This window comes from Patiria miniata, unplaced genomic scaffold (genome assembly GCF_015706575.1).
Source record: "Patiria miniata isolate m_02_andy unplaced genomic scaffold, ASM1570657v1 HiC_scaffold_5, whole genome shotgun sequence".
In the NCBI taxonomy this organism is placed as follows: Eukaryota; Metazoa; Echinodermata; class Asteroidea; order Valvatida; family Asterinidae; genus Patiria; species Patiria miniata.
In genome coordinates this window covers 19,111,358-19,255,536 of record NW_024037072.1, presented here as the reverse complement: position 1 = coordinate 19,255,536, position 144,179 = coordinate 19,111,358, and the positions used below count along the sequence as shown (strand labels likewise).

The 144,179-nt window shown below is 40.7% G+C and overlaps 3 protein-coding genes and 1 long non-coding RNA gene across 7 annotated transcripts; 3 read left to right on the top strand and 1 right to left on the bottom strand.

The window, feature by feature from the left end:
* Positions 1-18,333: 18,333 nt before the first annotated feature.
* LOC119741984 (cardioacceleratory peptide receptor-like) lies at positions 18,334-23,608 on the top strand. The gene has a single exon (XM_038217972.1). The coding sequence runs from the start codon at positions 18,364-18,366 to the stop codon at positions 19,519-19,521; it is 1,158 nt and encodes a 385-aa protein (XP_038073900.1). The 5' UTR covers positions 18,334-18,363; the 3' UTR covers positions 19,522-23,608.
* Positions 23,609-43,406: 19,798 nt separating this feature from the next.
* LOC119742015 (gonadotropin-releasing hormone II receptor-like) lies at positions 43,407-102,982 on the top strand. Of its 3 annotated transcripts, XM_038218022.1 has the most exons (4): positions 43,407-43,658; positions 61,838-61,999; positions 89,404-89,580; positions 100,672-102,982. In XM_038218022.1, the coding sequence occupies exon 4, from the start codon at positions 100,737-100,739 to the stop codon at positions 101,991-101,993; it is 1,257 nt and encodes a 418-aa protein (XP_038073950.1). In that variant the 5' UTR covers positions 43,407-43,658; positions 61,838-61,999; positions 89,404-89,580; positions 100,672-100,736; the 3' UTR covers positions 101,994-102,982. The 3 variants fall into 3 exon arrangements, with proteins under 3 accessions (XP_038073950.1, XP_038073949.1, XP_038073951.1); XM_038218021.1 differs by lacking the exons at positions 43,407-43,658; positions 61,838-61,999 and adding an exon at positions 79,697-80,655; XM_038218023.1 differs by lacking the exons at positions 43,407-43,658; positions 61,838-61,999 and adding an exon at positions 86,630-86,824.
* Positions 99,034-99,762, bottom strand: LOC119742016. Its single transcript, XR_005272802.1, has 2 exons — positions 99,595-99,762; positions 99,034-99,131 (listed from the first exon to the last, which is right to left on the bottom strand). It is a non-coding gene; the product is annotated as an uncharacterized LOC119742016 (long non-coding RNA).
* Positions 102,983-106,413: 3,431 nt separating the features above from the next.
* On the top strand, positions 106,414-119,927 carry LOC119741644 (trans-1,2-dihydrobenzene-1,2-diol dehydrogenase-like). Of its 2 annotated transcripts, XR_005272759.1 has the most exons (9): positions 106,414-106,517; positions 112,443-112,670; positions 113,683-113,846; positions 115,802-115,937; positions 116,285-116,398; positions 117,232-117,356; positions 117,984-118,161; positions 118,716-118,888; positions 119,846-119,927. XR_005272759.1 is itself a non-coding variant. In XM_038217478.1 (8 exons), the coding sequence occupies exons 2-8, from the start codon at positions 112,469-112,471 to the stop codon at positions 118,823-118,825; spliced, it is 1,029 nt and encodes a 342-aa protein (XP_038073406.1). In that variant the 5' UTR covers positions 106,414-106,517; positions 112,443-112,468; the 3' UTR covers positions 118,826-119,249. The 2 variants fall into 2 exon arrangements, 1 of the variants encoding a protein (XP_038073406.1); XM_038217478.1 differs by lacking the exon at positions 119,846-119,927 and having other exon boundaries at positions 118,716-119,249.
* Positions 119,928-144,179: the final 24,252 nt, after the last annotated feature.

Here is a 144,179-nt window from a genome sequence, read left to right as displayed (position 1 = left end):
CTTTTCATCCCAGCATTAACTTAATTCGGGTACCCCTACGGTTCAACAGATGCATTCTTGATTACCTCGGGCAATAGAGAAGTTTTTGTCTGCAGTCAGTACCTCTCGAGTCGTGATGCCGTGACATCCACCTGACGTGTGCATCTCCTTCTTGTGCCTCAAGGATTTTTTTTCAATTCCCCAACCCCAAATTCTTAGCAATTTCACATGGATGTCCAAGAACATGATTCCATTAAGGCTTCAAATGAAACCATGTTGCCTGTGCCGTCTACGTTGATTAAGGTAACGAGAAATTTAACACTCGGAGTCTGTTTTGAAGATGTCAACTTTTGACGTTTACTTTAATCTTTCAATTTGTCTTTCCAAGTTCAACACAGTACATTGCTAAACTAAGACAGCGTAGAAGGATAAATAAACAAGCGACACTGTTTAACGAGTGTAATACGGGAGAAGGATCCATTAGTTTCTTCCCCTGTAAATTCAGACAAGATTCCCTCTTAAAGTTTCAATGTTTTGATACCGTATCAGAATACGATTCGGTAAAATAATCACAGTTAAAAGTCAATGACAGGCGCGGGATAAAAAAACAACAATTAATGTTAAAATAAACATTAAGGTGAAAACTGTTTTTATCAGGTTTTAAAAAACAAATACAGGAACACTGATTTTTGTTTGTTCGAATGATATTTTTGTTGCTTAATTTGATATTATACTGGTAATGAATTTACAGAGTCATTCTCTTTATTATTTAGTCTTCATCATGATTCGCAATAAAGAGTCAAACTCAGGTTCAAACCTTACACGGAATTACTGAGAACTCGCGTCAATCAATATCCCATTTTTTTTTACCATTAATACAAAATTGTGAGCTTCAGTATATTACCTCTCAGAATTTCTCCCTTGGAAATTAAAGCCCCAGAAATGCAAAAATTAGATTCATCTACATCAGTATGTCGACGGACAGAACCATGTCACCATCAAGTCCGTCTAGCCAGTAGTATTGATATCAGCATAAATTCATACCAATAGACTGTTCCTGCCATACCCAATGTACCGACGAATGTCATTTATGTAACCGAACCCCAACCGGGGACCGCCGATCTAATGACATCATCGATCATATACATCGCGATTTTTTCTTTCTTTCTTTCCACCGAGCCAATGAGACATACCGAAGTCATTACCACCAATGTCACTGCACGGACCTTCGATATTGGAAGGCCTCGCCTTGGACTTGCGCGGTGCGCGTGGCCTCGAGAAAAACACGCGTGGTCCACGAGCGCCTACTACGTCAAAGCCAGTGCCACTGATAGGTTTTTATAATGTTCGGACGGGGCAGGTTGTACTCATTCACTGCTCGAGCTTCAGTTATTGCAGAGCCCTTTTCCCGTATATCACACTGCATAATCGTAGTCATCATCATTACTATCATCGTCGCGACAGTCTTTCGCGCTGCAGTCACCGGCCGTTAGACATTCCCCGTTGAAATTGACGGCTCGCCTGATTATTTTTCGTCCTGGTCTTGGTGATTGGAAGGCGCAAATATCTCGGCACAGCGATGACGGGAGCATGGTGCAACACGTGTCTCAGTCGAGTTCGGCAGGAAGTGAAAGGATAACTGTTTACCTTTGAGTCAGATTCCTTCGGCTTCGACTGCGAGTTGGAGAGAGGGGAGGTAAGAGCAGACAAATCATTCTGACAAAAAGTCAACAGTGTCATTCTGGTAAAAACTTCAGAGGATATTCTATTCACTGTGTGAATACTACAGCTTATATTAATTAATCTGCAATCAGGCAAAAGCTCGAACGTAGATATTTATCTGAAAAAATGTGTCGCTTGAGAAATAATTTTATCTTCTTGGAAAATGAAATATAGAGCGATACCTCCCTTTAACCGCAACGAATTGGCGTCGCGCCAGGCTAAACAAAGTCAGTCCGTTGGACATTCCGTTCCTGATATAGGTAGCATTTTTAGAGCGCTCATAGGCATTTCGCCGTAAATAGTAAATTTCCAAAGCAAAACAAAATACGGCAAAAACCCTGCCACGACAAATCTTGACAAACTTTTCATATTTTTTTTCATGAAACTAAATTGTTTGCTTGACTTCAGGGAGTATTTGGACATTGTGTAAGTGAAGTTAAACCAAATACACGAATACCGTTGCATTGTTTCAGGCTGCAAGCTTAAAATATACAATTGATATGTTTTCATCCCATTTGCTCCAAGGGAAAGGTAGTTTCTGTTGAGTTTGTGAAAAATATTGACATGACTGTTTTACAGCAACAAACTAGTATTTTACCTTTATAGACTCGTTAGAACCGTAATCAAAGATATACTTTCAGATTTCGGTTATGGGAGAAGTTGAAATGACTGGCCAATGAATATAGTTGTTGATCAAGTGCTTTTTTTTGTGCTTCCTTGGCGTACAGATTACCGTTCCAATGTTTCAAATCGTAATCTAAACCTCAACTTCGCGTCAGTATTGTTTAACCAGCGAGCGTGGATGGCCATAATATGCCACTTGAATCAACTGCTATGAAAGCGTGTGTGGTTGTCGCCATCGCTCCTGTTTTTTCCCCCTGTCATTTCGTCGATACGCTTACTGTTCTAATTTTCCCAAGTGGGTAACCGAATGCCGTATTAAACCCTTGCAACTTTGCAGTTTAGAATGTCAGCGAAAGGTATCTGACCTTATCTTATGTGGGATATTTCGGCGTGAGAAATAATTGACAATTTTTGTGATTGGCACAAGACTTAAAATCGATACTAACCCTCATTTTGTCCGATCGGAATCGGCAGAAGTAGGGTTCTCAGGTAGCACTTTAAATGCCGATCGGACAGGAAGAGGAATAACCTTTAAAAACAAAATGAATTGAATTCGATTTGTTTGTTTCGAGAGACCAGCGACGTGACAAAAATCGTTTGGAATGTTAGTAAAGAATTGTTTTTTTTTTTTGCATAGCTTTTAAACGGAATAATGCATCTCTCAATCATTGCAATCCGCGATGTAAAAAAAAACCACGTCAATTTGTAAATCATGTTTGTAAAATGTTCAGAACATGTCTCATGTAATGTTGACAATACACATAAATAGGCATTATGGTGCTACATTGATTCAAACTTGCTTTTGGTGCCACTAGATCTTAGAGGATTACCTATTTCCCTTTATTTTCATTTTTTAAGTGCCGGTAAAGATTACAAGATTTTATTCTGACGGATTTAGGAAGAATGAGATGATATTAAAAAGTAGACGCCACCTTTAAGGAATCGATCCGGGGTTAGATTGGCCAGAACGGCGGTTTTTGCCGTAAAGTTAAATGTTATGCTCATTTCCATGCTTTCTAAATCCTCATTAATTGCGTACCATTAAGGATGCGGGCTACATTTAGGTGTATACATATACACGGCTGTAGCTAAATTCGTGGCTACACGATATGTCCAGGCTGTATGCAGGCACGGTCTGTCTTACATTCATATTTCGGCTGCATAAATACTTATACAATTCAATCGTTTGCCATATCGGTTTTTTTTTAATTCAAACCTCAGAATCCTTTGCGGAAATCTTGTAATAAAAAGCTTACCCTTGTTGACCCTGTCAGTAATCTCTGTTCAAACCATGGGCGACGATCCCGACAGGAAGGGGGGGGTACAACCCCACCCCCCATATACATTTTGGTTTGGAGACGTCTATGGTGCTTTCACCCCAACCATTTATCCCAGTACGTCATATAGATTTTACTTCCGAAAGTTCCCAAAATGTTCACATTTTTCTCAAATGGTTTTGTAGCTGTAAAATATTGTTTGTTCACTATCCATGTCACGGAACTTTCATTATAAAAATAATGGGCGTAATTGCGCATTATACATGTACATGTATACTTTCAAATATTATGTGCAGTTGTACAGCGCCCTCAATGGTCAGATGGTGTCCACCCCTCTCTCTCCCCATGCCCCCTCCTCCTTCCCCGCCCCCATGTTGCTAACAAATCGCCGCTGCTGGTTCAAACACAAACATCGAGTAAAGATTAAGCACACATTTTACACTTGATAAGCCATTCAATTGAACGCATGTGCTAGAACTCAAGCCTTGTGTCCCGGCATAGAAGGTGTATTTGTAGCATTTAAGTTCAACTACATTCGCCGTATTCCCTTTTGGCATTTCGTTGTCAATGGTCAGTTTCTTGAAGTTTGTATACGGGCAATCAGAGCGCAGGATCGATCGATACTTCCAATCTTTAGGAGTCTTCCTCTTCCCCACAGGGTGTATCGCTTCCCGAGCAAACACATCCATAGATCAATAGCAGAAGCCTACACAAGTGTTGGATTTCCACCCTTTTCTACAAACTTGTTTTCCGCGAGGAGAGCTCCTTAAGAAAACCTATGGTCATATTAAACGATTCCGAAAGGCTGAGCCCCCCCCCCCCCCCTCCTCCTCCGCTTTGCGGGCTTCAGTTTGAGAGTGTAGCCTGGTTTATCTGAAAGTAAGATGATCGTCCTTTAATCGATGCTGGTGTTTTTCTTAGCCTCGTTTAGGTATGTATATATAGGAGCAAGGATCGCACCTGCAGGAGGACCCCGCATCGTGTGCATAGTAATAATTGAATTGGCAAGGTACCATGCATGTCCATTTGGCATTTCATCGACGTTTATCAGTGTGTTATCATGTTACTTCCTTTTATTTTACCTGAGACTAAATGTTTTAGCTGATGGGCTTTAATGAAGATATCACTTTGCCGAGATGTAACATTGCTTTTCTTTCAACTTCTTTTTCTCCTATAGGGATATAAGGCAAAAACCGTATTGACGTGGCATCGTGAGTCACCAGCAACACGTGTACAGAAATCGTTAGAATATTATAGCTTGACTTAAAACCCACCTGACGTATGGGCCATTTCAACCTCTCGCTACTAACACGAAACAAGACAAGGTGCGCCTAGTAAAGTTGATACAAGAGCACACAAAATTCTATTCAATTAATTCAGAATGGTTATTTTCTGGAAGTTTTCGTCCATTATGGTCTGCACAATGGGCTGTTGCGAGGTAATCCTATGAGATAGCACTGTACGGCTCTCCGACGTCACCAGTGTATATCCTTTCTCAAGACGCAAGTAACAGTCAGCCCATAAGGGACCATAGGAACACTAGACTGGCACTTTGGGTATAACAAAAGTTAAGGTTGTAAAGTGGGTTGGTAATCAGTCTTTTATAGCATTGGTGTGGCAGAAGCGAAGTCTTAGAGTTCTATTTCTACGTCTCGGAGTTCAATTTCTTTGAGTTTTATTTCTATTTCTGCCTTTAAGGTGAATCATTATACGATGCGTTGGTTATCAGTCTTTTATAACATTGGTGTGCTAAGACTAAGAGCGAAGTCTTGGAGTTCTATTTCTACGTCTCGGAGTTCTATTTCTTTGAGTTTTATTTCTATTTCTGCCTTTAAGGTGAATCATTATACGATGCGTTGGTTATCAGTCTTTTATAACATTGGTGTGCTAAGACTAAGAGCGAAGTCTTGGAGTTCTATTTCTACGTCTCGGAGTTCTATTTCTTTGAGTTTTATTTCTATTTCTGCCTTTAAGGTGAATCATTATACGATGCGTTGGTTATCAGTCTTTTATAACATTGGTGTGCTAAGACTAAGAGCGAAGTCTTGGAGTTCTATTTCTACGTCTCGGAGTTCTATTTCTTTGAGTTTTATTTCTATTTCTGCCTGAAGGTTAACCATTCTACGATGCTTTGGTAATCAGTCTTTTATAACATTGTAGTGGCAGAAGCGAAGTCTTGAAGTTCTATTTCTACGTCTCGGAGTTCTATTTCTTTTAGTTTTATTTCTATTTCTGCCTTTAAGGTGAATCATTATACGATGCGTTGGTTATCAGTCTTTTATAACATTGGTGTGCTAAGACTAAGAGCGAAGTCTTGGAGTTCTATTTCTACGTCTCGGAGTTCTATTTCTTTGAGTTTTATTTCTATTTCGGCCTTTAAGGTGAATCATTATACGATGCGTTGGTTATCAGTCTTTTATAACATTGGTGCGCTAAGACTAAGAGCGAAGTCTTGGAGTTCTATTTCTAAGTGTCGGAGTTCTATTTCTTTGAGTTTTATTTCTATTTCTACCTGAAGGTTAACCATTCTACGATGCTTTGGTAATGAGTCTTTTATAACATTGCTGTGCCAAAAGCGAAGTCTTGGAGTTCTATTTCTACATCTCGGAGTTTTATTTCTTCGAGATCTATTTCTAATTCTACCTTATAAGGTGAACCATTATACGATGCGCAATTTAACACGACAGCACAGATTCGATAAAAAGAAATCAATTGAACTTGCACGGTTTGGGATGTTTTTCTCAATTGATAGAAATCCAGGTTGGGTCGCTCAGTCTCTGCAGAGAATTGTCTCGCACGACTCTTATCTTTTCATCACTGTCATAAATGGAATGTTACAGACAAAATTATGGTTTAAGTGCACCACAGAACTTAGCCAAGTGAGTTGCCTATACATTGCATATCGCATTTGGACTGCCAAATCGCACTGACCTACTTCGAGGCACGTTTCAAGCACAGTACATGCTCAGAAAGTGTAACTGGATTCTGGGAGCCGAATTTCAAAACAACAAGGTCTTAATAGGACTCAATTAAAAAGTCGGTGTGGGTTGAAAATACATTGGGCTTTTATTCCATTGTCTTGCTTAAGGAAAACTGCGGGCGAAGTCTGTATTGAATACTCAATAATATTGAAACTCTTTGCAGTAGTAAGTAGTTGGAAAAGAATGTAGACATTAATGCGTGTTCAGGCTAAAAAGATGTTACCAAATCAAATCGAATTGTAATGTGAAGATTTTCAGCCACATACCAAATGTTACGGTGCACTGTTAAAACATGTGTTCGTAATTTTACGATAAATTCACTGTCAAACGGGATGCCAAAAAAAAAAACCACTAAAATGACGGTGACCGTTTTTTTCAACACGGATTTCTCTTCAATTCAAACGGTAATCTGCCGTACTGTAATGGAATACAAAGTGCATGGGATGGCGGGGTATGGAGGGAGATAGGTACCAGTTACGGCAGCAGGAAGTGGGGCATTCAGACATTCAGACGAATTGTAGTTTTAATATCAATTTGTGTTTAAATTATCTTTACAGTTGTAACATTAGGCGAAGAAAAAAAAACCAAACATGTTTCTCTTCCCCGCCCGCTTCCTTTTTTGAGGCCGCCTGGATTTTTTTATTATTTTTTATTTTTGAAAAATGCAGTAAAAAACACCAAAAAAGTCCACAAATTCATCGGAAATTAAATACTTGCAAAATATGTAATCAATACAACTCTAAATGACACTGTTAATGTGTTCAGTTTACTTGTCCAACTTGTCTTTCATTTTTAAAGTGTCTGCGAACAGTGGAAACACCAACGATTGCAGGGAATTTTAAAATGGCGACCATCTTGAAAAAAATAAAAAATAAAAAGCCCCTCTTCCTACTTTTTTTCAAAAAACCCGAACGAGAAACATGGTTTTTTTTTATTCGGCCTTAATTGTATACATCTGTAAGTTGTTATTTAATTTGCATCTTCAACTTTTTACTATTTAGCCAACAGATTTAGAAAGGGATCGACCTATTGATGATCAGCTTTGTATAGCACGTAGCGAACCTTGTGTGCATGCGTTAGGCGTGTACGTGAGTCACAAAAGGCGGTTGTGAGTGTTGACAAAGTGAGGGATTGTGAAGAGTTACACCTACAAACGCTAGCATGCGTCAGGGCACCACATTTTACGGGGAATTCATGTAGCGCGTTCTTTCCGACGGTTCGAGCAATAACGGTAATAAGCCGTAAGAAGTATTGGAAATTGACAATGTTTTTATGGGTTTTGTTTACAATGTACGGTACTAAATACCGCAGACAACATGAAGCGTCATAACTCCCAATCGGACGCGTCGTCAGCCGAAGGACTTGGTATGAAATCCTGTATCAAATGTCAACGGTAATAAGCGCTATTCCTGCATTTGCTGATTTTTTTTCTTCAGATGTTTCTTTGAATCAAAGGTCCAGCGTTTCAGATTACGTGATGAGAGACAGACTTGACGGTCTGTTACCTTTCAGGAAGATTTCCGCGGCAACTCAGTTCGTATTTAAATGGATTGGTTTCCAAAAATAGCAACAAATAAACGACACAACACATAAAGTCGGGGCCCAGACTGAAAACCCAAGTCCGGAAAATTTATCGCAAAAGCTGATCTGGAACGCTTGACGCGCAAGAGATACATTACCCTAAGCATTCTGCTGTAAGTGGATATTGCTGAAACTCGAAATGCTGGAGAGAAAATGGACCCAAATCCGATTTTAAATTGAAGCATCCTCGATAGGCGATACAGAAACTATAAAAAGGAACAGCATTTTTCACTAAATGGAACGCGAGCGAAGTGAGAACACTCAGTGGTAGACATTAAACATTCATGTTTCTCATCATGACGAGCAATTCAGACAGGCCCGCTTACAGTCGCCACGTGAATGCCTCAGAGAGTATAGAGTGCGAGAGTTGATATCTGCACCGCTGTCCTAAAGTGAACTTCAAAACACAGCAGGCGGTCCGGCTAAACATGAAATCATATTCTGTGCCAGAAACACAGTCCCAAACCGCAGACAGGGATCCACTGTGATCAAAGGATGATGCAAGCAAGGTTTTCTAGGGGATTTCTTTTTAGGTTAAGGTATTGGTGTGGTCTAGTTCCCCTGCCGGACACTCTGCTGTATCCTGCAGGAACATTATCACATAGGGCCTCTCGAGTACAAACGTCCGAAGAAAGCTACGCCTGAGTACAAGTACGCAAATACCGAAAGCGTCTTGGTAAGACCATGGAAATATCAAGTAATGTTTTTTTTTTAATGTTCATCATTATGTTGCCGTTTGAAAGTGAGAGGAATTTGGTTCGGCTATATTTTGGAAAATTATCTTTCCTAATGGTTTGCTAATTATCAGGTAGCTCTTAATGATTAATGTTAATATTCGACTACCCGAAACCTTTGTCGAAAATAATCCATTTTCACAGTTTTTTTCGCATTCGCACGGTATTGTACCCTGAAAACAATATTACCGGCCTTCGTAATTCATACGCTGTTTATGACATGGAAGTAAAGTTTCTTGACAGCTGTTATTCCACATGAAGCAAGATTACAATTTTGAGAAAAAAAAATTGAATGAAAGTTTCAATCATTTCTTTCTCCGTTTACAACTGCACGCTGTCATCCGATATGAAGCACAATAACAAAATAACAACTTCTGTTTTATCACCGGTTTATTTCTAGGCCCATATTTTCCCACCTGTTCTCAAATTTCAGACATTTCGCGGCTTTCCGTCATCTAATTTGATATATCAATGACCATATTTTTGTCGCAGATTTTAATACTTAAGGCATCAAATGACGTAAATCTCTGTCGACACTTAAACCGGGTCTTGCTCAGCCCTTTAATCTAATCCCTCGTATCCGGGATAATTGGATTAAAGGTTATGGTTAGCAGGGATTTGCAGTGTTATTAATTTGGGCGTCCATTCGGATGTGTATCAGCCCGTGGGGCCATATGGTGTTTTTGTCCCGGTAAATTAGCCAGCTTCTTCCCGCCTTTTCCTGGTGCCTGTCGTACCACACTCTACTCCGTGCGTTGCGTGTCTACGTGTTGTTTTGAACTAAGGAGGTAATGAGAGCTTGTAACGGGCAAACAACCGCCTTTTTTCCCTATAGTGGCATTTTATTTTCTTAAAAACCGCGAAATTGCAGTGTATAGTGTTGCTACGGGTATATAGGACTATGACCGTATAATCTTACGCGTGAAACGAATGCCCACTTGTCATCGACTATCATTCTCACAATAGCTCGGGGTCAATAATGTATGTCAGTATGAAAACAAAAAAATGTTAAACCGCTGTGCTTTGGAACTTCTGCAGCTTTTTATACTCTTAACAAGTCCCGTGTCAGACTTGACCCGGAATCCGGGTCAAATTTTATCTGATACCTTTCTGGGTCAAAAGGACACTTTTCAGGTTCAAAATGACCCGGAAAATGATCCAGAGTGGTGTCTCCATGACCCGGAAAAGTGTCATTTTGACCCGAAAAGTGCCATTTTACCAGGAAAAGTGTCATTTTGACCTGGAAAGTGCCATTTGACCCGGAAAAGTGTCATTTTTACCCGGAAAAGTGTCGTTTTGACCTGAAAAAGTGCCGTTTGACCCGCAAAGTGTCATTTTGACCCGAAAAGTGCCTTTTGCCCCGAAAAGTCTCATTTTGCCCCGGAAAAGTATAGTAAAATAGGAACCGGATCCCGGGTAAAATCTGCAGGGACTTTTTAGAGTGTAGGTTCACTTTACAAATTTGATAAACAACTGGCAGTTCGGTCGCAATATTGACACATTCTATTTTAGTCATACATTATATTGCCATAAATAACACCCTGTCGTGTTTCAGGGATACCATACGGAACATCGCGCAGTTTAAGTGGAGCACGTACAAGAAACGTCGGGTCACTTGGTAAGTGGCTCTATCCACGGAATATATAAAAAGCAATTATATTTTGATCAATCCAACGCATTTCTGAATTTAAGACCACAATTTTATACAATTTTTTGTTTCGAATAGATTTTAAGCCATACTGAATGTAGAATCAACTACTTTAGGCCTACACCTACAAAAAATGCTTATAATGTTGCCGTTCCTGGATACCCATGCACAAATTCCGCTTAATTGATGCTGCTGTTTGCAAGCTCACGCACAAAATCAAACATTTACACTGATGAAGGGCAGGCCTACAAAAAGAAAGAGTTCACTGAATCCCTCAGGAATTTGTTCAATAAACGGATGTTTGGGTGATACTGTTCTCAGCATGCACTCTTGATAACCAGTGTCTCCCTAACAAGACCAGTGAAACGGAAGTCGTGACGGTCATAAATTTTGCCGAATTTATTGCAGTTAAGAACCAGAGCGTAAATTTTGCTGCCTAGGCTAAGTTGCTCATATACTCTGGCATTCGAGCGGTCGTTTATGCTGCTTTGATAAATATTCGGGAGACTTTCCAGAATATACATTTTCTTGTCGACACTTCTAATCAGACCAGCAACAGTGTAGATGCTAAATCTGACTTCGGTTAATGAATGTCAGCACCACAACGCGTCTGCAACGCGATAGCTCTCAGTCGTTGCATAACGATCATTATTGGCACAATCTCCGACCCTACATTTTGCCCCCGCTGATTTATTCCTTTACAACCAGTTTTAATTGCCTGCAATCTGTGAATTGTGCTTTTTAGCGTGGCCTCGCTAGATACAGAACAGCTCGTCTTTTCTTACCCCGGTAAAACAAGTGTAACGAGTGCGTATCGAGTAGCGCTGATTTCCAATATGCTACCGGAGATATTTGCACTTAACGCACATACAGCGTATTGTAAGATGGGTGATATCTCCAGCAAAGGCACAGTGAATGTAGCGTGAACTGTGGCTGTAAAAGCATTGATACTATATATTTCAACATGCAATCTGATATTTTCCAACTTACTTCGAGCAGTATTGGATCATGTGTATATTTTTTGGCATAAATATCGATCCTAGAAAAGTCATTCTAGTTAAATAAAGAACAAAGGCTTTAATTGCAATTTTGTTCAGGATTATATTCAAGTGAACTACGCATACAAACGCCAGAGTTTGCAGATTGATCCCAACAATCGTATAAAATTTACCGAACAAATTGGAGTGTTAGTACAATCCAACCAAACTAAACATTCATCAAATGGTTTAAGAAGTACATTGCAGTAAAAACGTTACAAATTGGAAATAAATAGGAACAGTCGGTATTGTCACCAATAATATCTACACATAAGTAAGATATCCAAGTAATTGTTATAGGTTTAGAGCAGAATATGATCTATCCACTTCACACGAACAGTCTAAAAAATGAAAACTAAAATGTCTGTATGGCTCATTCCGTCGTATCCGGTCACTGGAGATTCCTTTCCATACGCCACCTTAAGCCGCGAAGCATAAACCGTGTAACGAAAGATGGAAGCATCGCAGGAAAAAAAAAGCGACGCACAGACAAAATCTGAGGGAAGAAAGGAAGGAAACAGACCAAAGGGGGTGAGAGGAGAGGGGGCAGAGTTGACTACTGTATCCCCAAAGGAAACATTATCGCAACCCGATACAATTACAGAGACTTTCTCTCTCACTGCGAGCCAAGTTGCATCTTGCGTGTCCTCCATCAGTGAAATTGGTTCATCTTTCAGCGCGTCGTAGTGTCGGTCAGGGAATCATCGATGCACATTAACCTACATGTTCCGTGATGATGTGTGGTAAGGGAAATGGAACGCTGACGACGGCTTGATATCACCCCCCCCCCTTCTCCCCTCTGTGACCGAGTTCGTAGGTATGAGGACTCGGTGCACCTGAGGTGAAAATTGAGAAATCAGAACCGTCTGGGGGCACCTGAGTGAAACTGGTTCAATTTGATCACCGCGGAGACTACTTTTATTTTAAAGAAAATTCCCAAGTCGCAGTGCTAATTGTGGGGGAAAGGACACTGCCGGTTAAGAATTTAGTGGAGTAGTTTGGACTTGTATAATTGATTTACATGTTAAATAAATTTGGACATTTCATGATTGCGGTTTTGACTGGTTAAATCATCTTGCCCCTTCCACAATTGAAAATCGAAAATATAGGCGCTGCATCGCAACTCACTCGTAAACTGAATCATTTTTATTTTATGGAACTAAGCAAAGCAAGCAGTTATTAGAAGAAGATAACGTGTTTTTTTTTTAAGGTATCTATCTTCAATAAAAAAAATAAAAACATGTTTGGAAAAAAAAACAAGATGCCGAAACATAAACAAGACCAGTGGGTAAACACGTGGTACTCTTAATTAAATGTATTTAATTTATTATTTTGGGGCTTTTCATTCGAAAAAAACTAGTAAAAATAAAGCTTAAAAGTTCTATTCATATCATAAGCGACTTTCTTTGCAACCTCGGTCATGGTTCGATAGGTAACTCCTGGCTCCCACTAACCGCTTAAAACCTGTTGCGATTGGTACAATCTAATTAGTGTGAATACGTACTTTATTGTGTATCCGCGCGTGGTCTGTGGTGTTGCTTTATTTTGAAGTACACTTTGCACAGCTGACAGGCAGTGCTTGCATGTATGTGCAATGCATGAACGCAAGCGTGAAATTTAACGCTGTTACTTTCATTCAGACACCTTGTTTTCGTAGCATTTTTTTAAGTTGCCGCGCAAAAATGTGTCCATTTTGTCTTGTGGAATGTATTAAAGGATGATGAGTTGTCAAACCCATTGACAGGATCAGCTCTCTGAACCATAATTAGTGTTGTGTGATCTTTTAGATACTTGAAAATGAAATGAATTAGAAGAATAAGTTTACGGTAGCACCATGCGACAAGATATCTCTGTTCTGGATTGTGACTTGTGAGGGTCTGAAAGAACCGGAGTTTCCCCCCTTTTTTTTCCCAGAACCTCACAAACTCACAAAAGCGATCTGTTGTCACGCTATGCGATCGCAAAGTAATACTTATTGCTTGCAATTCTTCCCGTCTTATCGGAATGGATGAAGTGCGTAGATTAAAGGGCCCTACGATGAATGTTTCTTAGGAACACATTTTGAGCAACTTTCTTCACCTCGTAAATGTATGAAAACTATTTCATATCCCTTTTTGGTTAATTTTATTGAAAGTGCACTTCTTTAAACATTTAAAACTTGTCCATGCTTTTCCGGACAACTGAGGGCGTTGTTGCTATGGTGTCATTTCAGAAACACACTGTTCGGTGGTTTTTTGTTCCAATTATAACCTAAAATTTGCTCATTGGCTTACTGCCATGTACTTGCACAACAATGAATATCACTAAAAGAAAAGAAACTAAATATCCAAAAATTCTACCAACTTTTTCTGTTGAAAGAGCTGTAACATTGAGGTTTCTGCCCTGAATCACATCACAGAATATGGAAATTCGTATTAGCATATAAACCAAAAAGGTACTAAAATACTCTCCAAAATGGCGAAACGAAAATTGAAAATAAGGTAAAATGGGACACAAAGGTGCGTTTTCAAGGGGAATATTAAACAAATTACATTGCATGGGCCCTTTAATATTGATGTGTTCACTTTAAGTGACAGTATTTTGTATAAAGGGTCGTTTTGTGGTCTCGTGCAACACTTTTAGGGTTGGCTCTGAAAGAACCAGTAAGCTGGACGTTTCCAAAATTATAATTTGTTTATTCACAGAAGAATGGACCCCCCTTCTGTTTATTAAAGGTACATGAGATGATTTTGCTTTTGGGTCATTTTTTTCTCGTTTGCAGCAAGAGAATCTTAAGAAGCTTCCATGACAAATAACTTCAGCCCAGTGGATAGGCCTACTATATATTTTGAGGAAAACAGAAAAAATGTAGGCACAATTTTTGGGGTCTCTTACAACTTAATTGCATTGCTAACGCAAGTAAAACTGTGCCAGCGGGCACACTCTCTTAAACCTCCTTCAGTGATTGTTTCCTTCCGAATGGTACAATTTCAGGCAGAATAATTTCACAGGGTCCTATCTTCTCCTTGAGGAAGGATTTTTTCGTAAAGTTGGTTAAAGTTGCCGGGTAAATTGCAAATGTTCTGAACAGTGCGCATATTGACCAACACGATACGCCTTCGGGTCAGGTGATTACCGAGATTATGATATCTCGGTCAAACCATGGTCAAACTAGGTCGTACCCGTAAGCACGGCGAGAACTATACCCAAACCAAAGGTGGTCGGGGTTAGGGTTAGGCCCTATCGGGAGCAGTCCATTCCATTCTGGACTACCGCGAAATCCTTAACCATTTAAATCTCTATTATACATTCAATCTGCTGTACTTAGTGGAATACCGTCTGCAGAAATCAACATTGTCATGTGAATGTCGATTACTTGAGAGAGAAGAAAGGAGGTAATACTAAAAGACCCGTGCAGTCACGTGACTGTCAATTTGGATTTTTTTTTTAGATGACAAGCACACGCTTTACGAATGCGTTATGCCGTGCAACACTTGGTCAAGTGACGTCATCTGCACGAGCTGTATGACTGCTGTGAGATCATGCTCTCTATTCGACTGCATGGGCTTCAAGAGCCTGCGTGGTTGATGCGGCATTCGGTGATGTACATGAACGTCGCATTCGACATGATCACGTATCATCAAGTCAGATTGGGCTGGCTTTAGGCCTTACAAAGAAGGATGTCTAGTAAAGAGACCACTCTCAATCCTGCGCCGTCCCATCTTACAGCATCAGAGCTTCTAGAGCATGTCAACTTAAATTGAAAAGATCTAGAGTCAGTACGTGGACGGTTTAACCCTAAAGGGGCCGGGTTATTTTGACCATCTCTCAGCCGGGGGGGGGGGGGGGCGGATTCCGCCCCCCCCCCTAAGATCTCGGCCATCGAGTGACGAAAATTTTTGAAACTCAGCACATGCATAGAGCAACTCTTCCTTAACATGCCCAAGAAATTTCATGACTATAGGTCAAAGGATTTTGGAATTATGGCTAATTAATTATTCATATGTATGAATGGCAATTCTGCTCGGTGTACACGACATATATGCGAAAATTCAGTTTTCACGGCGCGTAGCGCCGGAAAATTTTTCGCTACGTGCCAACCCGTGGTCCGATTTTTATGTTTTTGGTATCAAAAGATGTGCAAAGCTCGAGGCTAAAAAGTCATAACAGTTCGGGTCGCGAAAAATTTTTTTTTAGAAGCTATCGCGGAAAATGTTGAGGGGGGGGCGGATTCCGCCCCCCCCGGCCCTTTTAGGGTTAAAGAAGGAAATTGACACAGTTTCGATTCATGCAAATGCTGTCCTGTTTATTGTATTCCTCCGATTTGCATTTTCTAAAAACAGTTTCCTTTTGAATACCGGTACCTGTTGAAGAACAAATCCACCCTCGGCCTATCCCACAAGCCGGTCGGGCACTCGGGCTCTGGGTCTGTTGTTTACTCATCGCTGAACTCTTCATCTGCTGCGACCCTGTAACGCGATCTGTGCCAGCAGCTAACTGAAGAAAGAAAATAATTCAGATCGCCCAGGTACTTGCTCGATTTCTGCACACCCTCTACATGCCCTTTGGGGAAGGAAAGGGAAACAACGGTCGCGTGCGGTCGCAAACTTTACAGCAAACCATAGTGACGCCTGACCATCATCGTTTCGGCTCCGCAAAGACCGACCTGAGTTGCGCTGGTAGGGAGGAAAAAATGCCGATACGTAGACCTGGGACACTTGTAGTTGGCTCATCGTAGTGTGGGTAATGACCTAGCCAGGACCCTTGGGCTGAAGAATAAGGGTTAGAGATTCGGTGAGTCCGTACATATACGGACTGAAGGCACATGGGAATGATGTCCTTATGAATCAGCGTGGAAAGCCTTGTTCGGTCTCCAGAATGCATTAATTTTGATGAGAGATTGTTTAGGGCATTTTTTTGTGTCATTATCTTGTTTGTGTTGATTCTCCTGACTCGGAAAATCGTGAAGACAATGCCTGGTACGGTCATCCAATAATACCCCAAAAGAAAAGTTTATGTTTCGTTGATAAGCGATTAAAAATGGTCTCCCCCCACTGCTTAGAACATTTTCTTCCATCTTTTGTGCAGCGTTTTCAGGAACCTCTGCCTGTGTCCATTTCACTACAAACTGTATTCACTCTGATTACGTGCGTGTTTTGCATCTCGGGAATACTTGTAGAGAAAACTCTTTCAGACAAAACGATAACATAGATTTTGGGAAAATGCCGCAGGTGTGAAGGCCTAGTTACTGTAACTGGCATAGCGAATAAAAAATGGGAATTAGGCCACAAAAAAAATAGTTGGTCTCTGGTCAGCGCGCGCGTCGATTTTAACCATGCGCGTCAATCTTTTTTTTTTTCAAAAATGTTCCGCGGTAGCTCCAAGAGCGCCCTCTATTGCCGCACCTCCTCAAATGTTGTTACCAAAGAGCACCAAGGAATGGGAAATTGCACCAAGGCAAATGATTGAGGGTACTAAGGCAAATTATGCAGGACACCAATGTACATGAGGACACAAAAAAAAGCAAAATAGTACCCCACCCTGTCTGTACAATCCAAGCTTGAAAAAAAAAAAAGGCAAAAAAAAAAAAAAAGCCGCGTCGCCGCATCAATTCCAGAACTTTGGTCTGACCAGAGACCGAGTATTTTTTTTGTTGGCCTTAAACAAAGAATATCGTTGGCCGATTGTTCATCTTATCATATAGTTTGAAGGCACGTTTGATAGACTCCTGACTATATTAAACAAAGAGGCATGTCTTTATGATTTCAATATCAGCCGGAATAGGAAACAGTAAACGGATATATTTTGCAAACATTTTGAGAATTTTGTTAAATGCCATGCGAAAAATATGCGACCTGAAATTTATCTCATGCCAAAGAGAGATTTCGCTGTTAGTTCGAATAATGCCTAACCCAACGGATCTGTTTTGCAAAGATGCAATTTTTTGTGGTAAAAGTATGTGCACTGAAATTGTTATGTAACTACATGTATTTATAATGTAAAAGGATTTTTTTCGAATGTTGGTAAATCCAACACGGGAGGTATTTTCAGCCCGCTCGAACGTCATGTGATAAAAATATGTGTACTGATATCATTTGAACTATCCAAAAAAGTGAACGATTTTTTTTTTTGGGGGGGGGGGCAAATCTTGGTGAATCCAGCACGGCAGGTATTTTCAGCCCATTCTGTCGGCGTCACTGCCTGACCTATGCCAGTCCAAAACCCCGCGAGCGTCACCCGTCTGCAATACGAGGCGATTAATTTGTTCCAGGCACGTCCCACGCTTGAAAATATTGGCCGAGCGATGCCGCAGCGCTGCCGATTCTTCTCTTTGCGGGTGGATTACGGTGTAGGAGGCGGCGCATGCTATATAGACCGACAGACTAGCTTACCAAGCCCAGATCAGTCGATAATAGCCAAGGACTCTAGCTGGAGTGGGTCAGGTAACAAGAGCCAGCCTATGACCTGTGCTGAGCATTTCAGGCCTCTCGCGCCAGTACCACTTAGCACGCGCCTCGCAAGCTCGTGTGTTTATGAATATTAAGATTTGTATGATCGCCGACTGCCTGTTTATTTTACTTTTCAGGCTTTTGTTACAAGGTGATAAATGGTTGCCATGGTTATGAACACCGGCCGCGATGGTACGAGAAAAACAAACAAGTCCTGTCTGAATTGCAGCGCAAACATGCCGTCGTATCATTTGACAGGGTAATGTTCGGCTTTTTTATCGGTCTTCTTTTTTTTAATTTCCTCTTTCTTTCTTACAGGTGCTGAGTTTCAATCCAGAGAGTCGCTGACACGATGACCACAGAGTCAACAGATTCCAGAACGCAGATGTTCACCAGTATTTATACCGTCGAGGTTACCGAGATGTTCACATTTTACGACAACGACACGGTGGGAGAGCCCGACCCGGACGTGACCACTTGGTTTCCCATGGAGTTCCAGATCGGGGCGCTCTGGTTCCTGTTCGCGATCGGCGTTCTGGGCAATCTACTCGTGTTCCAGTGGATGAGGTTTAACCGCCACCGTAAGTCCAGAGTGAATACCATCGTCTTAGGCATTGCCAGTGCTGACATGTCTGTCTGTCTCTTTGCCATCATGGCCACTGCCGTCATTGAGATGGCCGGAACATGGACAGCAGGCAACGCCGTGTGCAAGATCGTCATGTACTTCCAGGGTGCCGCTCTAATCAGCAGTGGCAACATGATTGCCATCATGGCCATCGATCGTCACCAGGCTGTTCGCAGCCCTCTCAGTGCTTTCGTCCCCGCCTGGAAACTTGTGGTGGGGGGTTGGGTGACGGCTGGCGTCCTGGCTTTACCGCAGCTTATTGTATGGCTTGTCAAGGAGAAAAGAGGACTCGTGTACTGTGGCACCAACCTATCAAAGTTCCCTAGCAGACGCACGGCTTATCTGACCTACGTCGCATTTATTACCTTCCTGATACCTTTCGTCATCATCAGCGTGGCTTATGTACGGCTATGCAAGACAGTCTGGGAGAAATCTAGGGAGTGCTCAGGGAAACAACGGGACGGTCAGATTGAACTAAGGCGCGTCCCCACGGGCACGCTGACCAAAGCCAAGAAGAAGACCCTCAAGATGACGATTGTCATCATCTCTGTCTTCGTCATGTGCAACTCCCCATATTTCATAGTGGAGATGCTCAAGACCTACCGCCCGTCCGTCGTCTCCAGTAACGTCTACACTCTCTTCAGCCTCTTTGCTGTGGCCAGCTCGGCCTTCAACCCCTATGTGTTTCTCTTCTTTAACGTCACCATTCGGTTCTGGAAGGATATGTTTCCCTGCTTCTCTAAGAGCAGTCCCGAGGCGACCTACAACAGGTACTCAGTCAAGTTTTCATCGTCAAATTCCCGCCAGCACTCCAAGTCGTACAGTGATCCCCACACGCGTGTTACTGACCTAGAATCGGGTGTAACCATCAACTGTACCGACTAATGGTTGAACACTACGGACAACCTTCTCACAAATGGATGTTAAAAGGATTGCAGATGCTAATTATATCCTTCTCCTGCCTCAAGACGCCGCTAGATCCCTGCAATCGACACCACCAAACTCAGACCCTTGGATGTGAGAATTGTAAATTGAGTGAAAGGGGGTTAGTTCATCAGCAAAAAGACTGAGGCAGAAGGATTACATCTGCCTACTTATAATCTTGCTGTGATAAAACCATGATCCATGGTTTAGATTGAACTTGACGATTGATGGAAAACTCGTTGGTGTAATCGTCAGTTAAGGATACATTCAGTTGCTGATCTTATCAACCCTTTTTAAAAATTGTAAGCTTATTCTCAAGTCTAGTTATCAACGATCAATAACTTCCGTGGAAAAAAAGAGCAGTAATCTTAACAGCTGCAAAAGCAGTTACAACAAATGCATCAGGAAATATTTGCATGAGCAGAAATCCCGACGATACCGCGGAAAACAACAGCATTAGGACAACGTTAAATGAGAGAGCATCAGTTCCGACAAAGAATAGCTTGAAAAACCTTTTTCGGTTGTCCTTTTGTGATAAATCAATTTTATTGACAAATTAACAACTAATTCACATCACATGAAAGGTGCATGTACTTAAATGTGGCTTTTAATTTATCTTCATGCTCTCATTCTTTTAGATTTGCAAAAATGAAGAAAAAGACACACTAAGAATGTGTTCTGAGCCATAGTGGCATTGTACACAGACAACAAGAAATCAGCAAAATGAACTGTGCCGAGTTCTGATTTGACCGTACCAGTTCCTTATTTCAATCTATACCTTCATGGTTTTCCTTAAGGGGTGATGAATATCGTCATGTCTCGCATAATTCGGTTTCGGGAATTCATTGCTTGAAGGTTCGCTCTTTGACGAGCTGAATAAGTGAATCTTGTACGGGAATTAAAAAAAGGAAAAAATTGATCAACAGTTACTCCTTCGGGCATAAAGGTGCTCTTAGTTTACACGCGAAAGGCGCCGACCCAGCATACCAAATTCCATTGTAAATAACTCCGGTCTGACTTTCGTTAGACAAGTACATATTGTAAATAACAATGTTCAATGTATATTCATCGAAGGCATGTGAGGTGAAACCAATAATCTTCAAAATATGGCTGTATTTTTACAAGATTGTGAATTGCCTTATTCGTCTCAAGGAAGATACGTGAATGTTTGAATGGATTCTTTTTCGTCATTCGTAAGATACCTCGTTGTAAAGTGTAAAAAAAAAAATAGATTAGATGTATGAGATCTTCAGAATCTGGGAGATGTCTTGTATGCATATAATTGTCTGAATATATTTTGTCGTGGTTTAGATCCTGTATTGTTGATATATATTCGAGGGTGCGGAACGTTCGAAGTTTACAACCGTGCACAATTTTCCAATGTAAATAACCCGCATGTTTGCTTGAGAGGATCTCGATTTTTCTGGAGCAATGTTTACGAACCAGTCTGACGAGGTCGGGATCATATAAAATCAACTTACCGTTCTTCGAAAAGCAAACGTTTGCTCCCAAATACATATGTTTGCCCCTAAATACATATAATTATCGTAGAGTTTGGTGGGAGTTCTTAATGCGATGAAATTGTTGAGCGTGTAAGTATGGATTATAGCAAGCAAGGCAAGACCAATAAGGACAGTGTGTGAATATGAGAACATTTCTTGCGAGGTAAAGAGTGACCTGCTTAGAATATTTGTGTTTGCCTCACCGAGAGCGAACCTGTTATTTATACCAGTTGCGGCATTATCCTTACTTTACAAAAACAAAACCCGAGGAAAAATACTAAAAGAATTCATTTCCAAAACGCGTTATACGCCATTTTGTTCCCTTTTGGAATCCTGCTCTCTCCTGGCTGCCCATGTTTTGATTTACCGAAACACCACTTTTCGAATGAATTGATGGTTTTGAATTTTCAACTATGAATTTTTATCTGTCAACGTAATCAAGTTTAAATTAGATCTTACCAATCTATGTTATCTGTGCCAGAAGGTTCAACTATATTCAATAAGCGAAGGTTAAACTTTATTCAATTAGCCAATTCCGCAAAGCAGGACAAGACGAAATCTAAACTAAAGTAAATATGATCGAGATTTTCAAATCGATGCAGTTGCAACAAAATCTTTCCAAACATCAACCATAAAAGACTTACTTACGAATTAAAATAATTCGATTGACGGAACCAAGCTATTAATCCGCAACAAAGATGACCAAAGCAAACCAAGTAAAACCAGAATCTTCCCACCCCCCACAACGTAAATGAACAATTTAATCTTAACTATTAAGTTTTAACCCTACATACTACACCAAACGTACCCAAAGAAATCAAATTCAACCAGCTTAAGCAAACAAAATATAACTAGACAAATAAAAAAAAAAAAACCAATCCATCAAATTTCAACGCCAGACTGCCTACCCGAACCATGAGTCATCCCAACACACATCTTGCAAACTCTATGTCAGTCTCAAATGTCCAAATGTCGATTCAAATCCGTGGAAACAAAACAAAACACCGTTTACAGATGAACAGAAATGTGTTCGTTTTGCCGCATCAATTATGCTGTGCTTCAACTCCAAGCCAAGAAAGGATGTTGTGCAGTACTGGATGGGAGCATTGGCACTGTGAGCGGTGTTGATTCTGAAACAAGATGATGGATGACACTGAGAAGGCAGTGCCTGAGATTGGGAGAGAAGACGGTCAAGGCTTCCACGATTCAAATAAATTGAAATGCACTGATATCTGGTTTTTATTCAATTAAAGCAACATGGATCCCTCGGTGAAATTTGATTACTGAGTATAATTTGCCGTTTCAGCTTAAGCGTTGCTGGTCATATTTTGATGTTGTCGCCAAATGGCGGCAAATGGCATTCTACCCACCTGGGATTCGTCCTTGGTTGTGTGATTTTGAAGGAGCAGAAACAAAACGAATTGACTATTGTCAAACGCCACACTTTGTTAACTTATTTCTTCTGACTTTCAAAGCATTTAATTTCCAAGAAGTGCTTTAAGGTGAGTCACCGAGCATTTAGCATGCTAAATAATTACATCTGGAGAATATTGAAAGTGGGATTTTGAGAGCGAGAACGAGGTTGGTACGGCGTGTGTTCGTTTATCCATATAGATTCCCATGTTGATGTAGCGATGAAAAATAATTGGGGCACGAGTTATCATAGTTTGTAGTATGCAATGACCTCCATTGTTAGTTAATTCAAGTAACCTTGAATAGATTTTTTGAAAAGTTATGTATAGGCAGTTTATAACTTGACTAACCATAAAGCAACATTATTGTTCCGTTTTGTTTGAGGATGTAAGGTATACAATTGGACGTGCGAACAAAAAATCTTTCCACCAAGAACCGTAATTGGTTGATGGCAAAGACTGCCGAAAGACGGGATAGCTTAGCTATTCTGTCTCTAGTTCAGAAACTAAGACCTTTCTGCTTATAGTGCCAGTCGACACATTACCAGACCTATAAAAATCAGCATCTGGTACGTGTTTATGTCTGACCCATTTTAGGTTTTTTTTCTTCTCTTTATCCAACAAGCCAAATGGTACAGACTTATACGGCTGTATGTATCACCGACGTTAAAGGTAATACACAACACTGGTACTTTGCTTTTGCTGTAATTTTCAGAAATGGACGGATTTGGAGGTTAGTATATTGTAGCAAATTATCGTTCCACTGACCTGTTGAAAGTTTTGTGTCCATGGATGCCGACTAAATAGGAAGAAATGCTGTTCTTGTAGTCTGGTTCTCTGACCCTACTTCAGACGAAACAGACATTTATGGACGACAGGGAATTGTCGGGTCAGGGAACTATACAAACTGGCTCGCACCCATTCACGGATTTGTAACTGATGGCAAACAAAATGTGGACTCTACCTAAATTTGGTGAATTGGGGTCAGTAATTGAAAAAATGCAAACATTTCCACTTTTCTTGAAAATGACAGCATACCAGGTGCCACTATTATTCGCCTACAGTCAATAAGGTATTTCGTAATAATTTGGTAGTTCGTTGTATAATTTTTGCAAATAAATGTTGTACATACCATTAAGGGATTGTGTAAAATGCTTCAGCGTACTTATTTCTGCAGAAACTCGGAGCACTGACCGAGCATTTATGAAATCGGTGTTTTCGGTATGTAGCAGATGTATATAATTATACCAACCACGCTTCAGGGTTAAATTTCTCGGAGTCTTGAAAAATTGAATAAATGCATAGCGCTGTCTTCGATTTCACGGAGTAGTGTCTCTATACTTCCTTATGTATAATTGTGTCTGAAGAAATTACCAAAACTGCCGCGGGGAATAGAAATATCAAATGTCCGTCAATAAAATTCGAATGATACAGTACACTGCGAAGACAACTTTTTTTGTCATGTTAAACTCTTTAACCTGTTTCTCCTATCATTTTCCCGGCTTTCTTCTCTAATTGCAGCAGGCAACGTCTAAATTACAACGCACAACTTGATATGTGTGTCGATAACTTGTATTTTATGTATTACTAAAAAGGGTATCTGTACACTATAAATATTTTTCTCGAAATTGTTTCCTTGTAAACCAGTCATGATATCGAAGCGTCATTGATTCAAACCGGTGCGGTAAGGAAGTGAGCATTTCCTGACGCACTGACCCGGAATCGATTACTCGTAATCGAATTGACAGTTCGGTATATCCGGGTACCATCACCTTTGATCTCGAGCGCATCCAAAGCTCGAATCTGTCACGATGGAGTGTTTTGCAGTGCCGAGCCTACAAATACGTGGCATCCCCGCAGGCGTGAAAATTCTATTTACTGCCATTCATTCCAAGGTGAATTGATGGGCTTGACATGCAGTGTTTTGTTAAAACCGGTGTGTAGTGTGAAATTTGGACTCTATGAAACACAGAGTCATTGGTTGTATTGCGCATGCCTAAGGCCCAAAAAAAAAAGTCTCTGGTTTCTGGTAAGCGCGCACGTCGCCGTAGCCATGCGCGACAGCAAAATGAAAAGAAAAAAAAATCAATGAAAGATGATGTCTTAAAACCGCCAAACTCACTGGTTTGACTGGAATCCTGCTGCTGCACAATTTTAACGTGTTTTTAGATCGGGTTATGGTCGAGAATAAGCTTTATGTGGCCTCTCTGGACTCCCATATATTTGCACTAAGTTTAGTCGGGCACCATTTGCAGTCATCAGCCGACATTTGAAGCAAAAAAATCAGGTAAAAAAAAAAAACAGCCGCGTCGCTGCACCACTTTTTGGGCAAGCTCCATACCAGAAACCGGAGACTTTTTTTTCTTGGCCTAAGCGGTGATAATTAGGAAAGCGACAGGTCACGTGTTAGGTTACGAGTCCATTTAAGGTAAAAGAGACCACATTTCATGGAGTCCCAATTTGATATGAGAAATATTATGTGGCCGTTTATGAGTATATAAAACATTTTAAAAATATTTTAACATGTGTTGGCAACTAAAATAAGAAACGAAATAATCTGAATGCTATATATGTTAATGTTAAATAAGATCGTTCAATAAATGTAAAATTTCATAATTGTGTTAATAGTAATATGAAATTCGTGCATGAAACGACGGCTCCGTCAAAACAAATAAAACTTGGTGCGTTGGACTTCATATTGTGTGTAAAGCTATTTTATCAAAAAAAAATGTATAAATATCTTATTTATCATTAAGTGTATATAGTGACTATAATGGACAAAGAACTATTTTGATATTGGGAGGAGTACATAAGCACACAACCCTTACTCATCTGTATTAATTTACTCTCCTGAGTACATTTGTGCCTGGGTGTTTTCCCGTTACCCATTAACATTTCCCGAATTATGTCTTAGGTATGCAAGAATGCGCATATATGGAAACGATAATTTATGTATCAGTAGAGTTTGTGTGTTATACTGTGAAAGTTTATAATGTTTTACCATCAATTGACTATCAATCGAAATAAATGCAGCAGTGTTCGCGATTCCTTTATCATCTGTTTGTCTTTGCAATGGAGATAGTCTATATTTAAGAAAAATCGTAATTTACGGGTGTGTTTTCCTCTGGGCCTCAATAAGTCCAGACAAAAACATCACCACTGGACCGTACTGAGGTATGATAACGCATGTCGTACGCTAGTCTTGGCAAGACGTCAGTGATTAATAACGATGTTTGCATTGTTGTGGAGCGCCCTTGCACATTTTTTTCCCTTCAGTTTACTATCTCGCACTAAGGGCCCTGTCACACTTCTGCGTATCCTAATTGCTTATGAGTTGCGCATTGAAATTTTTTTCATACGCAGTCGTACGCACAATACGCACCTCATATGCATCTCTATCGTTTTGTGTAAGTTTTATGTACGCAGGCATGCGCATGTTACGGCCCAGTACGCTGGATAGTTTTGGGCATGCACAAAACTACGCTGCGTACGCTGTTACGCAGGTCATAAGTTATAAATACGCAGCGCATCGGTCCCGCATCGGTCGAGCACGGTACGAGTACGCTATGTGTTCGTGGGGGATAAGCGGTTCATACGCAGTAATACGCTGACCTCCCGGCACGCACCCCGTCAGCATGATGAGCCGCCTATATTGGACGTATACATAGCGTACTTGCAGCGCAGATACAACGCACGCTGAACGAACTCATAGCGAATGCGGTCGGCATAAGTCGGGTGCGTCCGGAATACACTCAGCATGCGCACTGCATACTGACCTATTCGCAGCCCGAAAAATAATGTTGTGCACTGCATACGCAACTCATACGCATCTCATACGCAATGGATGCGCTGAATTCGTTACTTGTACGCTAGATGTGCGTCGCACATAAGTCAAAGTGATCAAAACATTTCGACGTTAATTGAGCGTACGGCTGCGTATTGAAAATTTTGATAAGGAACTCATAAGGAATTAGGATACGCAAAGGTGTGACAGGGGCTTTATCTTAAGTCATGATTAGACTTAGGGAACCAATCAGCGATCGCGAAATGGTTTATAGTCATACACACTACGTGCGGTGACCAATCATTGCTAATTTTTCAACGCGGTGATAGCCCGTGCGAGTGCGCGACTAAATGGGAAGCTGCCGTTTAGTTCGAAGATATTAATATTCACACCAACGGTCTAATTTACATAAAATGGCCACGCCCCATTGCTGCAAATTTCCCAAGACGTTAAGCCCCTGTCACACCTTTGCGTATCCTAATTCCTTATGAGTTCCTTATCAAAAAATTTCAATACGCAGCCGTACGCTCAATTAACGTCGAAATGTTTTGATCACTTTGACTTATGTGCGACGCACATCTAGCGTACAAGTAACGAATTCAGCGCATCCATGAGTTGCGTATGCAGTGCACAACATTATTTTTCGGGCTGCGAATAGGTCAGTATGCAGTGCGCATGCCGAGCGTATTCCGGACGCACCCGACTTATGCCGACCGCATGCTTGACGCACTTCTGAGCGTATTCCCGCCGCATTTCCGCCGCTCGCCGTCCAGCGTGCGTTGCATCTGCGCTGCAAGTACGCTATGCATACGTCCAATACAGGCGGCTCATATGCTGACGGGGTGCGTCACGAACACATAGCGTACTCGTAACGCACGCGACCGATGCGGGACCGATGCGTTGCGTATTTATAACTTATGACCTGCGTAACAGCGTACGCAGCGTAGTTTTGTGCATGCCCAAAACTATCCTGCGTACTGGGCCGTACCATGCGTATATCTGCGTACATAAAACCTACACAAAACGATAGAGATGCATATGAGGTGCGTATTGTGCGTACGACTGCGTATGAAAATTGTTTTCAATGCGCAACTCATAAGGAATTAGGATACGCAGAAGTGTGACAGGGCCCTAAGCACGATCCACTATCGATCACTAGCGTCTTGGGCCTAGATTAGCCCCACGCACGCACTCATTGCTACAACTTGTATACCGGAAAACGCGCTCCCTTCTCTACTGACCATTAGAAATGGATAGGCCTATACGTGTGTGGCTCGGGAACAAAAACAAGCTTGCTATTAAAATCACAATTTGTAACATTATTTCACCAAATCTACATACATCTTAACAATTTGATGTGAAATTGCACATAGCACATGTCAGATGAATTAACCAAGCAATATAGTGTTTTAACGTGCACTTTTCTCGAGCCGCATAATACGTATCCAGAACGCGTACCATTTATAATAGTCCCTAATGGTTCGTTCTTTCTTTTTTAAGATGCGTCTAACAAGTACGCAGGCGCCCTGCCACATTAGTATGTCTCTTTGTAGTTGATTTAGCAAATTGAGCAAATTGCGCTTACAAACAAACAAACGGGAATACAAACAAACGGGAATCCAAGGTTTTGACGACGATATGCTAACACATTACTCTAATTCCAAAAAAATTGAAGTACATTTCCTTAAAGCTATAGTCCATCATTTGCAGCCATCCAAAAAGTAACTGGCATAATTATTGTTGAAAAACAACCTTGGTTGAAAGATAGTAAGGGAACTAAACTCCCTGTGAAATTATTCTTTCTGGGAAGCTGTCATTTTGAAGTAATCAACGAAAGAAGGCATTTCCAACGGTGATTCTTAAGAAGCACCGTAGGAAAATTTAAATTAGTAGTTCGTTTTGTTATTCAGCGCAGCGCGCACAAGTATTGTAACGACGCACACGCGCGCGCGGTTGTTATAATTCGTCGGATCAGTGCGCGACGTCGCGTATAGCTGCAATTCAAAACAATTCAAAACATGATTTAGTAACTTTTGATTTGAAATTGAGATCTTAGAATGCTGTTTTTCTCAGAATGTACAGCTGAAGCTTAGCTGAAACTTCATCAGGTTAGTTGCTCAGTATCCTTCATTAGATTTTGAACTCTCTTGTTGCTTCAAACGAACAAAATGCACAAATTACAAATGATGGACTGTAGCTTTAATAAACGAGTTCGGTATTCCAAAATAGTCTGGTGCACAACTAGATTTGACGATTTTTTTTTTCGGGATAACCGCAGCTGGATAAATGCAAACAAGACTATGGAGGGGGCGTGTGGTAACCGAATGCGCATTCTGTGCAATTTTTCTCCCAATCGAAAAGAGTTGGAACTTTAATTAATTATTAACTACAATAATTCGCATCGTATTTAAATATATTTAATCCATAAAATACCTGCAGTTTATCCTAGAATAATGTTTCAAATCCAAAGTTTTTGTCGACGTGTTAACATTGATGTTCCAAACAGTTTTGGAATTGTTGAGAGCTCTCATTTTTTCGTTCAAATGGACGTTGTATTCATTTACCAAAGTCGTCTGAAGTCATCCAGATTAAGAACCGATAGAAATAAAAGCGCCAAAAATTCGACGTAAACACCTGAAACACCACTCGTAAAAAAAAACCCCGAGATCCGGCTCCAAATTATACTATTTTTCTTTCATCCAGAATAGACCAAAATGCCGATCATCCAGGGGCAATATTTCCTTGACGCTGGTGGCGCTTAAGATCTAGATCCTCTTATTCATAGGAATGTGCAAAAATAATTGGAATCTGTCCCAAGAATAAATTGTATGAATTAAAAAATAAATTAAGTAACACTTAATGAAATGTATGGATGAATGGTCATTCAATTGAGTGCATCACAACTCAACAGGAGTTGTGAGCTGCACATGGCACTTACTTAAGAATCACAGGGAACAAAGCAGAAAGTTGAATCCCATTTTGTACGTGGTTACATAACCATGGAAATGCAAATCATAAGTACAATGGAAAATTCACTGAAGCCTGTACAACCAAGACGTACAGGGAGACATAGGCCTATGAAGCTTCAGTAATAGTTGTGCTAGCAACAAGACACGCAGCCATTTGCTGCTTGGCAGATTCCAATTTTCACCGCCACCGCCCCACCGTCTACTCACAAAAGCTATTATGATCAGCATCACCCGGGGTAGAAGTTCCTAAGGTGTAAATTTATAATGAATTAAGTTGCAATGAGTATGCACAGGGATGGAAAAGGAGATCAAAGGAAAATGACAGATAAAGGTTAACTTAAATATTATGATTAAAGCTCACGACAATAATAACTTGAATTAAAACAATTGTGGTAGTTGACAAGGCATAACGTCAACAGGTCTTGAACCAAATAAAATTGTCATCTGATATATTCTAACTATCAAGATGAAAGTAAACAAAAGACACTGGATGATTAACAAAGGTCAATAATCTTATAAATCAGATTAAATAATGTATGTATTCTATGTATTAAGAAAGCTAAAGCAAAAGATGTGATAACTTTAATGTATTAATATAGTAAAAGTTATATTTAAGAATTAGGAAAGGACTCCTTAACCCCACAAGTCATGCTGTAATTCAAAATTACTAATTTGGTGAATAAATGACCAAAAAGACATACAATGTACTTATCGTCTTTCCCATTATTGATCGTCAAGTCCTACTCAATCATTTTGAACAATATTTCCACGCACTGAGCGTCGCCATAGGGGACATTCAACATTGGTACACTGACTCTTGCCCTGAGATTGTCTCGCCAGGCTTGCACTCACTTACATTTTGAAGTCAAATTGAGTTGGACTAAGAACCATTAGTTATTAACCAAAAAGGGATATCAAATAGATTTCATACATTTAAGAGAAGTAGAAATGTGTACAAAATATGCTCCTTAGTAAAATTAATGTCGTGATCCCTTTTAACAAGGAAATCGCCTGTTGATTTTCCCATGGAAAGTCATCTGCGTTTCGGATGCATGCCTTCATTTTAGTCGTATTTCAAATCAAATGCAAATAGTGCAGTATGCAGTTATGATATTGTAATCATCCTCACCGATTACAAGTTTCTGCCAAAACCAGTACATGTATGCCCTGTGAGTAATTAAATATCGGCATAACACGTGGGAATGTGATTTATCTAATCCCCAACCGTGTAGCTCGGCTACCTCGTCAAGAAGCGAAAAGACGAAGGAGGCTCTGAATGTTTCGACCGCCAAAACTGCCACTTCTGATAGCAAAATACCTGCGGGGACATTCAGGTCGATATGAATGATTCAGGTTTGTATAGATGATTAACTCATTTCATTCTTTGGCTCTTCTAGAACAGTTTAGGCGAGTTAACGGGCCGTATATATAATATACGAGTTGCAATCGACGCCGATATATCATCGTTATAGGCTTCGGCGCGATGATAAGACACGGGTGCGTGTACACATTCAGAAGCGCGGCGGCAGAAAATTAGCGGCCGGGTCCCCGAGGGGAAAATGGGACGGTAGATTTCCAGCGAGTCTAGCTTGCCCTTGGGAAGGTAACAAATTATCTCGCTGCATCGACTTTTTTTGTGGTAGAGCGTAATGACATTCTTGAAAGCAAGGAGGAATGTTTATCCCACCTTCTTGGGCAATTTATCAGAAGAAATATGTTGCATGTGCACACCGCCGGTTTGCGATTTACTCAAATGATAGGAGACAATTTCTTCTACTGTTGAGTAACGGGCTGAAATGAATATCAAAACAAAACGAAGCAACCACAATTTTTTTTAGTCATATCGGCACAATATGTCCACCTGTGCTTTGCTACAGAGCTTGATATGTTACGAAAACACGGCACCTTGGTAAATGATATCTCTCCATTATCGGATTTAGTTTACATGGTTATAACAAATAAATGTTACAAAATATTTCCATCCATCGATTATTATGTCTATCAAGTAAGATACAAAATACCACACGGGCTGCAAATTATGCCCATGCACTGACAAAAGTCCGAAAATTTAGACTCAATGAAGGAACATGCTGCTTGTCCGCGACCTTTGCCAGCTACGCCACAGTAGGCCTAGATGTATTCTTCAGGTTGTGACAACGAGCGTCGCCAGATCGACAATTATCAACAGCCAAGATTTTTTATTCTCAAAATGTTAACATCGTTCGACACTTATAAATATTTCATCAACCAATGAAAGATTAAGAAAAAAAACCTTTTGAAAATCACATCTCACATATATCCAAATGTTGTTTACGTGCTTATTAATTAAAAACAAGTATGTGGCTTTACGTCACTGCACCTTGACATTCATCGACATTATCACTTTTAGTTCTTTTTTATATCATTTTATTTTCAGCGGCTTTCTTCTCGTCTTGATCGTGACGGTGAAGATTAGACCCGACCTATCCAGTTGAAAGGCAAACCGCCTAGAGGTGCCGAGGGATTTCGGGACGGTAAAACGATCCTCAAAGGTCAAATCTGTCTAATTGCAGATTTCCGTTATTAAGGAGCAGTAATCACGATGAACATGGCCCTACCAAGCCAACCAGAATAATAAACGGAGAGAGATCGGGATAAGGATAATTCGGCCGAACAGTAATGTGCTCCAAACCAATCATGGACTTTTCATGCTGGATTGACTCTGCCCCTCCCACTCAATGTTAAGGGATCATAGTATTATCTTTAACCCATTTTTTTCTTCTTCTTAGTTTTGGCTGGAAAATGATAGCAATTATTAAAATTATAGCAAACATTAAAGTTAACACCAGAGGCAGCCACAACCTGCTCGGAGCCACAAATGGATCAAACCTCATTTCTCTCTCATTTACCCAAAGTAAGGAAAGACGTGAGGGTGAGAATCTAGGCCTAACCATCCAAGAATTTTCGATGCAAAGCCAATTAGTGACAATAAATTTGATTCCTGAAATTCACGCAAAATACTTAGCAAACTACTATTCGCTTTGAACTTACAGAAAAGTAAGGCCATAGCTTTGCAGAATAAACCTATATATAATTAATAACTTTAACCCTTTGCTAGCTGAACAACCCCCTCCCCTACCGAACCCCAGAACGCAACCTATAGACGTGGAGGGTTTTTTTTCTTCATTTTCCCCGAAACCTACTTAGAAAACTGGTACAAAAATCCCCGGGTAAAACATCAACAACCATATTTAGTTCTTGCGTGCCATAAGAAGAAAACAAGCAACTGTAGGTAAGGTCGGTGTTTACCAAATACGTCAGTGATATTTGAAATCATGTTTTCATTTTGCTAGCAGGACAAACTCGAACTATAGTTCCTATTGTTAACATAGATGTGTTTTTTTTTCACTGCAGGACAGTGACACAATTTAAGGGCGGAATTTAGGCGGCAAAGGGACGCTCTGAGCTCAATCATCTGCGCAATGCAAGTCATTCAAACCCTACTGGCGGTTTCAGGCAAATTTCCTACCAAAATAATGACCGCGGCCAAACGTTGACACTAAAACTCGGCTTGTGTCCTGCCTCATTGAAGCGACTTCTCCCTCACCAGCCTTGGATAGAATGACAAGAGAATAATAAGAAGCGAATCGATGGACTGGAGGCAATCCGCATTACTCCTAGTTCTAAGATGGAGAGAATTTTTTTGAAAGGCTGTGGTGTGGAGATCCTGCACGTTCCCGTCACGGCCACTAAGGACCAAGGTGCCGATGTCCCTAGCTAGAGGCTTGCAGGTGGGGAGGCACAACCCGGTCATTCCCCCGTGCTCCATCGGCGTTCGGCTCGCACTTGTTTTCAGGTGTGCCGGAAAAACCTCCTTGATTGGACTTTGAAAATTGGGGATTTGGTTTCCATTTGGGAGGGGCCCGGAAGGGAAATTCTGTATCTGAAAAATATTACAACGCGAGAGGGTTTTGTGCTTACTGTGTGATCTCATCCATGGCAGTTCAATCGAACGGGCTGCAACTGGGTGGAGTGGGTGCGTGTGCAAAACAACCATGTATTATGTGAGCATGTGAGATAATGATGATTTTGTTTTCAGTTTATAGTATAGTCATTATTAATATAGATCCAGCGATAGATGTAAATATACATCTTGGAGTTAGACAATATTCCGAAATAAAAAGAGGGGAAATGTGCAAGTTTGGACAGAAGTTTGTGGGGGTGTAGACGGGAGTTGCGGTACGACGTCATGTCATTGAGTTTGGGTACAGGAGAACCGTCCGTTTAAGAAGCGCCGTAAGGATAAGCTTTGTCTTGAGTTTTCGTTTCAGTTTTACATTTTATTCTCGAGTTTATGTTTTATGTCCCGGTGTCTGTCAATCCCGCCACAGTATGATGTGAAATGGTCATGAAATTCCCGAGGTAATGAGTGGGTTAATCGTGGTAGCGATCATAGACACGGCGACATTACGCAATTGAAGGTTACGTCATTGGGGGCGTTAGCACAGCAACAGGATGACGCATCAGCAAAGATGGCAGCCACTCACAGTCACTGCGAGATTGTGCTTTGCTTTTGGCCGATTTCAGTCTTTTTCAGTGGGAAACGATTTTCAATTCGAAACCAATAGAAACTGCATACGAAATTTCCTTTCGTCTGAAGCCTCGTGAAGTTTGAAGAAAGTCCATGCACGATCCGTCACTTCGTGGTGTTTGGGAACTATCGTATCTGTTAGTAGGTGCACCCGACGATTTGTACATTATGCAGTCACTTTGAGCCAACACATCACTATTGTTTCCCAGCAATAAACGAAAAATATTGAACATCAAGAGTCTCCGCCTCCATGTATTAAATCGCCTATTGATTCGATCACTACTGCACAATGGCAGTTTGGCTAACCAATGCGGAATGCGAATCGGCTGGATCAGTTTGATTGCGTAAAGTCTAGTCCGCCTCTAGACTTTATGGGGGTTGAAAAAGGAACAACACGGGGTAATTTCTTACAGATAATCTAGCAGTTTGGCATAAGATGCACATCCATAAGTTGGCACCAATCTCTCAGTATCAACGACCGAGTAAAGTTGTCATTGATGGCATCCGAACCGTTCATGATGGATGGAAACTCGGCGTTGATGTATCAGCCTGTCGCCCGGCAAGGACGGGCCCCGTCGGCTGGGGGCGCGCACACCTGTTTCTTGGATGTTACGTTCACCTGGTCCCCGGAAGGACCGTGCGAAAGCCAAAGCATTGCTGCCGTGTTTCTACTCCGTCGGGGCATTACCGGTCATGGCTGTCTACTTCGTGCAGGGATGGCCACGGGTGAGTCTCCGGGGAAATATTTGATCAATTGGGTGGTCGTGGGTCCGAAGGAAGGCGCTTTGCCAAGCTCGTTATCAGCACGAGCCACGAGTTCAAGGCCCGGCTTGAATATTTCAATAATAGTATTTGATACGATTTTAAAGTTTGTAATTATACTTTGAATAGATGATTTTCACTGCAGCCATCTTTGAGGCGTGGGCTTTTGATCACATGGATACGCATGAGTAGACTTCTTTTGCAATCATTGAATTAAAATAACAAAGCACACTTCAAAGATGTCTACTGAATGCACCCGATCTATATAGTGTTCATTTTTATACGATATTCTAATTCATCTAGTGAGCCAAGTAATGCCAAAACGCCATTGGAAGAGAACGAGTGGCCATGGGTTACCTCACTGTTGTCGAGTGACGTCACAGGTTTGTTTCGTAATCATTTTTTTAGATGAATGTTAAATGTAAACCTTTTGGTATTTTGGTAGGTCACAAGTGGCGGATGTGCTGGGGAAATAGACTCTCAACGCCTAAAAGAAAAACAAATAGGTAACTTCAGGCAGAAAAACGTAGCGCACTCCTTGCGCACGAGTCCTGCGCACGTGGAAACAGTAACCTCGTCTCAACGGGTAAAAAGTCCATTCAACGAGAGCTCAGAGCGATTAGAATCACCATCTCCCTTTGATAGTGCAGTGTATGCGATATAATCCGTCAATCATCAACAGGGGGCGCCCTCCATCGCACAGTGATAACTTAATTTGTTAGTAACACACGTATGTGACAAACGGAAGTCGCTTCTATGTAGTTGCAAGCCGTAGACAAGTAATTCAGTCGCGAAGAAAGATTCTCGAAAGACCTGACCGGTTGGCTACCATTGCGCCCTCTATGGACACCATGACTGGAAAGCCCACCGGAAAAGAATCAAAACACATTGGCTCTAAGCTGATTTACAAGAATATTTCTATTAGACTTAGTGGCGCACTGTTACGAGCTGCTAATGTAGTGGGACTACATTCTGACAGCGTTGGGCCTATCTGCCATCGAGGTAGGAGTAATTTTCACCTGATATGTGCATAACCGAGAGCTCGCAGTTAGAATTTTGCACAGTCGATAGGCCTAATTCTCGATGGTGTTTTTTTTTCTCACAAATGTGCACTAACAAAAAAAGAAAGATCGAAGTAGCTGATTTAAAAAGCCCTGTTTCAGTGTTTGGACGGTTTGATGTTGTGATTATAGTGGGATGTTACAGTAATCAACGCCACGAGAAAGAATACGAACCCCTAATAATTTCAGGGTTTTCACCTCTTGAATGAGAATGTCGTCCAACATACAGAGGTTGGTACGTTTGCTGCCTAGTTCTGCACAGAGCCATAACATTTCTGGATGTTGAGAACAACAAAAATCTTTTTAGACCAATCGCCGATGGTGTTGAGATCGTTCTGGAGCTGAACACTTTCACTGCTAGACATTATCTCCTTAAACACAAAGATGTCATCAGCATAGTGATGGGGTGAGTTTTCCAGATGCAGATGGAGATCATTAATGTAGATGTTAAAAAGTAAGGGTCCAAGAACTGAGCCCTGTGGCACCCCAGAGCCAACATCAGACCAGGCGGAGTGGCACCCATGAAACCAAGGGCGGATCCAGAACACAATTTTTGGGGGGGCCAAAAAAATTTTGGTCCCCCCCCCAAAAAAAGTGGGTCTAAAAAATTACGGGGTGGGGTTCGGGGCCCGTGAGGGCCCCGAAAATTTTTTGGATTCTAGATGCTCTGTGGTGCGATCTGAGGCAATTTCTGACCACTTTAACCATTTTTTTGAGGAAAAGATGGTGGTGTACTCATTGCCTGCCTTTATTGCGATGTCACATTAAAAAAAAAAAAAAATGGTTTCGTTTTTTTTGGGGGGGGGGGGGCCATGGCCCCCTTTGGCCCCCCCCCTGGATCCGCCCTTGCATGAAACACAACCCTTTGCTTACGACCAAAGATAAAGGACTCAATCCATGATAGTAAGGGCCCTTTAACACCATATGTTTTCTGTAATTTCTGAATAAGAATGTCGTGGGATATGGAGTCAAAAGCTTTACTGTAGTCTAGTGAGACAACATGAACTCAAGATTTGGCTTGATCAAGAGTTTTAGACCACTTAGTTAAGGTATCTGCAAGAATCGTGGTACAAGAACGCCTTGGTTGAATACCATGTTGAAGATTCTAAAAAAAAAAGCCCATAATTCTGAAGATCTATTCTAAGACTATCAGCAACGTAACCCTCTAATATCTTAGAAAAATAAGAAGTTAAGGCAATGTGGCGGTAGTTTTTATTTTTTATATCAGTCTGGTCATCGTGCTTAAATATAGGCATAATGTTAGCAGCCTTCCAGGCACTAGGCAGCCTGCCCTGACAGATGGAAAAGTTTTTAAAAACGTGGCCAAAACAGGGGAGATTTCACAAGCACACTCTAGTGTCTCATCCTCATGCGAAGTCCGATTCTTACTTCGTAGCTGTTCGACTGTGTACATATTGATGCATAGCCCACACAGTTATGACTTTCTCATGGTAGAGAACCCCAGGGGCGGATTTACTTTTGGCTCAACTTGGGGGGGGGGGGGTAGCTGTCAAGATGGGGAAGGGGATTGGTTGGGGGTGGGGATAGCAGCATGTGCTACTGTTTTAATGTCTGTGTTGCAGTTTGGGTCATGTTTCCGTTTCTCTTTGCGTTTCTTACGTCGATATGGAAACAAGGCTTGAGGATTAAGTCAAAGTATAGAATATTTGTTTCAACGCTGTCACGCGAGTAGCTTGCTCCTGATCATGTTCTAGGGGCTAGGCGCTGTTGTGGTTTGATACGCAATAACCCTCCCCCGCAATAACCGCCGCCGCGAGAGGGCGTTATCACGACCAACCAATAGACCTTTCTATCGCCGACGCGTGCATGGCACATTTTTTCCAACCGCGGGTTGCCAAACTATGGAAGGTCCAATACCGCAAAAATGAAGAATAGTTATTAATGATTACAAAATATTATCTGATTGTTGAAAATACAAAACAATCAACAAAGGCAACAAACTACTCCCGAAACATACATTTTTTTCTTATGTAATGAGGGTGTTACGTCACGTGCTAATGTGCAGGTGCATTTTTTACATCTTTATGGAGCTTGATGTTTAGGAGTGCACAAAATAAAAACTTAGAAAAGTGTATTTCACATTCGTTTTCATTGCTTTTTTACGGCCCAAGCGGGTGTTTAGACTTAGTAAAGCCCCCTTGATCTGCAATCCGGCCCTATGAATGTCTTCGTTCATCCAACATTGATTCCTTGGGGCTCTTTAGTTTTCTGTACAAGTCACGTGGTGAATTACAGGTGCATTTCAAGTTCCATTTAAGTACAATGTATTAGAATTGACCAGTAAGATTATTTTCAAAAAAAATTCAAGAGCATACAGATCGTCGTGGTGATTGGGGAATGATGATAATGGAAAAATCGGACTTTAGTTATTTATCAAATTGAACTATTTTTGAATTCCTGCTTTTATGGTTGGACACCAGATTTGTAATACAGCTCTATGGTATGCACAAATCTGTATTCATCAGAACTGTATTTAGTCTACCATCCGTAAACGTTCGGGTCAGCTGCATGGGGCTTGCAATTGCTGCTGCTGTTGCTTCTGAAGTCCTTGCTTTGACGTTGCATGTTTTACCCGTTCTGAAAAATATGGGGCCTGATAAAGAACAAATAAGTCACATGTCTGGCCTCTTAACTCCGAGTTATAATATCAGCCAGCTATTATTCTGCTACAAGATATCTTGTCTCATATTTCGTTGTAATGACGCTAATTTTTAGGAAAATAAACCCCAGATTGAGTTGGAGCCATAATGACTTGTGACTCCTCGCGCGTCGCCTTGATCGGCTCACATTATTATGTTTCAAGATTATTGGCAAATACTTCAGCTCAAATTAGCCCATCTTAACACAAACAAGAGTAACAGTATAATTATAAATCACTGCCCGTCCTCATTCGCCGGTCAGAGCGGAAAATATTTCGGAAGTAGTGAGGGGAAAATGTGTTTTCTCTCCAAACATATCGATTGCCGCCGGCGCGCGTAATAATAGAATAAGGGCATTTGGATCATGAAGTTATAGAAAAGGAAGTTGGAAAGCACGATCTATTCTCAGTCTGGCCGAGGGATCATCGAACTAACGAGTAAATACGGGGATTTGAGTTGGTTTGCCCACGGGGGCAGGCTGCATCTATCGTCCGCCGTGTTTTGTTGACGATTCGCCTAGACGTGATTCAAGCCAGACTGCTGTGAGTGGCTATCCTTGCACAGCAGACTGTAACTGTGATCGCATCTCATCAACCGGTACGGCGAGTTCGACCATAGAGCCTTGTTCGACCGAAGTTGTTTATCAGAACACGTTGTTCTTTGACTTTGAGTAGGCATTAGTAAGAAGGAGTATTCACTGCTAATCAAGTGCGGCACGTTCATTTGGACTTACCAATGTCAATCAAGCCGTGGGAATAATTTGATTGGGGAAAATAAGCTGCTTTGTTTTGGTTGTATAGTCGGTACAGATTAGAGAAAGCCGTTCAGTTTTGCTACATTATGACGTCATGCAATTACTAAAGAAATTATTGATGTGTTGTAATACGGCAGTGACGTTAGCGCCTAAGAAGACGAAACGGAAACAGTTCATTTACAGAATAATTTGAAATAATGACTCGTTGCGTAATGAAGGAGCAATGAAGATCATTCATATGTCAAAGATTCATTGTTCGAACACGGAGGAGGGTGATCAAAATAATCTCACGTTCATGGAGCAGTTTCTTTTGTATAGGCCTAGTAGCTGTCAAAATACCTCCGCCACGACCGATGGACTCCAAATCAACACGTCACATATTATGTTTACAAAAGTATCCACCAACGTTTAGTTGGGTATCATCTTTAAATGTGAGTGGTTTAAAAGCGTTGACATAACCTATCTAGTTTGGTCAAAATAACAAGCGAAAGAGCTTAAATGTTTTAGTTGCCTGTTGGATGCTTGTCGGTATGACGTCACAGTCGGTATGACGTCATTTGCGATTCGGTGCCAAGATATATAGATCGGTCTATGTATGTGTCTCCTGATGATGGTAGCTGAAAGAAGATCCGCTAGTCCGACTTCAGCAGAGTCTACGGTTCGCCCGGCGGGCCGTAAGATAATTCCACGTGCGGTGGCATGATAGCCCACTCAATCGTCCAATTTGTCGGGGCTAATGAAGCTGAAGCAAATGACGACAGCGGGTTTAACATGCCGATCACTCTGATGAATTGAGCTGATGCGCTTTTTTTTTATTTTCACCGTTTATAATCGACACGCATATGGCTTTTAATCCCGGCTCACTCATTGTTCAAGTCGATATCATCAGCTGTGCATCTACATGTCTTCACGCTCGAGTTGCAACTCGTGGAGGTAATGAAAGACCAACCATTCATCCATCCCTGAACGAAAACTGAAATTCCGCTCGTGTCTTTGTCTTTATTTGTTCCAATTCTAAGTTTTCAACTGTGCCGGGCTCGGGGCAGCCTATAGTGAAGACAGGTGTTTGGCCTTGTGGAATTAAGTGGACTCCATGACTAATTAACGGATCGTGACGCCATGAAAGGAACCACCGTACACGACCTATTCTTTGAAAACCCGCACAGAACGGATTTTGAGAGATTCCTCATAACCCATCCTTTCTTTCTTTGATTCTTGAGGTCCAACTGTTTTGCTTGAAGTCCTCGAGCGCACGTGCACTGGAATATTGCCTTAGGTCAGGCGTGATGGTTTGGAATGGCGAGCTTTATGCACCGAGTTCGACAGATTCTACCCGCCAGTACCGAAATTCAGGTGTTTCAAACCAAACTTATTTTTGCCTATAATTCGACACCTAGAGCTCTGCATGTGGCGGCTTGCTAAAACTGGAATGTGTCTGCTCACCACGTTTTTGACCCAGAGGGTGAAAATGGATCCAAAAAAAAAAAAAAAAAAAAAAATCTGCAAATTAGATTACGTCTTTACCGGAAGCTGCCTCTTTATTTTTAACATTTGAATATCTTTTCCGTCTGTGCTTGTTCTCTAAATTACTTGGTTTTTTTTCACTCTGCGTGGACGTGGTAGTTTGCCAAAGATTTACTCACAACGATGGGCAAACCATGCAACCTCATTTTACCCATAACCAGCCACTGCAGCAACCAAATCATCGTGATGATTTTAAATATAACAACCTGCAGAAATATCCTCGGTCTTTGAATTTCAATTGGTGAGATTCTCTCTGGACTTTTGCAATTTATGCTGATAGGAATTTCCACATTCACGTCAAAAAGATGACGTCAAATATTCAGTGGCTTAATTGGTGTTACTTTTGCCTGAGTACAGAAAGTGGCTGGCGTATTTACTTTTTGCTGTGGTCAGTTCTTTGATTCAGTTTTCCGCCCTTGAGTTATGTCACGACAGAATTGCACAGGCAGAATTTGATATAAGCACACTCGATTACATTGAGGTGCATCATTAGCTGCATTATAATGTTGGGGGGGGGGGGAATCTACAATATAAAGTAAAAGACCTCATGGGACATCACGGTTACAGCGCCCTCAAGTGTAAGGAAATATTTGCACTTTAGAAAAAAGTACATCTCAAAGAATTTAGAGTAAAAAGTGTCACATTTTCGAACGGTTTAGAGAAATGGATATTTGTTGCTGTAAACGACAGGTCATATCTTCCAGCGTTATACCATATAGCTTTATGGTAAGAATCTGTGAGTAATTCCACTGGTTGTGGGTTCGATTGCAACGCACAGGCCAACACAAGATTTTGCCAACGGCATCCTTGGGATTTTGTCTTCAACAGACCAAGTGCCCCTGACACTTCACATCTTAAAGCCTGCGTAATATGGATTTCCTGTCAGACAGTTTATTTGTTACGCAGACAGTTGTCATTTCATTTCCAAAGCAACATACCAAAAAAATGGCAGCGTTTGGTTCCAAAATAATCGCCTTTAGAATGTATCGACAACAAAATAATTATATGGCATTACAACTTTGATTTCAATGAGCACTGATAGCTGGCTCCCTGAAATCCTTTCAATGCATTTCCATTGTGAATCTAGGGTATTAAATGACAAACAAAGCCGACCTAGAATAATCTCCCATTGAGTATGAATAGTGTAATTAAGGACACCCGAACAACATTGAATCCATTTTTTACGAGAAATATTATGCTTCAATCATTTTGCTCTTGCTCAATTTGCTACAGTTAGGTTTTGCTATTTGAAGTAGTCGTTGACGTCAATATGACGTCAATAATTCAGCAGTATTTTTTTTCCTACTTAATTGGTTATTTTTTTTCGCTCCGATTGCAACACAAGATTTTTTATACCTATAGTTCATTATCGCTCCTATACTGACATTGCTGGCCCCAGAGGACCAGCTTAGTGTCCTCTTTGCACCTATCTCATTGACTGACTGACTGACTCCCCGACTGACTCCCCGACTGACTGATTGACTGACTGACTCCCCGACTAACTGTCACTTACAAATACAAGTGACCTGGGCGGTGCTATCGCACAGGATTACCCCGTAACGCCAATGAAAGGGCAACAATAGGCTCATTGTGTAGCCATTTTTAATCAATTGAATATAATTCTACGAGCTCTGGGACCAGCTTTACTAGTCTTGCCTCGTCCGGATTATTTTCTTTTGGACGTATGTGCTCTATTCACGTCATATCATATCTGTTATAATTACATTCGGTTTGACTTTGTTCTAAAGGGAATATGATTCAATCTGAACTTAATATGCTGTCAAAAAAGGTGGCTACGATACGTGGCTTCAATTTGTTTTCAATAAATGCTCGGTTGATGAGGGTGTCGTTTACTTTAGCCTGGGGATCAAAACTTGAACAGTCCAATCTCCCTCAAGTCTATAACTGTGCAGGTAAAACGCAGCAAGCCAGGTATAAGATGAGGATTGTCGACAGCCTATTACTCTCGCCCGAAGTCATGATTGGAACTAAATTATTCACACGAGAACGGACATCCTCATCCCCAAGCAATTATTTGCATTTCACACTGAGATGTGCAGAATCTTGCAGCAATAGTTCACGGAAGCAACTGATTAATCGTGTGAAAAATTAGGAACGAGTACGTTAGTGTTCTAGGTTTAGAATTATGCTTATGAAAAGAATGCGGTGGAATAGTGGTTATGGGTTTGGGACTCATGATCAGAGGGTCATGGGTTCGAATCCAGTCGCTGGCCATTGTGTCCTTGGGCAAGCCACTTCCATTTAGTAGTATAAATGGGCCCCAGCATTAGCTGGGGAGTAACCTGCGGTGGACTAGTATTCCGTCCAGGGGGAATGGAAATATTCTCAGTCGTTTCATGCTACTGAAACTGGAGATAAATGCCGGCCTGATGAGCCACATTGGCTCGGACAGACCTTACTTTTTTTCTTACTTTATGGAAGGAATGCGATGTTCGTCTAAATATCGATTTTAAATAATCAAGTTATATTATAGAATTGTTGACTTAGATTGAGTTCATTACTCTGATTTCTACAATGTCCCCTCTGCAAGCAATTATGGAGTACTCGGCAGCACCAAATAAAAAGAAGAGGAACTGTTTCAGTTGAGCCATTGGTGCCATTTTATCATCGTCACTATACTTCACTGAGTTGAAAATCGAAGGATTTGCTTGGTCTGTCCTCACCAAAACGTTAATTATTGTTCAAGCTGAGGGCGCTGTTGTGTAACAGGTAATGTATTTCTCTTTCAGGTGACGTGACCTCGGTTGGAGTCGCAATGAAGACTTCTGCGCATCGTTGGTACGGCACAGACAGTTTATCCACAGCGTCACCGCTGTGAATAAAAAAAAGCAACTCGCTCGGCCGCCACAGCTGGTCTGACTTGAATTAAGTCTACACCGTTCCCAGTCATCACGTGCATTTCCTCCAACAAGCGAAGCTCGCATCGAAGGCGCAGCGAGGAAGGCCAGTGCGCTGTAAACCAACTGCTGCCTTCGCATATCAGAGTTGAGTAATGCGTGAGGCAATTCCTGATCTTTGCGAAGAGTACAGTCTTCTTCACTTGTTGTGTGGGATCCTGAACCGTGACGTGCCCTTTTACGTGAGTACATAACTGTTTAATACTCTTCTTGTGTGCAGTTGGTGCATTTTTTACTCGTTGTCCCCCGGACTGTATCTCACCTTTTTAGTTGAGGCAGTAAAGACGAATAATTATTAACGGACAACAAGCACATCGGGCATCGACAATGTGGCATTCTATAGGCATGTTGCACCGTTACGGCCTCAGTTTCGCTCTCTCAGGCCATTTCGTGCAAGACGATTAATGTGTAATTAAAATTAAAAGCATATGATCTTCCTTTTTCGACTTTCGCGGTGGAAATTAACCCGTCGGAGACTTCGTCTTTGTAAAACATCCTTTCTCCTCCCCTCATTCGATTCAAATCCTTTGCACCCCACATCCTTCAATTAGTCATACTGTACGCCTTCTATGCCCGGACATACTGAACTTTTTTCGAGCATAGCGCAAACGAGGGTTGCATTCACAGTCCGCGACATTCAGTGTTCTATGAAAGTGTCGAGGATAGTTTCTGCTGTAATCACAATGTTGAGATGTCAGTTTAAATGTTCCATTGAAAGATCCAATTTTCAGGGTGGGTGAATTTTTTGGTGTCCTCGTTTTTTGGTGGTGCGCACTCAGTGGATTACGTCATTGCGGTCAGATTTTTTTATTGGAGCCATTTTTTTCTTTCTAAATTCCTGGAAGCACAAGTTGTAGACGCAAGTCTCGTATAGTTTACGCTACGGATTTGTTTCCGTTGCCAAAAGAATAGTTTCGTCCAGACTGGTTTGGTCACTGCCATGGTCCAGTGGTGACAGTGTTTGCCTCATGTGCGATGGTGCGTGGTTTCGAACCCTGCCAGGAACATGGTGTTTGTGCCCTTGGGAACTTAAAAATTGCCTCTCGCCTGTCCCACCAGGAGTATGGATGGTACCCGTGAGGGTAGAAGACCAAATGTGCGCTGATATGGGCTGCCGCGTGGTCTCGTGGCCTGATGAATGGGGGAATATTGTAAAAGCGCTTTGAGATTGTTGATACGATGGAAAGCGCTGTATAAGCATTACAATTTTATTCATTTATTTAGTGACCACATTTTTAGCCATTACATGTATCACATTAATCCATTTCTAGAAGTTGCAAAAACAATGTAGCTCTCGACACAGATGCGGCTAGTTAGTTGGGAGGGGTTTTAAAATTAAATGATCAACAGGTGAACAGACACAAAATGTATTGGTGTAGCCATTGTCATTCTTGGAAAATAAAACTCAGAGGTGCTGGTACACGGTGAGTATTACTTTTTTTTATATTCACTTGGTCGTAATTTGTTTTAATACGAATTGACAGCCAATCAAGTTGACATCTTTAAAACTGTGGTTTTTCAGAGCTCTCGCTTCCAAACCGTCTTGCGCCCTGCATGCGTATTAATAACCAAGTTGCAACAAATTTTCATATTTGCGATATATAAGTTCGAGTCGCTTGTATTTCAGTGATTTTAACTATATAGCGTTTGCAACATTTTTTTCGTTAAAAAAAATCCTATTTCACACAATCCCCCCCCCCCAAAAAAAAAACAACCCCAAATAGATAGGCCACCGTAATATTTGTCTTGATATTAGACAAATTAAAACGTAGAAACAGAGCGCTTCAGTAATGTCTTTTTTTGTGTAGGTACAAAAACAACAACAAAGTAACCAACAAAAGTCATTAAAAAAATCCTCAATGTAATTTTCCAGTAATTGCAATAACAAATACAGTTATTTAGGGTTTAAAAAGACATCAGTGCACTACGGACAAAAAAAAATGACAGAAAAAGTGCCTACGGAAAGGCAGCTTTAAATTACTGTAGGCTATGACAGCCAAGTAATTACATGACGTTAGTTTGGAAATTATGCCTGTGGCGGCAAGACGAGTTCGGCAGTTCCATCAATACGTCAAGCCATAAGTATCTGTGCCCCAAACCGTTTCACATATCCAGTGATACACATGGAAAAAGTATAGTGGTGAGCAGACATGTTAGGCTGTTAAGCAGTTAAAGGAAGTAACACTATGTGGATGAAAAATGTAAAACTTACATGACTTGGGGATATAGGAATAACCGCATCATCAGATGAATTTGCAGTTTTAATATCTGGTGATTCAATTGTGAACATTACAACTCAAAGAAACTGAATTTGAAAAAACAAAGCGTCAGAGAGATAACAGCGCAAATTGGATGACATGGTTGATCATACATTAATCAAGATTTGGCAGAACCTGTTGAGCCGCTAACCGTCCTTGAATTTTCTTTACACGCAATGTGACACATAGAAAAATTTGTATCGGTGTAAACTAAGTTGGGGGAGAAAGAGATCCATGCCATCTGATTTCCTGCGGGGAAAAGGTGTTCCGCAGAATCAACATCGATACTCTACCCTCCAAAATGTGTCTGATTGTACAAACGAAAACTCACACATTCACACACAAAAATCCGAAATCAGTGATGAATTGGTTCGGAGGGTTCAACGACCGGGGAGCCAGCCTTGGCCAAACATTTTCAAAGCGACACCGCGAATTAAAACTGTAAATCCCGGGTGTACACGTCTGACGAGTGCATTAGTTTTGGACGGCTCTTACGAAAACCGCCCGACTCCCTTAACAAGAAAAGTGGAGAATCCCGGAAAACAGCGGAACCTTGGGAGACGCTCTCTGACCGCGCGTAGGAACCCGTATAATTGCATGTCGCGTCTTTGATTACTCTATTCACATGGGTCGCAAAAAAAACTGTGGACGATACGGTACGAACCTACGTTATTGGACTGGCAAGTTCGGGGAGTTGGCATTCAGGGAAGCTAATTTAAAAGTGGGGCACAAAATGCAAAACACATTTGCGCGAATATCCATGTAAAAAATTATGTGAAACCCTTGTTGTTGTTTTGACCTTGAAATTCGTTTCAGTTCACCAACAACATGTTTTTTTCCCTCTCTGACACAACTGAGCTGATGTGTAACTTCAGGCGCCTACCACGGTGATTTCTTGTCAACTTTGGCGGGGCGGGGGACCAGCAGCTTGGGAAATTAGAAAAGCGGGGATGGGGTGGGGTGGAGATGGACACCATCTTTCTATAGGGGGCGCTACTCAAGCGCGTATGATTTCACTTAATAATGTGCAGTTAGGTCCATTCTCCGCAATACATGTACATTGTTGCATTTCCGTGAAAAGGGGAGAAGTGCACAAGTAATATCTTACAGCAATATAATAACATATTGTGGAAAAATATAGTATAAAATATAACATCTACACGAATTGGAATCACTTATTAGGGGGACATCGTCATTGGTGTCCCCACCCAAAATTGATTGGAGAGGCATTCCCCGTCCCCTCGGGATCCACGCCCATGTAAGGTATACTCACTTTACAGTTTGAGGATGAGCATAAGTATGAGCCATAATGTAGTATTGATCTGAGACTTTTTCCAACTTGAACAGTCGTGCATACCTTGGCTAAGTGTCATTACACAGAAAAACTGGTAGATTGGTTCATTTCATTGACTAACAAACAGAATCGGCTACAGCAAAACATACATATTAATTATGATAAAACGTGTTTGCCGAAGCTTCTGAATTGCGGCATTACTAAGGCACATACCAAGTGATGTATTGGTATGTGTTTCCTCGGGTTGCGCGTGGATTTTAGCATTGGATTGTTCATTAGCCGTTGAATGCCGGGAGTTGTTTTCCATGAACGGTCTTTGAAAAAACATATTGTTGCCAGATGCATAAGGTTGCCAGAATGGAAGCTCTGAACCAGATGTACAGGGTCAGCTGTCGCATCCTATATCCCATGCGAGGAAAAAAGACTTAAGGGCCTGTTCTACCAATTGAATTGGCGTGATTTGGAAATACCGCTGCAACAAGCCACCACTTTGCTTGTGTACGTGTGAGTCGTGCTTTGGCGCTCGACCTTGCACAATAATCCGGATGGTATACAGACCTACTTGGGCCTCAGAAGGATAGTATCATTATACAGATCTTCTCGAGCTTCAGAAGGATAGTAATATTATTCGCTTATTTGTTTTTGTTTATTTGTATCCCCCTGGATGCGCTCTGTATACACGGACACATAAACATAAACTAGCTGAAACGGAGATGACAAAGTGTTGAAACATTGCATTCCTGCACTCCGGTCTAATGATTACCATTTTGGCGCCAAAAATGCATCTGAAGGACAGTGTGAATATGGCTCGTCTGGCGCGCACCTTTTCAGCTGATTGCTCGTGGGAACACTCGGCCACACTCTCGGCGCGTGCTGATAATCAATTTGAATGTGAAGCGTAACTAGGGGGGGGGGGGGAGACAACACGTGTTGCGGGATTTGAGAATGTAAGACGACACAGGACTTCATACCAAGGTTTCATCGGGGCAAAATACAATTATGTATCCCAGTTTGTGAACATCAAAAAGGTCATTCCTTTGTCAAAACAGCAGTTGGGAAGTTTATAGTCCTGAACTTGCAGTGTTGTAGTGGAGATTATGTCTATAGGCACGAGTACTTTGTCCAGGGGGTGTACGTACGAGTCAATTTGTAGGCGTAAGAGTGAAGTGCATTATTTTCCCAAGTTCGAGTGCGAGGCACATTCCACAAGTACACGAGTAAAGGTGCAAGTACGAGTATACGAGTACATGAGTACGAGTAGAAGACTTTTTTTTTAAATATCATATAAGCGCGATAACATTTCCACATACGAGTACGAGTACGAGCACGGGTACTTTTCAATGAGTACACGTCATTCGCAGTGACATTCTGCTGTGAATTATAGACAGTAATGGAAAAACGATGACTGTAACATTGGATTAAAGGTGAGCCCTTTTGATATGCTAAACCTTCCCAGTAAGTGGAGAATGGAATATACGTTTCCACTGAATAGCTCTAATAAAGTAAAACATTTAGCGAGAAAATAGTTTCATAAGTATGATATACGATTATACGAATGTTGGTTTCATATGTTCGAGTACTATAGCACAAGTATGGATTATTTTCTTGCGAGTACGATACGAATCGGCCTACGAGTACATTTCCATGAGTACGCGACTACGTTAACGAGTACGAAAATATGTTCATGAGAACGAGTACGAGTACGAGTACTAAACGTTGTTTGTTTCTTGTACGACTTTAAATTGACTGAAATGGGATATATGCATCTGTATAATATAGCTGGTTATCCCCCATTAGAGGACCAAAAACAATTACAAATATTTATGTTTAAAAAAGTCATATAAAAATCCAGACCATGACCAAATTGATGTGTGTGCAATGATGAAATTATGTTTGACTGCGGAACAGGCTATTATTGGTTTGTAAACAGCTGTTGTTTAACTTAATTTGGATTAACATGAGATGGTCTAAACAAGTCATATGTAACAAAGACGAATCATAACCAGCCGTTTGACGTTCATCGGGTAGTTTTCTATGCGTTAAGGCTGATCCACTCACATCTTGAGGATGGCATTGAGGTCCTCAGACACGTTTTGCAAGTCGTGTCATGATCCGGCAACCTATCGGGCACGTCACAGATTGACTGCAAGTAACTTAAATTTGCACTCGCTCGGGAACTATATCGTACCTTTCTGGAATCAAAGTGCGTCATCGTGACGTCATGTTTACAACACGGGTTTTGGAGTCCATACATGTAATTGTAGGCCATTCAATTTACCTACTGACATATTTGGTGACAAAGAAACATCTTGGGGATAAAGCATATTAAAAACAAATAAAAGAGGATAAAGCATATTAAAAACAAATAAAAGGAAGGGATCCACTGTTGGACAATCATGAAAAACAAATTAGTCTAACCTGTCAGATTTATGAAATGAAGTTTGTCCGATTGTTCCTCGCATTCCGGCTTATTTGGTTAGTATTCGAAATGAAATTGTTCATTTGTGTCCATCAAGACTTTGAACACTTTCCTTGGCATGTAATACTTATGATACAAATCGCAGTCTGTTTTGCAGTACAGCAGGTTTTTTTTCTTTAAAAAAGAAGATGAATGTTAGATTTCTCCAAGGATTTACAAACGAAAGACTGAAATGGTGTCAAGTGGGACCGCGTCTGACACTTTCGTGAGATGTTTTGTCAAAATGTTCCCCCAGGATGTCTCTGAAAGTGCCCTGTATTAGGTATTCATTTTGTTTATTTATTTATTGGATATCCAACAGCGGAGACCCGCCATACATGTATCATAAAAACAAACAAATACAATTATAAAAATACACATGGCAAAAAACTTAGCATGGGTGGCTAGTGCGTAAAGCGCTTGCCTCTCACCACTGTGGCCCAGGTTCGATTCCCGGTTTGGACCATACGTAAGTAGAGTTGTGGATTGATTCTCTCCTGTGCTGCGAGGTTTTTTTTCCGGGCTCTCCGGTGTTCCTTTCTCCACAAAAATCAAACGCTTTCGATCTCTGGCTGTGCTCCGTGGTCATACATGAGTCGCATGGCTGCTTCCAAAGTTGCCTTTACATGCCTTCCGCTCGACCACGTTGTAGCCGTGTCCGTCGAAATTCAGCTTCTCAGCTGCCAGTAAGGATGATTAGCCCCCCAAATTATTATAATTAAATTATTACTATATTATAATTTAATGATATAATAATAAAAATACTATTAAATAAATAAAAATTAAAAATTGAAAATGAAAAAAAACCCGAAAATCAAAATTAAACTTAAAATAAATACAAATTAAAACGAAAATGCAACTAATTCTTAAAACTAAAACCGACACATTAAATCTACATAAAAATATTAAATATATGTACAAGATGACGTAAGCATATTGACCAGCAGCAGCACTATGCTGTATGTTCTCATAAGTTATGCTTCCGAAAGACGATCATAATTATTGCAATATGTTGTCTCGAAAGCTGTCATTGTTTATTCCACCGCAAACCTGTCGCAGCAGTCAGGAACAGGACCTGCCAGCTTTGAGCCGTAAAACCGGCAAAATGCAATTTGTTTCCCCCGTGTTTGCTGACCCTCTTCCTTGTGGTTCACTGCAACACTTGCTGTCTGCTCTTACGAGAACCGTTTGCTTTTCTCTTCATTCGCCTTGTTTTTAAATCTGGCACCCCGTGAGGGAGAGCGATACATGCCTTCAACTTCAAAGTAATGACGTTTTCTCGGCTGTTACTGGAGTCCTGACTGTCCAACTTATTGTCTTGAGAAAGAGAGACAGTCATCTATATTAACAACTCTCTTTGTTTTCCAGATGATCCACCTATCATGAATATTGTGTAACATGTATTTTGTCAAACTATAAGGAGTGGGAAATAAACTTTATCTCAGTGAATCCTGAACATAATAGTGGTGAATGTCATCTAAAAGCATTGGTTTGTGGAATACGGGGATATACAGGATTCGCCAGTCTGAAGATACGGGGAGTTTTCCGTAGACGTGTGTTTGTCTTTACCTGGTGGATAAGGATAATCTCCCCCTGGGGCGCGATGAGTGTTGATATCAGGAAAATGTGGACACTGTTGTTGACAGAGACACAAGCTAGGTCACACGCACTTTCCTTATATCTGTCAGAGGCATATCTTCAATTGGAGTACTTGGAACTTAGTTCTTTTCATTTCTTTTCTTTTTTAAAATAAAAATAGGCTACATGGAGATAAGTTTCGCTTTTTCAGGTACATCTCAATGTTATTAAATGAGCAAGGTGAACACAACCAGAATATTTATAATGCAATGAATGCTAACGTATCCTTATAGTATAGCGACTACAACGTTTTTTCAATAGTCTCGCCGGTGAACACAACCAGAATATTTATAATGCAATGAATGCTAACGTATCCTTATAGTATACCGACTACAACGTTTTTTCAAAAGTCTCGCCGGTGAACACAACCAGAATATTTATAATGCATCGAATGCTAACGTATCCTTATAGTATAGAGACTACAACGTTTTTACAACAGTCTCGCCGGGGTCCATTATTTTCCCTGATAGCCACCTTTCTTTGCAATAAATGGTTGGCACTGTTTTGTCAGCTCACGGAAAAGGTGACCCAGGGTTCAATTGACATTACCCGGCATTGGTTATAAGTTGGGCCGCCGGGCTCCAATCACAACCTGTATCATAGTTCTCCGGATAGGCTACCGCGGGCTATTTTCATTTCTCCGTGGTCGATATCATTATTCAACCATAGCCAGAGAAGAACAGACTGAGGTCAACTTAAATTAAGTGAAATGAGAAATTCGGTAAATTGCATTCTGTCCATCCTGATAAGACTACAGTGACTGTGATGGTCACGATCACTCTTCAAGTTAGATAACTCCGATTTCTTTGATAAAGTAAATATAGTTTCCTTATAGTAGGCAATATCCTTGGCAGGGGAAGAAACTTAGGTCGGCGAAACTGGGCGACATTCGTTTGGCCATGCATGATTGAGTGCAAGTGAGATGAGCCGAACAAATATTCTGGAAAGTTGGGAATTGTTCATTAAACTACAGGTGTCCTGAAAGAAACGAACCCTTAAACCACCTTTTTTTTCACAGCTTTCAAAAATACATCACAAATCTTGATACATAATATATGACGAATTTATTTCATTAGCTTTTCAACGACGAAAAAATCCTTCCAATAGGAAACATATTGATTGAGTTATGGCCAACCATTAGTATAGGGCAAAACAGAACAGTAAACATCTAAGATGTTAAACAAAATAGTCTTTTTCCAAAAAGAGAAATGACCATTGTTGCAAAAACTACCCTCACCCCAAATCCATTACATTCCTAATCAGTGACAATTATTAAAACCTTGGACAAAATGAAAAAAACGGCACTTTTTGGAATTGGCCATAATATACTCCATAAAAATTTTCCAAATTGGCTGATGAAATACACCTTTCAAATATGTATCAAGATGTGTGATGTATTTTTTTTTAAAGCTTTGGAAAAGAGGGTGGCTTGAGGCGTCGGGTTTTTCCCTGTGGAATGTTGGCCTAGTTTAAAATGTAAATGGAATTGTCAATCAACAGAATTCTTGACATCCGAATTGAGAAGTAGGATATACATCGATCTATAGTCACATTACCAGGCATTCTGACATAGATGTAGGATAAGTGCCCTAGGGACGAACTCGATCATCTTCTGATGTATATAGGGCTGTTATTCGTTCGACGCCTATACGGTAACCAGCGATCAACGGAACACCAGCCTAGAGCAAGTCTTTTTATCCCCTCTTCTTTTGTTTGAGGACGTCTTCGCGACAGACATTGACGTCGAAATCCATTCGAGAACAAACAAATTGTCAACCTTTCGTTTGTTGAGCTGTACACAAGTACAAGACAGTTCAAATCCGGAGATGATGAAAACGATAACCGCACCGCACATTTAAAATAAGATCTGTCATGCTGACACATATTTACAGGGTGTCTAATGATTGGGTGCATAAAGTGATTAATCCATCACTCTGACAAGATAATTTGTCATCCAAGATAGAGCAAGATAGAGGCTGCTGCCTTATCTGCCTGAAAAACTATCTTGTCACGAAGACGAGTTTAATCCTGTCATTTAAGACACATATATGTAAATCTCCTTAGCACGACACGTTTTGGTTTCAGTTCGAAAACATGTTTTTGGTCTCGCGGCCTCTTTCCCAGATCATTATACAGCTCGCATTTCGAAATACAATGCCACAGGTAAAGCACGTGACACTCAGTCCAAACTCAAGTTACCAGTATGAGAGTTAATGTGACAAAGTCATTCTTGTGTCAGTGTTTATCCCCTAATGCTTGTGGCCTAATAACCTTGTGATTAACCTTTGATTGAACTTGTGATATATTAGCTGTACTAACGAATGACAACGGCGTAGGTCTTGCACTCATCCAGCGCGAAATCCACTAGTCGGAAGTAACACCAATAAAACATCTCCAAGCTCGCAAAGAGAATCCATCTTCATAGTTACTGATTCGATCGCTCCAGCTGCTTCGCCGCTTCCGCAACCTTCTTCAAACGGTGTCACGATGTCATGTGTTTAATTAATTAATGACCTCGTTGCCAGATCCGGTAAGCCGTCAACTTCGTACGGTCAGACGGTCAGCCGGCATGCAGTACGCGTGGGACATGGCAGCAAATTTGGCACATTTAAGTGCATAGTATACTTCGAGAAAGCAATCTGGCATATAGCATGGGTTTTTTTTTGGCCAGTCTATAGTTAGCCCAGTTTGGACGACGTCTTCATTGCATTTACAACTGACGTCCAGGGTATTAATTCTACTACCCTTAGCGATAAATGATAACACGTTTTTTTTCTTCATATTTTTACCTGGTGGAGGAAGCTGAAATTTCGTTATTCTTTGTGTCCAGAATTATGCATATGCTTGGTTACAAAAGGTAAATGCAATGTATGTCCTTGGGCGACGTGTTTACCGAAAATACACAATATAACAGTTGTTTCTAAATTCCAAAAAAAAAATGTATTATTGCATTCTTAAATATTGTCGAAACTGACTTTGGGCAGCCAAAAGAGGGCGGGATTCTGAAAGGTAACAAAACGGCGTTCATCGCATTGTGGAAACAAACCCTTCATTATTTTGTAAGGTAATTATTCCATAACTATAAACATTGTTGACATTATAACATGTACGGGTTTGAAACTCAAAATAGCACGGGGAGAGCCATTGTAAACAGACCGAGCCCGAACATCATTAATGTGTCAAACAGGGCTTGATTGAATCCAAACTCTGAGGGGCCTTTTTTGCGCATTTTCTCATGGGATGCCTTGGACGAAGTTCATAAATATTTGATCCGCCAAATCCTGCTAAACAAATAACCATGGGTATGAGTCTTGGAGCAGGGAAAACAATGTCTTTAATTATTAAGACAGTCTTTCTTTACGCGCGTGACTTTCCCAACCTTTTCTCCGGACCTTAATCCGACTTGAAAAGGTGCTGGGGTCATGCATCATTCCTGCCCCGGGCCGAACTTGCTCTGTGTAGCTTGGGTGAACTTCTACTGGACAAATATTTGAACTTGCGGACTGATGAGGCTAACCAGAGGTGTCTTAATCCGATATTCAGGGATCAGGTAAGCAGTTAATTCGTTTACTCTCAAAATATGATATCAACGATCCACTTTAAGGTCCGGCACTTAAATATTACCATTGCAAATTTAGAGGGACCTCTCGAAATACTCGGAGTTGTTCGAAATATATTTTCCATTCCTTTTGAGGAAGCTGAGTAGGTGATGGAAAAAAAATGTTTAAGAATGCTCTCACCATTCAGAAACGTAAATTATTTAATTATGTACTTTTATTTGGCATCCAGCACAAACATTTGTGACTGAATAAACTATAGTATAATAAAATATGAAACGATAGTTCTTTATTGGACAGGTTTAATTCATAATTGTCGTCCGAGTATAATAATGTACATGTATTATACTGTCTGACAGCCCACTCCCCAGCTTACTGGGATGGGGACTCGCTCCTCAAAACTCTTTTGAGCACGTAGGCGTACACGCGCAGACATCTCGCCAATTAACCAACATGCTTTCTCCGGCGCAGTACAAACATCGGGTTCATACCATCAATTAAAATGTACGTCTCCCAAATGAAAAATCCAATATATAAATCTTTCAGAAAGACATCGTTAAAATGGACAATATTAACAGAGAAATATCGCTCAAAACCCATATGCACCGCAGACGAATGACGAATGATTAATTGGTATGGTAGGTGTAAAAGATAGGCGGACTGGGACCATCCGTTCCTCTCAATGTCCACACCGCATCGTCGCTGTTATTTGCTCAAAATAAATCAGGCGGGCTGAAAAGTCACGTCAGATTGATTTGAGTAAATTGAATTTTCACTTCATTGGCGTGGGGCTCAGACCGTCGGACTATCTCGGTAAATTAAACTCGGAGATCCTCCCTAAATGGATGGAGGGCAGGGAACCTGAATGTAGGTGATATGCAGGAGACCAGGAAGGTGCATGGTGGGAACCTGCCAGGTGGCCGGGCACCTGTTATCAACCGGTACAAAAGGTGATCTACAGACCGGAATGGATTGACTTAATGATGACCACAGCGAAAATGTGCAGTCATCAATCTCCATGAATGATTTTTGACTTTTCCTGAGAACTTCCTCATTAGGGGAGGAGGAAATTGGTCCGCTTTTTTGTAGTACGTGTACGTTGAAACTCGTACCGAATAAGTCTAGTTATATTGATCTTGAACCTCAATAGCCTTATGTGCATTTGTATGCACCCTGGAAGGAGAAAAATATGTTTCAAAGGGGGTTGAACTACATGGAAAAGTTGTGGCCTATCAATTAACATCAAGCTTTGAATTAATGCATTTGATCCACAATGCAAAATGTAAATCCAATGATCCTATCGGCCTCGCACCGTTCGTTGGGATGGCTCGATTGTACAAGACTTACAAATGTGTGAATTTCTTTGAATTTTGATAAGTTTAATTGCAACTCCATGTGCACTTTTCAGCCAGCCACTTCCCTTTGTCATTGTGCAATTACCCTACCTTTATTATCACCATCCCTATTCTGAATTGTACATTTGAGTGTCTGTTTCCTCTGTAACGCTCTTAAAAAGGTACGTAGTTCCTTGTACTTTCGTCTCGAAATCGTTTTCAAGGTATTTCCCCTGCGTTCAAATGTCAGTCCTGAGAGAGGAGTGACACACATCAGGAATTATTTCTGTAGGCCTACAGATTCTAGAGATTAAAGAATCTGATAGTTATCTCTGATATCGGATTGTGGATTGTGTACGTAAGTGACATGCATGGTTGTCAACACGATGGACGAGTCAAACAAACAAATATTCTGGGACTATTTTTGCTCAAAAGATGGGGGAAAGTAAAAGAAAAAAATTAGAATTGGTTATAATATCAACTCCAAAAGGATTGATTTCGGACGCGATACGAGATGGATTAATGGTACCAGTGGCGGCGATGTCTTGTCAACATGGGGGACGGGGGACGATGTCGGAAGCGCGGAGGGGGGGGGGGGGGAGAACTGGACACCATCTGTCAATGATAACTATTATCTGCAAAACCGGAAAACACGTCAGTGTCGACAAAAAGATGTTCATTGGCATCGCCTGCTCGCAGTTTATAAACATATATATATTTTTGGAGGTAAAATACAAAAGAGTTATCAATAAGATGTTTTTTTCTCACACAGAGGTAATTGTTTCAGTTTTTTGGCCTCTTTAGTCAATTGACTAGGCAACTTTGTATTTTTAGTGCGCATTCAATAATTCAAGGCCTCTTTACACTTATAGACTATTGTGCTTTGCGTAAAAATTATGCACAATGATTATGCAAGAAGTTGTGACCATTAAATCGGTCAACACAATGCTGTTACCTTATGGTCGATCTTTGCATTATTTTGTTTACGAGCCAGACATTACAATCGTCGTTGGCACCTGTACAACAAAGGCAACGGTGGAGGTTTAATTGGCGTTCAGCTGGCTTGTGAGAGCTATCTGTGATATCGTGTCTCGGATACTGTAATTTCATTGGTCTATAACAGTCACGCAGTTAAATATAACAGTTAAATTGGTAAAAACGAATGTTCCACCATTATTGGTGTCACTCAAATACCGTCCGGCACTCACATCATTTGCGCAAGAAAGGCGTAGCGCGTCTGATGAATGGCACCTGCTTCCCCTTGAGTGCGTTCGATTACTTCCCCCAGCTTACTCGCGCCTGGCTCCTCGCGTGATGACAGACATGCGCAGTGGAACTAAATAAACGAACGGTTTCGGGTAAAGTTTCGTGAACTTTGACATGACACAGGCTGCATCCGAATCAACTGTCTAGAGCTAGGTCTAGGTCCACGCCCATTGAAAATATGCGGGGACGCGCTGACAATAGACGTAGCCGTAGCTGCTCTGGGAGCCCGTTTCGGACACGGCCTGAGATGAGGCGCCCGCCGGACTCGAATTTTTTTCCATGCCACATGCTCGCTACTATAAAGAATTATGCTGGAGGGCCCTATAATAGTATAATGTTTAAAACTACCACATCGATCGAGTCACTGCTGTAGTGTCATGGATACTACATTGGATTACAAATCCGATGGTGTGAGTTCGATTCCCATTGGATGTTTTTTTTTAATTTCTTCTCCTTTACTTCTTTTTTTCTCTTAAAAAGGTTTGTTAGTCATTTGGAACATTTTTCTTTTACCAATATGTGGTTTGGAGGATTTTTTTCAAGGGAAAATCAAGTCTGAGAACCTGACTTGCAACTCATTTTACTTCGAAACTACGCCCATGCATACGGAAAAAAATATCGCCCGCCGGACGTCACGTTGGCAGCCATGTTTATTGCATGGCCTTATGGGATACTTACCCAAGTAACCGGCTCGGCGAGTCGGTTGCTTGGGCTAGGCTCGAGTAAGCGCGAGAAGTCACGTGAGAGGTAAATCGAACGCTGTCGCGTTTGCACGAGTAAACGCGGGGGAAGTAATCGAACGCACTCATTGAGCATTTAAGGTCGACACGAAATTTCAAAGTTATAATCCTGGGACGTAATGACGTCACGCTTTGTTTACATGTGCATTTTCCTATGGGTGTCAGGTGCGGACGAGAACCTCCAAGCTCCCATAGGGAAGCAGTGCACACATGTAAACAAAGCATGACGTCATTGTTGCCCAGCGATGTTATGGTTATCGTACACTGCGGTGATTATATACATTCTAATAATTGGCTTTGCCTATTTAACAAAACAATTATTAATCAGCGTGATATTGGAAAGTGTTCTTTACACCCTTGGCGTATGGCACCCTCGGGTTCGCCTCAGGTGGCATGCGTCCCTTTAGGTGTAAAAACAACACATTTCTCATCATAACAGTCAACAGTATCAACTTATGTAAACATAATATTACGTGGGGTAGAACTTCGAAAATTATATCATGTTTTGCAAACAGCCTCTGTAGGCGTATTAGTTTTTTTTTTAATGTTCACTCAGTGAAAAGGTCAATGTACGATACACGTTGTGTGTACCATAAATTACATAAAGCACCAATTCACAAATCTTATTTCTTACACGTCCGCAGTAGGTGACCACTAGACGGCTGGAATTAGAACTAGCACTTGCACAGCTCGATTTTTCGGGACGAAATTGTGACCCCCTCGTTCTCGCATGGTTCTTGCAAGAATTACACCAAAAAAATTCCAGTTTTTAAAGGATGGCTGTGTGGACGTTTAAATTGTACTTTTAAATGCTCTTTCCATTTAATATCATGTCGTTTAAAACGCGTTTTGTATTTGCAATCGGGCGTATTCCAGACCGTAATATCCCTTTAATCACTAAGGCGATTCCCTTCTATGCCTACTTGATACAATGAGCGGATCCACACAGGAAACAGACGATCATTACCAAATGAAAAGCCGGCGAAATAAAATCATACCCACCGGTTATATTTTTCTAATGAAAAGTATCAACAGCATCTGGCGCTCTTATTTTGACTACACAGGACAAAACTCTTCGAACCCATAGAATCACATGCCATTGGCACATGATGTTGCGTGCCCGATGTATATAACCCGTTTGCTCTTTTTCCGATTCAATTTAAGTATCTAGGGCGGGAATATTTCCATCGTTGATAAAAATCGATTTACTTCATTTTATGTCATTGTACGAGCGGAAAAAAAACAAAAGAACGATAAGTGCATCTTTTCGGTGTGCGTAATGCATCAAAGAGCACATTATCGATTGAATTCTTGGCTTGTAAAAATGGAACATGTTCTTTGAATGCCAACGAATGTGGAGTCAATATCCAAATTTCTGTCATGAACAAAGCTCATGTCGATTCTCATTCGCATTACAATGCGCACCAAGGGCGGATTCAAGAATTGGGGGTGTCAGAGCGGGGGGGGGGGGGGACGCCCCCCCCCGCTCTGACACCCCCAATTCAGGACGTGATTCCAACTAGGACGCAAAAACAACATACGCAGGCGCGAATCCGGGGGGGGGGCGTCCCCCCCCCCCCGGATTCGCGCCTGCGTATGTTGTTTTTGCGTCCTAGTTGGAATCACGTCCTGGTTTTTTTTTAATCGAAAGTGGAACATGGGTCAACATTGTGCATAAGTTTTAAATTGAAAAAATTATACCAAAAGCTTTCTGCACTGTACACTTTTTTTTCTGAAACTGTCGATACACAAGGAGTATTCAAAAACTCGGCCGACCGATAGGGCTCGGGTCTTGATCTATGGTCAATTCAGATTTTTTGTTAACATCAAAAACCAATTGCAATTGTTCAATTTATTTGCCCGATAAAAATCTGATTTAACCAGATAAACCTTCAAACTTTAAATTGCTCACGATGATTAAGTCGATGAGATTTTATTTCTTGTTAGGTATATCGATTTTCAATAAGTGTTTTGTTTTCTTAGCTTGGCATCTTGTAAAACCTCTCTACCGATTATCTGCGCGGTCCCTGTGACAAGAGTCAACTCCCCGAGACAAAATGTCTGGAGGATATAATATATACCCGGCCCCTTACAAGAGCAGGTTCACCTTTGCGCCCTTTTTATGGTCAAGATGATAATTGTTTGAATGATCATCAAAAGGTACAACTTAAAATCCCCATAACTTCATGTGGAAACTGTGTGGGATGTCGAGTAATTATGGCACCAAGGAATTCCCCGGTTACAAAATTGATTCCACTCACGTATGTTTCTATTCAAAACATTGTTTCAAAGACAGGTGTTACCACTAATGTGGGACCGGATTTCTAACAGTAAATTGTACCCATGGTATAAATTATATGCGGCGCCAGTATCATGTTAATATCTTAGGCTCATAATTTGATGGATTCAACCACTGCTTCAAGTACGTATAGTCCGCGTCAGATATAATCAGGAATTGTTAACGTTTCCTCCGAAAATGTAAGATATCACTTGAATCTCCCGTGACCCAGACCGTATTAATAAGGTTGTAAAATAATCTCTAATATATACTAAATGTTGTAAGGAAATATTTTAACGAGGCACAGTTTAGTGATTCTTGATTCTGATGAGCTGCACATCCAATCTTTTGCTCGACGGACGTCCTTCGATCCACCGTCAATCATTACCCCTACCGGCAATGGGGTACTGATGACCCGCAAGTCGGCTCAGGTTCACTTGACCTTCGGCGCTGTAGTCATGTCATCTTTCCATCTCGATGTTTTAGTATATTGAATCGCTTTATGGAGCTGGCGCTGAGAGACTGCCACCGATCTGCAGTTTGCAGTCCTAAAAATGTTTGCAATTGATGAACATGTTTGACGGGAAGCGCTTAGCCAATCGTGCAGTTATTCGTAAAGGATATCGAGTGGTTTTATGCACTGTCCGTGTAGTTTCGAGTTGAACACGAACAAAGAGAGAAAAATAATTTGCTATTAGGCCAAAAAAACAACTATTCGGTCTCTGGTCAGACCAAAGTTCCGGAATTGACGCGGCCACGCGGCTTTTTTTTTTTCTTCAAGCTTGGATTGTTCAGACAAGGTGCGGTACTTTTTTGCTTTATTTGTGTCCTCATGTACATTGGTGTCCTCCATAATTTGCCTTGGTGCTTTCGATCATTTGCCTTGGTGCAATTTCCCATTCCTTGGTGCTCTTTGGTAAAAAAAAATTGAGGAGGTGCGGAAATAGAGGGCGCTGTTGGAGCTACCGCGGAACATTTTGGAAAAAAAAAGATCGACGCGCATGATTAAAATCGACGCACGCGCCGACCAGAGACCGACTTATTTTTTTTTTGGCCTTATCAAGCGAAATAGAAGTTGTTCATTTTTTAATGAGACAACGACCGAACTTGGTTATGCATGGGAGTACATGTAGGCCTTCAAAAGTGTTGGTCAAATATCTGAAAATTTTATTGTGCTGCTTGCCTCACTCTTGCTTCTGCGCATGCGCGCATAAAATTTGAATTTATTAGCGCACTGCTCATCTCAGCAGGGACTGTCTTCGCGTAGCGAGTATTTACGTGTGTGTGCATATCTAAACGTATCTCTAGGCATTTTATATGGTTTAATGACCTGTTGGCGATTCTCGAGATGATACTTGAAAGCGATATCTCATTTAAATAGGATGCGTGGATGTGTCAGCATTGTGTTTATATCCTTTTTTTTTTTTACACACAAAGTTGTCACGTACATTACGCTTACATCTAAGACATGAAAAAGCAACGGATAACACTGCCCGCCTAGTTCAACACATCTGTCTCTCTTCCTGTATCATAAATAGGTGTTCAACAGTCTCTAACGGCCCTGAAGTGCACACCTGTCTTGTCGAAGCGAAGTGTACGTGAGTGTTGCACCTTGCCAACCACAATCGCTGGCAGCTTTACTGGTAGAACATACCTCTCTCCTTGAGAACTTTCGTCGGACACTGAACGAAGAGAGCACCGTAAGTACTCCAACAAAGTTGTGGTGATTTTCTCCAGAAACGAATTATTTTATAAAGTTAACAATTCCGCTCATTTGCTATCCTTAAAGAGATATATATATTTTTTTAAATACATCAAGTGGTGAATGGATGTTTCAAGAGCAACTGCAAGGAGCCTGAAGTATGTTCAGGAAGGGATGAGTTTTACTGTTGGTGTGCTCGTCGATTCTCAATCGGGAATAATTGACGCGAAGTGCAATTGATGGTTGTGGTTTGAGCATGTGGGGGATTACACTTTGTTTTCAAATGCAGAATCACTCTACTTGAGAAATATCCGAAGAACCTGCTAACATTCATGTTATAAAGATTGCACTCCACGGCCAGGCTGTTGTTATCGAGCTTTTCATATTTTACCGACAAAAGTTTAAAAAGGTCTAAGAGTTCAGTCTAAGCCATGGCTTATTTGACTTACACTATGATGAACAATAATAATTTCATTTTCGTTTCAGTCGACAGTCCGTGTATCCAGGGGTGGCGGAACGCTTTTCAAACTGGGGGGGGGGGGGGGACACCAAAAAGGGGCACTTGCTCAGAAAAAGGGGCACCTTCCGTCAGTGTGAAAGTGGAGGAAAAGAATATGGTCACGGTGCATTTCGCTATAAACCTATATGACGAGGAACAAAATAATTATGAATGCGTTTTCTATCTTGCTCGTTGTGTTTCTTTTACCTATATAGTTATGTAGCAAGACCATTTTTTTTTATCGCGAGAGGGGCACTGTTCAGTGACAATTTTATTATTTTTAGGGACCAATTTTCCATCTCGAAAGAGGCACAATTATATTATTGCGAGAGGGGTATTTGTGCTTTCGATGGTACGTTTTCCATTTCTAGAACTTGTGTACAATCTCGTTAATGCGAGAGGGGTACTGGTGTTTTGAGGGGCAGTTGTGCATTTAACAAGAGAAGAGACAGTTTTATTTATAGCGCGATCATTATGCTTTCATCCGTGTGCGTTTGATGGGCAGTTGTGTTTTCATCTTAAGGGGGCATTGAAAATTGGGGGTGGGGCATAATCTCGTTTAGGTTCGTTAAAAATAAACAAAGTAATGCTCATTCAGTACAGATTGAACAAACCTATGTAATGTAAATACCATTCTTCTTGTGTACGTGTGGGTAACAACTGTGCAGGTTTAACCCCCCCCCCCAAAAAAAAAAAGAATAAATAAATAAACAAATGGATTAAATTAGATTATATAGGTTTCTCCGGTTATTTTAAAACGTTTTTCATTCGAATTCACTGTTTCTAATATTCAGATTCGTCCATCACCATCGATTTAGTGCACTTCCAACGTTTAATTTCCTCTTCTGTGTAACAATTTAAAATTCAGTTCAAGCAATTCAAACAACAATTAAGTACACGTTTTACGTACTGGAGTATCGATCAGTTCGTCTAGTCTACGCCAACCCTTGCAAGTCAAGAAATTAAATTTGTCTAATTGATTTATAAACTACGAATGCGATTTCTGAATGCTGCTATTCGGCAACAGCTTACACGAATTTGATCTGTAATGATCTTCAAATGGAACTTGAAAGAAGTATTATCTGGCAAGCGCTCATTGCGTGCGAAAAGGTTTCTGACTGTGTCATTAGAGGGCGCTGTTTCTTATGTTTTTTTTCTCATGCAAACTCTCGAAAACTAAAGCGTTTTCGGCCTCTCGTCCCACGGACTAATTGTACGAGAGCTCTACACATTGTCGAACGGGATGATCACAAAATTAATGTCAACATCACTTTTATTTAAATTAATACTTCAATAGCAATAAAACATAAATTTCCATGACTTTGAAGTCTACGGAAACTAACATATACCTTTTGGGGTTGTATTTGTTTAAAGGAAACATTACCCGGAAGCGTATACCTACCGATTTAACGAGAAAACCCTAGCTCAAGTGAACATAGGAATATATCAATCAGAAGAAAACTATCATTGAAGGTGGTTTAAGAAAATGTGACCGTGGAAAAAGATTTTTTTTTTTTACGTGCAATAGGCCTATAATAGCAAAGAAATCCAGTTACGAGTCCACAAAAATTGCGCATACGTTGCGCAAAATGTATAGTATCCACTGAGCTGAAATGTCAACAAGTTAGTTGTTATTGACCTTTTTTGGAGCAATTCTGTTGCTTCAAACAAACAAAAATGCACTATAGCAAACGATCCCGCGTAGCTTCTCTTTCAACAATGTCCACGCTATTTCCTTACACGTGACACGGTTAATAAGGGATTTTGTGGGGGGGGGGGGGGTGAGATACTCACTGTTTGTGTGCAGAGATTGCTCACCAACAGGCATTCACGTACAAAACCAATAAAGAAACACTGCAGTGTTAAAAAATGAAAAGAAACAAACAAAGTCTCAAGTTACGTTTCCACGAAATCCAACAAAATGCTTCGGTTGCATACATGCCCTTTAATCGTAAAGGTTCATACGCTTTTAAACAATACATTTTTGAGGTAATTCGGTTGGCGTTATGTTTCCGCAAAATAGAAGCCGCTGATCCTTGCTCAATAACGGAGCTCGTGGGTTTCATATCAAAATCATTTATTGATATTTCGTGACATCGCATATTCAACTGGACGGCTGACATCTTCGGTTTATGTGTCGACGTTAATAAGGGAGTGGACGAACCTGCCCTCAAACCACACGACGGCATTACACTCAAGAAACCGGGAATTCGTCACGCTGACACCGATTATGGAGACGCTTCTTGAAGATAAAGGGCGGTGCCGCGGGGAAGACTCGGCCGGGCTGAAGTTACTTTTTTTTTCTGCAACCAGCTAATGTCACTGACCACAATGGGAATGCATCATTGTTGTTTACGGCATGGTTCTCTGGTTTTACTTCCCTGGGGGAAAAAAACCCAGAGTCACGAATTGAAACAGAGGTGAAATTGATCGCATTGATCAGGACTTGATAAAACATGATTAAACAAAGAAAATCACAATTTGAGAAAAGCATACTTTGGGAAAGCATAACTTGGGAAAAAGGAGGTCACTGTCACCGTGTTTGAACCTAACGCGACCAAACAATACCAGCATAAACGTTTTTAGCGACCAGTATAGAGGCTGAAAGCACGCCATAGCGTCTTTGAGCTTCCGGACCCCTCCACGGCCCTTCTATGGGCATTTTACACGGGATTGCCCTTTCTCTTGCTATATTTTTTGACAGAATGATTTCTAATCGTGGTCGACCCCAAGAAACATTCACGTCGGAATTTTATCTTGGCACTCCACAATTGATAAGAAACCAGTTGGAGATGGGTAAAAACGAATTTTACTTAAGACCTTTCACATCCGGATTTTCGTACCAGGTCTCCTTGTTCGATCACGTTTGTTTTCACATCGCGTACTTGCTTGAGAACGAAAATGATAACGAGGCAAATATTTAACTACCTACATCCGATGGATTCTAGAATTAGCCGGGATAGCTTGAATACAGTTCATAAACTGTAAAATGAGAATTAGTCCTTCAAGTTTATAAATGAGAATTAGTCCTTCAAGTTTATTTTTAAAAAGATGTTGTGTTCCAAAAGACATTTTAGTCTCCTATTAAGTTTCAGTTTTTACCCAAAGATCGCCAAAAAATTAGTTCATAAATGTTCATCGTTGTACGAGTGCGCCGAGTTCCACTAGTCCACATGTATTTTAGATTTTCGGAAGGGAGAGGTCAATTTTTGGTACGATATTTCTGTTTCACGTCATGCGATTGTTCAGTTTCCATAAATTGAGGTGCTAGTAACATGCAATTTTAAAAAGACTTTTCTGTGGTGAAATAATTTTAAAAACTCCGACTCGAGGGGTCCGGAAGCGCGCCACCAGGGGTCAACTCTAAGGCTCCGTTAATAACGAAGTGCCACCGTGGCATTATTAGGCCACCGCTTCAATCGCTTCGATCTCCTTCCAAACCTAAACTTTATAAAGCCATCTCAAATCATGTGATGTTATTTTAATCCTACAAAATGATTTACGCATGCGTAATTGGTTGTTGACTTTACCTGATTGTATAAAAAAAATTGCAGCCGAGCTTGCGGCGAAGTCCATGCTGTATGAGCGTTAGGGACAGACCTCTGGGGTGACAGGCACAGTTGACCTCTAACATCCTGAGGTCAGCTGGTACCTTTATTATGTGCATTGAAGTTGTTAACGGGCCGCTTCATTTTCACCGGGGGCAACTTTTCATGGCGCTGCTTAGGTCTAACGTTTTGCTAACCATACCAAACAACTTTGCTTTACACCTTCAGCAATTTTGCACGGCGTTTGGTAGTCACGCCAACTCCCGCGGGCGCATTGGGTTTTCTATCGGTCATGCGTTCAGTAACTTCAACTCAGGTGAAAGCAAACGGGTTAGCCACGAGAGCTGGGCTAATCGAACGCTCACACGCCCTCGTGATCCCCACGCAAATTAATGTCATAAGTCAATAAGTTGTAGGAGTCCGGCCTCGGTGTTTGACACTCGGTTAGTCGACGATTACGTTTTAACTGAACACCCTAAACCTTCAAAAATGCATTAAGCGGTGGCCGCCAAAGTGCGCCTGAAAAAAATATGTCCCATTTATTTCAATTAGAAAACACAATAATTCACCGTTGTCGATGTCATGCTGGAGAAAGGAGCTTTCCTTAACGAAGCAAGGTAACACGCGCGATCTTAAAAAGGACCGAACGACCGTACGAATGTTTGTTGAGGGTTGAGACGAATTATTTATGGAAGCGAAGTCTATCAAACAGGCTTATCCGCGTCTGTATTTGCGCTTTCAATCACATTTGGAATCGGGGATCCGCTTGCCATCAAGATGACATTGTTATTGTTTTGTGCTCAAGCACAGAGATCTAATAATACGCATCGTGCTGGGGATTTGCCATCAAGGGCGAAGCTTTGAAAAGCAATGTGACAGACTTGTGTGACGTAAATCGTATTATATCACGGATGATGATCTTTCAGTTCCAGATTTTTTGACCTCCAGAAACCGGGATTACTGCCTTTGCTTCGCCAGCTCGCGCTACCTGTCTGTCTTCGACTGTCACTGCCGATGCGTGCACCGGGAAGATAACCATCTCAAGGCGGGCCAAAATAATTATGATTACAAATCGTGGAATTCGGGGGGGGGGGGGGGGGGGTGCGTGGGGGGATCGGAGCGATATACTCAGATACCGAGATTTGATTGGCAGGGGCTTAAAAAGTCAGCGAGGTTCCGGAGATGGGAAAGCGGCTTATAATAAGAACAACCTTGGTTCGATTGTCAATAGTATGCGGCTTAAGTCAGGCGGGTTTTATTTTCGAACATGTTTCTCAAATCCCACCTGAAGTCAAGGGCCTTTTTCGGCCTGGGCCAGGGTTGCAAGAAAAAAAAATGCATCAATTTATCCTAACGGATTTTTCCTGAGTTTTCATCGGCAGCTTGTGTGGCCCAATTTGCACCCCTGTAACTATGAGCAATTATTATGACGGAAAAAGACTGACATTTTAATAGGTGAAGTAGTGTCCAATTTTGAGTCGAGTATTCACTGTCGAGGATCACTGGCGTCCTTGCCAGAGAAAGAGTTCTTTCTTCTCTACAAATGGTGCAACCTGTAATCTTCGGATTAGGTTATACAATAGTGGTGAATGCTTTCAGGTGGCGTTAGATGTTCTGCAGGGTGTGAAAAAAAGCGGTTTAAAAATCGGTAAATCCGGGATCTAAAGACAAAGTTGAATAGCGCTCCAATAAAGCTGGTCATTAAAGACTCGTTCTGTTATTGTCAAGCAATTGTAAATCTTCAGGTAAATAATATCATTGTCATCGAGCGTCATATCAATTCGTCACCTCCATAATAAAAATCCCTTTATATTTGATGAGTTTGTGAGACGCATACAGAACGACTGGGTTCTCGTTTTTGTTTTTGTTTTGTCTCTAGCGCGAATTTAATTAATTCGTCAAGTGACATCAGCTATAGGGTAATTGTGCACATTGCAGGAACGCTCCCCCCCCCCTCACTTGAGGTTCGTACCTCCCCCTTGCACCCCCCTCCCCCGCTTTGAGTTTCGGAGAAGGCCAAAAAATGAGCTTTTAATCGTTACAAATCCATTGCTATATACCCTTCCAGAAATTGAAACCCGTCACTCCATAAGTATCAATATATCACGCTTATTATGTAATTGAATGTAAAATTCAATATTTGAATTGCAGAAAGAGCTGTTAAGCCTCAATATGAATGTTGACCTCAATTATGCAGTACTTCCATCTATGGAAACGTAGAGTTCTCCATGTTTACACGCATAGGCGTTTGTGTGCTACAACTTTAATAATCTTGTACGTTTTGTAGCAAAGGAAAATTTCAAATTTTGATCGTACATTTTTGGGTTGTTTTATTTGGCGTTCGGTTCAGTATTAAAGAGTGTCGTGCTCAGAACGGGCTTTCGGAGAGCAATTTGCGATTCTTAATCTAATATCGGAGAGAAGCAATGCCTGTACTGACCAAAATCCAATTACCCCTTTGGAAGGGGTAGTTGATTACATATTTGATAAAAGACGGGGGCGACCAAACGGCGCGAAATACGAACCACGAGTCGGATATAATTGTCAGCACTCTTCCTCTATCATGAAGTCATTTGCATTGATGGACGTACAGTACACGAACGATTTCATCGGAATATGTGTCTCTTGACTTTATCGCCCAAATCTTCCTCGGGATGGAGCAATCTCTGTTTTTTTTGTTTCATGTTCAAACCGTAACAGATATATAAGACCGTAAAACAAATAGAAAGCTGCAACGAAGAAATTATTTGTTTCTCGAGCTTTAAGCCTACAGCATGAGCAATAAAACCATGTATTTGGCCTAACAAACGAAAATTCAAGAAGGATAGTTTGTTTAACACTGCTGCAAAGGACACCCCCTCCCCCCTCCCCGAAAAAAGAAAAACAACTAACAACTACACTAATCACGTTTTGTTCATGTATCTTATTCGGCACACATGAGGTGTAATCCTACACTGCAGTTAATGCGGTGTATTTGGATTATTTTTCTCGGCCCATATTATGCATGAACAACAAGAAAGCACTGGGCTTGCCAAGATGTCAACATGGAAGTCGGATCATACAAAAAATAACATAATTTAAGACCACTATAGTCGGTGAACATCAATGTAGAGTTTTACAGTTCTGGGTCGGTTGGTAAACCGAATCGTGACTTAATAAAAACAAGCACTTTTGGGGCCCGATTCCTTTCGTACCCCGATACTCATTTTGTTAACAACTGGGTGAAGGCAAACACAACATGAGATTAAAAAAACAACAAGCTTACTGCATTTCAAAGACAACAAATCAAACAGTGGCCTGCCAAAGTGTGCTTTTCGCATTCCGAGGTAAGATTTATCTCATCGATTACACGTACCCCAAGGAAGTGCTCCCTTGTGTTTTTTGAAGAAAATTAAAAAGGCAAAATAAATTGGAGGTAACAATTTCTTCATCTAAAATGTAATGGCCGTTGACAAATATAGTGGGGCAGATAGGGGAAATATTTGGGGGAATTGTGCCTTTGATGATACAAGCATGGCATTTGGCACACAGTCAGAGTAACAAGACATTTTCAAAAATCTGAAAATGGTTGCCATTGCTTGTTATTCTACCTATATTTTTTGAAAGGACAAATCTGCGATGGCCATTTAGCCAAATATCTTTCTCATGACATACTCTGACTGTGCGCCAAATGCCATGCTTGTATCATCAAAGGCACAATCCCTACAAATATCTGTTGTACTAACAGAGATAAGCTCTTTCGGGCGATGACAATCAAATAAAATATATTTAAGAGTACAATTATATTGTAGCGCAAAATATAGGGAATACAATTGTGTGCATAATGGCTTTATCGTGTCAGCTCTTTCAAAATAATAACAGAACGGAACAGAAGGGTCACAACATGAAGCACGAAGACGTTACAACACATTGTATTGCCATCTTGCGGACGCATAATTTGGTCCGATTATGATGTTGCATCTGCCGAAATCAAATTAGTATTAATGAATAGTACCGTAATAGATGGGTAATTTCTGTAAAGTGACAATGTCCGATGAAACTATACAATTAAGGCAAACATGGATTGGAATTAACTATGAAGACTTCCTTTTTAAAGAAAATGTAGCCTTCGGGAAACCTATCCCACGTATATATAAATCGATAATTATTCTAAATATTTCAACACCATAAGCTGTACAGGACAATGCCCCCAGTCGTCAAGGGCAGACGCCTACCATAAGCTTCTCATTCCAACGGAATTCAATATTATATTCGATGCTCACGTAAGAGGGGTCTATGCTCTCATTAAGTAAGGCAACGAACTCGTATATTCCATTAGAAAAAGATGCATACCACAGAGAGAGCGACAGCGTAGAGGCTGTACTAATACTGTGCCTTTTAATCAAACGGGAGGTTCAGGCAAGGGCCGCGCGCATATCGAACGTACTACATGCCGACAATTAGGCCCAGTTAACGGTGGCGTTCACAAGTTTGATTGGATTACATTATAAGCAGCACCGACGCCAAAGCCGGATAATTAGCAGCGACAACATGTCCTAAATAATGTCTTGTCCAATATCAAAGGAGTTTCTGCCGCCTTTTGCTTTCCGGCGGGAGACAGGCAAACGCGAGGTCCCAATGCTGGTATGGGGAGCATTTAAACGAGGTATCAAAATCTGGCCTTCTCGCGATTACAATCACCTCGTGATGGGATTTTTGAGAATCTTTTCCTCATGCGCGTCAATTTTGTTGATCAGGATGTGTTACACTTTCCTGCTAATTAACTTAAACGCATGCAGGTGTAAATGCATTTAATATATGACTGAATATATTGGCGGGATGAAATTACATACCTAATTGTTTACGTGACGAGTCCGACCTTCGAACATCAATACGGTACATTATTTACACTGCTTCATAATGAATTAGCTCTCTCCGCCTGTCTTCTGTACACTCTAAAAACAGGTGTATTCTCTGGTCAAATCTGACCAGTGATAGTTTACTTAAGAACGTACCGGTACTTGAACTTCGTCGATTGGTTGGAGTGTGTCACCTTAATATTCTTTCAAGTCACTTCAAAGAGCGACCCCAATGGTTTAATATAGCGACATACAAATGTACCTTCCATGTGTTAATATCATTCTCAGCTTTAATACTTGGGTGACTTGGCAGACATTCATAGACCCTATGTGTTAAGGCGCAGTTAGAGGGCAGTGGTTCATTAAATTGCACGAGTTTTTTTTTAAATTGCACATTCATTTTTGCTTACTTGAAATAAAAAAAAAGGACAGCCTCTTAAAGATATACGTGTATCTTTAGATAAGGGGGCATTCCACAGAGCTGATATTTTGTACCATTCGCTCTTTATTTAAAACCCCAACCATATTCAACATAATAAAGATAAGTAAAGTTTATCAATGTTGCTGCATACCGGTGCTTTACATTAAGGTTGTTGCTTACGTTTGGTGTTCCACCCACAAAGGAGCGTTGGGAGTTCAGGTTTCCAAATGTCCACACAAAATATGCCGTTAAGTTCTTCCAGAACTGCGAACATTCGTAGATTCTTGTTGGAGTAAAAAAAGAAAACAATTTGATTCGCTGGGTTTTTTTTCGGATACGCATAATGCATCCGAACCCTGGAGACTGCACAATGTTTGCTCGCGCGACCGGTGGCGGATGTGAAGTGCCCTAGAAGGCCTGACGAGAGATCTTCGCCAGATTCCTAATTATTCGATTGTAATCTCATTGATTGGAAAGATATGGAGAAATCTCCGGGGCTCAACAACTGTGCCGGAGCCGCCGAATGCGGTCCCAGCTGGATATGTTGTTTTCAGGTAGTGTTTTTTTTTAGTGCAGTTCGCTTGTACCAAAGAAATACTGATAATGGACTTACGCTTTTGGTTTGTTTTTGATCGTTTATGTCATTTGGTCTTAATCATTTGCCCAGTATTACAATGGGCGCCAAACAGCATAATATACAATCATACAAACATCGTGTTTTGTTAATTTTATCGATAATGCACAGTGTACAGCACAAGGCAAATTTAAGATTAATTTTGGATCCTTAATGTTCATTTTAAGAGGGCATTTTAATTCCATTTCCATCCTAGAAAGTTTCTTTGCACTTTGAGAGAAATTATGAAAGGATACAAAACATCAGCTAGGCCTTCTATATTTTAAGATTTATATACATATTAATATCAGTCCATTAAGTAAGCGGTTCGCAGTGGCTAGCTTTTATCTCTCCGTAAAATTAAATCTAATAACACATATGGTATTTCGACGACTAGTATTATTGTTTATAACTAGTATTACGTCTTGTAATGTTATTACTATTTTTTGCCTACACTTAATACTTCTCTTTTACTATACTTTTATTCTGGATTATAATCGGCTTATTCGGCTAGCTATGTAATTGAACAACATACGTTAGTTTGTAATTGCAGTAACATTTTATACCAAAACTAATCAAATTCACCGCACTGGGTTTGTTATTCTTAATGTGTTTCGTCGTTCGCATGTTATAACATTTATGGGTGTCATAAAAACGACAATTCGTTTTTTAGTTCTCTAATATAAAAATTATTGATCCCGATCATAGGTAACATGAATGCACACGAAAAACACTGTCAATTGAGCGAAAGGAAACACCGTGCCTTGCCGGGATTGCCTCATGGAAGTGCTGCGCCGCGGTTAAGTATTTGGTAGGAAAACATCATTCACATGCTTCATTAGTTACTGAAAACGGTAGCTCGCGGCGGTCTGGTAAGTCGGTGTGTATGAATAACAGCGGCAACAAGAAAGTGAGTCGTTTGAGAAGTTGAAGCCGGATTGTCGATGCCCCCTTGAGGAATAATGTCACTAGAAGACCACGATGAGGTCTTTCTTCCTTGGATAGAAATGTGATGGAATAATACCCGCTGAAGCTCGACTCATGGCCGGATATGATTCTGTGATACCAATCTTGTTACTTAATGAATTTGGTATCACGCGAAAGAGATGTGTGCATGTACGAAATGCTCCTATTTGAAAGGTGATTAACTCAACCTTATAATGAGGTGAATAAATGACGTCATGAATAAAAAAAAAAGTGTTTGAGGGAAACTGTGTATCACAAATGAGAAGACCGGACCATCATAACGCAGGACTTGTCACGCTTCAAATAGATCCACAAGGTGGAACGAGATATTAAAAAAAAAATCAGTTCTGGTGTTTCAGTACTAATGTGATTAACCGACTTTAGACGGTACATTTGACATTATGTTCACAAAACATTATGTTTTATATTTATGTTCCTTCCAACTCGAATCCATGCTTGAATTCTGACATCACTTAGGCGAACATAAAAGCTGTGTGAATGGAGCGATTTGGTGGTTCTAAATTTATAACAAGCTGAAAAGATGGATATTTGAAAGATAACTTAATTACGATTTCAGCTCAACATTTCTGAATATCTTTGGAAACAGTACATTTCCATTTGGCTTTCCGACTGACCACAATACCACACAAAGTCGAACGGTTGACTGATGATCGATATAATTGTATACGGGGAAAAATTAGATCAGAGCAACCATTGTAAGCGAACGTAGAAGGAGGTTGGTATAATGTCATTACACTGGCACGGAATGCCAAATAAACACGTGTAGGCCTATATATCAAGTTAGCACGATGTTATTCCATCCGCATACTATTGTTGCAGTCTCTATTACTTAGGCATAGAGTCCAAAAACTGACGGTACTATTTGCTAAAAATCACGAACCTGAAAAGACGAAATCAAATCTGAAAATGTCAATGATACTTGTTTTTTGTCCTGATGAGATCAAGAAGGTCTTACATCGACAGCAGTTGTCATGGAGATGTTGTTTTGTGCGTGTTTGTCTTTCGTTTGTCTATGCCATTTTGTTGGAGTGGGTGGCTTTTTTCATGTGTATCGGATACGTTCTTTGTCCGATTTCTGATTTAAATGCATCGAACACTGGATTGTAAATGAAAAAACAAGAAGATGGAGGGAAAAGACTAGTGGACAGGATGAAGTAGGGGGAACGGATTTGGTGAGGAGCTAAGAATAGAAGTAAATGAGGAACTTCAGATGAAGTTGTTTGTTTGGTTCGTCCTCTAATAATGGTTCCTTTACAACGGACTGTAATTTCCGCCTCTATACGCCCACGTACACCGGACATGTCAACCTCATTCTACATTGTGTCAAAGTGTTGCTGTTGAGATAGGTCATAATATTCGTCACTCTAGTCCTAATTAGCTCCTGTTGCTCATCATCAACTCCCTAAACAGTTCAGTCTATACCGGAAAATCATTCAGAACCCGGCGAGAAAATTGGCGTCTGTTTTTTTTTTATATATAGGTAATTGAGGAAGGATGAAATCTTCACAATGCCATTTCGCTCATCAGACGTGATGGGATGAAACAAATCCCGGATACACTGAGGCCAACTAAGGACGTAAACACAAAGCACAAATGTTGGTATACTAATGACGTCCTTTTAGCCTTCAGCTTATCAGCGGTTCCTGTCATTATTACAATAATGCCCAAATCTTTCGAATCATGTCATTAGCAGTCTCTCAGATTTTGGTTTGAAATGTCAGTTCGTGACTGCATCCTTGGTGGTTTCGCGAATGTTACGAGCTTTGCAAAGTATCTTTTTGGGGGAAATTGCATTATCATTTTGTCAGAGGTATATAATGCTTATTTAGTGATTCCAGTAGGAATAAGCAATGTAATACTATTTTGGTCTTCAGATTTTCCGTATAGTCTTATTTCTGGAATTGTTCAGATAAATCATAAAATGCTCCCCAAATGGAAGATCAGGTAAACCAAGACTATAGGCAAATAAGCCTTGTACAGCTGGTCCGAGACTAGTGTAAGTCACAACTGGCAGTCGGTCAGTGAGGTAGGTAAGTCTAAGTCACAATTAGTGACATTCATGTAGTCTGTCAGTCAGTCAGTCAGTCATTCCAATAGGTGCACTTACAGGACGCTGTGTTGGCCCTCTTGTACCAGTAAAAAAGAAGTGAGGCATAACTCCAGCTCAATTAACCAGTCGAGAACTGTGATTTCGACATTCTAGTACATGTACCGCAATGTGAGCCCGAGGTTGTCGGTCATTCACTTTCTATGAATCAGTATTCTGAATAGGCCTACATAACAGCCCAGGTTGGACTCCGTTGTGTACACGCGACGGATCAGTCCAGGGTATGAACGTCTGCAATCAGCCATAGCGAAATTATAACACATTTATATTTTTACATGATGGAGGAAGCTGAAATTTCGTTTACATATTCCTTGTGTCCAGAATTATACATACGCTGAGTTTAGCAAAGGTAAATATGTCCGTGGGCGACGTGTTTACCGAAAATAAACCGCAGATCCACGCTTTTGAGAAAAACATCATCAGTACGAACATGTCGTATACACTCCGCATACATGACACAAGTGTTGCACGCGCGCGTAAGCTTCACACGGGGAGTTCGTACTGCATAATTATGTTTTCGACGAAAGCGTGGATCTGTGTTTTATTTTCGATAAACATGTCCCCAAGGGCACATTTACATTTTCTAAACCAAGCATATGTATCATTCTGGACACAATGAATATGTTAACGAAATTTCAGCTTCCTCTATCAAGGAAAAAATAAGAAAAATGTGTTAACACTTTTTTCGCTATGGTAGTAGAATTAATACCCTGGACGAAATGAAGACGTCGTCCAACCTGGGCTAGCCTAATGTAGTTCAGCGCGTCAAACTGTTTTGAGAGAACTGGGAAATACAAGATCCCCTAGAATGATACGTGCATCCGACATGCATCCTAGGGGATTGTAGTTTTGATAGCATGTCAACTCAGTTCCTCTGTAAAAGTTTGATGCGCCGCTCTACTTTCATATTTTCTGTAGGCATGTAGGCCTATATAGGACTTTCCACTTGCTCACTTTCAGTACATACGGCCGAAAGCATTTCTGTAACTTCAGCTTGGTCCAAGTCTACATTCATCACTTCGTATCATGTCATAACAAAATCGTTGTTCGACAACACAGCACTGAACATTGCTCAAAACAAGGTGAACCCAATACTTGTACCCAGGGAGAACACAAACGTATCACATCCACGATTAAAGAAAACAAGGCAATATGACATTCCATCCACAAACACACTCGTATATTTTAAAATGGACATTACGCTTAATAACGCGTTTTAAATGAAATGATATTAATTGGAAAGATCATTTAAAAGTCGGATATAAATGTCCACACAACCATCCTTTAAAAAACTGGGCGTTTTGCGATATTTCTTGCGAGAACGATTTTCGGGAACGGTAAAAATGTTGACTCTCACAATCGAGCAATTGGGTGCTAGTCGTGAATCCGGTCGTAACGCTCGCATTATGCGGACGTGCGAGAAACAACATTAGTGTATTGGTGCTGTGTGTAGTGTCACACACACAAAACATAACATAACATTTTCGGGTATTTCAGGCCGTAATATCCCTTTAATATGGAGCTCTTGTAAGTGTTATTCCTAAACTAAATGTGCGTTCTCTTTCGTACGATACGTCCTCAACGGGAACTGGCGTGACACAGTTCGGCCTTTTAGTAGAGGAGGGGTTTACAATGTTTTGAATGCAACCCACCTGATTCTTGGATACAAGCCCGGCAATTTTGGGAAATCACACAAATGTTTGCAAACTGTTGTTACCTTGTGGCACAGGCTTGTGACCATTTCATTAATTATAAGCACTTTGCACGGTTGACCTAGTACACGGTACCCTGTGGAGACATGGGTACACTAGGGAACAAAAGATTGAAACGAAATAGATGTATAGATTTTACTCAAAAAACTAGGAATTTCGAAGGTGTGTTGATTCGTTGCAAATTGAAGAATTTGATGTATAAGGGATATTAAGTCCGAATTTCAGCCCATGAAAATAATTTTGGTTAAGATTGGAGCATTTTGAAACTAGATTTCCCAACCCAATTTTTTTAGTAGGCCCTACACGAGAACAAAGAAATGACTCCACAAGGATACAAGTTCAAGTATTCGTGAGTTGAAAGAGGGACTGCAAAGTCAAATCTAGTCACTTTTATTGGTTCTACGGTAGCAGTCTATACCAACACAAACAACGACTGTTTTGCACGTACAGCCTCGCTTTGGTTCACACATGGCGATTCCGTGCAAAGAGCGAATGTAAAAAAACAAACGAGGCGCTTGTGCCAGACGAAAATGCTGCTTATCTGAAACATCTTGTCCAGAAGTCATCATACAATAATACTGGCGTACCGGTTCTGTTTACTAATTTCTCCTCTTGGACTTGGTCCTCTCTTTGAAACAGAGTTTAAATCACTGTCATGTAATTGGCAAACAGCCGGTATACCGAGAAGAAAACTATTCGAATCACTTTCAATTCGAATCACTCATCACTGGATAATCTAACCGTTTTTGATTAGGGCGTCCATCATATTCACATCATCTATGGCATATCATATTGATTTCATTGCGGCCGTCATACCACTGATAGTGTGATACGTATCTGGTTAGTTTTCTCCTTGTTATTTTAGAGGCAAAATCTCAGTGACCAGAAAGTGTTTTTTTTAACTGGTGTGCATTTCACGTATTGGTATTCTGGCGCGTCCACAGTATTCACGGTCGTCCGTTCCAAAATGTCAAACGACGGTGTTGAAAGAGTGAATACAAGATTACTAACAGATGAGCCTCATATCTGTGGATTAAATGCTATTCCGAATGCGGATCACAGTATGGTGTGCAGAATTCTTAACCACGAAAAGCGAATGTTGAACTTCTTAAACGTGTTGTGAAAAAGAGGCAATGTACCCCCTCGTAGACTTCAAAGCTCTTTAGATGTTCGAATTCGATTGTCGTTAAAGTCGTTTATATATGTATACATTTTTTTCCCAAAGTATACTTGATGGTGCTAACAGGCTTCCGTGTTATGCTTAATCATGGTACATACATTCACAGATCCAAAACACGTCATAGATTCAAACAAGTAGAAACCAATGGGTACAATTTAAATTCTAAACGCCCTTGTTTATCAGTGAAGACGATATTAATTGTTTCATGCTGCAGCTTCCGCGGATGAAGAGTTATTCGAGTGGACGTGTCTTTGAATTCAAAAGCGGATGACCACTGAAAGAGTGCAATTTCCAACATCTTCACGCGGAGATGCACTGAAGTACCCTGCTCCATTTTGTCACCCATGTTCAATCCATATTATTGTCAAGCTGGTTATTAACTGAGTGGTTATTGCATCACTTCTGCGTGCCGGTCGTCCGGATACTCGCGGTCATACATTCTTCCTGCAAATTTAATGATGTGGCTGGGCCCCAATCAAGAATTTTAAATGGTCTGCCGTAATTTTGTTGTCTAAGATTGATTCCCCATTGCCCACGGAATAGGTTTTCGGGCTCTTAAATCAACAACTTTTTCGGTTTCATAGTTCAAATGCTGTTCTTCAAATATCACGGCTTTACCGTTATTATCTCAAATGATGTTTAGTCTACAAAATAATCTCCTTGTACAGCAAGGGTTTATGGCATGCGAGCAGATTTGGCGGTTAATTGTGCAGAGCAAGACTACATTGAAACATCGAAATGTTGACCACTCAGCGTGCGCCTTCTAGGCCTATATCGGTCTTCGGTAACCCGTTGTTCACGGTATTACAAAACCATGGCATCCAAACTGACCATACATTTAGTCCACTGCGATCGAAATGACGACACAGTTTCTAAAGTCCACTCTGATTGGCTTGCGCGCGGCGCCGTATCAGACGTTCGACCGTTGCTCTGCACGGTATACGTGAATGGCTGATCCTCAGACTATTGGTAATCTGCGATGCGACCTAAAAGCAACCTTGGTAGGTCCCAAAGAGTCGACTGTAGACCACCTGTGAGTGTGATGTCGTGCCTGTTGGTTGCCTGCAGGTATCAAAGCCACCCAAGTATCATTCTTTCACGCTTTTCCCCCAATATGATTTTGGACACTGTATACCGTTGAATCACCAATATTTTTAAGACGCACGGAAGAGAAGACAAATTTGATTTTAAGTTGCATCATACGGCAACACCAGTTTTGTAAACCATTTGGACAAGGCCTATTGCGGGCGCTCGAGTATAGTAGTTGCATGGCATAAAGGTCAACCACATAGTTCGCGCTCGAACTGGCACTTTGACTAAAAATATGAAAATAAAGATAATACATCAAAGGTAGGGGAACAAATATGACAAGGCTTGTCGATTCCAAGTCCAATTTACCAATGATTGATAAACAAATTCATTTTACAATGAGTAAAAAATCAAAACTGATATGACAAAGTGAAGAGCTCCAATGAAATGATAATGATAGGGCAGCGAGACTTACAGTGGCCTTCACGACGCTTAGGCAAGTCACAGATGAGAAAGAATGCTTAAAGCACGTCAACAAGAAGGTTCCTTGAAAATTGCAGCTCTGTCTTTTTGTTATCTTTGTCTTTTAGTAAAGTGTAAGACCTGTGGGCCCATATAGGGATTCCGCCTTGAGTCACGGAGACGATTCGATGAGTGTAAAGTACATTCGAGGCCACGAATGTTTCTGATATGCAAATTGTCCTCTCTCTTTTTGACTGGGGAGAGCTACTTATAAATGTTTACCGCGTCTGTCCCTCTAGTGCAGCTATATTTGCACAGAGCAAACAGATGTACGCGTTTCTGCATGATGGACGGTTCAGAAAATAATTCAGGATATAGTGCCGTACTGCGCAAAAAGGAATATATTCGATACTTCGGGACTCGACGTTTAAAGCAAATATTGTAATTATCGATAACACGCCGGAAAATTCTGGAACCAAATGTTGCACGAGTGTGTGTTTAATCGATTCTCCGTCAATCATGGAATAATGTGGGGTTTCCGTTGCTTCACCTTTCTTCCATATTACTTCGTGAGTCTTACAAAAATCCGAAATACATCAATCACCCTTTCCCTATACACAGTCTGTGGTTTTCACGAGTGCGGGGTTTAAGACATACTGGCCAGAAGATGGGCCATTGGAAAGCAATTCACAGCGAAAGTACTTAACCAATCCCAACCAACTAAGATACGGTTAGTTTTGATGGTTCCATTGGATTCCTGCAATTTCCACCGCCTATTCCCAATGATGTACCCACTTGAGTGCCTCAACCTCGTCTTTAGGGACGCCTCATGATTGTGGATGTCGCTGGGGGCAAGGTTGCCGGTTTTTGTGTCTTGTAAGTGAGCATAATCGGGGATGAACTGGACCTGTTTGACAGTACTGCGCATGTCTCGGTACAACGCCACAATGAAGAATCATTAATTGGGATAATAGACACACGTGTAGCTTCAAGTCTGTAGATGGAAAATTAAAGTCACCGGACTTGGGTAGATGTTGAAATTATGTACCACACCGGCTGGACGAATTAAGACACTTCAAGACCGACACGGCATGAGGCTAGTGCAATAGAACGTGTCACTCCAGGTCCGCCCCTCGGACTGCCTGCACAGTCAGACAGTCTGTGAAATTGTGGAGTATTTGGTTTTTATAGTCGGCTGGTGGCTATGCTATGATATGACACCAATTTCCTGACAGTCGTTCTCTTCCAGTCTGAGAAGGTAAGTTGATAATACACAACATTTTTTTCTTCATTACAAAAAAACCCCATAATTTACTATAAGATAACACTACTTTTTGTCAAGTGTATGATCTGCGATCATGCAAAGAGTTTCTATCCACGTTTTATATTTAACTTTCGTGTGTGAATTATTTGCTAATTGATGTTGTTGGCCGCCTCGAAGCGCATTTGATGTTCTGTTCACGCTTTAATATAGGTTTCAGAACAGCTAGGTTGCAAAATGTGCACCCAATTATTTCGAGGCAAACGTTCGATCTTGGCCTCGTCTGTAGTTTGGTTCAGCTGGGACCGACAACAAACAAAACACGTGTCGCGTGTCTTCCTACATGTTGATTTAGAAACTGCATCTCTTTTTTTTTTCTTCTTCTTCTTTCTTTCTTCATTTATTGCGTCTAGCGCTTTTATTTCTCGCAACATTGTTTACATTTTTTAGAAAAACATACGTACTTAATACATAGTTACATTATATTACATTAATTAACTGCATCTCATTAACCGGTGATTGTTGCTAGTCAACGCCATTCCCTTCGCAATCAGCACCTTTATATTGTGATCTTTTAAAATTGCAGCGCAAAACAGCATTCTTTGTTGCAGAATGTTCCACACGGTCTGTACCAGAAATATGCCTCATTCTCTGGATAACCTCAATGCAGGTTATATTGTGCAGTGGAATGAAAGGCCACGTCCGAGTTATACTTGGCTATTATGATCGGCAGCAACACGCGTGTGTACATATGGGAAGCGGCTTCCGTCGCATAAACGCATGCGAATGATTTCAAGCCGCAAGTAACTCGCACGCGGCCAAATCCGAACCAAGTTTTTTTCTCTGAATTTCCATTTTTTTCCACAATTGGAATGATTGTGCAGGCCTTTTTAGGAGCGGAGGAAACAAACTCATACTATGTTCGTGAATTGCTACGTCGACATTCCATTTTATAAGGATTAAGTGTTTTAGTTTCCTCTTTTGTGGGTGGGGGGGGGGATACATGATTACTTAAAATAATAGAAAGTTTAGAAACACAATAAGACGCACATTGGAGTATTGAGAGGGCTATGGGGCATCTCCTCGCTCGAGGTCCATGCCTACGTACGTGTCTCCGTCTGTCCCCGCTCTAGAATTCGAAAACTAAAATAATAAATATTTGACCAAACCATGTAAGAGCTTCTCCAGGTAATGAAGACCTCCAAGGGTCCCGCCTCCAGCAAATTGGACTTCAGTTACGTAGGCCACCGCGTAAGCAGTAATTTATGCAGTTTTGCGAAAGCAGCATGTAAAGCAGTGCTTGAATTTGTTCCATCTTCGATTTGCCGCACACTGCTGACATAACAAATCCAATCCCTGCTCTTCCCTTCCCGGCTGCAGCATCATCACCAAAAACAAAAACAATTTCCCCTTCATTTTGGCTCTCATTGTGTGTCTGCTTTCCACGGCTTGTTACGGTGAACATTTCAATACAGAACTGTAATTTCCTACAAGGCCAAGAGCTGGATGTGCAGCCCCGTTATCGAACAAAACAATTTGTCTTCGTAATGACAATATCAGTTTGCCTCTGTAAGAAAGACGGTACGCGTGATAGAGAATTATGTCGTATCTGCTTATCCGACGACTGTTTACGAGTGTAGGCAAAAGTGTAGAGAAAAGTGTGATAAAATGCCCAATTCGTATTCACCAACAGCGCTTGGTAAATTGATATCGTGAAGTTAAGTTGTTTGACATCCATTACACAAGTCACTGTCAATAAAGTGTGAAGAGATTTGGGGAATATTCATAAAATGCGAAATTTGTATTCACCACCAGTGCTTGTTGATTCGAAATCGTGAAGTCTAAGTTTCAAAAAGCGAGTTGTAAAGTCATGGTGGAAGGACATTTCTTGTTTGACCATATGGTTTGACATCCTTCCAACTCGTCAATTCAGGAGGACCTGGGGACGTGTGCAAACATACCACGCTATCTTGCGATCCAGGATTTAATACTCTGCAAGTGACAGTCGTCGTAATCTGACACCCACACGAGATTTTTATCCTACCTCACAGTGCATTGCAATAACCTCGTTTAAGCAAAGAAAAAAGGTAAACATTCATGACAGGCAAGAAAGTTTTGTCATGCATTCAGCAAACTTGTTATATTTGTAGCACAACAAAAGTCTGTCAAAGGCGGCATTTGATAAGAAAGTTTTGGTCCGTCCGGGGACGCTCGGAAATGTGGCTAGTTGTGGATTGCTTTGACGCACTGCTCTGTGTCTCATCGGGAAACGCCGTCTTGACACAATGTCTCAAGGCTATGATCCTAAGCTGCTTTGCTGCATACTAAAAAGAGGACAGTGACCTGAGCAGAACTTCAGGGCTTTGTTCAGAGGGAAGGTCTTCTTTGTGATGAAATCAATCGTTTTATGATTGGTCGTATGATTTTGCAAATGTTTAAGTCGGTTCATTTTTTAGCGTGTATGTTAACTCTATTTTCTTGAATCTTTCTTCTTCTTTTTAAGTTACTTGGGAGTGGACGAGGGACTTGATTATGGATTCTCATTCCAATAAGGTCTGCTTTCCTTTATACACAGTTAAAAGGTCCATTGTCATACATAGATATTCAATTGTTCATTTGATCAAAGCGTGCAATTTCTATATTTTGCATTCAATTCCCTATCGGATATACTTGGTCCGCGACGTCTTTGTGAGTTAAGGAACTGGGCCCAATTTCATAGCGCTGCCTAACAGCCGACTTTGTGCTTACCGAGCCTCTATCTATTTCATAGGGACCGTTAAGCAGTAAGCACTGCAAAAGCACGCTTTACTCCAGAAGAAAACTTTGCTTAAATCAGTGACGTAACAATATATAGAAATCTTCATGCGCGCGCAACCGTTAGCATGCCGGAATAGTGCTTAAGCAGCAGCATGATTTTTTGTTGCTATAGTAAGCACAACTGTTCTGCTTACTGTGAAGCTATTCAGTACTATGAAATTGGGCTCAGTTTTTGGAGATACTCGAGATTATTGCCTACTATGTTCTCCTGAGTCTTTCTGACGTGTGATATTGTCTCATGAAATGTTAGACGACATTTTGTTGACAGTTTGTTCCTCTCTGCTAGAAACGTAGGCAATTATTTGCAACGTCCGTATATTCAAATTGAAGTTCTAAATTCCTGACGAGATACCTAGCAAATACAGACGGTCCAGTGGGGGCTGTCTCGACAAGTCCGAATTCAGTCCGGGTGTGTACGTCTCTCCCAGGGCTCCCTGAAAGCCGTCACGCAATTAAAATCCGTGTAACGGGAGACACCTCGCTTACATCGGATGACTCCTTCAGAACAAGCCCCAGTCAGGGCTTCAAGTCGACTGCTTGCTTCGGCCGGCGAAATAATAATTTGAAGGCTTGTCCCTACGGGCCCCTCGACCACAAGCCCCGCAACACGGCCAGCCTCTTGGCCGTTCCGCACCGACCGCGGCTGGCCCTGCCGATTTGCTTTTTATCTGGTTGGAGTATTGACTGTGCGGCCACATTGTACGGTCGGCGGTTCCCCAGGGGGTCGTCGACTTCGTCTTGTCAAAGACGGGTGAGGATACCAGTCGAATATCGGTGTCGTTTGCGAGCCGACCGCAAAAAGAAAAATTCGCGGAAGAGAAAAAAGACATGCCGCTTGTGAATTGATTCGTATGCATTTGTCGTGTAGACATGCACATTATGTCTACCTCGTTCATCAGTTTGAATTGCTATCTACTGAAGATAGCTGGCGGTTTGCAGTAGAGATACCGGACTTTAATTAAACGCACCAACACGTCCTATATGGGGTAATTTCATGGTCTATGAGCACAACTACATTTGCTTTTCATATGAAAATACTGTCTATTGTATAAATAGGATATCAATAAGGGACACGTGATATAGGATCTGTTGACTAGTTTCACACGTCTTCTCTCACTGGCGATATTTTCTGAGTGCGCTTTGGGGTCAGTGAAAAGAAATTGTCCTGGGCAAGAAGAAATTGTTATCATGGCATTTTACTATGATGAATATCGTTGGCCTACATTCGGCTTTGCGCTCAGTGTGAATAACAACCTTGAACCGACAAGAGGGGCAATTGGATAACTAGGATTGATTGAATTGTACGGCATTTACCTATTAGAGAAAAAATATGGACAACGGGGCTAAGCATAAAAGATGGACGTGCACTTAATTTTGTTTGCAGCCCTGGCCTTTACTGACCTAGCTTTTACTACCAAGCTATTTAATTATCGTGTAAATTGATACTGCCATCCCTTAATTACAAGTTCACTTCCGTAACGGAAGGACGGTAGGCAGGTTTATTCGATTTCAGCTGATTTAGTTTCAAAGTAGGTCCTAATACTTGGATTCACCGAGTAATGAGTTCGGCGATAGCAGACAAGTACTGTACGTCTGTTTATTGCTAATAACATGGGGCTCAAGTAAGCCTGTACGGTTTTGCTCCAAACTTATCTGAATTGCAACTCGTCTAATTTGGCCAAAAAACAACTATAATTGGCCCCAACGGATAAAAAGACGATTAATGTAATCTGAAATTTCTCCAGTCATCGACACATCGGGCCGAAATTCCATTTCGGCCCGATGTGTCGATGACTGGAGAAATTTCGTTTTTGTGTATATAAATCTGGAGAAAAAACTAACATAAAAATTAAAATGAGACCATTGAAATATTTTTGAGAATTTAAATGCACATGTATACTCAGTTGAATACTTGTATAATGTGCACTGAGGAAACACTCGCCAGACTGTTGTAGGGCCTGAAAGTTTGCCACTCTTGAATGTGATGAAGTACACCACCGTATTCAACTTAATACCAAAAACTCTTGGTATAGCATGTAACATTTGTGACGCCAGATTTATTAGCAAACAGATTGCAATCAACATCTCCCATCAATAATAAATTACATGCTTTGGTGTTTTTTTTGCCTGAGCCCTCTATGCTGGAGATCACAATGAAAATTGGAATTGTCTTCCTCGTCTGCTAAGACGTTTTTGTTTTGCCTCAGGCAATATTGACTCGTCTGTAAGGAGCTTGTGCTCAAGTGGGTCGGAGCATCGGAGACGGGGGTCTCAAGGACTTTCTGATAGATGCATTTCTGCAAAAACCATCTGTCTCCGTGCAGCTCAGAATGGATAGAAAGGAAGCCCTACGTCATGTCACTAAGGTGATCTCCTCTTCATCATAATAATAGGTCGTGTTATCGGGATATTTGATTTGCCGAACTGATCCGGTTGAGATTTTCTTGCTACTGAATGGTTCTTGTGTTTGTCACACGCATAAAACATGATTTACAGCACTGACAAAAGATTTGCTGTACACAGAAACTATTGTTTTTAGAGAATTTATTTAAGACTTAAGTAAGAGACACACCTGGACCATGTTGTCTGTGACGTCATGCCGACATGCAACCACGGGCAACCCAAACATTTTAAGAATTCATTGAATGTATTTGGCCCACATTTAACAGTTTGGACATGTCAACATTCATATTTTAAGAGATAAATACGGAGCTCTGGAGGTGCCTTCTAAGATGTTGAGATCCTGACATAACTTTTCACAGGATGACCGCATCTTACATCACACGTGAGATGTCAACATCCTGAGATACGTTATGATGACAACGTCAAAGTAGGATGTCGACATCATCAGATAATTTATTAAGGGATAACGTCATCCCAAGAGTAGGGTGTCGACAACCTGAGAAAATACATCACGGGATGACGACATCCTGAAAGTAGGATTACCTTCTCATAACTCCACTAAACAGCATTCGAAGTTATCTCAGGATGTGGACATTTGACTCTTAGGATGACGTCATCCCGATATAAATTATCTCAGGATGTCGACCTTTTACGTGTAAGATGCTGTCATCCCGTAATAAAGTATGTCAGGATCTCAACACCTTGGATGGCACCTCTAGAGCTCCGTAGATAAACATGCAGTGCAGAAAAGAACGTTTGCTTAAAGTTGGAATCACGTCATCACAACATCCAATTTTGTAAACAACTGCGACATGGTCTATATATACCATCCGAATATTGTAAGATAAAACATACAGAAATATTGTATTCGATTTAATATTAAGTCAAGCTTGTCGGCGGTGTTGCTCTGCAGTTTGGTCGAAAAAGTGTTGCTGGTTCCAAAATCGTAAGTAAATGTCAATTGGGGATTTTGCAATATGAAATTAACGATATCACAAGGTCTACTCTATTTTGTTATCTGTTTCTTTCTCTATATGGTTGGCAAGTGTGGAAATCAGATGCCCATGCCTTAGGCTGTAACGATGTTCTTACAACAATCTGTTTTCACTTCGTTGGTATCGTTTAAGGCCTATCATCGATTCAGCGGGACCCAAAGTTCACCAAATCTACCAAACTTGTTTCGAACTTCGACTCCCGTCACGTACCGCGCGCTTTTCGTTTGTCCCGCACTCACGGCGCGTTGGCATGTCCCGTACTTGCTCTCTTCTTCTCCCCCCCATTCGCCACGGTACATTTATCGGGGACTTGCCCCCAAGAAAAACACATCTTGACCGCTACGTGCTCACCGTGTGTAATCATGCCAGAGTTGTGTGCTTAGAGCAGCCACTCGGAAAATGCGTCTTGAGTATCTTCTGTTTGTTTTCACCGCTAATCTAAGCATTTGCCATGGCACTTTCCCCCGAATGATATAGCGTCAGAATTATATGAGTGCTATGTTTTCTCCCAAAACAGGTTTGAATTATGATATACCAAATAAAAATGTGTGTTGAAAAATATATGGGCTTGTATAATGTCATGAATTTAAAGCAGGAACTTCTAAGGAAGTCTGTGACTTAAAAGGGCCCATGCAACGCACTTTATTTAAATGCAATCCTTGAAAATGCACCTTTATGTGTCCCATTTAACATTATTTTAAATTTTCGTTTGGCAATTTTCAGGGTATTTTAGTGCCTTTTTGAATATCCATATCCATAGCAAACGTGTCATGTCATTTCTGGCAGACACCTCAATGTTACGGCTATTTCAGCATCAAAAGTTGCCAGAATTATGGACATCTTGCTGTCGTGAATGTAAGTTTTCTTTGGTGATTCGTTGTTGTGTCAGTACACATGGCAGCAAGCCAATGAGCATACTTTTCTCGCAAATGTTTTAAATGAGCAATTATTTGGGTTCACAGTTTGAACAGAAAACCCCTTAACTGAATTTTGTCTTCCTGAAATGACATCTTTTTCGGAATGAGCATGAAATGTGAGTTTAATGTTTAAAGAAGCGCACTTTTCAATTAAATTAAGACCCCCTTTACACAGGGCTGCGACCGTTGGGCCCCCCTTGTGCGACCATAAAACTGGCCTGGTCGCCATTGGGGGCTCAAAGGAGGCCGAAATGGTTGCCTAGGTCATTCGAAGGTGGTACACAGGATGTTCAGACATCGCCGTGGACGCCATGGTCGCCGTAAATTTGTGAACATGTTCAAAACAGTCGCACAAAGGTCGCCGAGGAGGTTGGTTGCTCAAAGGTGGCTCAAAAGAGGCAGAAGGAAGGCACAAGCATTGCCGTGGTTGCAGAATGGATGCACAATGGTCGGCCAATGGTCGCCACGTAATACATCCGTTCTGTTTCAAATTTTACCGTCAATCTGGGCGATGCTTCTGCCTCCCTTGTGCCTCAAAGGTCGCCTAGGAGGCAAAAGCATGGCCGAATGGTCGACCAGTGATCGCCGTTTAATAGTTGCCGTTGGTCGCCGATGATGGCACAGAGGAGGCAGGGGAGGCTCAATGGTTGCCCAAACATTGCTCAGGGTCGCCTATGTTGCCTATAATCACGTTAGTTGTCGTAGGTTACACGGGGAAAGCACAGGGGAGGCAGGCAAGTGGCTCAGTGGACGCACAGGTCGCTTGTAGCTCGACATGAAAATGACTGAAAATTGCAGTTTTGGTGGTTCAAAGGAGGCACACAAGGATCGCTGGAGCAGTTACATAGAAACATGATTTTCTGGGTTTAGGCGACCATTGAGCGTCCTGGCCAGTTTTCGGTCGCTCATAGGTGGCACAAAGATCGCAGCCCTGTGTAAAGGGGGCCTTAATAACCAAAAAGGGATGTCAACTAGTTGCGTACACTTAAGGGGCCCGGAGTAGAAAGTTGCACAAAATGTGTTCCTAAGAAAAATTTATCTCATGGATCCTTTAAATCGAGACTTTCTTTTTTGTATTTGTGAATATCAAATGCAACAACCTATCTGTTACAAAGGGATTCAATGATGCCTGGGTTTTGCTTATTTCTTTTTCTGAAATATGTGTTCCTTGAATAGATAATAGCTTTAAATATAGCAATCAACATTTTGCTTTCCAGCAATCACCTCGCACTGGTTGAAGCCCCGCCCTTTATGTGCTGGAGCAACCAACCACAAACCTGCATTTTCCAGTGCCTAGCCTAGTCCAGTCTACAGTCGCAATCATGATATGCGGCGACCGTACGTCGCCACTCGCTCCGATATACATGGGACTCTGGGATCAATTTCATCAATTAATTCTGATGCGTCCGCGGACGAGTTACGGAAGGCTGGAAACACGGCTAACCTCTGGACCCGATTCCACTGCGGTCGATAATAATGATGATGTTGCGCGTGCACTCTCAACGCATGCACCGACGTGGTGTGAAGTGGCATATAAGACACGCTGTCATATTCAGATAGAATGCGATTCCCGCTATAGCATTGATATCAAAACACTTCTGTCTTTCCTCTAGACATTTGGAAATCGGACGGTAACCGCAGGGGAACTAGTGGAGTTCAGGCACCGTGGTCTTTCTGTTCAGCCGCGGGTTGTCAACCCAGAGTCGACTGGAGTGGAGATAGTGACTGATTAACACGATACAGTTACCACCCAGGCATCTCTAGGCCGCAGTCCGCAGTCTGCTTTAAAGGTAAGCTGAACACCGATCAAGTTGGGTCCAATTCAGTCGATCATACTAGATGTTAATACTTTGTTTGTTTGATTATTTGTTTGTATTTTTGCCGTGTTTTGGATGAGCAACATCGTAAAGCACCGTAGACAGGCAAGGCCCATCTTTCACAGAGGAGAAATGACAACTTTGGATGACATATATTTTTCCCTGACGACGGTATACATGAATCGACCAAAGACAAAGAAATGACAGTCGATGGCAGATGGAATCATGCTGCTGAAAAAGGTGTCGAATAATACTCGGATAAAATTGTATAAATAGAGTTTGTCCCCGGTCCCCAATTGTCTCTGAGTCTTACTCCACCTTTTGTTTTTCAAAAAATTATATAGAAATAATAGTAAACATTTTGGATAAAATACAGTATCCTTAGTGAGACACATTTCCAATAAAGTTGGAAATCACCTAGAAAATTGTTCTCAACCACCAAATTGCCGTTAGGAAACTTTCCCAAATTGTTCTCTGCAAATAAGGCATTTCTTTCACGGAGGATGGTTATGGTTCTTAATATCTTTTAAGTGCGTGCTAGAGAGAAAGACCGATCATGCTTGGTGTAATAAATGGCCAACACGTCCTTAGAGAACGCGACTCGCAAATAATTTTGAATTATCCCGTGAAGAGTTTCGTTCAGTGCATACACCCGAGCCATTATGGTTTCCACGTTCCGCAATTATTTTAAATCAGCAACCACTTTTGGTTCGTTCCAGCAACGCCGTGCCGTTTTCTCCAACTTGAGAGCTAGGACGCGATTAGTGTCCAAAGTTGATTGATGAAAAGGTTAAAATTGACTATGTGCGTGCTTTAACTGCTGAAAAAACTTCAACAGTAATCCTACTCTACTGAAAATGTTGTAGTACATATATATTTTGGGAGCCTCGATCAATGCAATTTGTAACGCAGGACCGAGCGACAAAGTTCCATGGTTGCCAAAGATTGATCTGTTTTTCCGGGGGCAAACATTGAAATTGACCCATCACTGCAGACTGCAGATATAGAAAATGATGAACAGTGCTGCATGTCATTATAAAGCACGTATACATGATCATACAATAGACATCAAAGCTATCCTCTATCTTGCCCCATTTAATGACAGTATATTATGCCACATTTTCCTCTTCGTTATCTTCATTTTCTATTCTCTTTTCTTTTGTTTGGGGACGCGTTCAAGGGAGTGGGGTTCAAACCCGTCACTTAATTCAGCATTTCTGTGGTGCAAGAAAAAAAGTCTTCACGTTTCTAAAATATCACCTATTTTTTGTTAGAACTGCCGCTCATAACTTAGCTGTGTTTGTCAGTAAAAAGGTGAATATTTAATCGACTGATTGTGAATCGCACGAACCTAATATAACCGTACCAAATACCCACGAAGTGCGTTGTATGCTAGAGCTGCTAAGGTGGTGTTACCGAACTGCTGTATACTAGAACTATGTTACTATTTCGTAACATATTCTGGGCTACTGTGGTGTGAAATAAAAATATTTAGCGACTTTTGTGAGGTCCAGGCGGTGGTCGTGGTGCAAACTCTCTTACAGGAAGACTTCCACATATTACCATTGTACCAGTTTTACCACGTCCAATGAAATAAATTTACAAAAATTAAGTCCCGCAAATGGCCAAATCCCCTTCCAGTTAAGACTACAATACACTCGCAATACTCTCATTAATAAAGCATGTTATTGCCACTGCTATGTTGTGTACCGGCAATCACGCTTTTGTAAAAAACAAACAAACAAACAAACAAACAAACAAACAAACAAACAAACACAATTATCGCTCTCCGTTTCTGATCACATTCTCTATGCCGGAAACAATTGAATTCCGGATAGACCATAGACAATGCATAGCTAATAATAATACGACTAATCATCTTTACTTTTCACAAAATTCTCTGGCGATTTGATTCGAAAAAAAAGTCGGTTCAGACATCGAGACAATATCATTTAAATCAATTACCTTTGCGGTTAATTTAATAAGGGATACCAAATTTTAGGATCCACGATTTGGTAATTTTAAGGAATTTTGGGGGAACTAGTCTAAGTTATATGGTTATACCGCCATAGTGGAAGTGTTATATTGAGGTGAGGGGTGGTCAGTGTAAGTGATGAGGAGAAAATTATATTCCGTTGTGAGCGTTTTTGCCTTTTGAAAGGCATGTTTTTGGTAATTAGTAAATTCACATTTAATTCTAGTTAAACGCGTGTGTGTTTAGGGGTACCTCAACGGAAGTACACCGTCGCATATTCGAGCTATAGTTTAACGTTTGTAGGCGATAGACAATTTGAATAATAATAATAATAACAACAACGTGTTTTTTTATGTTATATCCAAATGTCTCAAAGCACTTCAAAAATTACCCCTGTTCAGACCATGTGACCAGTTTTTTTACAGCAGCTCGAGATCAGTGCAATTGTAGTAAAGTGTCTTGCCCAAGAACACAGGCACCATGTTCTCCGTTAGAACCCACGTACCCCAGCACGTGAGTCGAGAACCGTAACCACTTGACCACAACGCTGTGAAAATAACATGCGCTGCGTTAAAGTTATGGGAGAGCATTACCACAAAATGTTTCAGGGGACCGTTATCCGCCCGTTTCTTCCCCCAGATCGCCACCCATGCGAAAACGCGATATTCACGCATGCATGTGTGACACTGGGCCGGTGTTAAAAATGAAAAGAATTCCATGCCTCTCTCCCCACCCATCAACACTAAAATCAGTTGTCTAACAACCTTGACCGTCACCTAACGTGTTTTCCAGATTTGTTTTCTATTCACAGTATACACTGCCCCTCAAAAAACGCCATTATCCTGAAAAAAATGCCGGTACCCGCACTTCAGTTGTGTTATTTTATACATAAATATTCTGACCACTTTGTAACCTGTGAATGTTTCTTTAAAAAATAACAATTATCGTGCAGCGATCTTTCAACTTGAGCGCCTTCCCTTGATATTGATTTTCGTATTTTGATGTATTGATTGAATTTTCAGTTAAGAAAATACACCAACGTGCATGACAGCATTCTTTTGTCAGATGTATTTTGATTCTGCCGGGACAAGGTCACTCTTTAGGAAATTGTAGGCGATGGAGTGAGGGACATTATCTTTACAATTCTATGCAAAATGCATTTTGTATAATTTGGGCTCAGTGCGTTTTCGCAAACTCTTTAGTGCGCGCGGCCGTTTGGTATTTTTCGCATACCGTACCTGTTACGCCTTGTGTTCTGACGCACACACAAAATTTAATCCTCGAGAAATATAAGTCTGGTATTTGCTGCTGTATTAAACATAGCTCCAACTGTCAATGTATCAGTGTCAACTGGAAAGGGTTCTAGGTTGTATCAATAGTTAATGTGGGAATGTAGTTTGAGTATATATATCTGCTTAGATTAAGTGTGCATTATATTTAAATGTTTTTCTATGATCTGCCGTCTTTGAGTGCGTGAACGTACGCAACACATCTTCGTGGCGATTCAGACTAGAATCGAATCGAAACCTAAGCTCAAAGTTCACTTCCCGTCCTCACAGCGGATATATGCAGTGTCAAGGTGTACCCTTGCCCTATGTGTTGGATAGGCCTACTCAATTGTTCTGCCTTTGCTGATGAGTTTTAAAGATGACCGTCCGTTGTTCAAAGGAGTTATTGAAGTTCAAGGCAGTCTTGTTTTCGCGTTAAGAAAGTTTCACGTGTGTTCGAGCTTCAGGTACGGTCCTAGCTGATGATTGATCTTACGGCTGTTTCCGTTTTTTATTTTGTGTGGCATTCCCTATTTTCCCCCCCCCCCCAAAAAAAATCACGTGTGTTTGAGAAAAGTACAGTTACTCGTATTCGTTGCTGTTGAGAGGATTGATATACATGTATTTATTTATTTAGATTATATGTGTGGATGGGTTTATTAATTGACTTAAAGATTAAATTTGAAGGTTTGCATGGTGGAAAGATACTAAGACAAGATAAGTTTGCGGTAGCACCATGTGAATAAATGTCTTTTGTGAGTATGTGTGATTCTGAAAAGAACCGGAGGGACTCAACGTTTCGAATAGTATGCTCTGCCCGTCGCCATTCTCCTGACAACAGGCAGAGCATACTGTTCGAAACGTTGAGACCCTCCGGTTCTTTTAAGAACCACACATACTCACAAAAGAGATTTATTCACATGGTGCTACCGCAAACTTATCTTGTCTTGAAGATTAAAGATCCAACGAATGAAGGAATAGGTATGGGTTAGCTATTCGCTGGATGTCACGGATTCGGGCTCGCGTGCGAATTCGCGCAGAGTATAATAAACAGCCAAACGTGCACTCTGCAGTGTTTTGTGATTTTCACATAAAAGACGTTCCTTTAATGTTTCGCAGATGATTAGAATACAACAGCTCATTTGTTTTTCTGTAAGTATATCTGTACGGGACAACCACTGTGAAAGACTTTTCCTTCGACTTTTAAGAGTGTATATTGTTCTATGGAATGTCCTGTACACGGAAGGAAACACTGGCGTTAAACTTTATATGCTTCGCCTTTTGGGTGTCCTTTTCTTCGCCACAAATCTCGTAAACGCGAACTCTTCCGTAATCAAAGTCTCGTGTCCTATATTATTATAAGATTGAGATCAACAACGCCTCGGGGACCGCCCTTCCGACAACAAGTGCCGTCCTGCCCGTCCAAATATTTAGTCTAAAGATTGGAGGCAAGATCCTAATGGCATTTAGTGGCCGTAAACTCGATTAAGGACACACAAGAATCCGCGGAGGGGTAGGGGAGATGTGCTGGGGATTTCCAGAGGATGGAGCGCCCGTGAGTTTAGGGGAATGCCTACTGTTGAGTGCTCCTTCTTCTGTCCTTTGTAATAACTTAGATTCACAGGTTTCTGTAGACGACAATTTTTCTGTTTTGTTTGTCTAGTCCAAAATAATGGGAGGGGGGTTGTTAACATAAACCAAAATGGAAAACCAGTAGGTGCGTTATAATTATGTTTATAATTCGAACAAAGAAATTGACTGAAGCTGGGTTTGACCTCCAGCTAATCGTACCGGCGGTCTGCCAACTGTGCTGTCCATCCCTGTGTTGGCGGATCCATGTCGATGTCTATGTTCACGGGGTAAACAAAAATGTGTAATTTGTTATAACGGAACAACAGACGACTCCCGCACTGGTGGTCCCAAGAATATGTAAGGTACTTCCATATAAAAGCATAATTTATCAACATGATGGCAATACCAATACCGAGACGTCGTTATAACCAAGTGACATTGCAAAGATGTGCCACTTTTCTCCCAACTTAGCTCACATTATAATTACATCCGCCCCACGAACTAATGGTCCTATATGTGCTGTTCAATTTGGAACTCGTCCATAACTGTCACAACTTAGGTAATAATTGCCAGACAAATTGAGAAATTCGATGTAGGTGTCGGCGTTATCTCAGTGGGGGTGTGAAGCCACCAACAGAACGTCGGGTTTGTATACAACAAACTGATGCCAGATGTCAAACGAATTAGCAGAGATATTGCCAGGAGGTTGCAGTGAAGTCGGATTGAAGGACTATGCCCATATAAACGTAGCATTATCAAATTGACGTTGGCGTATTTGTTACTTTCGAATTTGCTACAAGGGATGTTTTTATAACTTTGCTCAACGCAAGCTAGTGTCCCGTTGCGTCTATTTTCCATTAACAGGCCGATTTTTTTATAATATGCCTGAATATTTTCAGAGAATAATAAGCATTCTTGTTTTTGTTTCAGTGTGGAATTTACCAAGGGATTTCGAGACGGATCAGAGCTAAAATTTAGCCCAAATCCATGCATAGTAACTGTTTTTCTTGATAGACAAAAAGCAGAGCCCAAAACCCTTACAGCATCGGATTAGCACGCCGTCCCGTATAAAAACTCGCCCGTCGCAGTTCTTATCTCGTAGACAATCGCAAGACGCGACGCGCGTCTTGTGCCCGTCGTTGCAGTCAGTAAGTCGCTAATCCAGGGAGTTGCTGTGTTATTCCTTGATAGGCCTACCCCGCGAGAAAAAAAATGAAACCCTTTATTATTTTATTGATACTTTATTCCTAAAATCGTTTACTGAGACAACATCTGATGGTCACAGAACAAGAAAAAATAATTAAGAGCTGATGAACCCCAATTAAAAATATAATAAAGTCATAAAATGGAACTCATGACCTTGGATGTATTCAGTCCTTTGCATTAATTGGAAAATGAGATTTATCTACTCAGGCTTATGATACCTGAAATCGGGGCAGGGGTGGTCAATAACTTGGTTGACGAAAGCCAATGTGGCTCGTATACACTTTGGAGCTGTAATTTGTAAACTGTATAGTTATAGTTCCATCATATCTACTTTAATTTAAATTACGGGAAATGCTTTAATGAAAGAATTGCAAAATAGCTCACAATGCATCAAAGAGTTTACCCTCCATAGACCTGAACACATTAAACAAAACATCCGATTGTTAATACAAATCAATTATGTTGATAGAGTCATTCGCATCCTCCACTATTGGATTTCGTGCGCGTTCATTCGAGAAGACCACACACGTGGTGGTAAACAACATGGCGCAAGATTGTATCCATGAGAATGAGGTTGAGTAATTCCCATAGAGCTATATTAAATTACTTTAAGGTAATTTCAGACCAATGCTGTTATTACCGCAGATCTCCCCACACTGGGGATCAATTTCAATTGCTTAATAGTTGCTGTGCTAACTCTTTCTATGAATGCGCATTTAATCAAATTTCTACCATGAGGTATAGCGTGCCTTTTGCCGTGTTTACTTTGTACGGTCTCTTTGAAAAAAAGTCCTCCGATTTGCCAAAAATAAATTAAGGGCTTAGCGGCGCCATGAAACAGGGCCAATGTATCTACCACGACTAAAAACGTGCATGGAGTTACACGCGTTCACTTCTCACTCTGTATATTTTGACTCCGTTTGCGTTTTTCGCAATTTGTAAATATACATGTACCATTATTGGTCAACGGAGCACTGAGATTGCGCGTACGATTTGCGCGCCAGCGCGGTGCCGCCTCACCAATAACCGTCTAATTGTGGCCGCCAGATTAGTCTGCACTCGTTCAATTAAAAACCTGGTGAGTATTGAACGGTGTGACTGTACGGGAGAACACTATCTGACGTGATTGGCACAGTTTCCTTGAGATTTCAGCCCAGAGCAAAAGTCTGGACGTAAAAAATCGAAGCGACCGAGAGTGTAATGCAGCAATTACATTTACTCTGTCGACGATGACATACGCGGATTATGTATGGATTTGAGAACATACTTCCTTACTCACGTTGGCTGAATGAAACGGTTCACCTAGATCGTAATGAAGGAAGGGATTCGTTGATAATGAAGACAGATGTGGAATATAGCTTGGAATTGAAAGTGAAGCATAATAGCCGTGACAGAAAAGCGGGCTGAACCTATATTAATTGAATTCACGACAAAAGTAAATAACCTACGGAAGGAATATGTTTTTATTCGAACACTGTAATTTTTGTTAGAGTTTTCTTTCTTTTTTATATTGTAGCTTAATACAAACATTCATTGTGGCATTGTCCAAAAAAAAACCGCAGTGACCTATTTCAGACAATTCGGGAATTATTTTTCCACTGACATGCTTTAATAGTTAAGATGTCAAGAAAACTGAAAATTCTAACAATAGTAATGCAGGGACGGCAACAATTCCCTCTTAAGAAATTAAGCAGAACGACTGCATTTTGGTTGTTATATGATAACGTCATTATATATGCTAGATTCGCATACTGCAATGGGATTGGTCACGTGACAGTGTTTATTCCATCAAAATATTAATTCGTAAGTGACGCAAAATGGCAAGCATTAGAACTTGTCGCATTCAAATAGAGCAACTAAGGCTAAAATGGTGTGTAACGAGGAGAGTGTACGTGTTCATCTTTTCAAGCCGTGGACGAAAAATACCAGAGAACAAAAGAGAACAATATCGTCCACGATTCCCAGCATACGTCCGCGATTGGGGTCGTGTACAAAACCAATGGGAGTCTTCCTAAAAAGTTAGAGTACAAACAAAAGAGGGACAATAGGACGTCCACGATCGACGGTGAACACAATGTTTGTGTGCTTTGATGTGGTGAACGTAAAACGATTTCCACAGGATCGCCAATCGTGTACTCGTGTAAAAAAAATTGGTCAGCTCCACCCAATACCATAATTATTTCGATTACTTAGACGTACGTGGAAGCCACCAGAGGATCATTTTCTCTGCTCCTCCCTATAGCGCCTCGCGATTTTGCTTCAAACGTTGACTTGAAATTCCACCCTTATAATGTAAAAGCACGCGATTTGTGTGTGTGGAAATTAATGTATCGCATTTCGTGATTATTACTTAAGGGCTTGCTCCCTGTCAGTTCACAATTCTGCAGATGGATTAGCCTGCATTTGCTGATGGTCTCGTGCACAGTTTTTTATAGGCGATGTGTTGCTGTAAGCAAGCCTTGGCCATGGCTTAGGCCGCTATCTGGGCTAATAGAAGTTTCGGCTATACGATACTGCAAGCGGCATGCACTCTATTAAATGGGTCATCATTAGAAGGGACAGATCCCGATAAACAAGGGTGATCAAAGGATCCAAAAAAGAGAGATGATCTACCAAAGCCGAACCTGACAACCGAAATTGGGACAAAGCAGAGGGTAACTAGACTCAATGCACTCAATGTAGGGGAGCTCAGGAGGTTTGTTTGTACATGTAATTCCAAACAGTACGTAGGTTTTGTTTCTCCAAATGTGGGTGGGGAGGGGACACAAGTTGGAGGCACACAGGCCTCAAGCAGGAGGGGGCGTATGTTCCCCGTGCGCCTATAGCTGCCCCCTACTTTTCCACCTGACCGAATTAAACCGCCCTCTGATCGCATAAATCCTTATTTCGAAAGTTATTGTCTGTCAGTGACGGATTGAGGGGTTAGGGCTAAACTTGCCCACGGGCCGCACACAAAACGAAAACGGACACAAAATAGCTCGTATAGTAACTGCTGAACCTCCTCCTAACATCATAACCCTCGTTCTCGATCCAAACCTGGATATATCAGGATTTCGCGATACATACCTCATGCGTTGCTTCAGAGGCTGCTCTTTGTCATTTTAATCTACATAGTGAGTCAAAAAAAATGAAACCCAAATGGCAGGACCATTTTGTAATGAAGTTCGGCACGTAGCACTTTGAAAATCTCGGATATGAAAGCCATATTAATAATCTTTCTTTATAGTACAGGAATCATTCAAACCACTTACGTATACTTTTCAAGTTACGGGATTGTAAACACAATAGTCCTGCTGTTTGGGTTTCTTTGTTTTCTTACTCACCCTGTAGTAACCATGAATGTACTACTCATGCTGATCTGTAACTGTGACGGATGACAACAAAAAAGGACTCCTTTGATGACGATTTAACTGTTTCCCATGTATTGTACCAATAGCAAAATGTGTGACGGGTTTTGTACACTCAGAAGTTGAATGCGAATGCGAATGCGAATGCGGTTCAATCTGCAATTAATATAAAACCAAAAAATACAATAAGTCTCTAAAATTATGTCAAAATGTACCTGCATATAAATGAATCAATTACAATATGAACTAAATGAATTAAACCGACTGATTTGATCCCCAAACTCATGAAATTGTGTCTAGCGTGAATTATTTCCTCATTAAAAACTACATGTATGTGCCTTAGTACATCAATGTTTACATTAAAATTAATATTCAAGTCTCCGAAATTAACCTTGGTTGACAGTAATCCATATAAACTGATGAAACTGATGCGAGAATCATGTGTCACGTGCATTATTTAGTAAACGTGTATAAAACGTGCATCGCTAATTCTACCCAAATTTTATCCCCAAAAGTTGACCCAAAATAACTATATCTAATAACCGTAATTATTACCCCCCTTTATACACAATTATCTTTAACCCTTTATCTAAATCTCTAAACAATTATAAGTACTCACAACATTGGGCGTATCGAATAATGATGCAAAATCAAAGGAACCTTTTGACGGATTTCTACAAACTTGACAAAAATATGTGACAATACTGGCGCGCTGAGAGCGCCCTCTGTTGACCAAGAAAATTCTACGCCTATGACGTCACGAACGAACTGGAAAACTTTCCTACCCGCAACAGTAACTATACGCCTTACAAAACCGTTGCCCTCCAACTCTGTCTTATTAACGCGTAAGTTAATAAGATCTATAGGCTTACTTTTAACTTGATCTATTTGGGGACTCACATGCCGTAGACCAGCTTAATTAACACAACTAGGTCAAATATTCTCAGCCGGAGAGGTCCAGTTGAAGAGGAAAAAGGTTAAGTCGAAGCATTAATTCAGTTTTACTTTTCAGTGAGGTGAACCCGTTCACAGTTGGCATGCCGGACATTAATTTCCTGCTGACGATAAGACGACTATTCAGTGTATTGTTGTTTATTTATTTGTGGAGAGCGAGTGAATGCGAAAGATAGGTATCTTTTCGGAACTCAAGAAAGGTACGGAATATAATGTTCAAGAGTGTTGAAACGTGACCGGATCCCGAAAAAGGTGTTTAAGACCCTTTTTGTTACGCATTCGGAGGCGCTTACTTAGCTCTTCCTTTTGATGTATCACTCAGTTTTACATTTTTTTTTTCTTCAAATAAACCATTAAGGGAAACTGAGATGGTGCATTTTAATATATATATATATATATATTTTTTATTATTTTTTATAGTTGAACAAAGACATTGCCACTGAAGCGGGGTTTGAAACCGCGACCACCGGATTGACGTGTTCCCGAACGGCAATGCGGAGGTCGCAGGTTCAAACCCCGCTCCACTTAGTTTCTTTGTTCAACTTTTAAACAGTTTTACAACCTGATAAACACAGCCATAATGGCGTTAGTTCCCGTTGATTTCCGCTGTGCAAGATTGTGCAAGGACTTGCATATTAAAGTAGCTCTGCTGACTTCAAACTCATTTTGTTACAATGGTTAAGTTGGGTCTGTCGACTTCTAAAATAATTCATTTCGCTTTTACCCATTTTTCTACTGTCAGATCGAACTGTCGTGTGATCGGAGGATTTTCTTCATTGCGTAACCTACGAGAGACGCCAACTCAAAATGACAGAAGTGAGCTATGAGAGGATCCAAGGTATGACGACAGAGGGCGCCATAACAAGGACCGAAGAGAGCGAAGGTGGCGAGCCGCCGGCCACCGGCACCGGACATAACGCCAGCACAAGGATTGTTGTCCTGTTCTTGTTGTTCTTCCTAGGCGTTGTAGGAAACTCACTCGCCCTGCTCTGGATATGGAACAACCGCAAGCGGCGATCCCGCGTGAATAACATTGTGCTGGGACTAGCCACGGCGGATTTCTGTGTCTGCATTTTCACTATCCTTGTCTCGGTCATCTACGAACTGCAGAATTATCACTGGTACGCCGGTGATATTGGTTGCAAGACATTTATGGCCCTACAGATAGCCTCACTAATGGCCTCCAGCTTCATGCTGGTCATCATGGCTATGGACCGTCACCAGGCCATTCGAGCCCCCCTCAAGGAAGGCTTCTCGGTCAAGAAGATGGTCATGTTGGCCTGGGGACTATCTATAGCCCTTTCCATCCCCCAGATGTTCGTGTGGCACGTAAAGGAAAAACTCGACTTCGAGACTTGCGGGACATCCCTGAACGAGACCCCCCACTGGCGGTTGGTTTACATCATCTTCGGCGCCCTGTTCACGTTCTTCATTCCCTTCGTCGTCATCACTGTGGCCTACATCCGCCTGTCCAAGAAGATCTGGGATAAAGCCCGTGAGACGTCGGGCAAAGCCCGCAGCGCCTCCAAGAAGCGCAAGATCTGTATGCAGAGTACGGGCTCCTCCTCGCTGAACCGTGCCAAGATCAAGACGCTCAAGATGAGCGCGGTCATCATCGTCATGTTCGTCCTGTGCGGATTGCCTTACTTCGCAGTGGAGATGATTCAGAGCTACCTGCTGTACGAGGAACGCGGCAGCCTGAACCCAGACATGTACGGCATCTTTGGCATCTTCGCTGTCTCCAACTCAGCCGTCAACCCGTACGTGTTTCTGTGGTTCAACAAGCGTACCAAGTGCATGAAGCTCATCCGGCTGGGCCCGCCGGATGAGCCGTCAACCAAGAAGCGACGCTTGGGTTCCCGAGGGGCGTCCACCTCTAGCTACTCCCCAGAGGATACTACCAAGACCATGCTGGAATCCAAAGCAGCCACAAGGGGGGACCTCAACAACCATCACGACCACCGTTCCCATGGTCACCCTAATAACAACGACATCCGTATGGACCCGATTCGCGAGGATACTACGGACGTAACGGCGACACGTGTTTTAAATACTAACGTGTAAACACACCTGTCCCTACTAAAAAGCGTTTTGCTTTTGAGAGTTATGACAAAATCATTCGTGTCTGAAAATATATCGTCAAGTGTTCCTTATACAAGTTTTAAGAATATTATTATAAATGATCTGGTGAACTAAATTTGTGAAAAAGAAATACCGTAAATTGGCTGCACGGCACTGTTTTTTATTGCATGCTATACTTTTTTTGACAAAATAAAGTTTTTATTGGAAAATATACCAATAGTTGCTTACGTAGATATTTGACATTGAAGCAAACGAATAGATTACATTATCCACTGAATAAATACATTTGTAATTTCTGAATTAAAACTAAAAATGTTACTTGCTTAGGCCTATAACACGCTAAGTCCGTGCAATGCTAATATGTTCCTGTATTAGACCCATTTTCCGATGATGGATTTTTTTTGAAATGTTTCAATTTTGAAGTTGTACGTCTTATGTGACATGCATGCTAACAGAAAATATAGATGTAAATTTAAAAGGATCGTTAAGGGGAACTAATTGTACATCTCCTAATTTGCTGTGGCATATCTAAGATGAGTTTGTGGGAAAAGGGACATATAAATTATATCAGGGCAAAGAACTTCTGAGCTTGTTCTGTGCGATCACGTGCCCCAGATGTATTTTCAATTTACCATCGAAAATGGCCAAAATTAGAACGAGTTGTGGTTTACTCGACGTTTTCAAAGCACGTGTACTTGTGTTGTGTTTTCTGTGTTAATGGTGTACTATACATATACGGTCATATAGGGTATATGAACAAAGGGTAACAATAGGGACAATGGTACCCCGTAACTCGGTCTTAAGAAATCTCAGTACAATTGTGTAAACGCTATGGTGTTTGAAATTTCAATAGAAACAATTAAAGGAGAACAATATATTTTTATAGTAAAGCAGTTGCGTAAATCTGTGCCGGCTAGTAGGGGGGGGGGGGATGACCAAAATCCAAAAATTGCCCGGCCGTGGAAATTCGAAAGGGGGGGGGGGGGGTCGGACACCACATTGCACTAGGGGCACTCTTCAGGATATAGATGTATATCAATAATACTCGCGCTAACATCAAAACGGCGCATTTTAAAAGCTTTTGTACTTTGTTTCTCCACTTTTCAGTGCTATTGAATACATTTTTGTTGTTGGGATGTTTGAAAAATACCTCGAAATCCGCAATTGTTTTTTCTCATCACGAAAAAGTAGAGGGGGAGGTCGATTCAACAAATCATGTGACAAAGTTCTTGCATGAGTTTGTGAGGTTCTGAAAATAAACGAGGAAAAATCAACGTTTCGGAAAGAATGCTCTGCCCGTCGTCAGGATACCACTATTGTTAGAGGACGAGAGTTGTACATCAAGAGTGCGTGCACACGCACGGACGCATTTAAACCACTGAGTAATTCGGTTTATGAAATGTCCTCTCTGTTGGAAACCGTGTACGAATCAATGGAAAGATAAGTAATTGTAGGTCTAATAAATGAAGCCCATCTCTCTGACCGGGAAACATTGTAAATCTTCCACAATGACAAGTGAAAAATGCACATTGGCTGTTATTTCGGTTGTGTACTATATGAACCTAGCAACAAGTTGTGTAAAAAAAATTAACAAGTTGTGTAATATTTTACACAAGTTGTGTAATATTTTACACAAGTTGTGTAAACAACAGTTTACACAACGGGTTGCTAGGTTCATTATAGCACACAACCGTCTGATTTTTACACAACCGAAAAACTACGTGAGTAAAAGAAAAGTATAAGACCCCACTGAAAACAAAACGTCGTTGGTGTGATAATGTCACGCACTCATATATTACCCGGTTCGTTTTTGAAACAATAATCTATTTCTACCAAAAACAGAGTCAGTTAAGGCTATTATGGGCCGCTTTCTCGAGGATAAATGTTGACATCAGACTTTTTGCTGTTCTGTATGAAAGACACTTTTAGGGCCACCATTATATCGGGTACATGAATGAGTTTTCATTCAGTACAGGAAAAAATGTCCACGCATTTCCTTATAAATTAAAGAAAAATGTGATGTTAGTTTACTGCTTTCAGCTGTCAGTATTATTTCCTTCCCGTGATGCAATCAAGTCAAGTTTGCCCGTGAAATCTTCGAGTTATCTTAATATGTTGAGATTCACCTTGTTGAAAGTTACCTTATATTTCACTGTTATTTAAGAAATTATATACGAAATAATTATGTATACTTTTGTAATTAGTCTTTCATTGTAAATAGAGTACAAAATGGTAAAGTAAAAGACTAATAACCTGTATATATACGTCATACCAGGATATCCACACTTCGGCGTATTTTTAAAATTATGTTTACACGAAAAACAAATAGTATTTTGTTTTATTATGGTGTAGAAATACGACACACTAAATGTGGATCGTGCACAATGTATGATTTTAAAGTCATCATCAGCTGGTTAAGTGTGAGACTATAGCTAGCTATAGAGTTATTTTCAAATAAAGCAGGATTTCACATGCAACACTGTTGCTTGGTTTCAGAGTTTGGATTTTTGTTCAAAAGTGGACAAAAGTCTTTTTGAATTGCAGACGTACTATATCGGACCCTTGCAGAGTTGAAGTGCCACTGACGTGCGATATTATTCAATGATTCTTCAATGTTATTGGGTGAGTATTGGACGGGAACCATGGGCATTGGGCAGCATCTTAATCTTGGACAGTTTTGGAATTTGAAGCACACTTTTTTTGGCTGGAGAGAATATACTGGAAGACTTTAGGGCGGATCCAGGAATTGTTGCAGGTTTTTTTGTCATCAGCAAATCAATGCTAAAATGTAGACAGGTTTTTTTCTCTCCGGAGTCCGGACACTTGGCCTCCGTAAAATCAATTCATTTATTTATTGATTACTTTGGGGGGGGGGGGGGGGGGGGGGGCTCGTACCATACTTTCAATGTGGCGCTGTTCAAATCATACCATCATTAACACTGGTATACAAATACCCCCGTATTTAAACCCAGCTGGCTCTGTCCGAATTGTGTGCACAGGCGGATATTGTTACCGGTATTTTGGTTGGGTGTCGACAGGGGGGGGGGGGGGTACATTGTTTGTAATGTGTTTCTATGAAAAAAAATGAGTCATGCAGAACTGAAGGGCGGGGGTTCTACTGGATCCGCGCCTGAGACTCCATGCATGCCTCTCGCCCTCATTGGTTAGATTTTGTTTACTGTCGGTTACCCAGATACGTGCAGGTGCAGTATGAAATTTGGACTGGAAGGGGTTTCGCAGTCCAATTACATCCTGGGGTGGATGAGCATAATTAAGGCTAAATGATTGAAGCAACGAATCGAGATTTGCAGCTAATTACTGAGGAGTTCAGAAAACTTTTGATTATATGTGCAGTGGGGTATAACAAATAAGATAGTTGCTACCCGAACTGAGGCATGCTCAATACAACCGGTAAGTCCGTATTGGAGTTCACTGTATTGCGACTTTGGCCGTATCCCTGGCTGCATATGGCATACGGGTTTAATTTATGGCTTCAGACAGAGCAGCGCCCTTGAACAAATATATTGACAAATTGGCATGTGCCAGACGATCCAGTCAATTTTCTTTGTTCAACTTTTGAGAGTTCAAAAGTTGATTTCACTTTACACTTAATCGGGGGGGGGGGGGGGGGGCTGGTGGGGCCGGGCTCCCCCTTGGCGAGCACTTGCCCCCCCCCCCGGCAAAATCCATAAATATGTATTTGGTATTTATTATGGTGTTGGTAGTTGATACTATGCCCCCCCCCCCCCCCCAACCTCAGGGCCGGCTGGCGCCGGACGGGCCTCCACCGCGCGCCACGGGTGCGTTCGTTTAGCTCAACCGTGTCGATTGGGCCGTGTCGACAGTACTAGCCAATTTTAGAAGTTAACGTCACATGCGCATTGTCTCAACCCCCCCCCCCCCCCCCCCCAAAAAAAAGGTCGTGAGAAGGGGGTATTTGTACACTACATATACTAGGTAATAATAGTGTGCAAGATTGTGTGACTTTATCAGCGCTCCCCATTGTAAATGTGGTACAAGCCCCCCCCCCCCCCCCCGGGCCCACCACCACATTGATTTTCGGAGGCCTAGGCTCTTAGAAAAAAAAAGGTCTACATTTCAGCTCGCCTCCCTGCAGAAAATTCTGGATCCACCCCTGCTAGCCCCCCCCCCCCAAAAAAAAAAACCTAACAACAACAACAAAAATATAGGTTCTAGAACCGCGCCTGGCCCGATTGTCGTGCACGCGTGGCTGGCCCAGGGCTGACCTGTCTGCCTTCACCCCGTGTCGACCCGGGTGAAATAATCGAACGCACCCTATAATTCGCGATGGAGGGCGCTCTCTGATTACATCAATCGAATGTATGGTATCCGACTTTGACGTGCGAAAAAGACTCTGTTCAGCTGCCTTTTGGAAATGGTACCATTCTAAATGTTATCATTATTTTTGCTGAGGGGGAGGGGCCTGCAGTCGAGTCCTGCACGTGCATGACGTGCAAGTAAGTGATGCGGCGAATATCTAAGCAGGTAAAGTTAGTGTTATTAAAATACATTTTCTCTCTTTGTTGTAATGTAACTTGTAAGTGTTTTTCACTTTGTTATGCTTCTCATTTTCTGTAGCCACGGTGCCCAGTTTATTTTTCAGTGAGTTTGTCCAAAAAGATGGGGATTCAGTACTTGTCACTACTTCTATCATGTCTATGAGTATGATCACTATCAGAACTTATTTGAAAATCACAGGCGTGTGGAAAAAGTTCAAAAAGGCACACGGGGATTTTTCTAGGTGTGTGTTTTTTTCTACATGTGTGGTTTTCTAGGTGTGTGATCTGTGGTCCAGGGAACGGCACAATTGCAGAATACCCCGCCACTCGATCTATCCACCTCGTAGCCGGCTACGAGGTCACGGTTGGTTGACCTCAATAAACATTCTTAGCGCTACTTGTATGTACTATGCGTCATGCTCCATTGCACTCCCACTTCGTAACCGCGTAGCCGCCAACAGGGTAGTTGGTTTGGACTTGGAATTTTTTCAGCAACTCCCATTCCTTTTGTGTTGCTTCGTTCTCAAGCATATTCAAGGGGACTCCCACTCCGTATCCGCGTAGCCGCCAACAGGGTGGTTGGTTTGGACTTAGAATTTTTTCAGCAACTCCCATTCCTTTTGTGTTGCTTCGTTCTCAAATAATGGACCCCCACTCAGTATCCGCGTAGCTTGCACATGTTGCATGGACTTGAATTGTTTCTTTTCCAGTGATTCCAACCTCGTAGCCAGAGAATTTAGAGGTGTATTTCCGAGTGGCGGGGTATTCTGCAATTACTCCCAGGGAAATTCAGGCTTGCAATTATTCACACTTCTCTGGAAGCTTGTAGGTGTGCGATGGTCATGATGGTGTGGGGTACATGTACTCCATAGTTCTAGGAGTAGGTGTGGGGGTGTGATCGCACGCCTCAAATCAGAAGGACTGGCATAACTGGGGATTGTGTAGACCCACTAACTGAGGCACCAGAGGCAGAGTTTCTTTTTTGACATTTGGGATGCAGCCTGTCGTACAAGTGCCCCACAACTTAGCTTGAGTATCGTCCGGTGCCCCAAATTGTCCAATATTCGCGCAACCAACTTTCTTGGCTCGTATCTTTTTTCACACAACACGGACCGACGTCAAATCACCGTCGATGATCTATCGTCACATTGCCTTTCTTCTCAATGCAGTTATGCGGAAATCAAAAGCTTTTCCGAGAAGGAATTTGAAAGAAATCAAATTCGGTAACATGATATAATGGAAATGCGCTCGGGACCATTAAATGAACGCTGGGCACGACCACATCGTGTTGTTCATCAACAGTGGAGTTGAACAATACGGCACGGTCGTGTCCCCTGCCCTTCGCGTACATGTTTGTATGAACCGTCTAGCCCATAGAGAATGCGTTGCTACTACTACTACTAGTACTAGAGAGTCTGAAGTGTGCTGTCTGATGTCTGTGCTAATCTAGTTGAATTTCACGGATTTTCAACCCCAAAAATAACCGTATCACTGCAGCCCCATAACTTCATCTTTGACATGTGGAGAAGCCAGTAGGTGCTTTCAAAGGTATTTTTGTCAAGTATTTTGTGTGATTTTTGGCAACTTTTGATTGGAATGGTCTGGAAAAATGACACTGTCCGAAATAAGGATTTATGCGTTGTGGGGCGCTTGTACGACAGACCACATCCCAAATGTCAAAAAAAGGAGTTCTAGCGCCCCAGTTATGCGCCTATCAATTGTTGCCCCCCCCCCCTCCCCCCCCCCCCCCCCCCCCCCCCGGGCTGCCCCACCCAAGACGTGGGGATTGTCCCTTTTAAAGTGACAAAATCCCACCCCTCGGGCAAAATTTAAGTGACAATTGCCGACCATGCCCCGACATACCGTACATACGTTTGGCACACTAGTAAATGCATTTGGGTGATTCCACGGTTACTCGCATTACCCTTTTTTGCGCCCTTTCGTGTTCCGATTGCTTTGGTTTTAGCAGTAGTCGGACTATCTATTTCTTATGCTGCATAAATATACCCTATATTCAAGGCTTCACCCTGATGGTAAAAAAAAATATGTTCGTACCATGACAAGATCGTGGCACTCTTCGAAAAAAAAACGGTTACTCGCACTACACAAAAAGGACTGTCAAAAATTGGCTCTGTTTTAATTCCCCTGTCTGCTTAAACTGAAAGTGCAATGACCAAATTAGTATATTTACAGGACACCTACCAATAGTACTTAACTGAAATGGTTAATAAAAAATGAAGACCCAAATGAGATATAAATTATACAGCGAGAAAGGTTGGTTACTCGCATTATGGTTACTCGCATTACAGTTTGTCCGACACTTTGGCTGGGGTCAAATACAAATTTAACCCTACAATTTTGATCAGATTTTAACTGCATGGAGTTGCACAACCCTAAACGTATGGACTGAAACCAAAATAAAGCCAACAAAAAAGTAAAGGATAAAAGATAGCCAAAGAAGGATTTTGGTTACTCGCATTACAGTTACTTGCATTACAATTTGGTTCATTTGGTTACAAAAAAATCAAATCTTAATCAGGACAGGTCTAATTCAACCTAAATCATTTTATCAAACAAAACAAATGGCTAGGCTATACAATTAAATCAATTAATCATTTTTTTAAGTATCAGTATAATTAAAAGATTACCACTCAATCAGAATTTGTCTTTTAGAAAAGTTTGATGGTGCCCAGCACAGGCCTATTGAACATGCTGAACGATAGGCCTACATGTACATGACAATATAATAACTCTAAAAATGTCATTTATGCATATTTACTGATAACATTCCCTCATCAACTCTCAAATTTGCTCTAACTGTTTGTACATCAGCATTAGATTGATTGTACACAATGTGATTTTATGCAAATTCTGAGCAACGTTTGATGTAGGCCCCATGAATTCTAACACTGTTCAGACATGTGTACCACAAATCCTAGTCTGCATCAGTTTACATTTTCAAGGGGCTCACATTATTTCTTATCAAAAAACAGTAAATCAGTGATCAAAAGTCATAAATTTTATTCATTATCATCATGGAAAGTTATATGGTTACTCGCATTACAGTGGTTACTCGCATTACAGTGGTTACTCGCATTACAGTGGTTACTCGCATTACAGTGGTTACTCGCATTACCGGTTACTCGCATTTCAATTTTTGACACCTCCTGATGACATCATGCTTGGTATCATTTTCATTTCTTTTATCGATTCAATAGTTGTTACTAACATGACTAAGGGAAGAAGCAAAATATGAAATGGCAAAGACAGAATCAATTTCATTCAGCAGCAATATCAAAAACTTGATCTTTTGGTTACTCGCATTACATACCCAAACCAATGCAACAAAATTGCATCCACACTGCTATACAAGGAGCCATGATCCAAAATTTGTTTATGTTTTGAGAAGATCTGAAGTCAAAGTATCAAAGTAAAATATAGTTTTAATAAGGCTAGTTCTATGTGAAAATAACCAACCATTTGAAATTTGAATATTGAAAGGCTGATTTTTTCCAGCCAAAGAACACCTTTAGTAATCTGAATTTTGTTCACAGAAAATGATGAAGGATTGGCCAAAAAAGTTTATATCCTGATCCTTACATGTGCTAGCAATAACTTAAAAGTAAAAAACAAGCTCAGGAATTAATTTCATTTTTTGGGGTCATGTCTCTGTTTGCTTGGAATCGCCCATTTCCATGTAGTATGCCAATGGTAACAATATCATTTGAGTGACCGAAATCCCCACCCTGGGGCATGAAGATCGTGACCAAATCCCGACATCGGACCTGGCGCGGCGCGGAAGGGGGGGGGGACATTTGAAAGGCGCATTCAATACGATTTTGCACACCCCCTAGGGAGTAATTAGGGTTAAGGAAATAAGGACTGTTATTCTACTTGATATTTAACTAGTGGTAGATACCCAATTAATAACTAAGAAAAACTGAATTCTCTAGATGTCTAGTTTAGGCCCCCCCCCCCCCCAAAAAAGAAGGAAGAGTCTTGTTTCTGGTATTAAGCTTGCCCCAAAAGTGATGCGGCGTTTTTTGGTTTTTTTTCCCTACTTTTTTTTCTTCATATGTCAGCTGATGTTGCAGATGGCACTTCAATCCCCTTAAAACTCTCCAAAAAAATATCCTTCAGGGTGGAGCAGCTTGAGGTGACCTCAGCCATAAGGCTTGAGAATTCTGCACCCACTTTCAATCTCGACCGACACAAACATTCTTTGGGAAATTTGGATAGTCAAGTCGTTAACCAAACTCGCTCGCTCAAACTGACCAGCATGTAGTGTAACGCCCGCCATAGAGGAATGAGAGCAAGCAGCCATGGACTGAATACAGCCTGATACTTTTAAACTGCATGCTCCACAATTTTTATGCGCATATCCTCAAGATTTAAAGGGCATTGCCTAGCTGGCAGTTGGGTATGTAAGAATACACCAAGTCTGAGAACCACACACTCGTCTATGCAGTACATAGTACCACACTAAAATGTAACACCGTAAGTAAATTGAGTAAGAACGTATTTAGTGAAGTACGTGGAACATAATGAGACACGATTATGTTTCATCTTGGTCTATTGAGGGCACTTTTACTTGCTTTAATTGGCCTGTCGCTCTACTAACCATTCCCAATTGGCCTAGCAAAATCGGCCCGAGGCATTACCAGCAAATTAAGAGTGTAACAGGATATTATGGAGTGTGCAAGTCTTGCCACTTCAGGTTTTCTTTTTATGTGAACGTCCTGGTACATAACACTGACTACAGTCTAGTCACAGACTCCCATGTTTGTTTTTATCCAGTGCTGATATGCCTGATCGATTGGCCAGAAGATGAGGTCGACATTTTTCATGTTATCATTGTCTAAATTAAATTGCAATATTTTAGATATCTTGTAAATTGAGAGACTTTTGTTTCTTTCACACAATGTGTCTATCACTCAATCTACCTGCTGCTATTTCACAGAATGTGTTTATTATTGTTTTGGCCAGAGCAAAATAGAAGCAAAAGTAGGGATGTGGGTCATGTGGCACAAGTGCTCTCCTAGATTAATGCGGCGAACAAAACTAGGAGATATTTTGGAGGTGGCACCATGTCCGTGCGCATGCTGCATGCATTATTAAAGACGAGGTGTGCGCGCATTTTTGTAACCCTATTGGTCGAAGGGGCCCAGAATGTGTGTAGTACCTGAGCCCAACTCTCACGAGCCTGGTGCCACCTCAGAAAATGGCTGCGGCCATACAATGGGTTACACCTCTATGTTCCGACACCCCTATGTTCCGACCCTAACCCTAACCGGGAGTAACACAATCTAGGTTGTCGGAACATAGGGGTGTCGGAACATACCGGTAGAGCAGTCACCATATAATGTTGCCTATACAATGTGCCCTGATAGTAGGCAGATAGGGAAAATATTTGGGGGAATTGTGCCTTTGATGATACAAGCACGGCATTTGGCGCACAGTCAGAGTGTGTCACGAGAAAAATATTTGGTTAAACTTATAGGGCATCGCAGATTTGTTCTTTGAAAAAGTATAGGTAGCATAACAAGCAATTTAAAAAAATTTCAAAATGGCTGCCATTGCGTGTTATTCTACCTATATTTTTTCAAAGGACAAATCTGCGATGGCCCCCTATAGCCAAATATCTTTCTCACGACATGCACTAGTGACTGTGTGTCAAATTCCATACTTTTATCATCAAAGACACAATCCCCTCAGATCATCTGCCATACTATGAAGTCCCATTTTTCCTGTGAAATCTAACCTTTTTTTATGCCATCTTGCACGCTCCATTTGAAAGTGCGAGTTTCATCCTGATTGCAGATGACTTCTTCCCACTTTCAAAAATGCATCATGGTAGCAATTGCATTATAATAAGACATTTTTCGTCTTTGTTCCTAAATACACAATGTAGTTGATCAGCTCTCGGCATAATTCAGAATGAGGTTGCGCTGGGGCATCTGCACCGCTGGGCATATCAGCAATGACTTTGTGGTGGCACTCAGCACTCTCCCCTCTGAGGACCACACGGTGGCTGCCGTGGCTGCCAGGTCCGAAGAGAAAGCCAAGCACTTTGCCGACAAGCACAAGATTCCGGTGGCCTACGGGGGGTATGAGGCCCTTGCTGCAGATGGTAGTGTTGGTGAGTACATCTGTTCGTCTGTTGCTTTGTTAAAAAAAAAAAAGTATGACTGCACTCCCATGCACTGAAATTTATAAATTCAAGGAAATGCCAAAAAATTCAATATTTACAAATAAATTCCCCCCTCCTCCAGAGGATAATATCCGTGAGAAAAGCTTTCTTTTTGTAACTTTGTTTTCAAGAAAAAAATATACAGAACTCTGACACTGAAAGTTGTACTTGCAAGGAAATGCCCCAAAAAACCTGTAAGTGCAAGAAACTGCCCCCCCCCTCTCTCCCAAGATGATAATGTCAGTGAGAAAAGCTTTCTGTGTGTAACTTTATTTCCTTGAGAAAAAAAAAATAGACATCATTCTCATGTAATAATTTTCTAAAGAAAATGCTAGTGCAAGGAAATGCCTCTTTTGTAGGTTACTCCCAAACTATTGACTGTACCCATTTGTTTTACCCACCTTGGTTCGGGAGAGGCAAGTAGGGGTGGAGTGGCTTGCCCAAGGACACAACCTGTGGCTAGCAACTGGATTTGAACCCCTGACCCTCTGATAAAGAATCAACTGTAGTACTTAAATGCAAGGTCATTAATTAACGGTTGTTTTTCCGTACATAAACATGATGCTTATGATCACATTATACCGGTATTTGTTTCAAAGTGTCTTGAATGTTTTCTTAAGGGCTTGGAAATTCTTATTACACCAAACAGGAGCAGATTGCTCATAAATTCTTATTCTAAGTTGGGAATTGATTCTGACCTGGAGTCACTCAGGTCTATCGACCAATCTGGGTGTGTTATCACATCTATCGAGGAGGCCCCCTTCAATGGCAAAAGCATTGTGCTAGCTATTGTTCAGATAATTCGTCATGGAGTGTAGCTTTTCCCCAACAGCTCACACAATGTCATTGAAGTGACAGTGATCACGCGCCCGGATTCTTATATATGCCATATACTCCCCACTTATTGCTAGGACTTTGCCCACAGCTAACTGTTGAGTGGGCCTCCATTTCCTTGTTGTAGATATTGTCTACATTGGTGCATTGAACCATGTCCATCTACCCCTATGCAAGCTGTTCCTGGGCAAGGGCAAGAACGTTCTCTGTGAGAAGCCCCTTGGTCTGAACAGGAGAGAGGTCCAAGAAATGATTGACCTGGCCAAGGAGAAGAACGTCTTCTTCATGGAGGTACCGTAATTCAGGATAAAGACTGGTTCACGTACCGTTGTACACATGGGTCATCATTCTATAAATTTAGGATCCACAGTGTGATAGTTTTCCTGTCCCTGTTATCTCTGAACTTTGCAATTTGCCATTTGAGTACCATAATGAGAATAACTTCAAACTAAGTTTTACTTGTTGGGTGGGTCCGATCGTTTGCTTCACATAATCACTCTAGGAGGAAGAATACAATACCTTAACCCTAACCTCGTAGTCCAAGAGGTCAAGAGTCAGGGTCATTGATAACCAGAGATGGCCAAAAAGTTCTACAGAATTCGATCTTTCGAGCAAGTTCAATGAATCCGCGTGTACAAGATTCAGAAGTGAAAGCCAACCCAATTTGGTCACCGAATAAACTTTCGACATCTTGTGTTTGTTTGTTGTAGGTTGAAAGTTTAATTACCAAGTTAAGTGTGTCTTAAAGTTGAGGAATTTTGGTGTCTGTAATGTTTTATCCGTGGTCTAAAAAAAGGCAACAAACACTTACATTAGCGAGATCAAATATTCGAATATGCTGTTCATAGTACTCACACATCCCCTCTAAATGCTCATCTATTGATATGAAATCATTTAAAAAGGTAATAAAACGTAAACATGGCCCGTATTTTTCTCAGTGTTGTGCATCGTTGAGTACGACATACAACAGCCACCGGGTCAGTAATACGTATGTTCTGCGTACACAGTCCATTTCCGACCCGACGGCTGTTGCATGTCCTCAGTAATCACGGCTTATGTGACGTCACTTATCTGCTTCTGGTACCCAGGTCCACCGCCAGGTAACCATAAGACTAGCCAATTCGAATTCCCCAAGGTGTAACCTTTCCAAAAATACCCACTAAACACTTGGTCATTTCCAAAAAATAAATGACCCCTGGCTCTTGGACTATCCCCAACTCCATCAAAATCCATCCCCCCATTTTGGTGGATTTTGTGGGACTTGGTCCTGCAGGCCTGGTGTGACAAAATATTGATGGAGTATGATGTACTTGGGCCTGGAGGCCTAAAGCAAAGCATGCATTGGAAGCAGTGTCAATGTGTGATTGATGGAGTTTGGCGGACTTGGTCCAGTACTTAGTAAAAAGACAGTAGGGAGTTAGGGTTAACTTAAGGAGTGCATCCAGGCTTAGAAAATCAAAGATGTCAGATGTAACAGGGACAGGAAAAAAGTGGACCCCAAATTTATAGACTGAGCCACATTGCAAATCAGAAAATGTGTAATTGTGAAAGTTTGTATTCTTCAAGGACATGTGAATGGCCTACCTTGTTACATTATATTGCAGCCTATGAACAAGTCCTTTCTTCCACATTTGTATGCCAAGTCATTTGATAAACTACTGATTTGTATGTGTATGGAGGAACAAGGACCAATCTTTGGATTAAGTAACAATGCACAGGTTTGTAAAATATGTTGGCTTACATGTACATTGTATATTTTTTTCCAGTGGAACAACCCGTCACCCCATACCATATTAGTATTATTTTGGGACATGTCAGTCGCACAACATTATTGAACAATCACACATTTTGAATAAGACCATCAAAAAAATACTTCTGTTTCCAGTTACCCGGCCAACCCTATTTTTACGGCCTGTCCCTAAAATTTGTATCGACAAGTTAAAAACAAATATAAAAAAAAAAAAAAAATTACGCAGCTGCCCATATTTGTACATTTTCTTAATTACAATCGCTATATTCAGCAGGAAACCTGTGCTTGAATACTACATTCAATCAGCACACAAAAAAATTGCAGAATTAAAACAATTCCCAGCCTATACCAACCCTATTGGTGAAAGGCACGTAATCGGAAGCAGAAGTACATTTTCTTTTGTCTAATCAGGCTAATCACGCCAAAGCTGCCTTCAATACAAGTAGTTTGCATTGAAGGCGCTGATTCTGATTATACAAGTTGGTTAATTCTCTAGGGTTGGTGGAGCCGTTTCTTCCCAGCAACTGTCAAACTGCGTGAGATCCTAGCTGCTGGTCTTATTGGCGACGTAAAGGTTTTCAATGCATCGTTTGGCTTGCCAATAAGTTCTGTTGAAAGAATAGCAAATAAAGGTACGGCAGAGTTAAGTTGTTGAAGTTTGAATTTCTTCATTTTTTTTAGGCCAGTCTTGTCTCAAGACCATCTGTAGACCTATTTGCAGTGTTTCGGTCTTGACTTGGTTTCAATTTACCAATGACCAGCCCAAGAATGTTTTCAGTCTTCCATTGCTGGCACTAGTTGATGTCCTCATATAAGCGCATGAAATGCGAGCAGTCAATGGTTTGTGTACATTTACGCATTGGTCTTAATTGTTTTGTGCCTAAAAGTCTTTTGGAGGGTGAGGTTGAGCAGGGGTTAGACCTTCTTTTGAGAGTACTTAATTATGAAACTTGAATATTTTGGTAATGTCTGATGGCAGATGTTGGAGGCGGAGGTCTGTTGGACTTGGGCATCTATCCTGTGCAGGAAGCCCTCATGGTATTTGGAGAGGCTCCGTTATCATGCAAGACTACCGGCACCTTAACAGATTCAGGTGAGATTTCTTTCTTGTTGGGAGTATGAGGTCGGAAGTTAAGATAACTAGTGACCAGTTGGAGATCCAAACCAAGTGTTGTATTAGCGTCCGTCACAAGTCCTTGCACAAGTCTGATTATAACAGGGGATAAACAATAACAAAGTAAACGCCTTTGTCACAATTAATTTGAATATCTTTTGACGTGAGTTTGGAGAACTTGTCTTGGACTTGTGCGATTCTTGAGGACTTGTGATGACACTCAATTCACAATCCAACCATAAGTAAGGACACATGTACAAGAGGATGCACACTAATACGGAATGTCTTTTTTATTCCATAGTTCATTTGAGTAGCTTGTGACTGGACTTACTCTTTATAATGTGTATTTTTATAAAACGCACCTATCCACCAATATCATGAATATTGATGCTCAAGGCGCTACATCATTATTACGTCATTATCAACCAGCTCATTGGGCCAATGTATGAAACATTCCAAATACCATCTCAGTTCCCAAGGGAGTATACATGTCGATGCTGCCAAATTCAGCGCAAAGCAGTTAAAATCAATCGCAATAACCATCTCTGCCCTCACAGGTACCCAATCTTCTCCTGGGTGGGGAGATGCAACGAGTGACAAAGTGGCTCGCCCAAAGGCACACGCACCGTTATCCCAGGCTTTACTTGAACCTGCAAAATTACCCGCAGACCGAGAATTCAATGCTCCAGAGTCCAGATAGACCACGAGGCCATGGCCCTCCGATTGACTCTTTATTGACTTGTGATCAACTTAATCACAGCAGCTCTACCTTCTTGCATGAAAATCTCCTGTGACTGTGTCCTGTTATTCAGGTGTGGATGAGACAACTGCTACTACATTGTTGTTTCCCAACAAGGCTGTCGCAACACTGAGCACAAGCACCGTGGTGAAACTCCCCAATGAAGCGGAGATAAGAGGAACCAAAGGTCAAATCAAGGTCAGTCAGTGAATGTGAAGTTTGTTGGAAATGCCTGGGAACCCGAAGGATCATTCTTAAACACATAACAGAGATAACAAATCTCATTTAGAGATATATTGGTTACTTGTCAGGCTCAGGCTACCTTAATTCCTTGATCCCTTGGAGGTTCAGGGTTTACTGAAGATGTCTAAGTGTAAATAACCAAATAATTATGTCACTCACAGTGGCTTGGATGCGAGCCAAGGTTTATTGTATGAGATAATTGTATAGTGTATGGTTATTCTTATAGTGGTTAAGGTTCAAATACTTGGGCAATTGCTTGTGTCCTTGGGCTAGCCACTTCACCCCCATTTGCTTCTCTCCACCCAGGAGTGGGTACCGGCATTAGCTGGGGAGTAAGCTGTGATGGACTGGCATCCTATCCCGGGGAAATAAAAATATTCTCAATCATTGGATACCAGGGAAACTAGAGGTAAACATCAACGTGATGAGCCTCATCAACTCAAGACATACTTCTAGTCATTCTTGTCTTTTGAAAACTGTAGATCATTAGAACAACCTCCTCCAAGATGGATTGTTCCAAGTGGTGTCTCGCTGCGTAATTGCAATTCCGTTTTGCAGTCCTTTTAATTGATTTTGTTGCAGGTGCCTTGCCCGTTTTGGTGCCCTACAAAACTTGAGGTGACAACCTCCATTGGAGAGGCTGATCTGAAGACCGAGCTGTACGAGTTTCCCCTGCCAAAGGCTGACAATAGCTTCCTCCACGTCAATAGTGCTGGCTTCCGATATGAGGCAGAGTGTGTGCGACAGTGTCTTATGAAAGGTGAGCTGTTATTGAACACTGATCATAATCTGCGGGATAAAGTAAAAGATTCCCAACATTAGACTGTTTGTTTCTTCCTTGTTCTGCTTGAAGTTAAATTATCATATAGAATTTCATTATAGAACCACAAGTTGATATACAAATAAAAATAATCGTAGTGCTGATGAAGCGCTTTCCATCGTGAAAGCGCTTTACAATTATTACCCCGGGTACCCATTTCTACTCCTGGGAGGAGACAGGCAATTGTAGTTAAGTGTCTTACCCAAGGGCACAAACACCATGTTCCTGACAGGATTCGAACCCAAGCACCATCGTGGTTGAGTCAAACACCGCAACCACTGGACCATGGCATTCTACTCAATGTCATAAAAATTAAAAAGCTTTGCCAGATTTTGAGCTGATTTAAGATGCCCAAAATAAAACATAAAGTACAAGTACCTATTTTTTGGGCTCTTAAAAGTAAAACATAAAACTTGAAAATTTAATTCGAAAACAAACGCAATTGTTGAATTATACATGGAGAGCAACTGTAATGACTAGTGTTTGACCCACAGGTCTGAAAGAGTGTCCAACTGCATGCCTAGAAGAGAGTTTGCAGGCGGCCGAGATCCTGGGCAGTGCCCGGCGTGATGTGGGCTATAAAATACCTGCAGATGACCTTTGACCTCTAACTCTAAAGGTCATACCCCCCTTCATAACCCTATACCTAGGAAGCAACAGCAATCAAGTAAGCTATAGTTTAGAACCAATTCGCCAGACACATCACCTCTGCACTTGTGCGCAATAACAGTGATGCACGAGCTCACCAGCAAGTGCAAAAAGTTGTGATTTAACAGAGGTTCAACCTGATATGATTTATGTTGCTGAATCATGATTGTTTCAATTGATAAATATCTTGAAAAATTACCCCTTTTTGTTGCTTGATGTATGACTAAATTTAAGATGGAATGTTCTGTTTTTGTTTGAAAATTTAAAAATGGCTCAACGTCATCTTTTTTTTATAGAAGATATTGTATAACATTTGACAGTTTGAAGGGGTATTTTTGGAAATTTTATGACAAAAAAATATATATATATATAATAATAGTAATGATGATGATGATGATGATATATTAATTTATATAGCTCAAATTCTATAACAAAAATATATTCAAATGTGCTTTCCATAAAAATTCTTCAAAATCCCCCAAAATAATAAATTAATTAAGCAAAAACATTCTGATCTTGTAAAAAATAAAAATGGGGGTGCTGTTCCAAATTGACGATTATGTACACTAGTGGACAATGTCTGGTGCTTTTCAGGGCGATAAATGCGTGAAATTAAAAGCTTTAAATTTATAACTGAATAAAATTAAATGTCAGCATTAACACTGCATAGACAAACCTATACAGTTCAAAGTAGAAGTTGTATATATTCTTGTTTTCTAGTAAAACTATAACACGGCTATAATATCACCAACAGAAGCATTTGCTGTTTTTTCTTCAATATACACAAGGGAATTTTCTTCAACTTAAAAAAAAATTATATCTAAATTAATTACTTAGAAAGTGTATGATTAATCAGTGACGACAAATGGCTGTCATTGTTTTGAATACGTAAAAGATCGCAGAAGACACAAACAATAATGTGTATAGATTCGCAAACGGGAGAACTAAGGGGCTTCTTCTTTGGTTCCCTTAACAGACTTGGGAAAGCGCCTGTGCACGGCCAACCTCATCCACAGGGTGTGAGCATGAACGGGCCCACTACCTGCTCGATCTCACCCTGGTACTACTGGGTCATTTGCAGCAGGGTGACCGTAAGGTCATGCCCAAATTCTGCTAAATGCACTTCAAAAATCTGTCAGATTTATCAAAAATCTGCCGAATTCCCATGAATTACTCGAAATACACTATAAACACTTGAAATCACATGCAGATGTTGTAATATTGCCTTAATCAAGGTTCAAATTACATTACAAACAGTCTATATTCATATAAAGGTGTTATGAAATTGCGTAAATTTCAGTCAAAACGAGGTTGCGTCACGACGAAATCTGATTCCCAGTGAACGTCAGCACATACACAAGGCAACCTGTCCTATTTTGCAAGGGTTTGTTTGAAAAGGTTGAAGTTTGTTTAAACAAATTTTCCTTTTTTCAAATTTGCTATGTTTTCCTGTTAAATAACCATTTTTGCAGAATTCTGCCAGAAATCTGCCAGAAAAATCCATTCTGTCAAATTTTCTGTCAAACTCATTTTTAAACAAAAAATCTGTCAAAGTTAGCCGGAAATCGGCTAAAACGGTCACCGTGTTTGCACGTGCAGAAATTTTTAACGCGTATGCAAATGAGGAATAGTCTGGTGCCTGCCTCCGCGTTACATTGAGCGTTTGTTTTTGTATGCGGTGTCTGGGGCAAAAACAGAATCAAGTTGTCGCGCCGTGTGTGAGTTACGAAAACACGATTGTTAAAATGTTACCATCTTATCCCGCCAATATGCAGTATCACATTTCATATTAATATAAAAAGTATGGTGTTCCATATGTGCGTTGCATTTTTCGGTGTCGCATTGTTCAGCTCTTACAGGGATCATTGTGATCGATTTCATGAAAGACTTTCGCAAGACTTCTTGCAACACGGCCAGAGCGTATTGTGCGTTTTATTGCACGTCCTTATCTATCTCCTATGATGTGAATGCTTGAGTCCATGAATTGTACCATACTTTCAATGGGGGCGCTGTTCAAATCCGACGATTATTAGGCCAAAAAAAAAAAATAGTCAGTCTCTGGTCAGCGCGCGCGTCGATTTTAATCATGCGCGTCGATCTTTTTTTTTCCAAAATGTTCCGTGGTAGCTCCAACAGCGCCCTCTATTTCCGCACCTTCTCAATTTTTTTTTACCAAAGAGCACCAAGGAATGGGAAATTGCACCAAGGCAAATGATTGAAAGCACCAAGGCAAATTATGGAGGACACCAATGTATATGAGGACACCAAAAAAGCAAAATAGTACCCCACCTTGTCTGTATAATCCAAGCTTGAAGAAAAAAAAAAGCAAAAAAAATAAAAAGAGCCGCGTCGCCGCGTCAATTCCGGAACTTTGGTCTGACCAGAGACCGATTTTTTTTTTTTTTGGCCTTAACACTATTATTACAGATTAGTGTACAAATACCCCATAACCAAGCTGGCTCTGTCCGTATTTTGTGCACAGGCGGACATTACCAGAACAATTGTGGGTGTCAGAGCAGAGCAGGGGTGGGGGGTCCCATTATTGTTAATGAATTTCCATGAAAAAAAAATTGACAGAGCTGGGATTTTTTTAACCCCCCCCCCCCCCAGGAGTCTGGGCTCCGTGGATTACGGGTGATACTCAGACTACCCTCCTCCCCCCCCCCCCGGATCCGCGCCAGTTTAGGAATTCGAATTCGCCATTGTTAGCAAAGGAATTCGAAACCGGTTCATGTAATCACTTTGTTCGTCTTTGTTCTTTGTTTCTTTGTTCCTATTTGAAAACGCATAAAACTAACTGTCCCCCACAAGATTCGGCTACAAAGCAGCAGCCACAAAATGACCATATTGATCACTTTTTTTGCATAAAAAGAAAGCTCATGTGACTGAAATGAAGCATGTTTAAGATAAAGCCAATTGAGGAAAAGATTAGAGATATAGGACAATTGCCCAGATCGCAATTTAAATAGGCTAGAAGATGAAAAAATGTGTAAAGGTAACAATTAAGAACGTAAAACAAAATATGTGAACACGATAAAAAGAGGGCAAAGGAGCTCCTAGTTTAATGTTGCCTGAGTTTGTTGTTTATAATGTCGATTTCGTGTGTGGTGTTAAATTTTCTCGCATCACTAGTTTACACTGTTGCTTGTTTAGATTAAAGACAGATAACAGATACTTTGAACATGAAGGGACTATAATTAAACCAATAACAAACGAACATGTAAAAAGTGAAGAAAAACAATAAATCTCGCATCTTGCCTTCGTTTCCCATTATTTTGAATGCAGAATGTGCTAAAAAATAGAATGCGCAGAGATGAAAACGAAAATAAAATTCTAACGCAAATATCCCTAAACCAAACAGACTGCCAAATTGAATGACCAGTTAAACCGAATGACATAACTTCAATTTAGGATGTGTTAAACTTGAACTTGTCAGGTCTAACAATGAATTGGAAGGTCTGAAAACTAATACGAACTACGGGAATGCCATTAAGGAGCTTCGAATCGGCAACTATCATGATGAATTTGAATGCTATTTTTCCAAAATTGGCCGGGAAATCTACATGTATACTAGGCCAACAAATATCACAATGTAAAGAGGGACACCAAAATTCACTGGCCTGCACATTGACGGAATCACCCATATGGCTAATCCAAAATAGAATCAGTATCGATAGACTTGAATGAAGTTAGACAGAGCCTCTGACGTATTTGGAGTTGATGGAACATATGCGTATCTAAAAATAAATGTTTTCATGGCTTTTTTGTCTTTGCACGGGCATAATAAACTTCTGCTCGAGCTAACAAAAAAGCATGGTGCGTGGCTACACTGTACGAAATACTATTACATGTATTATTATTTATATTTGATTAGCCTGCTTGAAATGCAAAAAATAATACTTGCTTTGAGCATTACGCATAAAGCAGCCCTTCCTTTTTTTCTTAGATTCAGCTGAATCTCAAGTCATAGTTATGTCAGTGCTGTTTGAAGTTGTATGCTGTAATTACCATCAGATCTGACTCTCCATGTCAGCAGTACATTTGTACACGATATGGGACGGAGGGACCCCCCCCCCGCCCTCTTTTGTGTTGGTCATTGTGTTATTAGAATCTCAGGAATTCTTTTGAGATATCTAGGGGGATCCATGTGTTATAGGTAACAATAGTCTAGGGCTTGCATAGGGTATATAGGAGATTGGGGGAGGGCGGGGTACCCCTCGAGGGGCCCTCCGTCCCATCCCATATCTTGCTGGGTATACATCAGTAGCCCATCTGAGGTCAGGTAAAACCTCTTGAGGTCACCAGGCAGCATGCAGGAGTTGCGCTGTTGCCAGGACACCACTTGGTGGCGCTCCGCTGGCTGCAGATCTGCAAGCGTAATGTCACAAATGCCTGCCCTCTTTTCTGGGAAAAATTAAATTGTCAATTGAAAAAGAGATTGGGTACTTAAAATGCAGTAACCTAAAGCCACTCTCTTCGCCATTTCCTCAATGCTCAGATAGCGCTTTGGGGTCATTCAATAATTAAACTGTCTAACTGTGTTAGATGCCTTCTGACACTATGACTGGGTTACATCCGATGGAGAAAACGTTTCAAAGTTTGTTTCAAAAGTCTTCATATTTTCTGATAGTTTTGGTGCCCCTGCATCTCTTGGCAGCGTTTTTTCCCGTGCATTGTTATTGTCATCTTATTTTTTTTCCCCATAAGTTATAACATAATGAAGGAATGATAATTTTGAAGTACATACACGTAGGCCTACTAATCTTTGCCTTGAGATGAAATAAAGTAAGTAGGCCTATTAAGTATACATGTATATGTAATATTGTTTCTTTGGGAAAAAATTGTCAATATACTATGTAGCCTGGCTCTAGGCCGATTGAGTCAACATGGACCCACAAAGTGCCATGTGTGCAGTGAAGATATGCTGCGCGTTACAACCTGGGATAGTTTGCGCAACAAACGGGCAATTTTACAATGCAGAGTGTCCCACAGTGCAACGTAACATATACCTTCACTGCACATTTCCGGTCTGGCGGTCATCCGTGAAACTAAAGGGTCCATGGTAAGATGCTGCGATGGTCAATATCATCATTGATCATGTCTCTGTCAACATAGCTCCATGTCAGCATGTAGTCCGAAAAATTGGGACTCTCAACACGCTGTATGAGAGTCCCAAAACTTAAGACATTGAAAATATGCAATACAAGAAAATAGACTGGCACCTGAAACAACTTGTCCAACAACCCTTCAGTACTGCATCAATCAACTGTGATAAAGAAACATCTGGCATGTCTGGTACTGGTCTCTATTTCTACACAATTTCTCCCTAGTCAGCCACCAGACTTTGGCATGTACCAGTCTATAGTCTTTAGCCTCATTTTGAAATCACTTGACTTCCCCCTCATGTGCAAAATATTAAAGAAAAGTATAAAATTGAGTCTTCAAACTTGGTTGGTGAAATGAGGACCTTTTCTTTGCCCCGAACATTTTGGAGAATTTTGCTGGCAAAAGAGTGAGTAAAGTTGGCCTGACTTCTTTAGGATGTTTTTCAGTACTCAGCTCAAGGTCCTTGTTACCTACGCATCACTTTTGGAAACAAAAACAAAAACAAAGCGATGCCTCCACAAGGATACATATTTGAGTGTGTGTGTTCCCTCTGCAAAAGGCAATATCTACCACCTCACAAAATGAACAGGATACTCAATTCAGTTCTAAAGTCATTTGTCAAAATTTGACCTGAAACGCTTGTATTTATAAACGCTTGTATGTCAGTAAAGATGGGGCAGTTTTTATGAAGTCATCGGATAAACAAACTAAATCAACATCGGATGAACCCAAAAGCGATGATTGTGGCACAAAAACTGATATTATTACCATAATTTCTTGATATGATCTAAGTCATGCGAATGATAAGACGGCATATTAAAATAGTAGCAAGTGGCACATGTAGGACTACGTGTGCATGTATATTGAAGACTGAACTAACTTTTTGAAGCGCATTTCGGTTGCTGCACATAATCGCTCATCAAAAATAGAATCAGTATCGATAAACTTCAATATGGAGTTAGATGGCGCCTCTGACGCCTTTGGAGTTGATGGCGGAACATATGCGTATCTAAAAATAACGTTTTCATGGCTTTTTTTTGTCTTTGCACGGGCATAATAAAATTCTGCTCGGAGCTAACAAAAACATGGTTCGTGGCTACACTGTACGAAATACTATTACATGTATTATTATTTATATTTGATTAGCCTAGGCTTGAAATGCACAAAATAATACTTGCTTTGAGCATTACGCATAAAGCAGCCCTTCCTTTTTTTCTTAGATTCAGCTGAATCTCAAGGCATAGTTATGTCAGTGCTGTTTGAAGTTGTATGCTGTAATTACCATCAAATCTGACACTCCATGTCAGCAGTACATTTGTACACGATATGGGACGGAGGCCCCCCCCCCCCCCCTTTTGTGTTGGTCATTGTGTTACCAGAATCCGCCTCAGGAATTCTTTTGAGATATCTAGGGGGATCCATGTGTTATAGGTAACAATAGTCTAGGGCTTGCCTAGGGTATATAGGAGATTGGGGGAGGGCGGGGTACCCCTCGAGGGGCCCTCCGTCCCATCCCATATCTTGCTGGGTATACATCAGTAGCCCATCTGAGGTCAGGTACAACCTCTTGAGGTCACCTGGCAGCATGCAGGAGTTGCGCTGTTGCCAGGACACCACTTGGTGGCGCTCCGCTGGCTGCAGATCAGCAAGCGTAATGTCACAAATGCCTGGCCTCTTTTCTGGGAAAAATTAAATTGTCCATTGAAAAAGAGGTTGTGCACTTAAAATGCAGTAACCTTAAGCCAGTTTCTTCGCCATTTCCTCAATGCTCAGATAGCGCTTTGGGGTCATTCAATAATTTAACTGTCTAACTGTGTTAGATGCCTTCTGACACTATGACTGGGTTACATCCGATGGAGAAAACGTTTCAAAGTTTGTTTCAAAAGTCTTCATATTTTCTTATAGATTTGGTGCCCCTGCATCTCTTGGCAACGTTTTTCCCGTGCATTGTTATTGTCATCTTATTATTTTTTTCCCATAAGTTTTAACATAATGAAGGAATGATAATTTTGAAGTACATACACGTAGGCCTACTGTTTTTCTTTGCCTTGAGATGAAATAAAGTAAGTAGGCCTGAGTATACATTTATATGTAATATTGTTTCTTTGGGGAAAAAATTGTCAATATATTGTGTAGCCTGGCTCTGGGCAGATTGAGTCAACATGGAGCCACCAAGTTTTATGGATAGATCGGAAGAGTGCCATGTGTGCAGTGAAGATATGCTGCGCGTTGCAACCCACCTGGGATAGTTTGCGCAACAAACGGGGAATTTTACAATGCAAAGTGTCCCACAGTGCAACGTAACATATACCTTCACTGCACATTTCCGGTCTGGCGGTCATCCGTGAAACTAAAGGGTCCATGGTAAGATGCTGCGATGGTCAATATCATCATTGATCATGTCTTTGTGAACAAAGCTCCATGTCAGCATGTAGACCGAAAATTGGGGACTCTCAATACTCTGTATGAGAGTCCCAAAACTTAAGACATTGAAAATATGCAATACAAGAAAATAGACTGGCACCTGAAACAACCAGTCCAACAACCCTTCAGTGCTGCATCAATCAACTGTGCCAAAAGAAACATCTGGCGTGTCTGGTACTGGTCTCTATTTCTACACAATTTCTCCCTAGTCAGCCACCAGACTTCGGCATGTACCAGTCTATAGTCTTTAGCCTCATTTTGAAATCACTTGACTTCCCCCTCATGTGCAAAATATTGAAGAAAAGTATAAATTGAGTCTTCAAACTTGGTTGGTGAAATCAGGACCTTTTCTTTGCCCAATGAATATTTTGGAGAATTTCGCTGGCAAAAGATGGAGTAAAGTTGGCCTGATTTCGTTAGGATGTTTTTCAGTACTCAGCTCAAGGTCCTTGTTACCTACGCATCATTTTTGGAAACAAAAAGAACAAAGCGATGTCTCCACAAGGATACACATTTGAGTGTGTATACGTGTTCCCTCTGCAAAAGGCAATATCTACCACCTCACAAAATGAACAGGATACTCAATTCAGTTCTAAAGTCATTTGTCAAAATTAGACCTTAAACGCTTGTATTTAGAAAAGCTTGAACTTATAAACGCTTGTATGTTTAAAGATGTGGCAGTTTTTTGAAGTCATCGGATAAACAAACTAAATCAACATCGGATGAACCCAAAAGCGATGATTGTGGCACAAAAACTGATATTATTACCATAATTTCTTGATATGATCTAAGTCATTCGAATGATAAGACGTCATATTAAAATAGTAGCAAGTGGCACATGTAGGACTATACGTGTGCATGTATATTGAAGAGATGAACTAACTTTTTGAAGCGCATTTCGGTTGCTGCACAAAATGGCTCATCAAAAATAGAATCAGTATCGATAAACTTCAATATGGAGTAAGATGGCGCCTCTGACGTCTTTGGAGTTGATGGAACATATGCGTATCTAAAAATAAATGTTTTAATGGCTTTTTTTGTCTTTGCACGGGCATAATAAAATTCTGCTCGGAGCTAACAAAAACATGGTTTGTTGCTACACTGTACGAAAACTATTATATGTATTATTATTTATATTTGACTACTTGAAATGCACAAATACTTGCTTTTGGGTATTACGCATAAAGCAGCCCTTCCCTTTTTTTTTAGATTCAGCTAAATATCAAGTCATAGTTATGTCAGTGCTGTTTGAAGTTGTCTGCTGTAATTACCATCAAATCTGACACGCCATGTGAGCAGTACATAAATTGTAGCGCAATATGAGACGGAGGGACCCCCCCCCCCCTCTTTTGTGTTGGTCATTGTGTTACCAGAATCTCAGGAATTCTTTTGAGATATCTATGATCCATGTGTTATAGGTAACAATAGTCTAGGGCTTGCATAGGGTATATAGGAGATGGGGGGGGGGGGTACCTCTCCGTCCCATATCTTGCTGGGTAAACATCAGTAGCCCATCTAAGGTCAGGTAAAACCTCTTGAGGTCATCTGGCAGCATGTATAAGGACACCACTTGGTGGCGCTCCGCTGGCTGCAGATCTGCAAGCGTAATGTCACAAATGCCTGGCCTCTTTTCTGGGAAAAATTAAATTGTCAATTGAAAAAGAGATTGGGTACTTAAAATGCAGTAACCTAAAGCCACTCTCTTCGCCATTTCTTCAATGCTCAGATAGCGCTTTGGGGTCATTCAATAATTTAATTGTCTAACTGTGTTAGATGCCTACTGACACAATGACTGGGTTACATCCGATGGAGAAAACGTTTCAAAGTTTGTTTCAAAAGTCTTCATATTTTCTTATAGTTTTGGTGCCCCTGCATCTCTTGGCAGCGTTTTTTTCCCGTGCATTGTTATTGTTATCTTATTTTTTTCCCATAAGTTATAACATAATGAAGGAATGATAATTTTGAAGTACATACACGTAGGCCTACTTTTCTTTGCCTTGAGATGAAATAAAGTAAGTAGGCCTATTAAGTATACATGTATATGTAATATTGTTTCTTTGGGAAAAAAATTGTCAATATATTACTATGTAGCCTTGCTCTAGGCCGATTGAGTCAACATGGACCCACAAAGTGCCATGTGTGCAGTGAAGATATGCTGCGCGTTGCAACCTGGGATAGTTTGCATAACAAACGGGGAATTTTACAATGCAAAGTGTCCGACAATGCAACGTAACATATACCTTCACTGCACATTTCCGGTCTGGCGGTCATCCGTGAAACTAAAGGGTCCATGGTAAGATGTTGCGATTGTCAGTATCTTCATTGATCATGTCTTTGTCAACATTGCTCCATGTCAGCATGTAGTCCGAAACTTTGGGACTCACAATACTATGCATGAGAGTCCAACAACTTAAGACATTGAAAATAATTACGAAATACAAGAAAATAGACTGGTACACGAAACAACCAGTCCAGCATTACAACCCTTCACTACTGCATCAATCAATTGTACCAAAAGAAACATCTGGCATATCTGGTACTATATAGTCTCTATTTCTACACACTTTTTCCATAGTCAGCCACCAGACTGCTGACATTGAAGGAAGAGGTCAGTCTTTTCAAACAATTGGACCATGGTTGGACATGTACCCGTCTAGTCTTTAGCCTCATTTTGAAATCACTTGACTTCCTTCTCATGTGCAAATATTAAAGAAAAGTATGAATTGAGTCTTCAGACTTGGTCGGTAAAATACAGAAGACCTTTTCTTTGCCCAATGGAAATTTTGGAGAATTTTGCTGGAGAGTGAGTAAAGTTGGCCTGATTTCGTTTTGCATGTTTTTCAGCACTCTACTCAAGGTCCCAGTACGCTACCTACACATCGTTAACATAAAGTTAACAAATTGAAAAGTGTGCGGAATTTCTTCCATATAAAGTTGTAAGATCACTTGTAAGAGCACTTCGATTACTTGCTTTAATAGGAAGGAGCATATGTCGATGTTTAAAAACTGAACTCGGTATTTAATTTGCTCTCCAAAAGTAGTGTCGTCAATGTTGAAGTTTTTGCAAACCTTGTATGTAGGCCTTTGCACCTTGTATGAACCAAGATCAATACGACACGCTTGTTTTTGAACTCTTTCTATTGTGCCACATTGCTGTTGGGTAATAGATGTATGCCAGACCAGCCATGCAAGATTGGGATCACATATAGGCAACAAATACGGCTATCATGATATCTTGTATGCAAAGTTCCAAACTCAAATGTTCTAGCATCCTGCTAGAAACAGTCACTGGGAAAAATAGACGGGATAGGCCAAGGAAGAGATGGAAAAATGACATCATGGATAACAGCGCCCTCTACCTGGAACACCGTAGAGCGCAAGACAGACAGGAGTGGAGAGTGAAAAATCGTGCAGCCAACGTCCTTCGGGACATGGTGCAAGATTAGATTAGATTATATACAGAAACTTTTTTCTCAACACAGCACGAGAAATTTCTGTTCCAACTGAATTTTGTTTTTACAATTCTATTATTTAGAAAGCTGATCAGTGTATGATTAATCAGTGACGACAAAAGTTACATATGGCTGTCATTGTTTTGAATACGTAATAGATGGCAGAAGACACAAACGTTCATGTGTATTATAGATTCACACACGGGAGAACACATTCCGAGCCACATGTCAATACGATGTCGGTTTCAGCTTTTCAATTGGTCCAAGGTTCATGAATATGCATCATCAATTGTTTTGGATTGGTCCAATCTCCCTAGCAAAGGCCTATGTACGCAGGGACGTTCTGATCTTCAATTGGCTTAGAAAGCCAGCGGGAAAACGATAAAAGGGACAATAATGACCGGCTGACTGGAACCACGTTTTTGCGACACGGATCAACCGTCATCATTTTGCTGTCTCGGAGGCTGATTTCGCTGAAGTTTTTCAAGTTTACGTCAGGATGTTTCGTCTCTTGTGCTTGATCCTGGCTTGTGTCTTTTCCTGCGAGGGCGAACGTACGTATACCACACGGGCGATTGGGCTCAATCCGATCACCGTTTTCAAATCGTTATCATTCTATACGCTTCTTAGTTTCTTATTTATTGCCAATATTTCTCCGCGACCTTTTTTTCTAAACGGTACATGGTATGAAACTTGGAACATCAACTCTGATCCAAAGGTGTGCATATTACTGTGACGTAATGGTATCAAGTTACAAGCGATTTTAGCTCAAATGACTGAGTATTGTCATTCATGACTCATGAACAAACTGAACAACCATCTCTGAAGGCCGCTTATCGAGGACGGATCCAGAACGCAATTTTTTTGGGGGGGAGGGGGCATTTTTCCCCCAAAGAGGGTCCAAACTTTTCTGCCCCAAATTTAATATGAAAAGCAAGGAGGGGGAAATCCTTATGTTGCGACGTCACTTAAAAGAAAATCAGTTCTTTTTTTGGGGGGGGGGGGGGGCATGACCCCCGTTGACCCCCACCTTAGTTATTTTCTGGAGATATCTGATTAAATAAACAAAATCCAAAGTCTCATTTTAAGCATTTTATCATTTGACCAGAGGTAAGGGAAAATATAAAATGGTTTCAATCAGTGACTCTGTGACTGAACCAGTCCTTTTAGCTTTATCGTTTAGCATTATTTTTTTGTCTTATTCTCACTCAAGTTTGCCTGATCACACTTCTTACGGGATGGATTTAACGCGTTTACACAAGGTCAAGTGCTCGTGTGTAAAATCGTAAAAGGATAGAAAGCTATTTTCAAAATGCTCTTTTTTAACCAGAATTACTTTCCTGGATTGAAATTCTGATTATCCCTGACATAAAATACTTTGTTTGCGACGATAAGTACACCTTGGAAATTCCTAGTTTTTGAGTAAAATCCACATATCTATTTCGTGAAATCCTTGACCTATTCACCTTTAGAAATGGCCTTGTGGTGACCTTTGCAATCTTTCGTTCCGTATCAAACTCCGGTCTCCACAAGGCAGCATTTTTTGGAAACAAAGGAACAAAGCGTTGTCTCCACAAGGATACAAATTTGAGAGTGCGTGTTCCCTCTTGTTGCACAAGGCAATATCTACTACGGTACCTCACAAAATGAACAGGATACTCAATTCAGTTTTAAAGTACTTTGGCAAAATTTGACCTTAAAACGGTTTTATTTTGATATATGATGACGCCATGGTGACGTCACCCCAAAAAACGCTCATCTTTGGACAAGGGTTTATGTTTGCACAATGTTTCTTATTCATCTCTTTTACCGTTTAATTTTTCCAGTTTATATTCCTATATTATCGTTTCCAGTGCTACACACATTATCATTTTTATAACCCTGGCCCAAATTGCAAGAGTACAAGCGTGACTTCATCATAACGTCATTGCATATCAAATTACAAGCGATTTAACTTCAAAAAAAAGATTACCATCTTCTGTCATTTATATCTCATGAACACAATTTACAATCATGTAAACACTTTTCGATCTGATAAACTATCCCTTGATAAATTTGTCGTGCACGTTGGTTGACATCGAAAGGTCAAATACTAACGCAAATGGCATTTATTCCAAACCATTCAAGGAATGAAGATAAGTCCTTGTGTGAACACAAATGCCTTATTTAAAGATGGGGCAGTCTTTACGACGTCATCCGATGAACAAATGAGCATCGGATGAACCCAAAAGCGATGATTGTGGCACAAAAACTGATAGTATCACCATTTCTTGTTCTATGTCTTTCGAATGATGTGACGCCATATTGAAATCCGATGTTTGATGTAGCAGTGGCAAATGTAGGACTACGTGAACATGTACATTGAAGACATGAACTAACTCTTTGAAGCGCATTTCTGGTGCTGCATATATGGGTGATTCCATAAATTAGGGTACCAACTTTTGACATCTTGACCCAAAATGGAAAAAATGTATTAATACTTGTTAGTATAATTAGATCTTGACATTCCTCATTAGCCAAAATCAGACATTATTTACTCCAGAAATGCCAAAATACCATGTCAAAACTCATTCACAGTTTCGCGTATAAAGGGGACACCAAACTAATTTTCTGCTATTTTTGTGATGATTCATGCTCAATTTGGTGTGTTTCTTTCAAATATATTTTGTTTTGTCTTACCCAGGATAACACATCAATTGTTTATTGTGAAAATAACTTTGTTATATCACGGATCCTATACACAATGGCCATGTTCAGACACCGTGTTAGCTAAAACGGTAAAAGTTAAAACGGTCGCTCACCACGGGAGGCCCGTCGTAAATAATAAAACTACCGAGCGTCCAGACATCGTTTTAAATATAGAAAGTTCAACTCGAAGCAGTTTATCTCAGTTTCTAAGGTCACATAGAACATCCGCCTCAGGAAAAACCGCGCGCTAAAAAGAGCCTTCACTCTTCCATTTTTACAGTTCGCTACACGTGGTCCGAGCCCCTCAGCGTGTGATGCATGTTGCTATGCCGTGTTTGACATCGCAGCCTCGGCCGGTCATGTAGCGTGGCACGCCGGTAAACATTACGACAGTCACTTGTCCACCGCGGCAATTTCCCCATTTTTTGGAAGTATCATACATCTTTACATATACACCATTTTTACATATACACCATTTTGTGTTTACATTTTGGGGGCTATTTTCTGTACCTTTCGTGGTGCAAAAAGACATAAAAAATGTTCTGAAAAGTTGTTCGAAAACCAGTGTTCGAAACGAGACGTCATTGAACAGATTTCACTCAAGGTTTAATACATCAACTAACCCGCACAACATGTCAGTCACGTGAAAATACACGTGATATTAACGTTGCAATATTGACCAATCGACGCAAAGGTTTTCCTGGTAGTTGAATATATTAGTGTATTATGATAATTATGCTCCGGTTAGCGGTTGTTGCGTTGCCATCTAAACGTTTGTTATGCGAGTGAGCACGATGTGAAACTCGGACCATGTGGTCAGAAAACTTGCGGAAATTGTACTTGAAATTTGATTTTTTTTTTAACAGTAGGAGAATTAGGACATTGTTTGCTTAATACAAAAGCGCACCACAGAGAAAGCGTTCCGTAACTCCGGGTCACTGCGCTGGCTAAAACGGGCAGCGTTAGCTAAAACCGTTCAGACATCGTACTAGAAGATAAACTCGTTCTGGTTATTCGCTAAACCCTCCCTCCGAGGGGGTTTAAGTTGCCGTTTTATCTTTGAGTTTAACTCGATTCGGTCTAAATAAAAAAGCGTTCAGACATCGTTTTAGCAAGAAAGTTACACTGAATCGAGTTCAACCGGTGTTTTAAGGGAATTTAAAACGGTGTCTGAACGACCCCAATGATTAACGACTCAACCAAATTCCTGGTTAGACGCGTGATAACGGCCCGTAGAGGTGGCAATACTGGGGTCGTTCAGACACCGTTTTAAATTCCCTTAAAACACCGGTCTTTTTGCACCACGAAAGGTACAGAAAATAGCCCCAAAATGTAAACACAAACGGTCTAAGGCCGATATGATACTTAAAAAAAAAGGGGAAATCGCCGCGGTGGACAAGTGACTGTCGTCATGTTTACCGGCGTGCCATACATGACCGGCCGAGGATGCGATGTCAAACACGGCATGGCAACAGGCATCACACGGTGAGGGGCTCAGACCACGTGTAGCGAACTGTAAAAATGTGAAGAGTGGAGGCTCTTTTTAGCGCGCGGTTTTTGCCGAGGCGGATGTTCTACGTGACCTTAGAAACTGAGACAAACTGCTTCGAGTTAAACTTGCTCAACTTAAAACGATGTCTGGACGCTCGGTAGTTTTATTTTTTACGACGGGCCTCACGTGGCGACCGACCGTTTTAACTTTTACCGTTTTAGCTAACACGGTGCGTATTCGAAACCCCGTTCTCGGGTGACCCGGGAACAGTGTTCTCGGGTTGCCGGTTACGAACGCCCCAGTGCATGTGGAGAGCAACTGGGCGCAAAATTCAAGATGGCAGCCGCCGCATGAAAACACTGAATGAAAAGAAGGGACAATTAATTGAATAAATACAAAAATAATTGAAATCCCGAAACAGCTATAAAAATGGGCAAAGACAAGGCTGACAAGCCCACTCTAAACCACGTACAATTTTATTGTTTTTATTGTTACTGCTCCTGCATTGAGTGAATGCTTTCAGTTTTTTGTTTTATTTTATTTTATTTTATTACCTTCATTGCACAAATACTTTAGAAATGACATGTGGTGCAAAAGGGAAACCCCGAACAGGCACACAGGCCCATTAAATGGGGACCCTTGTTCACACATCAAAACCGAAAAACAGGGGACAAGCACAACAACAAGCAAACAACCGAAGAAAACAAAGAAATACCGTTCAAAGAAAAAAATGACAAAAAGAAAAAGGAAAAACTACAATTAAAAGCGGCCACAAATTATTGCACTAGCATAATAAAAAATATACGGGTGAACTCTACCCAAATTACACATCACTGACTAGCGAGTAGTGGTCAAGTAGGCCCGATTTAAAAAAAAAAAAAAGAACTTGTGAATTTCTTAGGTTAGATGGAATTTCGTTCCAGGAGTTGTATATGCGGTTAAAAAAAGTTTGCCTAAAAATGCCAGTTTTACATTTGTTGGGAATAAGAGTGGGAGAATCGGAGGATCTCAGATTGTGGAAATCAGTGTTGCGGAAGCTGACCTTATCATTAATTGTGATAGACGTCAAATTCTGGAGGCCCTTGAAAAAGAGACCATTGCCCTTGAGTTTGCGACGATCTTCTAGGCTTAGGAGGTCTAACTCTTTCAGACGCTCCTCGTACGAGGCAGAACTTCTCAGAATAAATTTGGTGGCACGTCTCTGAACTTTTTCAATCGCATTGTTAAGGCCTTTAGCATCCCAAATGGGCCTAACATGCGCTAAATAAAGAATTTTACGAGTAACAGTGTCGTGAACATCAAAACAAGTGTGCCTGATCATACCTAGAATGCGGTTGGCTTTTATACACCAATATTAACGCAAGTTCCGGTAGGGGTTTAAGTCCGCCATCTTTGTTCTTGACGTTCTTCATCTACTCCCCAATAAGTGGAGAGTGAGAATCTTGTTCGCGAACACCGTTCGTGTGTTGGTTCTCGTTATTCGGAACGATGTTCTCGTGTTTATTCAACACGGGAACGGAGTTTCGAATACGCCCCCGGTGTCAGAACATGGCCACTAATAAGTCTTGTCAACAAAGACCCAGACAGCTTAACCGCTTCACTGCACGCGGTGGCTGTCAAATTTGCAGGGCTCTGCGCCCGATCTGGTGTCGAAGTCTGTCAAGCCAGCTAATTATATTGATGAATATTCATGATCCTACGTTTTTGGCCTTTATTATTGAATTCTGATAAGGAAGCTAATTCGCTTCAAATCGGCCACTATCAAGATGAATTTGAATGCTATTTTTGCGAAATTGGCCTGGAAAACCTATATATATGGGGCAACAAATATCACAATGTTCAGACGGACACCAAAATTCACTGGACTCCACATTAAGTTATGGAATCACCCATATGGCTAATCAAAAATAGAATCAGTAGCGATAGACTTCAATGAAGTTAGACGGAGCCTCTGACGTCTTTGGAGTTGATGGAACATATGCGTATCTAAAAATAAATGTTTTCATGGCTTTTTTGTCTTTGCACGGGCATAATAAAATTCTGCTCGAGCTAACAAAAACATGGCTCGTGGCTACACTGTACGAAATACTATTATCTGTATTATTATTTATATTTGTTTGCATTGAGATATGAGAGAAACCTTGTAACATGGCGAAAAAAGTCAGTATTTGAAGATGATCGAACAAGTGTTTCTATTTGTTTCCAAAACAATATGACATCAGCTATACCTTGTTGACGTCGCGCAGTGGGCCAGCAGAATCGCCTCAAAATGTGCCAAAATTCTAAATTAGGGATTGTGACATTTTAAACTTTTTTAACTTGTTTGAGGAAAAAAACATCCTGAAGAATAGTTTTCCACCCATACATGTATTTTATTTTTTGGTAAGTTTTTATAGTGTCACATACCCCTGTGAACATAAAAAAGTGCGAAATCTGCTCTTAAAATGATATAGGGCCTAAGTGGCAACTTTGAAAAACGTATTTTGATTTATATGAAGAAGAAAGCAGGCAATTTCGCAAAAATAGCATTCAAAATCATCTTGATAGTGGCCGGATTTGAAGCGAAGTAGCGCCCTGCTGTCATTCCCGTGGTTCGTATTTGCTTTCAGGCGATCAAATTCGTTTTAAGATCTGATATTTTCATCGATGTACAACTTTCATGTTTAACACATCCTAAATTAAAATTATATCATTCGGTTGAACTGGCCATTCAAATTAGCAGTCTGTTTGGTTTCGGATCATTTGCGGTAGATTCTTAGTTTAGTTTTCATCTCTGCACATTCTATTTAGTAGTTTCTGCATTCAAACTATGGGAAACGAAGGCAAGATGCGAGATTTAATTTTTTCACTTTTCACATGTTGTTTTGTTCTTGGTTTCATTCTAGTCTCTTCATGTTCAAAGTATCTGTTATCTGTCTTTAATCTAAAGAAGTAAAAACTATAGTGCTGCGAAAAAATGAAACATCATACACGAAAGTCGACATATAAAAAATAACCTTATGCAATATTCAACGAGGAGATCCTTTGCTCTCTTTTTATCGTGTTAATTATTACTTTTTGCTCTATATTATCTTCTATATTTAAATTCTCCAACCTTTTCTTCGATTAGCTTTAATCTTTGCTCGCGTTTCAAAAAAAGCTTGTTTTACCGGCGAATTCGAATTCTCAAACTGACGCAACTTGAAGCTCCTGCGAATTTGAATGACCCGATATGACATTTTAATTTGAATGCATTATCTTTGAAATTAAATCATTGAAAAGTACAATCGCATGCCTTTACATTTCAATTTAACGATCTATTTAGTTAATTGAATGTTGATCTAAACGTGCATCCAAATTCGTGCGAAAACGGGTAATTCGTGATTAATTTGGCTGCCAAATCTATTAAACTGAGCGGGAAACCTTTATCAAAAACGACAAACATGGGGCTTTTACACGCAGTATAACAAAATCTAGCAAATATAGGTTTTCCCGCCAAACTTCGCAAATTTAGCATCCGAATTAACGATAGGTACATTAAATTTAGAACGAAATTGATTGACGAACTAGACTTCCATTCAAAGAGAAAAAAGGATCATTCAATTTAACTTCATGAGCACACGATTGCACACGTTTGTTATACAGAATTGAAGAGTCAACATTCAATTTGGAAAAGCATACAAATGGCGTTCAAATTCGCGCGACTCTCGGTAAGCGTTTTCGGCATTCAATTTCGTGAATAGGCAAGCATTTGTGACATTTCGTCACCGACACCACGAATTGACCTTAACCCCGCGAAGCTGAAAATGTGTGTTTCGAGATACAAGCGATTTAAGTTGGTGATGTTTTGAAACGGTGATCTGAACATCGTATTAGCCTCGAAATTCATAATTTTTTACATTGTCTGATAAAGCTGGGATCTTGAATGTCACGTTTATGTGTGATTTTTATTGAAAACAAATAATATTAATGAGTTATCAACTAATTAACCTTAAGGTCACTGAGTAAAAACTCTAAAATCAGAATACGCGCTGTTCGAGTTTTCACGAAGTGACGCTAACCATGTGTATTAGCTAATGGGTTAGCGCTACTTCGTGATGACGCCAGAAGTGAGTCGCGCGTATCACGTGACATTTGTGTTACTTCGTGAAAACGCAAAACCCGTTTTTGACGCGTAGTGTGCAGGCAGTTTACATGCAAAAGAATGGTATAGTACACTTCGTGAAAACGCATTTTCCGGTTTTGACCTATTAAGTTGCAAACGTTCATTAATGTTAATTAATGTTTTGACAAAACTAATTAACTATGTGTTTAGTAACTTCTTGAGGTGATAGATTATGTGTAATTAATCACAAATCAGGAAAAAAATCGAAATCGCAAAATATTGATTTTTTGATGTTAGTGTCACTTCGTGGTGACGGTGACGATTAGTGTAAAATTTGTCATTTAATGTTAATTTTCTGATACGTAATTTGTTTCGTTTTTAATGAAAAGAACGAACAACACCTATATTATAAGTAAACTGAAATAAAACAGCCGAAGGGATATATATATCCTTTCGAGAAAATTAACATTAAATGACAAATTTTATATTTATAACAGAAAGGATTAATAAATGAAAAAAGGAGGGGGCATGCAAAAAGGAGAAACAAAAGATAAATGAAAAATGGAGAGACAAAGAAGTACTTAGAAAATAAAGAATTTAAGCCATCGCGAAGAAATTCCGAATAATTTTAATTTGCACATCACACATAAATCATGCACATGTGAGTATGTAAATACCGGCGCTAACAATTTATGCAAATTATATTATGAAAGGAAACGTGTAGTTTACAAACAGAGATCTCTAATTACACTAATAAATTGCCGTCGAAGGAAGAACATGGAGCATGATGTAAGACTGTAATGATTAATTATGCAAAAATTGAAAAGACAGAATAACAATAGATCAATATTTTCATTGAATGTTAATTTTCTGATACGTAATTTTTTTTTTTTTTATAATTATGAACAGAAAAAATAACACCTAATTGAAATTATATAGGTTTTCCCGGCCAATTTCACCAAGTTTTCTTTCAATTTAACGTCATTCGATTCGGATTGAAATTGAAAGATCATGCAGATCGGCATTCGACAGTCAAAAAGAATCCTTCAATTTCCCTATCCGAGCATTCTATCGCCTTTTAGCTTCACTCGTCCCTATCAAAGATGCATTCATATTAAAAGTATCGCGTTGTTCATTCAATTTCGTCTAAACCATTAGTAAGGAGTTGATCGGGCATTCGTTTTCATTAATGGGCAAACATGTTTCACATTTTGTCAAACATCTTTTAAGACTTCATATCATACGTGTCCGTATTCCTTAGCGTAAATCATATTTGATGACTTCAAACCGTTGATTGACTTTCTTTCTTAAAGGGAATGTGCAATGAATTTTTCTCAGGAATTCTTTTTGCGCAACTCTGTGAAATGTAAGAAAACTACACATTTGACAACACTTTTTGGGTTTAATCTTATTGCAAATTATTGTGCACTTCTTTAAGCATTTAAAAGTTTCCATGTTTTTCCGGATTAACGCTGTTACTGTGATGTCATTTCAGGAAGACACTGTTCAGTTTAGGGTGTTTTTATTTCAAATTATTCATCCAAAATTTGCTAATTAAAAACATTTGTGGGAAAGGGGTTGTCATTGGCTTACTGCCATGTACTGACACATCATATAATCACCAAATATATAAAAGAAATTTATGACGGCAAAATATCCAAAATTCTAGCAACTTTTTTTGCTGAAATAGCCGTGTAACATTAATCATGCTCGGAATGCCATCACAGGTTTTCTAATGAATATAAAACTTTGCATTAGCACAAAAACGGAGAAGGCACCAAAAATTAACACCCCTCAAAATGGAAAATAAAACTTGCAAATAAGGTTAAATGTGACACAAAGATGTATTGCATTGAAAACTTTGCATGGGCCCTATGAATATGGTAAGTGTTCGGTCAGACATACGCAAGAAAACATTTAAGAAATAACGCAAAAGAAGTGTTCCCGACGGTACAACCATTTCCAAACATAATTACGTGTCCCGATGTCTTGCACGTCAAGAAATCGTCAACGTAAAAAAGCCCCTTGATCAAACGTTTAAACAAGTAGAAAAGATCAACAGTGAAAAAGAAAATTATCGTAGTCCTTTTCAATTCATTCTTTCGTTGCATGTTGTTTCCCTCATATCAGTTGATTTGTAACATCGTAAATTTTTACAGTCATCAAGATTTTTTTTTTGGGGGGGGGGGAAATGAACCTCGGAGAAAAATAGGAAAAAATATCGATTAAAAAATCTTACTAATTTAAATGACCAAACGATGAAAGCGATTGCCCATAAACGAATAAGAAACGAAAAGCATGGTTATACGTTATAAGCGCACAGATGTTCACTAATTTGAATGCGTTAACCGTCAAAAGGTTACAAAGACTTAATTTAAGACTGCTACAAGTTATGTCTTGAATGCACCAAAACGAAATAGGCTGCCCGAAAACGAAAACGAACATTCACAGAGAAATCTTGGCTGCCTAAAAATGAAATTGAATGAAACCCAAATGAAAAAGAAACCCCAATTGGACCACATGTGCAAAACTCACGCGAAATTGAATGGCTGATAATGAAACTGATTAGAAAAATTCGGAAATTCGCCGGGAAAACCTATAGTATCGCACAAAACCGGTTCGTCCTTGCTGTTTTCTTAGCCAGAAAACCATTTCTTTTTAAGAAAACACAAGTCTGAGAAAAACTTAAATGCATGGTGGCGGCCAAACTCCATCCCATTTAACTTAAAATGTAGTGACGACATGTATGATTACGCCCCTTCCTATTAAACACATAAAATTGGGGAATTGAAGAGACATGGTAATGAACCTCTGGCCCGGACTTGGGGCTTCCAATTCTGAGCATTTTGGATGCTATTGGGCTCGAAAGTGGCGTTTTTTCTTTGGTGTGGAGGGATCGTTTTTCAAGATGGCTACTTTTCCGCTTTGGGGTCAACCCAACAAAAAATGAAAAGAAAATGACACATTGATCATCATTTTTCTGTGTAGCTTGAATACCAGTCCTGTGAGAGTATTTTTAAAAGAATTTCGAAGTATGCGCATTTAGCACTAGTGTCTAGTATGGGATTTGTTTTGCAGGGTTGCACCCTTATTATTTCGCTTTTGCGAATTTGCTCTTGCCGTGGTGAATTTGCTCTTGCCGTGGTGAATTTGCTCTTGCCGTAGCGAATTTGCTCTTGCCGTGGCCCTTTTGCTCTTGCCGTGGCCCTTTTGCTCTTGCCGTGGCGAATTTGTTCCTGCCGTGACACTTGTGGGCCACCTTATAGCTGTGACAATTACGTACAACCAAATAATGTCGCGCCCGATCGCCGTATGCTGGTAACGAAAACAAACTCCGAATACATATCTTCGTGTTTCTAAATTAAAAGACACTGCTATAATTTATCAAGTAGGCCTAATCTTCGAGGCTTAACTTATAAATAATTGACATAAGTCATTGCAATTGGGACAACAAAGGGAATTTTTCTTGTTACATATGATAGGTTATTAAGTTCATATGGTAAATTACCCCGCAGCCACTGGCGCCAATGAATGCCGTTAAAAATGGAGGCCCCTGGCCCACGGAGAATATTTCCCCCTCAAATTAAGGGTCACAATATGTTTAAAAATTACGGGAAATCACCATGAAGTGTGGCTGCCTAAACTCAAGTTGACACTCTTCTCAAGGATTCATCATAATCATATAATAGACAATTTGGTGACATTGTTGTCTGTCATTTCGCCCTCGAGACGAGAGTGCAGAAATAATTGTGTCCAATTTTCAATTACGCCAAGTAAAAAAAAAACATGTTTAGCGTCCTGCCTTTTAAAAATAAAAAGGAAGGAGGAGGCCCTTTTTCCCCTCCAAAATGGCCGCCCGACCGTGCTGTTTTTCATGATGGCCGCCAGCTTTTTTTTAAATGGCCGCCACTTGGACTCAGGAAATGACATACCAGCTTTTTAATATGGGCTACATGCAACAGACAAAGAGGCTAGAATGATGTCACTGTTTAAAATTTATAAATTTTTTCGGTATTAAAAAAAAGAAGAAAAAAAGAAGCTGCCTCCAAAAAAGAAGCGGGCGGGGACGCTAACCATGTTTTTTTTTTAATTTGGCCTTAGGTTTTACTCTGAAATTGTGGGATTTTTGGCTGCCTCCAGTTCCAGAGGGGCCAGCATATTATAGCCCCGCCCCCTAAACGTCACTGACTTCCTCACATGGCACTTGTGAATTAGACTTGTTTAAGTCTCACTTTCGTTAGTGACTGAGTATGATTCCGTGATCGACGCCAATGAGCGAGCTCTATGACATGTACATGTATATTCTGCCATCTAAGGCGTATAGCAACATGCATGGAAAGACTTCTGCTTATGATACTGTGCAATCACCTGCGGTTATTACGCACACGGTGAAGAGCCATTTTGAATTGATGAATGTATTTGTTTCAAGTTGCTCTGAAACTGATCGACTTGCCTTTACTGTATAATGTATCTTGTTTTTTTTATCCTCTATCTCCCCATATCTTTGATCTAGTTTACACCCCACGGATTGGTCAAGACAATATGAAGATTTATTGCGGATTATGGGGTAATAGATATATAGTCATATTTGAAGCCTATCTGGAACCCAATTGGAGAACGTGCTTGTCCAGACGCAAATTCACCACCAAAATGCAAATGTACTGCGAAAGAAATGGGCCCCCCGACACTTGCGAGTTCAAACTGAACGACATCCTCGGATTTAATCCAAGCCCCGACTGCTACGACTACGTTGTCGTCGACTACATGTGCCAGTTCCCCTAGCTGTAGGGAGCAGGCAGATGGATCTCACGAGAATGTCTGACGACTTTTCTCTGTATTATTAAGTTTTCGCATGCAATAGAATTTTGCTCCTCGTTTTAATGTACCAACGAGTTTGACATTAAATACACTTGGGTGAAAGGTTTAAGGATTTTTGATGAGTAAGATATTATTAAAATGCCTATTTGAATTATCCGAGACAGAAAGTAGCTATAGTACGTGCACCTATGTAATACAATTGGACGAAGGAATACATGTTTAAACAGTGCACCCAGGCCTAGGCAAGATTACCATATGCGAAGTTCACTAATTTTCCTCTGTATTGACTAACAAGCCCCCAGATAGCAATTTCATGTCATCAAAGTAAATTTGAGCAGTGAGAAATAGGAGCATTTTCTTAGAAAACACTTAGAATTTTTCAGTCCACTCTCATAGGGTTTGTACACAGGGTGTTGAGTGAACTTCTTATATGGAAATCTTTCCCAGGCCTTTCCTGCACATTCATGACAATCACCAATTGAAGAATTCCGAAGCGTTCGATTTGGTTAACCTTAAAATACCCCCCCCCCCCCCCCCATCAATGCGTTCATATATTATTATAAACATGTAGTCTTGTATTTAAACGGCTCGTCCTTTTTTTTTTTTTTTCGTTCTTCAATGCAATCCTTCAAAATGCACGTTTAATGTCCTATCTCAATCTTCGTTTTCAAAGGCGTTTGTCAAGTTTTTGTTTCGTTGTTCTTTGATAATTTAGTAAATGATAGCCATGAAGTCACAAGGGCGGATCCAGAACACAATTTTTTTGGGGGGCCACAAAAAAATTGGTCCCCCAAAAAAGTGGGTAAAAAAAATTACGACATTTTTTGGATTGTAGATGCTCTGTGGTGCGATCTGAGGCAATTTCTGACCACTTTAACAAATTTTTTTTTTAGGAGATGGTGGTGTACTCATTGCCTGCCTTTATTGCGATGTCACATAAAAAAAAATTTAAAAAATGGTTTCGTTTTGGGGGGCCATGGCCCCCTTTGCCCCCCCCCCTCCGATCCGCCCTTGTGAAGTCAATGGACAATCAAAATAAACAGAATGAACTACATTTTAGGTTACCTTATTATGTGCAGATAATCCCTAAATCAAGCGTGCCGATATTTTCAGTTTAGTCCAAATGCATTGATATTTGCAGATTTTTTTTGGGCGAGAACAGTTTTTTATAGACTGTAAATGATCTGTTTATTTGTCTGTTTATTTGTTTTGTTAGGGATAATATCAGGCCATATAGGACTGTGAC

Bases quoted from the DNA above. Each gene is read 5' to 3' on its own strand.
- LOC119741984 (XM_038217972.1), top strand. From the start codon at position 18,364: ATGACCACAGAGTCAACAGATTCCAGAACGCAGATGTTCACCAGTATT.
- LOC119742015 (XM_038218022.1), top strand. From the start codon at position 100,737: ATGACAGAAGTGAGCTATGAGAGGATCCAAGGTATGACGACAGAGGGC.
- LOC119741644 (XM_038217478.1), top strand. From the start codon at position 112,469: ATGAGGTTGCGCTGGGGCATCTGCACCGCTGGGCATATCAGCAATGAC. The intron at 116,399-117,231 runs GTGAGATTTCTT...CCTGTTATTCAG, and splicing joins CGGCACCTTAACAGATTCAG to GTGTGGATGAGACAACTGCT. The intron at 117,357-117,983 runs GTCAGTCAGTGA...ATTTTGTTGCAG, and splicing joins GAACCAAAGGTCAAATCAAG to GTGCCTTGCCCGTTTTGGTG.